Here is a 144,179-nt window from a genome sequence, read left to right as displayed (position 1 = left end):
GGCTGCCTTAATACTCGACACGTGTACTAAGGTATTGTGGTCTCTCGGTCTAACGTGAGAGACACAGAGCCGAAGACTTGACCTTAAATGGTGTTCAAGGGACTTGGCTTGGAACTGCCACTTATTATAAGTAGGTGGGACCCTGGCACCTGACTCAAAAGTTGAACTGGGAGAAACTTAACTTCAGACCCGGTATCAGTCTTGATTATCAAAATGTGGAAAAATGAGATTTGCTGCACATACTGAACTACTCTTCCTGCTCAGCATTATTCTGTTCTGAGTGCAGGTTTAATCAAATTCAATTTCATCCACGCATTTTGAGTATTACCATACAGGTAAACGTAGTTCAACTCTGCATATGGAAGTGAATTAATTTATTTTACAGAGGCACTGTTCCTCTGTGTGGACTACTGATGTCTCTCGTTGTGGCTGTGTCTACCGTAGCAAGTTGCTGAGGACACCCCACAATACGTGTTTGCAGTGGGGAGAGGTTATTTCAGGCTAGCTCTGAAATAAGTTCCTGCAAGAGCTGAATGTCTGTTACCAGCTGAAGCGTGGCAGGTAGAAGTGCATTAGGTGAAGTCCTGCGCTGTATCTCAGTCTCACCCAAAAGAAAATCAATTAATGCATTCCGAGACTGCCCTGCAATGCAAACCAGCATGTAGTAATTGGAGACAACTGGGGACTTGCTTCCTCAAGGGCACTTGTGGTCTGAAATAGAATGCGACTCTAGAGGTAACATCTGGCTCTCAAATGCTGTGGTACTCTCTAGGATGCTTTGAGCTGGCAAGAATTGTAAGGATGGGACAACATTTCTATTTCTGTGCCTGTGTCTTGTAAGATCCTTCTAATGACTATTAATTTTTTCTATTCCAAACCTGTATCTGTGACAGTCTTGAAAAGGTCTCCTATTCCTGTCTCCCACTTCATCTTGACTACATCTTTTTTGGTATTTCCAAATACATAATTTCTTGCCTCTTACCTCTGTTGTATTACAAACTTGGGTTACTGCTTTTTTCCCATACATAAAAATTGATAATCTGTAATGACTCTGAAAACTTTATCAGAATCAAAGCATACTCATTACGCTTAATAAAAGGCTGTTATGAGCTTTGAGAAATCTTTGCTTCTATGGGAATCAAAACAGAGCTTTTAAATCCGTTACTACTTTATTGTTTCCTGGAGCCTTGAGCTCTATGAGGAATGCTGGTCCAGTCACCTCCATTTCTCTGCAAAATTGCCAAGAAGAAATTAGACTGTGAATGGCTTACAGTTCTTCTAGTGTGTTTTTTTAATAATGCTTTCAAGGTTTTTTGTGTTATTTTTTCATTTTATTTTGTCATATAGCTATAGTCTCAGACAAAATAACCTCTTGCTTTAACCCAACTGATGTCACTTCTGCTACAACGTTTCACAGCTGCTGGTTTTCTATGCTACACAAATTCTGAGTGAGACCAAAGGACATTGAAAACTTCTCTTGCCAAATACCAGGCTCTACCTCCAGTCCTCCAGACTAAGTATCTGTTTCATATGAGAGCTGCTTCCAACTCTTCCTCTAACAGAATCTTGGTTATTAGAAACTACTTATTGTAACGCAACATCATTACAGTATAATACACTGGTGTTAACTTAGTTTTTCGGGGTGCATTTATACCTCTGTATTTAGCATAGAGGAGAAAGAACCCAATCCCCCGTTCATATTAGAACACAGGGCGCTCTTGAAAAAGGTGTCGCATACATGTCACTTAACTCATTTAAATAGCGTCATGCTGTTGAATAGGTGGTTCAGGTAAGCAAAATACTTAAACATTTAAGTACCTTTGGGGTCAAAATCTTAGTGTGTATTAAATTAATTGAGGGTAGAAACCTGGATAAATACAATCCTTTGGGAAGGTTCAGTATAGCTTCACTAAAGGGAAATCCCGCATTGCAAACCTCTCAAAGGTCTTTGAAGGAAACAGCAAACACGTAGCTACAGGTGACCTGGTTGAGAGTTTACCTGTGTTTGTCCAAAGGCTTTTAAAGTAAGTGAGTAGTCATGGAATAAGAGGGAAAGTCCCACAGATAAATCACTGGTTAAAAGAGTACCAAAAAACCCCTCCATATATCTTTCTTACGAGAGGTTACCAATGTAGTTCCACTGTGGCTGTGCTCATCTGCATATTTATAAATAATTTAGAAAACGCTATTGTCAGTGGGTGAGTTTTCAAACGATATTATTTACTAGAGCATTTGAAGACAGCTAAAGGACCTTAGAAGTCTAAGTGACTATGTAATGAAGGGGCAGTTGACATTCATTGTAAATATATACAATGTGATGCGCCTGAGGGAAAGCAGTCCCAACTTCAGATGTGAACTGGCAGTCTGCAGCTTTGCCGTTACCACTTGCAAGCGAACTGGCACTATGGGAAATAGTTCTGTCAAAACATCGGCTTAACATTCCGCACTGGATAAAAAGGAATGTTAAGAATTATTACAAAAGGAAGAAAAAACAAATGTTAAATAAATGTTTATGCCACTTTGTAAATATGTACTTCATCTTTTCCTAGAATACTGTGATTTTTTTTCTCATCTCCTTACAGCAGAATATAGGCCTGCAGCAGAAATTGTAAAGATTCAAAGAACAACAAGGATGATCAATACGGATATAGAATATAGCTTCAGCATGAGTAATGATTAAATGGAATGATTTTTGACTGAGATGACTGGATAGATGTTTGCGAAAGCTCTACAGAATCATAACTATCTGGAGATAGCTGTGGAGAGGCTGGAGAGACCTCTTCACTCTCTCTTCCAGGACAAGAACTAGGGGCTAATGAACAAAGCTGGTATGAATCTGGTCTAAAACAGAAGGAGGTGGTTGATTATGCAGTGAGGTTGTGTATCTTTTGAAGTTTTTGCCAAAGGATGTTTATATTAAAAAAATTAACAAGCAGACAACTGTAAAGATACTTAGAAATGTGATACAAGTACTTGGGAGAGGTTATTAGATAGATAAACTGCATCATAAACTGAAAATGGTTGAGGCCAGGAAAGTATTAGAGGATATACAATCTGTGCTTGCCCTCTATTTGTTTTTCCGTGGCTACTTCCTTTTAGAATCTGGGTACTGGGACACTAACATTACTCTGGACCCTTGGTCTCACAGATTTCTGGACTTCAGTTCTGGCTCTTTATTTATTTATATCATCTACTTATTACTTATTTATGTTTATTCTTGTAAAGAAAATTAGTTTCTGCATTAGTACATTTCAGTAGTCCTTTTATTGAAAATGATTCATTTACACCGGCATTCTTAACAAATTTGTCCAAATGTCCAATACAAGCACTCTGCCAACCGCTGGTTAACACGTTTCAAAGAAGAAAAGCGTCAAAGCAAGTTATTATTGCGATTAATGAGGAGCGTGAATAAAAACCCTGTACTTATATACTGGAAATTACCGGATGAACTTTGCCATTAAGCTAAGCTAATTAAACTTATACGCAAAAAATCCATTTGATAATTATTGCGTACGAGTTTTTACGTGCAGTTGTTACTTCTAGGTTTATAGTGACTTTGCTTGCTCTGTTCAGGAGCCATGGTGAACGTGTGGTACTGTAGGATAAAGTACAGAGTTTTTCAGAATTTTACCTGAAAGCAACACAAAAGTTAACTTGGTTCCATGTCAGATTCTCTTGGAATGGAAAAAGGAATTTGTTATTATTTACTGAACAGCAATAATTTCAGATTACTCCCACAGCAGCCATCAGACTTCATGGTCTTGCAAACTCCATGCAACCACTGCTCCAAAAAACATAATTATAAAAACCTTAGTCTGTCTTTCATTAATAAGTAAGCTTTTACCTCAGGGTAATTACTACAAGCAAAATGCATGCAGCGACAAGAAACTTCAGTTTTTCTACCAGGTAAATAAATATTAAAAAAAATGAGAGACCTGAGGGCATACTGCTGACCTAACCTGTTTTACCTAAAGGCAAAACTGAAGGATCTTACCTCTACTAAGCTTTTATTTCAGCATAACTCTGTAACTCTGGATGTAAAAATAAAGCAAAGCAAAACAGCAATAAAAAACAATCCTTCTCAAATTACCGTTTTCTAAAGTAATAAAGCAGGAAATTGTCTTTACTGAAAAACAAACCAAACGAAACCAAACAGGATTCTAGGAACATTACATGTGTGTGTTTCATTTGGAAAATCAGGCGAATCTCCAGAACCCTGGCTTAGATTTTTAAAAGAATGTAAACCTGCAGGTTTCTTGCCAGGAAAATAATTATTTTATTTGAAAAACCCCATACGATTCAGTCTAATTAACAAATTTTGCCAAGAACGGTCCTTGGCAGAGAGCCAATATCTATCCCCGCACATAGTCCACCCCCCCAGGGGTCATTATGAGTTATTTGCATCCTAACAGTTTGAGAAACTTCCTTCTTTTGTAACACTAAGACGATAAAGATCACCAGACTATTCTCAATGTAATCATTAGTAGACTTCTTTGTTTTCAGATGAGTCCTAATTTAGACCTCAGGTAAACAGATGAGCTATCTCATACATCTTGTTTTTTACAACAAAATCAAGGTGTTCATTACTCAGTTTAGCTAGCATATGATAACGAAGATTACCAGTATGAGGTAAAGTCCTAATGAAGAGAAGTCGGTTCATAATTTCAACATGAATTTGGAGATCAAGCTGGACCTTTGTTGCTGGGGCGAATTACTGATGGGTGAAGACTGCAAATTGCCTGTCTTCGTTAGGAATTTATTAGGCACAGGTGAAGACACACCTAGTTTCCTAATGAAGACAGATCCTCCATGAGAAGAGCTCCCATGCTTGGGAAAGGCTCGGCAGGCGAGGAAGCAGTTGGGCAGACTCTGGCACACTGAGCTGGATTCATTTGGGCTCCGCGCCTGCTTCCAATTAAGCAGCTGCTAAATGCTCTGAGGATCCCAGCCTACATTTTGGAATTTGGGGCCCTTCCCCATCGGTTTGCTGGAGGCTGCAGTCAAGACCTTTGTGAAGGTGGTGAAGATGCAGACCTTTAAAGGTTTTGCTTAGAGAGCTGCATGTGGCAGGGTTTTGTTTCATTTATATAGCTGATGTTTCTCCTTTTAGCAAGAGGTTGCTTATTTTTGTTTGTTTTAAAGTTTTTGGTTTTTTTTTTTTGTTTGTTCGAGAGTATGTTCATGTTATGGTAGAAATTTTGTGGAACCTAACAAACAAATAGTCATGATGCTATAGGGCAGATAAACAACACAGCTGAGATTGTTAAGAAAACTGATAGGAAGGAGTATCTAAACAAAACTGGTAGGTTTTAACTTGTTTTCAAGAAAGCTAACTGAAAACAAACCTAGCAGATGGCAAGATTCCAAGTGCTGTAGCTAGAACATGCCGTAATTAATCTTATAATTTTTTTTTCTGATGTATAACAGATAATGATTCATTTTGCAATAACTGTTTAATATAATGCATGACTTCGCGCTTTCTTTTTTGTTATGGGAGACTGAAAACAAACACTGTAGGAGAAGATTGCCTCGCTGAGCCAGTCGTGGCTGTGAGAAGGCAGGGGACGTAGGAATGGACTGAGGATGTAAAAAGTTCTCTTGCAGATAGTCTTGACAGACATTGTCAACCCAATTATCTTTTCTATGTCGATTGTATAGCGGTAACTTGCCCATAGCACCACACCGTTTCCAGTCTCCTGGCAATACAGGTGAAATTCTTGACTTCTTGCTAAATAATTGCTGTCTTCTACAGGCTTATACGAATAACAAAGATTTCAAGTAGCTAATACTGTGGTACTGTTCACATACGTGAATATAAACACACACGTACATAGATGTATGTAAGCAGTACAATTCAAAATAATTAGGAGATTTCAGCCATTTGTTTTCTCACCTTGTCTTATGAGTGTCAATAATTCAACAAATTAATACAAAATGTAAATTGATAAAAATAATAGCTCAAGAATTAATCTATTAAATGAAATTAACACCAACTCTTAATTAATATTACTTATAAAACAACATCTTATAGTCTTAAGATTATATAAATTGATTTATTTTTCTTCTCTTTTCTTGCAGGTGGTGTGTTTTGAGTCAGTGGTTCCATAGCAGCAGGTCAGTCTGTTATCCGTTATCTAATTATGCTTAACATTTTATTTTAATTGTCACGATGACCTTTAGCGTGACTGACTATATTCCCCACACAGGGGAATCCTTCCTGGTTTTGATGTTGGTATTCTGAAGGGTCTCACATTTTCAGATCAATAGTTGTAGGGGAAACAAAACATTGTTTACATTGTTTTATAAGGTTAGGTTCTACATGTGCTGAAGTTAATTTAATTTACTTCACCCTTAGAACACCTTGGAACAGTATTTTGACTTTCTGTTGCTTTGGGATGATAGAGCGAGCTCTTAGCTCTGATCAAAGAAGACAGAGGAGTGTAGCATATATGGAGCTCCTTAAGAGTTAATCAAAACCGAGTTGTTACATACAGGCACTTAGATAAAACTGGCAATAGAGATACTTTTTTGATACCCATGAAAGTATTATGCAAACTGAAGTAGATATTTATATGTGTACTCAATTTATGAATGTTCTTTACTTGAGTGGAAAGAAAAGTATGACTGTGAAGTCAAGGTCATTTAGCTCTGGTGATAGTAAGGCATCTTGGTCTAAGGCAAGCTACCAGACCTGCTCTGACTTGTGTAGGCTGCAAGAAGCTGTTGGCAAGAGCTCTCGCTTATCTCGGTTTCTTTGTCAGTAAAATTTGGGTAACAACAACCACCACCCTGCTTCACGTTAGCTCTTGGAGGATGCTTGTACAAGGTGGGGTGTACAGAATCTGACTCTGTGCTTGCACTGGGGTTCCGGTCAGACGAATAAGTGAGATGACGGCTCAAAATATCACTCAAAAATCACCTCTCTACACAGAGCAGAATCAAACCATAAAAAGTGTCAGTTAGTGGTTTTGTCACTGTGCATTTCATTTGACAACTGCCACGTACTTGTGTTTGCATAGAAATAATGGTCAATACCAGTGTGGAATAAGTCATGCTCTTGTATGTTTTCTTATCGAAGTGATCTACCTAATGGGCCCAGTGAAAAGCAAATGAGAAACTTGTGAGTGAAAGCTCCACCAGTGATTGTCAGGGAGGTACGGTTTTGCTGGGATAAGTGCGCACGTGGTAATGCAGGTTTTTTGCAGGAAAGTGATGAGAACATCCAGATTATGGATGATCGAATAATCAAATTTCTGATTCTTGGGGAAACAGGAAGAGGGGTTAGTAAAACTGCCTCCTTAGACTTCTGGAGGGCAAATTTTGACCTGTTCAGAAGACTGCTGGACAAAATCCCTTGGGACGCTGCCCTGAAGGATATAGGAGCCCAGGAAGGCTGGACGTACTTCAAGAGAGAAGTCTTAAAGGCAGAGGAGGAGGCTGTCCCCGTGTGCTGAAAAACAAGTAGGCAGGGAAGGAGACCGGCCTGGCTAAATAGGGACCTTTGGCTGGACCTCAAGAACAAAAGGAGAGTCTATGACCTCTGGAAGAGGGGGCGGGTCTCTCATGGAGACTATAAGGATATAGCGAAGTTATGCAGGGAGAAAATTAGGAGAGCCAAAGCACAGGTAGAGCTCAACCTAGCTACATCTACTATAAATTCATTAACAACAAAGGGAGGATTAGGGAAAATCTCCCTCCCTTACTGGATGCAGAGGGAAACATAGTCACGAAGGATGAGGAAAAGGCTGAGATGCTCAACGCCTACTTTGCCTCAGTCTTTAGCAGTGGAACGAGCTGTTCTCTGGACACCCAGCCTTGTGAGCTAGGAGACAGGGAGGGGAAGCTGAACGAGGTCATCACAATTAAAGAGGAAGTGATCAGTGACCTGCTACGCTGCTTGGATGCGCACAAGTCTAGGGGACTGGATGGGTTACATTCAAGAGTGCTGAAAGAGTTGGCTCGCCAAGCCACTTTCCATGATCTACCTGAAGTCACGGCTAACTGGGGAGGTCCCAAGGGACTGGAGGGTGGCAAATGTAGCGCCCATCTACAAAAAAGGCAGAAAGGAGGATCCAGGAAACTATAGGCCTGTCAGTCTGACCTCGGTAGCAGGGAAGGTCATGGAGCAGATCATCTTGAGTGCCATTACAAGTCATATAATGGACAAGCAGGGGATCAGGCCTAGTCAGCATGGGTTTATGAAAGGCAGGTCCTGCCTGATGAACCTGATCTCCTTCTATGACAAGATGACCCTATTATTGGATAAGGGAAAGGCTGTGGACATTGTCTACCTAGACTTTCGAAAAGCATTTGACACTGTCCCCCATAGAATTCTCATGGAGAAACTGGCGGCTCATGGCCTGGATGAGCATACGATCGGCTGGATCAAGCACTGGCTGGATGGGCGGTCCCAAAGAGTGGTGGTCAATGGAGTTAAATCCAGCTGGCGGCCGGTCACAAGTGGTGTCCCTCAGGGCTCGGTGTTGGGACCATTTCTGTTTAACATCTTTATTGATGACCTTGATAAGGACATAGAGTGTATCATCAGCAAGTTTGCAGATGACACGAAGCTAAGCGGGAGTGTTGATCTGCATGAGGATAGGGAGGCTCTACAGAGAGACTTGAATTAAATACGGACTTGCATATAGGGTGAAGCCCCAGCCTTGCAGTTTGTCCGGCAGTTTATATCGTTGAATGTGTACGGGAGCCGATGCAGCTGGGAGTCAGCCTGTTTGTTTGCTAGTTCTATATATGCATATATATATATATATAGTTCTATATATAGTTTGTTTTTTAATTAGAGATATAGAAGAAATTCCTGCTTTTCATGATACATTTGGAGTTCTAGAAAGGACTTTTGATGCTTTTTTTGGCTGGTTTGTGTTTACATAAATGAGCTGAAGAAAAAACACATGTGGTGCTGAGATATTAACTATGTTTTAGAGCCTGTATCTAAGACCTGATGTGACTCTCACAACTTTTTTAGTAGCAACAACACTGCTGAATCAAACCCAGGGCAGTGGGGGAAGCTGTGTATGTTTTGGAAGTTTTACAGATGATAAGATTAGAGACTGGAGTGTGTCCAGTAAATTCAAACAGTGACCTCAGAGTCACAGTGAAGGGACATTTTTCTTGGGTCATGTTTTTCCATGCTGTTTCTCAATATACAGAGATAAACCGTATGTGTTTGAGAGGTTAATGCTGGATTAAGGAACCAACCCCAAAAGAAAGGATGAAGTGTTATGAGAAACAAATGCTTTTCCATTGCAATATTTTACTTAGTTCTGCCTTACTAAACAAGACCTGTCCTCATGGCCTGGCAATTTTTAGGAATCAGAAGTCACAGTAGAGAAAAAAGATATTGTGTGATATATTTGGAGGTGAAAAAAAGCTGTTTGGGTTTTGTTTTTTTTTTTTTTAAATGGAGGAAAGCTCACACACAAAATCAAGTTGGAATTTCAGCATATGGTACCACACTGTTATTTCTATTTAGAGAGTATGTCACTAGTGGTGTGCACTGTCGATGTTAGCAATGGTCAGCAGTGATACCAGCTTTCCATGTACTTGCTACCGGAGCACATAGTCAGTCAGGATCTCTGGGGAATTTATATTGTCATTATTAGCACCACCTGAAGAATGCACAGTACGTCTTCGATGCAGTTTTGCCCAGGCAACCTAGAATTGTTACAGGTACACAGAAATGTGACAATTGTGCTAAGAATGTGATTTTATTTTATTTTAAGGCAATTTGGTACTCATGACTTACAGATGTTTATGTAACAAGTGACCTGAGCTATTTAAAGAATGTACATTATTGTAGTTTAGGGTTTTGGGGTGTGTGAATGCTGAGCAACAAAACAACACAAAACCCCATATTGTACAATTAAAACAATCCATAGTTAAGAAATTCCTGGTCTCGTAATCAGTTGTAACTCCTGAATTCCCATCAAAAGCATTTTTCATGCAATGCATAGTTAAACCACGAAAGATACCAAAAATTCTTATCTGCTCCAAGGGAAACTTGAACAAGTTCACAGGATAAAACTCCATTAGGGATTTCTAAATACGCAGAAATCACCTAAAGCTTGGAGATAACCGCACACAGTCGGTAATCAGAAATACTCCCAGCAAGAATGTTATGTGCTTTTCCTGTTCTTATGCTTTTTCTAAGCATGTATTATTGGCTCTTGTCGCAGATAGACTACTGGACTACGTAGACCTTTGGTTTAAGGCAGCATGGTTCAGTTGCGTTTACATCCTTCTTCTCAGCCTTTAGAAAATCGTAGATTTGTATTTGTTAATTATTATTATCTGGAGCAAGACCAACTGTAATTTCATCTCCATTGAAGAGTCATTTTTACAAGCCTGTCAAGTAGAAGAGAAGTAGACCTGATTTCACGTAGTTTTCTGTGAGTTTTTGTCACTGTGTGTTAAAATGCAAGCTCTACCTTGCAGGTAGACCCTTCCTACCATCAGTGTTGTGATACAGATGAAATTTATGCAGAAGATTGACTCCTTATGAAAAAAAAAGTTGATTATGGAGAGTATTTACAATAGAGTAGTTGCACCATGCCCTGAATAGCACTTCTGTTGAGCTCATTTTTGTTAGAAATATATTTTTTATTATTATTATTCTGAAAAATAATTTTAAAAAATCTCAATGCGGCGAGCTCTAGACAGAAAGCCAAAGTGCAGCAAGGTGTTGTCAATGACTGACTTCAGCCTCTGAGTCTAACTGAAAAAAAAGTTTATTGTTTTCTTTAGAGGGAAAATACCTATCTGTGGTATGAAATCTTCTTTCCATGAATATTTCTTCAGTTTTTGGTAGGGGAATTAACTTCTAGTGAACTATGACATATGTCATGTCCATATGAAACTGCTGATTTTATAAAAAGCAGAATTTGAAGGGTAGGAATAGTGAGATTATTCATTACAGTTATCATTGGGATGGTAAAACCTGAAGTAATCTTGCTTTATGCAGTCCCCAAGCAAAGAATCCTTTAGTATGAACAGGATGTCATATATGTCAGTCTTGTAAAACAAATAAAAATCCTTTTAAGATTTCATATTCTTAAACATTTTCAGCTAGACTGATTACTTTCTTTGTCTGATAGCATCAAATAGTTATTTATAATAGTTATGATAGGCACAAAATAGCAAGAGCATAACATAACAAATTTTGGAGCTAATGATGTTTTGAACCAAGAAGCATATCTCTTATTTTTGGAACTCAGCAGACACAATTAGTTACACATATCAGTAATTCACAGATTTCATGCAGGCTTTAACAAGAACGAAATGTGCTTTGGAACACATAGCCACCACCATCATATGGCAGTTCAGGGAAAGCTTCTCTGCTTAATTTTGTTTTTCAGGGGAAACAAAATTATCAGCAAGCATTTTAATATCCTGTTTTCCAAGGCAATAGCTTGACATATTTCTAAGTCAACTGGAAACACTCTTGGCAAGTTTACTGAGTATAAATTTAACATGTAATGATGAATTTATTATACTTCTGGTTTTCATACTGTCCACAAGAATATGTACACGACTGAGGGCAAAGAGAATTCTAAATTTAGGAGATTGCTTTAGGCTTGAGATGTTTGTTTTAACTGAGGAGAAGACCACAAGAAACAAGTCTATTTTGCAGAATCTTTTGTATACCATTTTCCTCCTCTGTCGCATGAATTTTCAGGGTGAAAGAGTTCTCCATTGTCTTCTTCTAGATCATGTGAAATGAGCTATTTATCACAGGTAGGCAGGCTCTTCAGTGACACCAAAAACGTTGTCTCGTGTGGTTTTGAGGTAATGATGGTGGACACGATGATCTGAAAGGTCCCTTCCAACCTAGACAATTCTATGATTCTAACAAGGATCAAACAAGAGGATGGTCCATCATCCATCTGATATAAAACTGACAAGTCATTGAAAGGAGCAGATGAAGCTGGTGAAGTAGCGATAAAACAGAAGAAAATGGTTCAGGAGAAGTGATCGGTCTCTCTGATTTGTACTGGAGTTATATTTTATTTCTCTCAAGCACACCACCGTCATCATCTCCCCCCCTTCTTTCCCCCCCAACATGTGAAGTCAAATTCTTGTACACTAATTTCCCTGACTAAGTTCTCTCTTAAAAACCATTAGGATCTTGCACATACCACTTTTACGGTCAATGGAGAAGGCAGCTCCTTCAGACTGTTCCAGGGTAAAAGTTAAAAAGAAAAAAAATCCAACAAAACAACAAAAAAAGTAAAAAACAAATAAGTTAAATCTTTCTGTGTTTTCAGGAAAAAAATATGAATAACCCAAAGAGAATAAATAATTTCCATTTTCAGAAACTTCTATTTCCACAGCACGTTTCAGCCATAAGTTTGGTCTCCAGTTTTTCTCCCCTCTCACAGTAATCCCCTTTCTGAAATCATATATCCTGAAGAGCAGTTGCCATGATTGTGAGAAAACAAGGTCTATAGCTCTGTGTCGTACCAAAAACCAGCTTTCTAAAATTGCCCGAATACTTGCATTCAGCCCTTTTGAGAAAATTGAATTTTACAATTATTTTTTTTTTTTTGGTCATAAAACACTCCGAAATATCTCCTGTCACACAGATGTGAAAAAGGGATGGTATTTGTGAGACAAACCCAGGACAGAGTGTTGCAGCTGGAGGAAGAGGCAGCGAGCACAGAATACAGCTAAAGATACCAGAAGGGAGAAGAGCAAAGGTCACTGGCTTTGATTACCCTGATAGGGAAGCTGGTATCTATAATTTGGTTTTTCGACTTTGTGTTTACTGTAGTGTGAGATAAAGCTTTCTGAAGTCACGTGAAGACGCAAAAGCTTGCCACTGACTACGTGTGAAAGCGGAACCAAAAGAAGAAGCTATTCTGACTGTAGGCAGCACAAATTTTACACAGAAATTTGTTTCCAGATTTTTCTATATATTTTCTAAGAAAAAAAAAATCATAAATTTGTAGTTTAGAGTAGATCCAATGAAGGAAGGGAAAGAAAATATTTATCACTTGCAATTGGATGACAGAAGGATTTCAGCCCAGATGTTATAAACTGTATGAAAGCAGATGTATATCTGGGATTTCCATTATTTTCAGCCAGTGTTTCTTAAGAACAAGTCATGTGTTTTGACTCCATCCAGTCTGACTCATAACAAAGCACAACAATATTTCCTCAGAACACCTCCAGCACTTGTGCTTTTCATGTCATTCCCTTCACCTTGGGAAACCTCTCAACAAAAATAAGTGTGGAATTGGGAACTAGAGAGTTTAGGGGAAATGGAAATGTATGGTACTCATAAAAATTTGATTGCAATCTGTTTGCCGAAGCACAAAAACATAGCTTAATCTGTAGACCCATGGGTCTGATGATAACTAGTCATTTTAGCATTCCAGAAAAAGAGCGCATTTCATTCTTTGGCAAGGAACTCTCATGAGTACAAGCAACACAACATTACTGAAAAGGAGAACTAGAGAAGAACACCAGCAGAATTGCTTTGGAATAAAGTTTTGCCCAGCTGCGTGTGCATAGCCTCTTGTGGTAGAGTTTGTTCTATCGGTTAGATAGGAAAAAATGCAAATAAATCCACACAAGCTTACCTTGTTGCATTGAAAAACTTTGTTATTCAAACACATGGTAAGCAACTGTTGAGTCATTAGGAAGAGAAGGAGAGGTTCCAACTGCCTACGTCTTACTGGGTTTTTCTGTGGGGAGTGGCTGAGAGTACCCTGCTCTTGCTAATACTACTGAGCACAACAAAGATGGATGAAAGCAATAAAGTAAGAACATTAAAAGAATACAGTGTTTCTTGCGTTATCAGTCCACCACTTAAGAATTTAAGGATAGAGCCTGATGCTGGTATTGTCTTAGTGTAAGGTCCTCTGTTGATCTTCTTTAGGGTTTTTCCCATTTTGAAAATTTAAAATAATTTCTCTTGTTACTGATTCATCATTTCTGTGTTCATACATAGAAAAAAAAAAAATCCTTTTTTTTGTCACAGAGGTACTGTGAAAAAAGCAAAAGGAGCTGTGAGATAATGTGGTGATCAGTTCTGTAGAAAAAACACTGTATCTGTAAACCTATTAAATACAATTAAAAGACGCAGAATATAATGTAGAAAACCCTCAGCTTTTTAGGGATGATGTCCAGATTCTGTTTTGCGGTAGTGGGGGTTGAGCAGCTCAGGTTTAACCACCCGGGTGTGCAAAGCACCAGTCTTATCCCTGCCTCATGCTCACAAAATGAGGCTCCTCCTCACAAAAGCAGTAGGCTGGATAGAATTGTCCTGGAGGAAAGACCTTAATTAATACATGCCATTAAACATTGGCCATTTAGGGTGCAATTTCTTCCAGTAGCAGCTCTGTGGATAGTAGAGAATACCCTGTACCTGGATGTGGATTACAAAGTCCTGCCAGAGACTGCCGTCCCACCAGCTCTGCCAGCTGAACTGCCTGTATAGTCGTTCCTGGGACTATTTCAATCAAAATGAACCAGTTGAAGTCCAGCGGTTTAAACTCTTTTTGAAGAAAGCTGCTTAGGCACCTGCGAAACTGAGCTAACAGATTGCTAGCCTGAGAAAGGCCTTGCGTAGGGACTTTGTCAAATGGGTCAAGAAATACCATAATTTCTTTTGTTCCTTCAGAAATACCCAAGAAACCCTGCAGTACCATGGAGCAAATACTGTTGCTTCTTTTGCTAGTTGGCTTGGTCGCTATCTTGCATTCAGAGGGGCACTTCTTGGGATGAATACGAACTACGTTGGTTCAGGCCTCTCTGTTTATGGAGTCCTTTAAACAAAATTTTGGAATTAATATCCTTGTTTGTAGTTCCGAGCCAATAGCCCTAGCCAGTTTGATTGTCTTCCCTTTTCATTGTCCTAACATTAAGTCTGCACGAACGGTTATTGCACAGGCATCGTCTATAACAGGGTGTGTAAGAGAGGACTGCTATTTATGCGATTATTCCAGAATACCCATGTCTATTTTTAATATACTCTGCTACATAATTCAGACAATAAAAATTGTTGCTGCTGCTAAAGATGTGCCATGAAATTAAATAATAAATGGAAATAAATTAGGATTATAGACACGATGCCAGTCACAATAAGGTAAATGACTCTTGTCACTAATGGGAATTAAAAGTGTTCAGCAGCCATTATTTTGACATTTTGTTAATGATGTGGGAATCTCGCTTTGGCCATCCAATTAAACAATGTTAAGTCAATAAGCAGAGATACTTTCTGTTCTCTTTTCTATTATTTAAAAGTTTGAACAAACAGAATCAACACATCACTAATAATCATCTCAAAGCTGAGAACAACTGTTATGTAGGAAAATGCTGAGAGCATCTAGCTTCATTTAGAGATGTTCAATGGCTCATTTTGCCGTGTTCCTGCGTGTGGATCGACATAACTAGATACGTTATTATTTCAGTGTATGGTTGGTTAGTTGTCACATTGGTTGGCTAGTTGTCATTAATATTCAATTCCTGGCAACTGGAGATTTATAAGCCCTCCACAACATACCAACTTCTCTCATAAGAATTTTCTGTCAATGCAAGAAAAATCTAATCCCAAGCAATAAAAAAAAATCAGTTTGTGTACGTTCTTTCTCCTTCCCCTCCTTACCCAGAATAGAAATTCACCAACGCCACAGGTATTTTTAGCTATAAATGTTAATCATCATTTTTTTTAAATACAATATGGGTAACTCAGTTCCTCTTTATTTATGTAAATACAACACACTCACAAATACACGTACATTTTTATCTATCCAGAAGAAATTTAGATCTACAGATTAATAGTTTACTGGAAATATACTGAATGTAAATGAGTGCATTCTTGGGTATAATCCTGAACAAATTACCTCTCCTTCCCGCTCCTCAGCATTTTGGCAGAATGATTACCTAAAAGAGATTTGAGAAAATGGTGTTATTTCTTGTATTTTTTTCTCCCTTTGGAAGATTGTGAATGCAGTTTCAGATGACCAAACCAATTGAAGAACATTCTATAGCAAAAAACATCGCCTTGTTTCCCATGGTCTTTGAGCAGCTGGGATTGACTGTTCCTACCCTGTTTTTATTGGTAAAACAGAAATAGTGAGCTCGGCAAGCTGAATTCGATGTCTGAGGGTGAGGGCAGGGCTGCGTGCCTGGGCGTTGGGGAGGAGAGCGGAGAAAGGAGATCCCCTCCTTCACTGCCAGCGGGTTGCTGAGCTGACTTAATTTTTATCACACTGTAGCGAGTGAGCACTGATTTCAGTAATTCCATCAACACCGTGACTGAACTAACAACAGTAAAAACAGGCCCCGCTTGGCTTTCTTCTGACTAATTGTAAGTCCAGAGCAGGAATTGAACAAATTCGCCAAAGCTGGTGCCCTAGTGACTCACTCCTAAATTACACACTGTTTTTCAGGGTATACTAAGGTACACTAGATCCTAACTAGTTCCTGGAAAAATATATTTGTTCTTGCTTTGCCGTGGTGTTTATCTAAAATAAAAATATTTTATAACAACTTAATGTCAATAAAAATACTGACTCAGGGCTCTACACCCAAAGTACATATTTTGCTTTGCAGTGATAAGAGGTTATGACATTTAATTCCAAGCCAACTTTTCACATATCTCTATTTACTGTTCGCATGTCTGTAGTCAGATCAAATACTCCACATTGTCATGGGTGAAATGCCTTGTACCATAACGTGGAGTTTCTCTGTACTGGAAATTTTATTGGCACATGCATGTACGTGTGTATGCATGTGTACATGTGCGTATTCATACAGGAATGGAAACAATGGACGAGCAGGAAGTTAGTTAGGCATTGAGAGAAATCCCATTCCGCTGCAGGCAATCGCATTATGTTCCATAAAAGGAGTTCTCTTTTTGAAGGCTTTTACCCCTATTGCTTTCACTGGAAGTCTGTTCCAAATCTTGAACGCTCTATAGGTTAGAACTCTTTCTTCTGTAAGAAGAAAGCCTAAAATACTAATGACTAATTTTATTATCTTATTTTCTGATATTCTTTTTTAACTTAAAGAGTTCTTTTATGTTCTTGGTGTTTATTCCTTATCAGGATTATAAGGATATGCTCAGTTTCCACAGATATGTTATATATTCTTGCTGTTTCTATTACCAGATAAAAAAAATTAAGCTCTTTGAGCCTTCTCATGTGAAAGACAGATTTCTTCTTGTAGTCCAAGTAGTCCTCCTCTGGATCTGTTTTAGGTTTTTCAATGTAGGCATCCAGAACAGTTCCAGGATTGTTGCATGGGATCTATTCCTAATAAAAATGTATCTGGCAGTGTTTCCTAGGATTCCTTTTGCTTTTTTCTCACCTGCAACACATGACAGTGTACTACCATTCTATAGTCATCTTTAAATCCTCCTTGGGCATTTCCAGCTGACCAGCTTCTGGATTACAGCAGAATTTTAAGACTTTCTGTGTTACGCTATTGAATGAGAATCCGTTCCTCCATTCCTCTCCAGTATACAAGATCATTGAGAAGTTTACAGAAACTGTTTTACGTATTTCCAAACGGTTGTGTTTAGAAGTTGCGAAACAGAATTTTAAGCCATACGCTAATGGAGAGCTACAGAAGTTAGTGTGATAGAGCACGTGTACGGGTAAAGCTGAACTGGCATAGTGCCTTGTGCTTCTAAAGCAGTCAAAGGATTGACTGGGCAGTAGCTGTTAAATGTAACTTAATCAACTACATTTACTTCTTGGACAGAGTTTTTGCTACCAGGGGTATACACACCTATGATTTGATAATGGCTCTGGCACAACAGGAGTCCAGAACCACCCAGGGAATTTCCATGTCAGTGTAATGCATTGGATTGAGCCTTCACCCTTATATGGAAAATTCAGCCAGTTACGCCTTTTTGTTTTTTTCACTGCGTCCTTTTATTTACAGCTTTAAGAAAAAAGTAAAAATCAAAGCAAATGGTTACATAGCTGTAAATTTACTATTAATTTCCAAGTAGTTGGTTTGTTTCCCATCCTGAGAGGTCTCCTCAGAGCAACACCCTCACAGTTGTTTGGCTTAAGAATTTCTGCCAGACTCGTCCCTGGTCACCACCAGCCCTTCTTCTCTATTACCTTGTATTTTTGTAGCCTTTTACACCATAGCAAAACTGTAAAAGTGCAAAGTAAAAATAACAGCCATTAAGCATGAACCACAATACAAAGCAAGAAAAATAAATTCAGAGGAAGAAAACAAGTGACTTTTCTTGAAATCTTGAAATTCTCAACATAATATCCATTGCTAATTACTGTACTTCCCAAAGGGCACACAAACTGGTATTCCCTCTCTCAGTCTGCAATCAGAGATGGAACTGATATGGAAGAGGGAAGCAAAAGGACAACTCACCTTCACCAATTAATCGTTAAAGTCTTGTCTTTAGAAAGTGCTTAACAGCAGAAATATCCCACGGTGAACCTGAGCCAGCTAATATCAAATCAGCCTCCAACTTACACTTGCTTTTGATAGATGAAATACTTCACTGCTCTCCCTCGTAGTTTCAAAATGACCATCTTCTTGCGTACACATTTTACACAGCTAATAACTATAGGAGATAAAAGACAGTGAGAATCGGGTCTGTTATCTTCTTTGTGTCTTTAATGATTTAAGAGGAATCCTTAGCATTGGGTTAATAATGTTTTTCAGATGTTTGAAATTACATCAAAGGAAGCATTTGGATTTGCTGACATTTCAGGATTTTGGAAGACTATCTAGGATTTTTTTTTCCCCATGTGCTCTCTGAAATAACTGGCAGTCCCATTTAATAATTCTTGACATGCTGAAAAGTTTGGCAAGTTCAGAGAAAAATGTCTTTTAAAAATAAGTATTGATTCTGACCATATTGTCCTTAGCAACAGGAAGGAACAAAAAGCGGTGTGGGTGTGCTCTTAACCCGGCTGTAAGGATATTGAATTGTGCTGTATTTTACTACATTTTAGATTGCAATTGTACTGCAATTGTACTGCAATTATAATTGTAATTATAATTGTACTGCAATTAAAAACTGCAATTATACGAAAATTCAAAAAAATCAACTACATCATCTTTAAGAGTATTGAAAAATAACTTTAAACACAACTGTCCATAGCAGTACTACAGATTTCCTGAATCCACCTTCTGCAGCAGATTCAGCTGTCTTTCCAGAAATGACACTACCTTTTGGGAGTAGCATCAATATAACTGTTGGGACTGTGGTCAAAGGATGCTAGAAAGTTGTTCTTATATTTTCTTCCCTTACTAGCTAACAGCTGAAAGTCATGTAGAAGAAATGTAAAGGTGCTGCAATAGGGAAAAGCAGAATATCTTTGGAATAAACCAGCGCTATGTGGATGAGAATATGACATTTAAAACAGCTGTGCTTGGTTTATTCCCCACCCCTCCCCAGGTAAAGCTTCAGGGGGATAGAAACCACTTCGATCAAGAAAAAGGTGGAGAGAGAGATGCTGGGCAACGGAGGCTACAAGGCTTAATCTTGAACACCCCCAAAGGAATGAAAGCTATCCCAAAAATCCATACTGCCTTTATTGCCAATTTAGAGTAGGTCATGCCACCTGAGATAATTAGATTCATTTAGAGTGGGTTCTCCCGGAGGCTGTGTCTAAATACCTGAAAATGGGGTAGAACCTCTCAGTTGCTTGTTAGAAATGGGCGTTCTCTGGTCTTTCCCTTATGAGATGTGATGGTGCCAATGTTACTTTATCCAATTGTGGCAAGTTTCCTAGTGCTCTGAATCCCTAACAATTCGGTTCTTTATGTGAATCTCTCTCATCGTTACTAGCCACAAATAATAGCAAATAATAGCTTTACGTTATTGATTTTATAGATTGGCATTGGAGTCTTTTATTGTGGCAGTAAATTCTCTCTTCTTATTAGGTACTTGTAAGGTAGCTCTTAACGTGCTGACCAACGAGCTGCTGTAAGAGAGCAAATATACTGAGTTTGCCAACTGTGGCCTCAGATATACATACAATAACCTTAAGAAGCTCCATATTCTTAGGAGAAATCCCTTATATAATGATAGCTTAGCTTTTACCAGGGAACTGCCTCCACCAGAAGATATCCTAAGTTATGAAGAGGTGAAAAATCTTAAATTGAGAGTTTTCAGTGTAAATCAATTTGCTATTAAAAGATTTCAAAATATTTATGCTAATAGAGGAATATCTAGTGTATAAAACACTTGTCTGTCATTTGATGTTTGGAAGGCAGTCCTCAGGAATTGTTTTTAATTCCTTCTTAGTTGCAACATTAATAACCAGAGATGAAAAGCTGTAAGTTTGGCTGTTGAGCCAGCAAAAAGTCAAAGGAGATGTTTTCAGGGAAAGGTGAAACTCTCAGGTTTTGTATAACGTCAGTCGCAATGGTATTGTTTCCTTGGGGCTATTAGCTTGGTTTTACCTTGACCTTGAGCTGTCGTTCCTGAGACATTACATCACTGATTTGGCAGTAACGACATAGAAACTCCACAATTATTTCACAGAAGTCATTATTTTCCTTAAGAACTGTTTCGTTTATCTGCTTACTCAGTATTTCTCGTATAATCCCCAAAATTTATCGGTTATAAAAAATAAACCAAGACAGTTCTTTTAAAACAAACCTGTAATTTGTAGTTATTTGAGATTCTTGAATAATCCAGTTATTTTCAAAATAATAATTTTTAATTGTCTCATTTGACTCTGCCCCTGCATTTTGGTGACCCTCTGTGTCTCACTTAAAATCTAGTTTTTTGCATGAGTCCATTACTTTAAGACTGGGACCTAAATACGTCAGCGCTTTAATCAGCAATTGCAGATCTTTTTTTTTTTTCTTTTTCTAAATTAGTGTTACATGCAGATGAAATACTTTGGGGGATTAGATCTAAAATGTTCCTCCAACTTTTATCGCAAAAAAATTTCCACTCAACCACAGAAAGTCATTTTCTTTGGGCACCGGCTATGTGCTGAAAGTATTCTAACAGCTCCCTAACAGTGGTAGAGTTTATCCTCCATGATAAATTAATTTGTGCCTGTGAGTGTACATGTGTGAAAAGGGAAGGATGGAAAATCTGTTTTTTATTTTCTAAAAAGAAAGAAATGGCACCAAATGAATATTTACTCAAAAATCTTCATGCTTTCTTCCTTAAAAGCACTGTTATTACAGCACACGAATACTATGTAGCTTGGCTGTGACAGGGATGCTTTATTATTATTGAGTGATGGGGAGAGGTCTACCAACACAGACAGACTTAAAACATTTTGAAAGGTCTTGTGAAGCTGGGGAAGGAATTTTGAAAGGGGCCTCTTGTTCCTTGGCAAAGATTCAAATTACATTGCTTTCATGTCACTTTGCGCTAGAAGTGAGCGAAATATTTTGCTCAAATAAGCAAACAAAGAGGCTAACCAATATTTGTGCACAGAAGAGAGTCTATGGGTTACTATGGCTCCCATGCTGAACATGGATCGACAGAGGCACGCTGCTATGAAAAGGAAAATGTATAAACAGAACCCTACATCCCAAAAATGTGAAGTAATCCCCCTGCTCTGCGCTGCAGTAACAAGGCTTCAGTAAGAATTCTTTGTTCAGTTCTGTGTTTGGCTCTCCAAGACAGGCGGAGGAGTGGCTGAAGAGCACGTAGAGGAGAGCAGCAACAGCGATTTGAAGTCTGGAAACCATGATACGTGAGCAAAGAATAAGTCACTTGGATTTTTTTTGTCTGAAAGAGGAGAAGAATCAAGGAATACGGTGTGGAGAAGGAATGTGGTAAATAAACCATTAGCAAAGAGGAAGGGAACAGTAAGTTTTCCCCGTTTGTTGTAGATAGAATGAGAAATAATAGCCTTAAATTGCAAAAAAGGAGGAGTTATATTAGATATTTAGAAAAAACTTCGAAGAAGAAGAATAATGAAGTACTGGAATAAGCCTTGGGGAACTGTGAAGCTGAAATAATTTGAGTTCTTTAAAAACAGGTTTAACGAGTGTCTGTCCAAACATATGTATCTGATTCTATCTTAAAGCAAAAGTCCCTGTAACCCCTGTGATTCTATGTTCACTTAAAATGCAAATTTTAGGCACAGTGAACGAATATATGAATTTGCATCATATAAAATGGTATTAGGTATTTTTTTTAACTGAAATACATGGTTAAGGAATATTTTAGATACATAATCTAAAAATAATGATGTTAAAACTTAAGAGTTTTAATCCGTGTAATTGCAAATTTATTACTTTTGTTTCCTATAAACCTGTTCATTTCACAAGAAACTGAATTTTAATTTGATTAAAAATAAACAACCATCAGGGTGAATTTTAGTTCAAATATTGTTTTACATGGCTATAGGAAAACCAATTATTCAGACATATCTGTTTTACATGGACTATTAATTCTCCACACATACTTTAGTTCATGAGGCAACTGAAACAACTAGTGCCTCTGTGTGTGTGCGCCTGTGTGTTAGGAGCAGCATGAGCTTTACAAAATTTTATTGCGAGAGGTCAGAGTATTTGGGTTTTCGTGGTATTGCTGTAGGTTACAGCAGTGGTCTATGTCTTTGCCTGTGGCGTCCAGCCTGGCTCATTGCAGCCCTCCTGTTTCTTGTTGATCCCACTGGATTCCTGCCTCCTCCTGCTGTTTTGTTTTTTTCCGGGATGTCAGGTAGTATTTTGTGCCTGATCAGTCCACTCCAGCAGTTTTGTGAAGAACCCTACATCAGCTTGATAAAATTATTCCCTCTTGCATGGGGGATGCAGGGGACTTGGGTTTCTGGGAAGGAACATTTGATAGAACCATCGAATCATGGAATTGCCTGGGTTGGAAGGGACCTTTCAGATCATTGAGTCCAACCATTAACCGAACACTGCCAAGCCCACCACCAAACAGTGTCCCTCAGCACCACTTCTACATGTCTTTTAAATCCCTGCAGGGATGGCGACTCCACCACTGCCCTGGGCAGCCTCTTCCAATGCTTCACAATCCTTTCCAGGAGGAAATTTTTCCTAATATTCATCCTAAACCTCCCCGGCGCAACTTGAGGCTGTTTCCTCTTGCCCTATCACCTGTTCCTTGGGAGAAGAGACCTCCGTCTGGCTACAACGTCTTTTCGGGGAGTTGTAGGGAGCGAGATGGTCTCCCCTCAGCCCCTTTTCTCCAGGCTGAACACTCCCAGCGCCCTCAGCCGCTCCTCACCAGACTTGTGCTCCAGGCCCCTCACCAGCTTTGTTGCCCTTCTCTCAATGTCTTTGATATGATAGAGCAAGCTGAGCTGTGGTAGAAAAAGCCATACCCCATGGGGTGGAAAAAATGAAGGTCTCTGTTCTGTCTTGTATTGAAGGCTCCTCGGAATGTAAACGTTCTGCATGCAAGATACAGGTTGTAGGCTGACTGAGGAGGTCAGGGAATGATGGATAGCTACTGTGACAAAGGCAGATTCCTGCTTTCAGCTTCCCCAAATAGCTCTGTCCTTTGAAATGAGGTTGTAACTATTGATATTGTGATACTTTGAGCAATACTAGTCCCGTGAAGGTTGAGTCTGTACCTACCATTGCTAATACGAAGCTAATATGCAAGAGTCATGAGGCCATGGAGGGAAACTAAGCAATGAGGACAAGACCTGAAGACACTTCATAAGTTTGCTTAGTATCTACACTATGGATGTGTCCCTAAGTCTAACTAATAGCAATTAGGTTATTTTTGAGACTGGAATGGGCACAAGTTATCCACTCTTCTACAATTCCAGTTATGTCATGGGAGTCAGCCTGGAGAAACAGGAAAGATAATTTAGTTCTTCCTCTTTTAGTATTAACTGACTTTTTTCTCTAAAACATGTTCAAGAGTGATAGAGCTATTGTCATGCATGCCATATGAAGAGTTCATAGCTTTTTGATCAGTCTGTAAATAATAATAATCTTTGCATCTTAGATTGTTCTTCTCCACAAGTGAGATGTGACTTTCATTATGTGATTTCAGAATGGAGTTAATTACATGATCCCGTTGAGTAAACACAAGTGTTTGTTTTGATTCTACCGCCTTCAGAACTATGTAGATGCAGCCGTGAAGTCTGGCTAGTTGGGCTAGGTTTCAAATTAACTGCTCAAGAATAATTACCTTCTATGGATTTATTTGTATGGACAAAAGGACTGGAGATGCTTCTACACACGGTTCTTCTAGCCTTTTCCTCTTCTGAATCAACTGATCTTCCATGAAAAACACATCAAGAGCCTGCCTCATTTCCACATCCATCTATGGAGTGATAAATCTGCCAAATTCCTCCTTTTTTTCCAGTCTAGATAATCTTAAGGATAGCGTAGTAATACAGTTGAGTGGTTAGAGTTCTCATGCATGAAGGAGAAGCAGGCTATAGAAGAGCTGATTGAAAAGGTCTCCAAGGTTTTGCATTTTTTTTCCCAGAGAAGTCCAACAACATCCAAGAGTCATTCTTCAGCAGGTAGAATACAGGTAAAATCTGTTTAATCGCTTCTACAAGTTTCTCCCATCTTTTTCCATGAGCTCTGGAGAGATCTGATCAAAGCTAAGTTCCTATTGGCACAGAAACTCCAGGGAGGCAGTTTCTGTGTTTGGGCTTAGAGCAGTACTAGAGACAGCTCTGTTCCTCCGTATGGCTCTTTGGGGGAGACATCCAGATTCTGGAGTCCACTTCCTTCCACAAGGGATCTAATAAAGATTTATTTAAAGAAGATTACTCTCCAGGGACCCATGAAAAGGCAAGGGCTGTTTGTTGTCCTCATCTGGATTTAAAATGATGATGGAGAATAGTTCAATTCACACTTTCAAGTGGGAATGGAACAAAGGCATGAACCACTGGGAATACTAATGGAGCCTCTCTAAAACAGGATAAATAAAAAGAAACTAACTGATCTTTTTCTAGATCTCAACTCAAATAGGTTGTCTAAAGCTAGGAGATTGAAGTGTTTCTTTCCTTGTTCTGACTTCTATGCTAACTATTTACTATCTGCATATAAACAGCACAAACAGAAGTATATCGTCTGTTTCTGTAGGTTTTTATCCTAAAAATATTTTTAAAAAAGAGATTGGAGGATAAAAGAAGGATCAAACAGATGTACAATGTAGGGATCTTTTTTTTTTTCATGTTTCTGGATTACTATTTTACCATCTCTGGGAATATTTTCCGTGTTTATTTTACTATTTCAAATATTATAGTGTAATTGAAACTATCAAAAGCACACATATATGACTGGAGTAAGTCTTCAAAAGCCTCTCCCAGCCAGTGCCGAGGCCAGTAGGAATATTTCTACTTCAGGCAGAGCAAGACTGGATTGCAGCAGATTAAGAGAGTCACGATGGCAAGTAGATTTTACAGATATTCAAGTTTGGTTCAGATGTTCAAGCTCAATTTAGATTCTGCTGCGCTTTATTTTTATGAACAGAATATTTTTTAAAGAGCTGATTAACTTGCAGGCGCACAACAATTAAACACTGGAAAGGACTCATTATTTGCTTAACTCCCCGAGTTCAGAACATTTATTTAAGGTCTGAAGGAAACTGAAATTTTTCAGAATGATTATGTCATAGAATCATAGAATTGTTAGGGTTGGAAGGGACCTTAAAGATCATCTAGTTCCAACCCCCTGCCATGGGCAGGGACACATGTCAAAGATGGTGATTCAATTTCCTTTGGAAAAATAATAATTAAAGTTCCAGCTGCAATGAGATATATAACCGCTGCCTTTTATAAGCAGGTAGGGCAGCCCCATCCAATTTCTGTAGACATTTTTCCATTGACTTCAGACCCACAGAACAGAGCTGTTGGGAACTACCCAAGCAGGCTTGACAGCAAATTCTTGTTCAAACCAGATTCGCAGAAACTGTCGCTGCTAAAACTGCATCGAGGATATTAGGTTCAGAAAATTGCAACATTGGAATGAACTCTGCCACTCACTGATCTTAAATGATTGACTAGACAATTTGGAAAACTGATTTTATCTTTTTCATGGGAGACTTATATAGGTTAAGATGGGCAGGGATGGATTTGTAACATTTGTAAGGTTTTAATATCCTCCATGATTTTCCCATTCTGAGGTGACGGTATGAGGTTTATCCCCCAGGAAGGCACCTCGGAGTCCTCAGGTAGCTGTGTTAGATACCGCGAAACTGGCGGGGCTCAAAGACATTGCTGATATTCTGGGAGTAAGAATAAGACCGATGAAACGCCTGTTATCTTGTTAAAGATTTCCACCTCCAAAACCTGTGGCAGGCTTCACGCAGTAGTTCCATGTCAGCTGTTCTTCCTCTGGTGGCTTCAATATTGGAGAAAAGGTCAGTCTACTTTGTTACGCTACTTTTCTGTACTTTTTATCAGGGGCTAGAAGCAAGCCTAGCAGCATCTTCCCCCAGCAGCACTTAGTTAAAAGAAAATAATTGGTATTCTGTTTGATGTTTTTTGAAAAGTAAAATGTCAAAAATACGGATTTTTGACATATTTTACATGTAATACTGTAAAAATGCTATGTGCATTGACAATTCTGTTGGAAAGGTATCCTGCATTTTAGTGCACTCACAGGCACCCAAAGTACCATGTGAATGCTCTGTTGGGAATATAAATGTGATGATAAACAGACCATTTTTGGCACCTGAGTAAGGCTGGTGTCTTGCAGTACACACTTCCCACACTTTGTCTTTATTCCTGCTAAAAGCCCTATTTGCCCTGGAACACCTGTGTAGGCACCAGCAGAGGTAGAAAGCTGCAAAGAAAACTTCGGAGGAAAACTTCTCATAATTATTTTCCATTGGACACGTAGGTATTTTACCACTTGCTTTTGTGAAAATTACATCACGCTGTGGTAAAACAGCCTTGCCTAAAAGTCAATGAGAGAATAACTCTTTATCCTCTTTTGGTCAAGATGAAGGTGTAAACATAGCTTGTGAATTTGTACACTCAATTTTTATGACCATAAATAGATCTGCTCTGTCTGGAGCTGCACAATTGTGATGCATATGTAAATTGTGACTGATGTATGTAGAGCCCGACAGGGACAAACAAACACAGAGCAGGTCGGACTTGTGTGCTTACTAGGGCTTAAATTTGATGCTGAATTAGAAAACTGTCAGACACGGAACAAACAACGCAAAACACTAACGCTTTTTATCACACTGGAAAAAATATTTTTGTTTTGGATGTTTTGCACATGCCAAAGGAAACACACGGGATATATTGCACTGGTTGCTACAAGTAAAATATTCTGCTTTAATTTTTAAAAGGTTAAGTAACCCTGTAAAATTCACGGATCAGCAAATGCTGGAATTACCCTGTAACCATCTGATAAATATTAGAGAATGTGACAGGGTTGCATGAGAGCTAGTACAGGTTCAGGAGAGATTGTGAGCTTGGACAGGAGAAAACAGTGTATAGGATTATCTGTGTGTTTACAGAGATTGTCCAGCGGTCCCTTTGGGCATCCCAAAGGAACTGTACCACTCACATGAAACCAGGAGAAGAATAAAAAAATTTTGTAAATTCTGAAAGGATTTAGACACAGGTTTGATACTTTGAAAATGTGTGGTGAGGAAGGTGACCTTAGGCAACTTGGACATGCTAATACTGCAAACTGAGCTTGAAATTTTTTCCAGGAAAAAGGAAGGAAAGAGGTGAGGAAGGGATCTAAGTACCTGAATTTTCTTGTAACTCTTATGCCACATGATTGCCGGGGGCCTCTGGGAAGAGGAGAGATTTTCCTGTTAAACTGGGACCATACTTTCCCTTACAGGGGGAGCTGGAGTGGGAGCACAAGCATGGGTATTGTAGGTAAAAAAAGAAGTATTAGAAGTTTGATAATCTAAAACCAATGTAACTGTTCTACAAGTGGAGCAGCTGTGTGAAACGTTGATGCTAATCAGAGGGGAGAAATAATTAGAAGGGGAGCAGGGATAACAAATCAGTTTGGTACACTTAGCTCTATGCCAGGTGGTGGTGTTGGAATGTACAACCTCACAAATGAAAGCAGCATTCTGAAGGTGTCATTAAGGAACAAAAGAGTTAATACAGGGGTGAAAGGGGCCTTCTTATACCATCAGGACTTTACCTGGACACTGAACTCTTTCTGCCACAGCCAGTAGCCCAGGTGGGACTTGAACCAACACTGTCTTGCACTGCATCTATTGAGCAAAGTCCTCCGAGGATGTCCTAGTCTCCCTGATGGATCAGATCTGCTGTGAGATACAAAGCAATCTCAAGGAAAAAAAGAGAGAATGGGAAAGAGAGGAAAGAGCTGTTACCTTTTCCCTCTTCCCTCACCTAGAAGCTGCTTTGGTGCTGCTTCAAAGCTGCTTACAAATTATTTGGTCTCATATATTTGCAAGAACAAAATTCAAGGGTTTTTTTTTTTTGCTACTTAGAAATCTTAGAGTAAATCTGAGGCTACTGAAAAGGACACTTTTGAAAGTGTTTTTAAATATATCATCTCAAAACTCTGTGTTGGTATAAAATTGTTTCTGTCTCACCTCTGACCTCATTTGTATAAAATTGAAAGATTTCCTGTCGAACTGAGATATGCTCTTCTTGTTTCATTTTTACTGAGCTTTTTTTATTGGCAAAGCAGTCAAACATAAAGTGGTTTGCTGTTACGTCAAAGTAATTCAGTTGAGTCACCATTCATGAGAGTCTACAAAGCCTGGGGAAAAAAAGAGTACAGCAAACATAACACTCATTGACTTTTAAGTTGTAAATACTGTTATGTACCTTAAATATATCATCCTTTAACTTTTGGCAGACAATTTATTAACTAGTGTTAGATTCAAAATTCATAGTCTTCATCATGGTCCCATTTAACTAGCATCTAAATCATGAAAGAGGACATGCAGAATCATAGACTTGTCTAGGTTAGGGAAGGGACCTTTAAGTTCATGAAGTCCAACCATTAACCTAACGCTGCCAAAACCACCACATACCACACGTCAATATATTGTAGTCTCTTGAGAAATTAAGGACAACCAGTGAATGGATGTTGGTGGTACACCGCAGTATCCATTCTAGTCTGCTACAATTCTGTAGTATCTGTCTAAAATAATAACCTTAGTGCCCTTTCAGACCAAAGTTCAGGGTGCTCTTGCTGATGTTCCCATGTTTGTTGAGTGAACAGGCAAAGGGGTGAAGCCTGCGAGGAAAGCCAGAGGGTGGTGACCCAACTGGCTGTCACAAGGCAGACTGAGTTTCAGGTTTACACTGTTTACATTGCTGAAGTGTATGTGCTCACCTCATCTTAGATGTGAGATACTATGAAGTTATATATTCCTCAGTGAAAGCTATATATACTTCCTTCTTTGCATTTATTACAGCATAACAGCATACGTGTAGTTAATCAGTGGAATAGCTGCTGTGCACAGCCAGTAACTGACGTATTTGTACCTGTACCTGTGCTCTGAAGGCACCCTTACCATGAGGAATCTATTCCACAGACCTTCTAACTTTAGCACATTTGGGAGCAGGGTGTCAATTAATGATTTCCTCTTTAATTTTTTAAAGGCTGCTTTGAAAATTGGTTAGCCATTCATTTGCTGTTGGGCAAAATCATACGTGTAGCAACAAGTATTTGACAATCAACAGATACTTTAAAAAAGTAAATTATTGGTTTATGTTTTAAAAAGTCATTTTTATTTAATAAAATATTCAGGTACACAAATCTTTACATTTTTGTATGTGTATTTAGGTATAAACCCTTGGGTTTTGTTCTTAGCAAATTAAGGTCTCAGCTATTTTTGTTTCTAACACAGCATCACCTCAAACCGTTTGCATCACTTCCAAAATGAAGTGTGACAATGAATAGTGTTTATGCTTTATAAATTTCCTTCTTAATAATGAATGTGAGTGCGTGGAGTCTCTCCATGAGGAATGCCTTTAGCTAAAGTTTATCTCATCTTGAACAAAATGCGAACACCCGTGACATCCCTCAATCGGTGTGAGAGGGAGCCATCTCCTGGTGTCATTTATATTTTCCTGAGAAATGACGATGTTATTGCTACAAAGAGACAAGAAATGGATGGGGAGGAAACCTGTTTTGCATGCAATGCAATCAAGTATAGTTGAAATTTGTAAGAATTTCCAATATCCTCTTACTTTAAATAAATTCAGTCAAATTCTAATAATTTGTGGGCTTATACTGATTTACTATACCGACATGAGGTTTACTCCTACTTCGTGCGATGACAAACAACCTGCACGAACACGTGCTTTTAAAAACAGCTGTTGAATGTCTTCTGAACATGCTTAATGAGAATCACTAAACATATCCAAAACTAAGGTGCTGGTTTTCGAGGCACGTCAGGCGTGCTATTTGGCTTGTTAAGAGAGAAATTAAGACATGACCTAAGTGGGATTCAGGCTGAGCTCATTACCTCAGGAGAGGTTTTAAATGCCGATTGCTTAAATAGAGGCTGACAGGACAAGAAAAGTGTTTTCAGTACTGTGAGGGAAAGTGCAAAGTCCTGCACCCGCGGAGCAATAACCCGTGCACCAGTATATTCTGGAGATGACCACCCGGAAAGCTGAGGGTGTCCTGTGGGCACCAGGCTGAACACCGCCAGCAATGTGGCCCTGCGGCAAAGACGGCTAGTGGTATCCTGGGCTGCATGAAGAGTGGTGCCAGTGGGTCGAGGGAGGTGATCCTGCCCCTCTGCTCAGCACTGGTAGGGCCACACGTGGAGTCATGTGTCCAGTCCCGGGGGGACTTCATCAATTTGCATGAAAAATTGGATGGAGGGCGTAAAGAAGATGGAGCCAGGCTCTTTTCAGTGGTGACGAGTGACAGGACAAGAGGCGAAGGGCACAAACCAAAACAGGAGGTTCCCTCTGAATATCAGGAAACACTTTTTTACTCTGAGGGTGACTGAGCACTGGCACAGGTTGCCCACAGAGGCTGTGGAGTCCCCATCCTTGGAGATATTCATCCTTGGATATATTTGAAAGAACATGGTCCAGGGCCGTAGGTGGCTCTGCTTGAGCAGAGGGATTGGACAAGATGACCTCCAGAGGTCCCTTCCAGCCTCAGCCATTCTGTGATTTTGTGAGTCTGTGAAGTAAATGTTGAAATATTTAATTTTTGTCAATGAAAAAATATTATATATAAAATATATATTTGTTTATTAAAGGTTTGGAAGTATAAGGTGGGGGCGTGGAATTAGATGATATTTAAGGTCTTTTCCAACCTAGACCATTCTATGATTCTATATTATTCAAATTTTGAAAAAGTTCGTTTGATTTCCAAAATGAAATTTTCCCTGTAATTCTAGTTTTGTGACTTTGGTAGGTTGTCATCCAGGTTTTTAAATTCACGTGCCTGTGCCTTATTCAGAAAAAAAAATGTTCTCAGATCCTGCTAGTGTATTGAGGGTAGGATACGAGAAATAAAAGCAATTGCATGGACCACATGGAATTAAATCTTTATTTAATTTTTAATATATTTAGGTAGCTATATATGCAAACACGAAAAAGGCGATATTTGATATCTGTTTTTCCAGAATTCTGTGTTGAAGGCGCTGTACAGTTTATGCAATACAATCACATACTGATCTCTTTAAGATCTGTTACTTCTTTTTCCTTTGACCCTTGGGTCAGGTTACCTGGTTGTAACTGTCTTGTTTGATTGCTCGTTGCACCCCTGGTACAGTGCATTTGCGCTCTTCATGCTCTGGGAACCGTGCACCTCCGCATGAAAATATTTGCTACTGTGGTAGTTTCATAACATCGTGGTTTGTGAACAGATGGGAACGAGACCAGGGGTACCAGTTGTGCTCTAAGCTCAGGAAGACAAGATGGGACAGACCTGCTGGAGCAAGACCTGGTGGGAATAGCAGGCGCTGCCCACGCAGGTCCATGGGCTCTAGGAGGGCGTGCTCAGGGTCTCTGCTCCAATCCTCTGCTGTGAGGGCGGTGAGCCCCTGGCCCAGGGTGCCCACAGAAGCTGTGGCTGCCCAGTCCCTGGAGGGGTTCAAGGCCAGGTTGGACGGGGCTTGGAGCAACCTGGGCTGGTGGGAGGTGTCCCTGCCCAGGGCAGTGGGGTTGGAACTAGGTGATCTTTAAGGTCCCTTCCCACCCAAACCATTCTAAGATTCTAAGATTTGGCTGTTTTTTTGAGAAATTTCCATTTCGTAGAGCTCCAGGCCATACAGTGCTGGATGGAATTATTAGTATATGGAAATAGTTCACTTATGGGTATGACAAAGTTCCTGTATTTGTATCCCATCGACTTGAAAAGCAAGTTGGAAGGAGTGAACTGATGTTGCTTTTAGTCATAGGGGGCTGGGAGCACAAAGTACCCGCGCTGGGGCTGCTAAGGATTTCTAGCCTAAATGGCATCACGTTGACATAATGGCTTTACTGAGATGACCATTCCGTACGCTCTTCATAAGCATATTATATCTCTGGAGGTGTTCAAACTCAGGTTGGATGGGGCTTTGAGCAATCTTATCCAGTGGGAGGTGTCCATGCCCAGGGCAGGGGAGTTGGAACTGGATGAACTTTAAGGTCCCTTCCAACCCAAACCATTCTATGATTCTATATTAACACTGCTGTAATCAGACTATCAGAACTCAGATTGTTCTCAGAGGACTTCTTAATTGCTAACATCACTTCATTTTTCTTAAAATTGTTTTTCTATCAAGGAGTGCTTACGAGGGCCCGCAGGTCTAGAAAGGTTCTATAAGGTTATTTTGCTGCAAGTGAAATTCCTTGCCTTTTTGATAACAAGATCGGCAGGACTGTTTTGGAGTGGCTGTACTGATTTCAATAGGCATTTATTGAGATACCTTTCCCTGAGTTTTAAGAACAGGCTTTCCCTGAAAACACCTCTTTGTATGTTGAAGCTTAATCTGAATAATATAACAATTGAAGGCGCTCTATTCCTTTTCCCTCAAGTTTTCACCCCTGAAATATTTAATGGTAATGCACCTTAACTACTGTTGAGGGTTTCCTCCTTTTTCCGGTGGCTTTAGTCCCCCCTGTGACTTTAAACCCATTGCCTAAACCATTGCCGAAAATATCATAAAAATAACTGCATGGTTTCTGAAAAAAATTAAGTTTATTATTTTTGAACAAACTATCTACAATGACATGGCTGACACCATAAATTTCACATATTTTAACACTTCTGTCTGCAGAGAATGTCAGTTTAAGTGCAATATGATACTGTAATACAATAAAAAGGAATTTAATCAGATCCATGCACAACACATTTATAGAGTTTTACCAAAAAAGGAAGTACCTTGAGATGAAATTGCCATCAGACAGAATTCACAGGAGAATATTTTGAAAACTCACAGACAATTTATTAATACACTATCATATGTTTTTCTTTTTTCTTGTTGTAGCCTTTAAAAAGCTGGGATCACTAACACACAAAGTACTGTATATTATGTTAAACCTTTAGGTCAAAAGCTTATGGCACAATTTCTTTTTATACAGCTCACGATTACACATTCGTGGAACATCAGTAGCTACCGGAGTCCGTTTCGTCTGGTAACAGCACTCTGTCGTACATTAAAGTACAAACATAAGAAATGTTTCTTGCATATTTCACAGAGATGAAAGTGAAGAAGTGCAGTAATATCCAAGAACGTCAAGAATACAGGATGAGCCAACTTTTTTCTGGCATTTGACCCACTGCTGCTAGCAATCCAACCTGCTTCCACACGCCTTCCCAACCGAGAGTGCTGCAGTAACTACTGTAGGTGTTGTGTGTTGCCTGAAGGCACCTTTTCCACAACCACTCCAAAAGCGAATACCCATTTTATTATTAACAAGTAGCTTAGTTTGTGATTTATTTTTTTCTTCTTAGTTGTCTCAAAAAAGGAAAAAAAAAGCTGCGAAGATCTGATATTGTTCTCATCTAAATAACCATATGATTGTACAGTAAGATGTGGATAAAGTTATTTTACTACCTCACAGGGATACTGTAAGAATTAATATTCATTCGGCAGTTTCACAGTTTAAGGCCAAATTCTGCTCTGTTGGATTAGATTAATTCCCATGATAGCTCAAATGAGAGCAGAAAGTCTATCTATCTATTGCAACCAACCATCTCAACTTGGGCTAGGAACTGTACAAAGAAATTCGTTTCCATCTAATATAAAATTATTGCTAAAAATAATACTTCTTTCCTAAGGTTAAGGAAGACTTTTTATCTTTCCCTACTGATAAAAATATAAGGTTTTTTACAGTTTAGTATATTCTAATTTTATCTACATTATCAACCTACAGTTCTGTAAGGGGTTATAATACAAAGTGGGAGCAATACTTTACTCCTGAAATGTAAAGTGCACATCTAAGTCACCTAAATATAAGTCTTTCTAGTGGGGAAACAGAATCATCTCTCACACTTCACACAGGATTCTTTATAGAGCAACCTATAAAAAGGTTTTGGAACAAACTCTAATAAGGAGAATCCAAAGAAAACCAATATATGATTGAGCTGAAAAAGTAAAATCCCATGTCCTCCCTGAACTCCACTAACCTGCTTAAATTATAGTGTTTGCTGTCAAAACTTCTTGAAAGTGCTTTATTTTGGCATTAAAATAGCTAAATTCTAAATAGTCAAACACCAGTATCCCTTCTTCCCTTTCTCCTTCAAGCCTCCTCTAGTTTATCAGCATTATACAGAAAAAATACAGCCCTCTAGCCGTGCAAGCCTATATTGTTGATATTTGAATATGGTTTTAAAAATTAAATGTGCTTTGCTATTCAGAAGTTAAGCAGAATTTGGTACCGTGGTAGGAGAGTATCTCTGCTGCGTCTCTAAGGGACTGTTCTTATTCTCTCTCGTGGTCCTGAAGCATTTGGCCTGTCGAGGGGTGACGTTTTGAAGGGAGTATTCCTCCAGACCCTACAGTTTCTCTCTCAGTTTTCATTGTGTTGCAATGGTCTTCTAGTGCCAGAGACCACCAAACCATGACCTGAGCAGCACTGAGTCTGCACCTACAGTGAATAACGACTTGGGGCAAAGCTGCGTTAGCCTGTCACGTAGGGGTTGTGCTCACAAGAAGCCTTCTTGTGTGGGAGTAATGGCCTTATACTAAAAGAGAAGGATTCAGACTAGATATAAGGAAGAAATTTTTTACAATGATTATGGTGAGACACTGGTCCAGGTTGCCCAGAGAAGTGGTCGATGCCCCATCCCTGGGAACATTCCAGGTCAGGTTGGACAGAGCTCTGAGCAACCTGGTCTAGTTGGACATGTCCCTGCTTATGGCATGGGGGTTGGATTAGATGGACTTTAAAAGTCCCTTCCCACCCAAACTATTCTATGATTCTATGACCTGTACCCTGCAGAGCCCAGGTCCAGTGATAGCAAGGTGAGGTAGCTATCTACTCAGCCTAATGAATGGGCTCTTTTCTAGATGTAGCAGAAGCCCCGCTAGGTATCACGTGCCTCAACCATTATCTCCTTGATGATTATTTTTCTTCCCCTCCACTGCCTCTTTCCCAGGACTGTAGCATAAACACTGCAGTCTGATAAATACTGCAGAGTACCTTTCGAGTCTTACGTCTTCTTAATGTTACTCCCTGCCACTTCGTTATACAATGACAAAAGGACCGTCTCCCATGCTAACCTCAGCTGACGCCAGTAGCTGTTGGTTCCAGCTTTGCCGAGAGGGCTGGCGTGCCAGCTGGCATTGCTGGGCTTTTCCCCTGCTCAGTGTAAGAGCAGGCATTTGTGCCTTGAAGTTTCTTATCATCTCAACTGACATTTCTCTCTTTCTTTACCACGTGACTTTACGCTAAGCCGTTTAGAAATAACCAAAATGAAATTTAAATTTTAAGTTCTGCTTTCTTTCTTGAAAAACACACTATTTAGCCGACTGCAGAGGCTTCTGTCACCTTGGCAAATGTTATGGTTCTGGTAAAAAAACCCCAAAACGATCATTTCAGGAGAGACCTTTGTTGCATTATATCAAATAGAAGCTCTTACCTGAGGGCAGCAGAAAGACATGCCAAACGTTATGTGCATTTGAAAATATCCTCATGGAACAATTTTTTGCTTTTCCTCTCTGTTTGATTGGTATTAATGGATTGCTAAATCAAAAAAGTGTTCTGGCAACACTGTAGAGTTTTCATAATGATACTTTAAATGTATTTAATTCTTTTTATTTTCAATGCGCCCTGTTACAAGACTGAGCCTTATACGTAATTTTCCAGTATAGAGGTAGGCTAACGGCCTCTGAAAGAGAAACAGAACTACACAGAGGAGGGGATCTACTTGCCACTGGCCAGGTCTGAGACCCTCTTCTTCTCTCCCACCATAGCGCATGGCTGAAGGGACGCATCCTGAGAGGTAACACTCAGCATTAGGTCCAGTCATTAAAACTACAGATCTTATTTATTTTAAATAGAACGCGTAGGTAACAATCCATTAGGGAGGTCACAAAAGAATTATAATGTAGATTTATGCTTTTTATTTTATAGATGCTGTAATTATTCCTTAGATTAGCATACTCTAGTCAAAGAGAAATACGGCCCAAGGGTTCTTGCCCCTGACTGAGGTAACAGGTTCATATATGAACGAAGGATCGTGTCCTTCTTGCTTAGCAATTTACACTCCGTCTGACTCCCTGCTGCCTTTGCCAGTGCTGTAATCTGATCTCTCTTTTATCACCTCCAAGGTTTCCTGTCTGATTTCTCTATTTGAGAGCATAGACCTTTTCTGCCCTAAAGAGCGAAGAAAGAAATTAGGACTAAGTTTGTTTAGCTCTGCTTTACTCAAATTTGTTAATGTTTTCAAAGCAAAGTAGCACTTCATGTGCGAGAGCAACAGACTATTGAATGACCGTGGAAGACAAAATGAGAACCAAGTGCTCAAGTCTCATAAACCAGAATAACTAGGAGTTACTCTGATCTGGCCAGCATTTTTTTAATGCACTTACCCTGACAATGAGGAATGCTTTACTGAATGTGAGTCAGCTATTTCAGAAGGAAAGAAGAGGGATGAGCCTGAAAGATAATGGATCTTGAATATGTCCTTAAATAAAATGCTGTTGACTTGACTGATAGCAGAAGCAAGTTTATATCCCTCTTAAATAAAATGCTGTTGTCTTGACTGATAGCAGAAGCAAGTTTATATCCCTCTTCATACGACACAGCTAATTCTAACTTTGGGAGAGATGACTATAACCCAGCTGAAACGTCAGCCATCAGTTCGTGGTACCCCCTCACACAGATGAGCACTTTCCTAAGTGAACAGGATTTTTTTGGAACCTGCACATAAAGAAATCAACAACAAACAAGACACAACCTCAGCAAACAATAATTGTTTAAAGTGAATTGAATTAATTTCCGTTCATAAATGAAGGAAAAAATAGAAAAAAATACTACTGTTTTAAAATAAAGGAGGATCATACCACTTCTTTCTGACACAGCTGACCAAAATATGAGCACTACTATTTTAGAATCTGTCTAACGAATCCTTGAAGGAAAACAACAACAAACCCAACCAAGGCCAAGGTTGCTATGTTATAATCCTCGGAGCAGAGTTACATCGCTTCGGTTACTTCATATGCACCATGCCTTTGGCAGGGCACCAGATGTTTGCCTCCAGCTGTATTTTGCTTTTGTATACACATTCTGAGCAACAACAAACCAAAAAATTTAAAACGTGTTCAAAATAAAAATATTTTGCAATGAGAAACAGCCTCAGCTACTGGACTCAAAGTACCCAGTAATTCTAAATGTCAGATTTCCATATCTTAGCATGTTTTTGGTTTTCAGTAGAGAAGATTGGCTAAAGTAAACACTCTTGCCTACAAGCCCTGCCTTAAATATGATCTATTCTGTTATAATTCAAAGAAGAAACTAATATGAGATATTTAATCCTAAAGAGGGAAAATCTCTAAGAGTTTTGATAATTGTTCTCCAATTAATTAATGTGAAGTATAATAAATGTAAAAGACCATCCAGATCCTTTTTCATGTTTTACAAGAGTTCCATGTTTTTTCCAAAGTTGTGAAGTGCTTCTTTACCAGTATCTGAGTCATATCAATATACTTCAAAGAATGAGACAGAAAACTTGACATATTCACAAATTAAACTTCCTGTATTTATGTAACTTGTCGGAGATAAGTGTGCATAAACACAGCTCTACTTGTCCTCCAAATGTTTCAGGGAAGCAGCTGACTATTTGCTTTTAATTTTGGTCCAAGATCTCTTTGCATTGAATCGAAATGAAGCATTGCAAAATTTTGATGTAATTTATCTATCTCAAAAGCTGTATGCGTTTTATCCATTGAGGAAAAAAAAAACCCTTCAAAAATAGAAAAAGGATTAAAAAATACTGTAAGTTTCGATTATCAAAGTGTAGGTAATTAAAAGAAAAAAAATCCTTTGCAAGAATAAATACTTTGCAAATTTTAATATATTTCCCATGTGATATGGAGACTATTAGGCTGTAGATACCTTGTGCTGTCTGGGATTATTTCAACACACACCTTCCAGGGGAGTGGTAATGTGAAGTACACTGAATAAATCATATAACTTAAATGTGTCAAATGTGCTCATTGCAAAGCCACAGGTACTGTCCCTAAGACAAGAAAAAGTCCATAAAACTGTAATCTCAAATCAGTAAATTGTCATTATCTTGTAAAATGGAAATAAAGGTTACAAATACTAATCTATTCTGTTATACTGCGGGATTTGAGTAGGGTATTCTGGATCCATTTTTTTTTTAATTAAAAATACACCAGAATTAAAAAAATTGAAGGAACATCAAAGATTACTGTACAATTATACCACTATGTAACAGTATGTATAAATACTTGGCAGTAAAGCTTCAGCAGAGGGTGATTTACAATGAAAAAGTTAATATTTAGTTTGACACGGAACGTTTGCAATAGCAGATGTGTCTTCTCTGTGTGTCATTCTTCCATTCCAATGCAACCGGGCATTGCAGGCCATGCAGGATCGTTGCGGTTTTTGTTCCCCCTCAATGCCTTTAACTCTCCCGGTCACTCCTCGGGTGCGCGTTTCTAACAGAAAGCCTCCCGTTGAACTGGGTGTACCGCGCGCCTTGATCTCCTTATTGGTGAATGTCCTCATGCCTGATGATTTTGTAAATTACCCAATAAAAAATATTGAAGATCAGAAAGGCTAGCGGGAAACAAGCTCTGGATATTGTGTCTATCTTCTTGGCCCGATCGATGAATACCTTTCTCATCTCTTCAGGGCTTTTTGGTGCAGCTTGAGCAGGATTGTTTGGCCCCTTTTGTGTCACTCCATCTTTTGCTTGCAGACACGGGCTCACTCCGTATGCTGTAAAACTAAACTGACTGTCCCTCATGTCATCGTCCTGTTGAAAAAAAAGAAAGACAATAACAGGAAAGAAAAAAAGCAGAAGTTTGTTTTATTTACAGAAATGTTACCAGCTGCCAAATAGCAAGTATTTCACCGTTACCTCAGCGACTTCTTGAATCCACAGTTTATCTGAACTGGTTGAAATTTCAACCCTATCAGCATCTGTCAAAAATATTGCAGCAGCTTTAACAAGCACAGAATTTTCCTATTTGTTTATAGGCTCTGTGATTTATTTAGAGAGACGAGAAAGCTTGTTAAACTAGTGGTAGTCAGGCACACAACTTCTGATTTGGTTTGGTTTTCCCCATTTACAGTAAATATCTGCAGCCTTCAACCGGGCAAACTTGCCCCTGCTCTTTTAGATAACAGCCGTTAACTCTGTACGTCGCTTAAGAAAATGGGATCCTGGCCTGGAGAGGTACTCATCATCCAAGCACTAATGATCTTCATGTTAATTATACTAGTGACAATTCTGCCTATTTGGTCATTATATATTTATTTCATCTTATCTGTATGCCTTATTTCTTCTGTTCACTGTGAATGCATCGGATAAAGAGAAGAGCATAGTTTAAAATACAGTGGATGAAAGCTAAAGACCAGGTTTTTCTTCTGACCCATTCTTCTCTCATTTCAGGGGAAAACTGGCAAAGACGTTCTGAATTCAGGGAGCCATGAGGGAAAGTGGTTTTTAATCACATGGCACAGAAACGAAAGTAGGTGGTCTGAAGATATATATGTTTTTATAACGTGCATTTCAAGAATGTGGCTTCTGTCCAGAGACACATTTTATACTTCTTTTTGCCTGGTTATAGGTATTCTCAAGTCATAAAGGAGGTGCAAATGCAGGCAAATAAACGAGACCTAGACTGTGAAGCCAGGGCCAAATTTCATTCTGAAATGTATTCCAGCATATTCCTTCACTACGTTGGCTACTCAAGGATAGTCATGTGATTTTGATGGCATTCACATTTTTTTAATTACTGATTTTATATTCAGGATTTCCTGTTTTTCATGTCTAATTTAGCCTAGTTGCTTTAGGATTCTAGACTTTTATGACAAAAGTATTATGTATATATATTACAAAGTATTATGACAAGGTATTACGCATATGTTATTTCTTAAATAAGTATTTTGGAAATAATTTCCATAAGTATTAAAAAAGAATTGTGGAGCAGTCCATTTCCTTTTTGTAAGGGAATTTTTGATATTTTGAAGTTCTTCCTAGCTTAAATTAAAAAGGTAGAAACATTCATTTACCAAATCAAATCAAATAATAAGTGTTTCACTTCAGTAATTCTGAAGCTTTTTGTTTTATATAAGCCTCTTACTTTGTACAAACGTAATTTCTCAATGAACACAGTTTAAACCCAAATTTCCAAATTTTGAAAATGACTGTGGTGTTCCGAAAATCTGAAAAATGTTTTGGAATGGAGAATTAATTCTAAACATATTTAAAGTTTTGATTAAATAGTACTTGCTAGAAGAGCTGTTGTTACTTACTTTCTTTACAAAAATTCCAATGATTTTTATTATCAATATCAGTTACCTACTAAAGAAGTTATCTACTAAAGAAAGCAGATCAACTACTAAGTTTGAAGTGAGCTGGTTGGCAACCAGCATGAGCAGGCAGCAGAGCTGGAGTTACCACCCAACCGCAATACTTTTTCAGTTATGTAAATTGATTAAACTTATAGACAATAGAGTTCACTGAAACTACCGTGCTTCAAATCTGTATAAGAATTCCCCTATAAAAACAAAAAAAAAAAAAAAGAAAGAAAAATTAACATGAAAGAAAAGGAGGAAAAAATCACTGACTGCAATATGGAAATGAACAACAGAAATACAGAATGATAGGATCAATATTTGATGACGTGATAAAACAAAGATCTGATTACTACAATTGTCCTCCTCTCCTGTCAGAAAAGGCTGCGAAATAGCATCTTCATAGTAGTTGTATTCCAGGGAGTTGTAGTGCTGTATTCCCATTAGCGGAAGTTACAAATACACGGACTGTGAGAATTTACACTAAACTTGCTATTTCAGCACCTTCATACGTACAATTCAGGGTTTAAATCTTTTCATGCTTCTCCAGAAATTAATGCTTATGATTGTATAGGTTAAAAAGATAATAAAATAATTCCTCTGAGTAGCAGCTTTCAGCTGGGAATGTTTTCAGGATGAGGCACTATAGACTAAGACTTCACTGTTCTATGCTTACCCGAACTGAACGATCCCCTAGAATGGGTTTAAAGGACAGGTCTCTGAGTACTTATTTCTTTGCTTGGAAAGTCGTTTGAAGGTCCTTCTAGGAGTCTAGCAGTTCTGCCCAGACTCTGGTGGATGGTGTCTCCTTGGGGGCAGGTGGGATGGTTGGAGCCTTCCAAGTCCAACCACCATGCCGGGCTATGGACGTGCGGGAAAGAGCACCATCCGGAGCACTGTAACATGCCAGGTACCACCACAGGGCTTTTTCAGGGATACCAGCTGGAATATCCAAAATGTGGCTCTGCAAGTTTTCCAGCAAGTTCATAGTGCAGAAAAATCATTAATTTGGCCTCGGGTTCATACCTGAAGGTGCTTGTGCACAGCACGAAATATGCAGGAACTCTGATTATTGATAGTAACTTTTGAGTGCTTTTTCGAAGGCGTTTTTATAAAATGTCAGTGACACCCCATTTGTTTTTATGGACTGACTTGGCCACAGTCCCTCTTCTTGACTGGAAATATTTCTCATAATGCACAAGTCTGAATTCACAGCTGTTGAAATCATCTAATGGATGTGCCCAGTGAATCTTCCTGAAAAAGTCCTGCATTTTGGTTGAATTTGTTTTTTAAAATGAAGTAATAAAGATTTTTTTGGGTCTTTTGTGTATTTCTTTAGTGCATCATCACTAAAGAAAAGAAAATGAACAATTTCTTATTGATAAATTTGAAAATTATTCTGCATACAGCTACATAGAAATACTTTATCATCTATATTAAAATTACTGTAATTAAAGAACGGAGATAAATTTAGACAATAAATTATATTTAGATAGTTAGAATTCTTTGGATGCCTAAAGGAAATAATTTCAATTAGTTTATTTTCGTATCAGTGTTGTTCTACAAAACACTTAGCTATAAAGTGTTAGAAAGCTGTCAGTTCCTGTGGCCCCATGACTACCCTTTTTTCTGTCTGTATATTTAATAATATATTTCTCTTGAGGAGTCATGTGCACAAGGGCTGAAAATATCTCCGTAGCTTTTTGCCTGTAGATTGTGGTACTTCAAGACGTATTTGAAGCCGTGGCTTTGGTTATTTGATCACTGTATTTTTTTACTGTTCATTTTTCAGAAGAAAAGTGTTATTGAATTTTTTTGCACTACAAACAGTTTGATTTTAAAAGCTGGTCTGGTAAGAACTGCTTGCTCCTTGAACTGATGACAGTGTTCCTTTGAAGCTGCAGCAGGTAAAATTTTAATGCTATGTTTTAACCCAGATTTAAACCAATCAAAACGGATTACGAAATTAACAAGACAGGTACCTTTATCAACATTTCACGTCATCACATACGGGTAGCAATGGAGGTATATGGAGTTCACATGGGAAGACATTATTTCAGACAAAAGGACAGGGCCTCCGTTAATGGTTGGATATCACATTATGACAAATGGGACATCTTCTTCATAGTTTACCCTTAAATTTGTACTGTAGATTTGAGGCAAAGTCCCGTCTATAGGTCCTGTACATCTCAAGCCATTGCTATGCTGCAATGATTCACTGATTTCATTTCCATCAAGAACTCCCTCAAAATACTTTCATCAAAACGGAAGGGTTGACCAAAAAGAAAACAAAAGAAAAGAGGTGTGATTACCATTAAAGACAGTCTAGTTTGCATGTCTATTTTCCTCACTAAAGATACGGTGATCTTTAGATTTTTGAAAATAGAATTAAAAGATTGACTGTTCCTGAAAACTTAATATATTAAAAGCTAACCTAAAATCGAAGTTATTCAGTATATGCACACAGTTGATGTTTTTCCCAGCACGGTGTAAATGTAACTAAGAAAAAGCACTGATCACAGGTATGTTTCAGTACTCCCCTAGGACTTCTAATTCTGCTGGGTTTGTCCTTTGGTCTTTCAAGACAGAAAAGAGAGTAACTACAAGTGAATAATTAGTATTCATTCATTCTGAAGGAACATCTCCTTCACGTACATAAAGTAATATTTGTGAAATAGTTGTGTTCCTTGGTCAGATTTCTTTCTCTGACAGAGACAAAGCACCGTGGATCATATACTGACCACCAATTGAAGTCTCAAATTGGGAACCAAAATTCCTCTGTTCTCTGTTCTCAGGATTCATTATGCCAATTGTGTAATCATAAACAAATGAGACCCTTTTTCAAAAATATCCTATACCTACTGTGATGCCTATTGGGAAACAGCATGAGTAGGTTGCATATTGTGTTGCAATAACGGGTTTTATATTTATAAACGTATTTCTAACACAATCCCAGACACTTCAAAATCGTTGTTAATTCTGTGCAGATTGGATTGAACCTCTGAAAAGAAATTTGCTTTTTGGTTATTTGGAATCACTGAGTGAGGCCCATAGTTACAACCATAAAAACGGTAGCCAGAGGGTGCAGTTATACCTAAGAATCACCTTTGATGCTGCTGGTGCTGTTGTCTGGGAAGGGAGGCTGTGAGTGGACTAGATGGTGTAAGAAAGAGGCAGTGACTGTAGGTGGAAAAAGCATAAGGAAAATGGCAAGGATAGATAAATTTTGGATGCCAAAATGTCTTAATAGAGCTCTGTACCTAGTTACATTTTGTATAACCTCATAATTTTCCATAAATCTCAGCAGCTCTTTATTTGCTACACTTGTTTACTGGAGGGGCTTTATCTGAGTTCAGTCATATGCTTTTTAAGAGAGAGATTTCAGTTCTCCTATGCTTTTAATCAGCACTGAGAAGGAGTAACCCACAGTTTTGATTAAATTTACAAAAGACTCCAACCTGAAAAAACCTGCAAATTTCTTTGAGGATATGTTTAGATTTAAAATTGAATTCTATGATTTGGGCAAAGAGTCTGAAAAATACAGTAGGAGAGTTGGTAGGCACGAATACAAGGTACTACATTTAGACAGGAATGATCAACTTCACAAACAGAAGGTGAAAAGGGAATGGCTCTGTGGCACCTCTGGAAAAAGACTTGGGAGTTATGGAAGGTCCCAATCTTGATATGGGTCAATCCCATGCTGTTGTTAAAAAGGCAAATGGCAAACGGGTTTGGATAAACCCAGAGAAGCTGTGGCTGCCCCATCCCTGGAGGGGTTCAAGGCCAGGTTGGACGGGGCTTGGAGCAACCTGGGCTGGTGGGAGGTGTCCCTGCCCAGGGCAGGGGTGGCACTGGGTGGACTTTAAGGTCCCTTCCCACCCAAACCATTCTGTGATTCTATGATAAACAGGTGTATAACTTGCATGATATGATCTTTCGGCTGCTCTCAGCTGTTACTGGCTAGGCTTCATGTTGCAAACACAGTTTTGAGGAATTAGGTGGACTTATGAGGAGAATTTCCAGGGAAGGAAAATGAGAATAAGCAAAAAAAAAAAAAAGAAAGACTGTACCAACTGTGAATATTTAAAGAGAAGATGACTGAATGGAAATGTGCAAATGGCTACATAAAGGAATGAAGCAGTCTGTTCTCTTTGGCCTTTCTAGACAAGCCATGAGAGGCCAACAAAGGCATGACTATCTAAACCATTGGACTAGATCGCAGGGGAGCTTGTAGATTTTTTGTGACTGGGATGAATTAGGTATAACTGATCGTGACTTAGGTCAGGAAAATGGATTTTCTGACCTCCCAAGGGTATTCCAGCACTGAAATTCAATTGTATGACTGTTGCTAAGGTTACTTGGTAAAAGTAAATATTTCTTGCAACAAGCATGTATTTTTAATTACAAGGAAAACAGACTTTGGAAATTCTTCAGCTTCCTGATTGCAATTAGATATTATTCATACATGTTCTCTTCTGTCTACATATACCTGAAATGAAACTTTTCGAAAACCATCTATTTTTGGACTTATGCAACACAGTCAAATTACTAGGAATTTTACCGTTGCAGATAAAATGCCGGTGCCACAAAATTCTGTATTCATTAGTTGGAATTCACCTGGTAGAAAAACCTAATCCTAGTAAAACATCGTAAGATGGTAAGCATACAGGGTAAAAAAGTCTAATAAGTTCTCCTAAACGCTCTGTCTCTCTAATCCATTTGGACGTAAATACTGAATAGAATAGCAGTTTTCACTTTGAAAAGAAAGAGGATTTAAAGTTCAAGGAAGGCCCTGAAGTTTATTTTAAATGCAGCCTTTTAACCTAACTTCTTTTCACGTCTTTTGACATTGTGATCAAATTAACATTTCTTTATATGTGGTAGATTTAAACGCCAATACAGTCTAATTCCTGAGAGCCAGTGGCTCTTTGACCCAGTCCAAAGGGATAAAAAAGAGATACAGAACTTTATAATCATGGGCTATTGTAACTGACTTTGAAAGGGAAAAAAAGAGGAAGGAAACACAAGTTAATTTGACTTATGACCCCAGGGCCTGCATTTCATGTTGGAAATTGTGGTGAATAAATAATAACATTTGTGGTAAGGAAGGCTAGTTATTAACTGCTTTCTTTGCTCCATAAGACATCATTTATTGTTAGTATACTGGAGGGTTTAGAAAGTGATCCAAATTTTTTGAAGAGATAAAATCTCCACGTGGTAACATTTCAAGTTCTAGTATGCTTGTTGGGCAAGGAATAATTTAATAAAACACTGAGAAAAAGAGAAGCAATTAGCTGAGCTGTCTCTAGGGCTTGAGAAGGTGGATTCTTCAAGGTTAACTCTGGGCAGGAGCTCTAGCTCTACTTAGAATTGGAGTCAGTCAAGAACTGTTCAGTGAAATTAATATTTTCAGCCAAATTTCTATTTGTCAAAAACATAAACTTGTATGGGAACAAAGCAGTTTTTGGTAAATTTAGGCTGAGAAACCTGTCTCATGGTGAAACACGCAGACACAGGCAGGAGGGAAAGGCCATATACCCATGAATACAGTTAACACCCTCCCCGGGTATGTTATGAAGAAAAGCTTTAAAATGCATGTCTTCATCCTTCAGAATCTAAGGAGTACTTGATGCTTTACTATAGACCCAGCAGCCTTGAATCCTCTGATTTTATGAAAACCCAGCAGAAAACCTACCTGAAGCTAGAAGACTGTCTAATGAAGCGCAAATTTAGAAGTGTAAAATTAGAATAAGGACTTTTAAGGTGAATTCAAAAATATCAATGTCAAACACTGGCCCAGCAAAACAGTTAAGTTAATGAGACTGTTCATTGTGAAGTGGTCTTCTCTGTAAGTGGTCCCTGCTCATGGCAGGGGGTTGGACGTGGTGCCCTTTAAAGGTCCCTTTCAACCCAAACCATTCTATGACTGTATGATTCTTTTAGAAGTGCTTCGTATATTGTGGATCCTTCCTCACGTACCTCTAAGCTGAAATTTTATTGGTTGTGATTGCTGAAGAAGTGTCTTTGGTGAGCTTGAAGTTTTGCTAAGAGGGGGCTGGAAAGAGATTTGGTTTGATTCTTTGGAGGGAAGGTGATATTACCTGCCAGTTTCTAACCTATGATTATAATAATTGACGTGGATTTAAGGATGTGAAAAGACATCACGAAAGTTGAATATGGTAAATTTGCCTGAGATCCAGAAGACACCATAATACTCGGTGAAAAAAGGAATGCACTGAAAGGATCGTCATATAATTCATCACTCGGCACAGCTGTTTGTATTTGATACATGACACATTTGTTGTGTTTCACCTGCCCCCTATGTGGCAATCCATCCTGGCCCATTCCCCCCATTCCAAACCTTTAAGCAGCTTTCAGAGAGCTGCCGTATTTCAAAACCAATCCCCTGACACAAAAATGCTGCCTTCCTCCCATGTGTCTCAGAAAGCATTCTTTCTGCTACTGTCAGCGAAAAGAAAAAAGCATGTTTTTCACAGGGAGGAAAGTTGAAATCAGGTGCACACAGACTGACCTATCCTGAACTATCAAGTTACACCAGGGGAGGTTTAGATTAGATATTAGGAAAAATGTTTACACAGAAAGGGCTGTCAAGCATTGGAAGAGGCTGCCCAGGGCAGTGGTGGAGTCGCCATCCCTGGAGGGATTTCAAAGCCGGGCAGACGTGGTGCTGAGGGACATGGGGTAGTGGGGGTTTGGGCAGGGTTGGGTTGATGGTTGGACTGGATGATCTGAAGCGTCCCTTCCAACCTGGGCAATTCTAGGATTCTGTGATCCTCCAGTCTACAGCGCACGGGTTTCTCTCTGCACCAAAAGAAGCCTCAGACTCGACACAGAGGAACACCAAATGTACGAAAACGTCATTTTCGGTTGAGTATCCAGCCTGCCTTTTGCCATGGAGTCTTGCTGGCAGAGATTGCTCAGGTAGGCTTTGCAGCACTACAGATTTTCAGTATCTTCTAAGTAAAAGGGAAACAACCTGTAAAAGGTCTTCTCCTCATGATGTAAGCAGCAAATTGGGGTCAGTCTTCAGGAACGAAGGATGGCTGAACTGAGTCTTGTAGCTATGGTCAGACTTTCATCCCCAGTAATATTCTAGAGAGTGACTGAAAGCCAGTGGAAAGGTTCTGCCTGGCATCAGTGGCGGGCATTTGTTTAATGAGCAGGTTGGAGAAATATTTACTCTTTGAAAAATCAAAAGTAAGAGTTACATATTGTTGTAAGAAATTTTGCTTATCTCTTGATTTAACTGCGGACTTCCGAATTGAAAGCTGTAGCCTCAGCTGTTTGACTATGCGTATTGGTAGGGACTTGTTTTTCTGTAGCCTAGATAACTTCAGCTATAAAATAAATATTAATAACCATTGCTGTATTAAAGTTTCTTACTAATTGTATGAACAATTTACACTAAATTAATGACAGAAGGAAAAAAACCAAACCACTTCACAGCCTTTTAAAACTAAATGTTTGTTCTTCCACCAATAATCTTAATTGGAAAAGTATTTTTTGTATTAAAAATATTTACATTAAACACAGCTGTTAAAGGCTTTGAACTGAATACTGGAATGAAATTAAGAAATATTATTTGTTGAGTCTCAATGCAGCACAAACTGCTGCGAGTACCAGCAACATCCATCCACTGAAGTATAATCTGACTCTCCTAACAGAGTGAAATTCGTGCTTGTGCAGATGGCTCCCACATGGCCCATGCCTCATTTAAATCCCTCTTAATCCCTCTTTCGAGAATTCAAGTTGGATTTATGCAGCGCATAGTCCTTGTAGTGACCCTCTGCCTGTAGTGAATTTCATTCTGTGCTGCCATTTTATTTCTATTTAATCTGCGGTATGTTTACCAAATTAACCCTACATCCCGGCATAAATCAACCTCAGGCTCTTTCGAAGTTGTGAATACTATTACTTTTACCTTGCTCTTCTTCCTCTTGCGGCGGAATCGCAGCAGTTCTTTATGCTGCCTTGACACAAAGTTTACAGCTGCGTACTCCAAGAGCGCAGAAAATACAAAGAGCAGACACACAGCCATCCAGATGTCAATCGCTTTGACATACGACACCTATGGAGCGAACAGAACAAAAGACTGAATACTTTTAAACCACAGATGTGAACTTTAGTATTTCACGTCAGGAGGAAGTTCATTGATGTCTCCACATCCCAACGCCACTTTTATCAAACAAAACTTATCATGAAGGCTAGATAATAAGAGGGAAAACAATTCAATCTATAAACGTTAAATATTATTTTTAAAAATGTAGTCTTTCAGAAAATGTGTTTACTCTGTACGTCATGAACATTTCCTCATGGTATACTGTGTATTTTATCTCAAAATGAATAATCCTCGAGAAGCACATGCTCTTCCTCCACTTGTCCCACTGGGATCTGTGAGTGGTACTAAGGAATCAGCGGAGAGGTTATACTGGGACCAGTGGGATTTCCTGTGTTATAATGGATCTGATTTAAAGTTCCTGGAATAGAAATCAGGTAGAGGAAGGGAGATAGATGGAGAACTCTGGTATGTTCATTCTCTGCTAATATAGGCATGGGAAGTCAAGGATATAGGTTCAGATTGGTCCTGCAATTTTGACACCGTGGAAGTACTGAAAATCAACCACAGAGCAGATGAGCTCCCCGCGATCCTTTATTGCCCAGCTCAGCTGCGGGACGTAACCTGAACTAGGGAAGCAGTGCCTGTTCCCTCTCTGGGCTTTGTCATACAAGCCAGCACAGCTCGCTTCAGGCCTCAAAAATGTGGCACACCCCATCTGTAGCTCTCCTTGGTAACCTCGTACATTCTCGCTTTTCTGAGTCTCTATAGCATTCCATTTTCTCGTCTGCTGATGTTACATTTGGATGCATTCAGATCCATATATTTGAGGCGCAAAGCGCATTCACCTCTGTTACGGCTATCTGTTTTACTCAGGAAAAAAATAATTAGCCAACTTAAAAATACCATGTAAAACTAATACAGAAGTGGACTTTGTGTATTTTTATTGTATATATTTAATTTCTTTTAACTGCAATGGCACATGAAGATAGTCAAGGAATAACCCTTAAAATGCAAAGAAAATCTTTAAAGCAATGAAAAGTCAGAAAACTTAAATAATTAATCCTAGAAATACGCTTCATATGCTTTAAGCTATTTACATTGTGTAGTGAAGCATTATTTATACAATTGTTTGGAGCTATTTAGCTTCACTTTTTTTTCATTTTAATGTAAACGTGTTTGTAACTAGTGAGTTAATTCCTCATGTAGGCAGGTTTTGGGAAAGGAGCATCACTGAAAACAGGTTGGATTTGATGACCTTTAGAAACTCAGCTATGTCTGCTAGAGTGTCATCAGATACCGGGATCTAGAAGAGAATGAGCCAGTTGATTACTAAGCAGCATTTATGTAGTACTGAATAACATTGTTTTCATCACTAGCTGAGCATTATGGAAATTAGTAGATATGTGGTTGGCTAAATAGTTGAGATGGGAGAGAAATAGAATATATTTGATTGGTAACTTAAAAAAGCCCCAAATATTTCAAAGTTATTCGTCTCCTTTAGAAGATGCTTAAATTCTCATAATTAAAGCACATAGTATAAGGTTGACTGAAGGTGTTTTCTGTCACATAGCATTATGACTGTGTACTAACGCAGCACAAACAAAGGAAATCCTGCCTACCTTTGGAAGAGACGCTCGTGAACCTGAGCTCTGGGTTGTCATCGTCAGTACCGTCGTTATGCCTAAAGCCACTCTGGCTGGAGCTGCATCCATATTGATCCAAAACGACACCCAGGAGAGAATGACGATCAAGAGACTCGGTATGTACATCTGGATGAGATAGTAACCCATCTGCCTCTCAAGGTGAAATCGGACTTCAATACATGTGAACTTTCCTTTTGATAACAAAGAAGAAATATTTGATAGAAATAGAATGTTCTTTACTGTCAACGTCTAGTGCACCCTCTAAAGAATTTACACTCTACCAAATGTATTTGTTATCTAATGAAAAATGAGTGTTTTGATTTCTCTTTAATGATTTTTAATATGTACAGTCCCCGTTATAACAGGAATATCTACTGGAAAGAAAGTGGATAGAAAAAACTGAAAATTTAAGAATTCGATAAACTCTGGACCGCTTCTTTCCTTCTAAAAACAAAGAGATGACCAAAACACAAATCGTTATGACATAGCAAAGTTCCTCTGTGCAATCGCACTTGTTATCCTACTTATTGCTTGGAAATACTGCAGTATGCAAAGAAAAGGCTTGCTCTCCCACTGTGTAAAATCTCCTTTATCTTTTGGTTCAATTTTAAGCTTAAATTTATTTTTTTTAATCCAACGAATTAGGGAAAAATATAGTAAAATCAGTGTGGGTTATCAAGAGGAGATTCTGCTAAATTTCTCCCTTTATCCCCATTCAAACTGTTCCAACTCAGAAGTGCAATGACCAACATTCAAACAGAAATTGAGGACTTGAAATTAGTCAACTTCAGGAAGCTGATTAACTGGCCTAATTTTTCCAGATACTGATCAAGCAACTTCCACTAATTTAACCAAATCAGCAAAAAAATCTATTGTTTGCTCATAGAAATGCCATAAAACCTTTTTTTTTCTCTTATCCTGATTGTTGGTTTGTTTTTTTTTTCACCCTGTAAACTGTAGATTATTTCACAGATCTTGCCCTGGTCTCATTAGATTTTCTAATTCTGCTCAATGCTCACGTTAGTCACATATGAATGGTGCTGAAGGCAATGCTCTTACTATAAATAGTGGCTACGTGAAACAGTTTCTCACAGCAAGAAATGTACAGATTTCTTCCTTATTTGAATTAAAGCATTCCTAATTCTAAATTTAACATGGAAAGTTACGTAGTTATTTATTTCTTAAGTGGTATGAAATTTTTTGGTTATATTTTCCAGTAGGTTTTGATAGATATTTTGCTAATCCATTTTTATTTGCTAAAACGCCATTTTATAGGAAATTGTTCCACATTAATAGTGCTTTAATATTTATCATATTAACAACATTTATATGATGGATTTATTTATGAGATTATCATATACTAATTTAATATATTGTGTGTTATGCTGTGACAATAGAGCTAGGCATACAAAAATGAGTTTCAGATAAAGTCAAACAGTAATGTTTTTATTCTAGGCATTTTCAGTGTTTGGAAATATCTTCTGAACTTCATTATTTTCATAATAGTTCTCTTAGCAGTCCATTAGTTCTTTCTATGATGACATAGTAAATGCGATTGCATAAAATTTTTATTCTGTTGAGGACTAAAAAAAGCATATTTAGGAAGATGGTAGTTATGATGTTCAATTTTAAAATGACATGATATATCTCAGGAGTTTTATGTCTGCTGGCTCAGTTATTAGTTCCATTCCTAATTGCCAGTGTTTCCTGAATCCTATCTCCACTCCTGAAATCTGTGTCCCAAATCCTGGCTCAACCATCTGCTGCCCCAGCTTCAAAACTCATTTCTGCTTCAATCAAGGAATTAAGTCCGGGTTTAACAAAAGTGAATGGGAATTTTGGTGTTTCCTTCAGAAAAGGCCAGAATTTTCTCCTACATTTCTCTTCCAGGGTCTTCAAGAGGATATCTACATTCTTTTTGTTAGTAGTTCAGTGCACCCCACGTAACTAGGAGTTCTGGTCTGATTGGCCTTTGTCAGAATCATATTCTTACTTCAAGCTGGTCATTACCCTGAAAATTGCTTTTTTTGTGACATTTGTTGTGTTAATTCAGCAGCCGTGGGCAGCAGCGGCCTCTTTCTCTCACGCATCGCAGTAAATCACGATGGTAGGGAGCGACAGAAATGCATCAACCAAACCCAGGTCTCTTGCAAAGCCATTTTATTTGGCATCACATCAGCCAGAATTACAGCTCAACATGCAACATTTTCCTCTTACAGGGTCCTATATTCTTCTTTCAAAACAAATTAGGAAGAACTAAGGAGTACCAAAATGGGTAATATATGTGTAACAGGAGTGTTGATAAACATTGGCTATTGCCTGTACGTTGTTTTTTGCTCCAGAGAAAGGTGGGATAAGACATCCAAGACTCTTTCCTGAGTACTCATGTGGGCTTGAATTATTACAGAGATCCCAGCCCAAAAATACTGTGGTCCTAAACAAGGAGCAGTAAACAATATATTAGCTCTGATGTGGATTATTTTTATATTGTTGCAAGGTTGCCAGGCTTGTCTGAGCTAAGGAGAGAGAGAGGAATAGCTCGGGACAAGAGAACCCTAACAAAACGAAAGGGATTCTGAATGGAAGGAGCACAAATGGAACATATTGTAACCACAGAAAAGGCGAGAAAAGGGATGGGATTATGAAGAGGCCAGAACCAGGACTGAGTGGTGTGTTGGAGGAATTATACTGAATGATTTCTGTGCTCGGCTTTTGTATTTTTGTAAACATCATTGGCCAAGGTAAAAAAACAAACAAAGAAACAAACAAAAAAAGTCAAAAAACCCACAACCAACCAAGAAAAAAAGAAAGTGAAGTGTGTCTCAAAGTGGCAAAATATCTTTGCTTAACGCCACAGAAAGTGGGAATGAGACTCCTGCCTTCATCTTAGGCCCAGTGGGTTCATGGACATGCCGGTCATATATCCATTGCTTCCCAGTGAAGACCACTGTGTTCCTCATCTGCTCTGTTCCAGTGTAGCACTGAAATATTGATTGAATACATGGCAAGTCCCCAGGGAGAATGGTGGCTACCTGGGCAGTCACTGCTCTCTGTTACTGCCCTGCTGACTCTTGGCTTCCTCACCAGTGGAAGGCAGCAGCTGGAGGTCATCCTCGACACTGGCCTGAGTGTGGAAGGGTTGATGTCAGCTTTTGCCCCTCCTGGGTGAGATCAGAACCACCTGCACAAACTTGGCTAATGAGGCAGAATGGAAAACAAAACATTTATACTAGCAGGTGGGAGTCTCAGCTTGGAGGCAGCCAGCAGTGGTGGTGTGGTTGTTTCCCAATCATCATCTTGAAGCCATTATCCAGCTCTCAGACCCCTTTCTCTTCCTCTATTCCACTTCAAATCCCAAGGCAGGTTAGCTGTGGATTAATCTATTTGACTGAATGCTTGAATGGATCAGAAGAGACATACCCATGAAGTCATCTCTGCTGGGGAAGCACAGAGACAAACAGCCAAGAGCATTTCTCTAATAATTCATTCACAGCGCGTGAAAGGTAAGCTCTCGTTCACTCTGATGCACACTGTAAGTGCCATGGAGAGGTGCCAGGAGGAGGATACGAAACCTTTGTGGTGTTGTGGTTTTGCTGAGGCTGAGTAAAAAATTAAGGTATGATACTAGTTTCAGCCCAGAGCTAAATAGAGACATGCACCCAATCCATACAGTGGATGACTTTTGTGATGCAAAAGAGAGAGCAGCTGTTGAGGATATCCTAAAATATCAGCATTTTTTTTTCTTGAAACAGCGACGATGTTCTTTGTGCTTGTAAGTCTAACCTAGCCGGGGACTCAAGTGGGATAAGGGCACCGAAAGTGCTGCCTTGCTGAGTGCTGTACTTATGCTTTGGAAGTGAAGGTACTGGTATATATGCATGTGGTGGTGCATTTTTCTCTCTTACATGAGTTCTTTGGTAACAATATCAGATCTGCTGGGTTGTCCCAGTTTCTATACAATATCCACACTGAAACCAATATTACAGTGAAAAAAAAAATGTATATTCCAGTCAGTCAATATGATTTTTCTTCCCCCTAAAAAGTATAAGTGGCTTTTCTTGCGAGTCAATGTCTAGGTCACATATTCTTTTTTTGGTTGTTGCGGCTGTGGCCAAGTGTGAGTAACACCATCCCTGGAAGGGTTCAAGGCCAGGTTGGACGGGGCTTGGAGCAACCTGGGCTGGTGGGAGGTATCCCTGCCCAGGGCAGGGGGTGGGTTTTAAGGTCCCTTCCAACCCAAACCAGTCTGTGATTCTATAATTTTCTACCTTAGCACACCTTCCCACCTCCAGGACCATGGCAGATGCTGTTCAAGCAGTGGGTTACGCAGCAGCAGCGTGTGCATGGGATTAGAAGGCAGTGCCAGGACTAGGGATGTACAAAGGAAATCAAGATTAAGTAGTAGCTTTCAGGCCATAAGGGGTCCTTTTTTCAGTTTCATCTACCTCACACAGCTCCAGAGGCAGTAGTTGGTAGAACTTAAATTTATTTATCCCTTTTTAGCAACCTTTAAGATATCCCTTGGAGGAAGCTTGTCTTACTGTACCCTTACAAAGTCGTGTTCATGTTTGCCATGAAGGCTGAGTAGCTGTTTCTGAAGTTTTCATAATGGAGAATCACCTTAGGAAATTGAACCAAGGAAATAGTGTGCCTGAGAAAGAATTAATAAATATAAGCGTAATAATAATAATTATTATTAATTCACAATAAAATTAAAAATTAATAACATAATAAAATATACAAAGAATAAGTATAAACAAACAAACAAAAAGTAACTAAGCATGCAGAGTTTCAACTGTTAATCCATGCAGAATGTAGAGACATCTGCTGAAGGTGTTGGTTCTTGATACTGCTTTAGATACTGGTAACTCATAGTCTGGCCTTATAAGAAAAGCCATTGGTAATGCTACTGTCTGATCTACTCTGAAATATTTTATGGATGTAGAGAGGACTTTGGACTAAAGATTATAGAGCTTAATGAAATTACATTAAACTATTTACAAATTAGTAAATTGTTAGTAAACTATTTACTTGTAAGGTAAGAATTTTATACTTGCTGAGTAGAGTACGGATCGAAGCTTAGGAAAATTGAACTAAACTAAGTTAAACAAACATGAATAAATCTTCATGGAGCCCTGCAGAGTATGTGTCTTAGATCTGGGAAGAGGATATTTTGTATTCCGATTCCAACACGTCTGTCATAATGGGTGTAGAGTACACAGCTCTGTTTTCACCAGAGACCGGTGACCAGCAAACAGGCAGCCCAGGGGCTAGAGTGTTGCTAGCTATGGAGCTTTGCTAACAGCCCTGGGGCAATCGAGCTGTGATGATGGTCCTCTCCTCTAGCACTGCGTTTTCCCTTTGTAAAACTACTTGAGCCACATGTTTAAGTACTGAGAGACAGCAGGAAAGCAGAAAGGGAGAGTGAGACCACTTCAATGGCTAGGATATGCTCAGCCCAAATGGCTGACTTAAGTTCAGATCCCTTAACGCAATACAGAGCTTCTCCCATTTGTCTGTCTTCTGGAAATCCCTTTCTTAAGCAGCTCAATTCCTCCACTCCCCATAAAGATCCTAAGCGCTCAAGCTCAATGTGAGCTTGAAAATTGCATTAGGGTATTTATTCCTAGGTGCTATTCTGAACCTCTGCAGTCTTTACCTTAGTTAGACTTGTGAAAATCACCGTTCCCCATTTCACGTGGAAAAGATATACCGCAAAAGCTAGCTGAGACGCTTTATAGCAAGAAAAGACAGTTCTCTCTTCTAAAAGCAAAAGTTAAAGAATCTTTTGAGACAAAACAATAAGTGGACTCAAGAAGCAGATTTTGTATGGATTGATGCAATGTGGCTATTGTGCACTTTGACTTTCACTGTTTTCTAATGATTAATACCTCGGATTCCCAGGTTCTCACTGAATAGTTGCTGTTGTAATGCTTTGAATATTCTTGTCTACTCTCTGTACCGTTGTATGAAGGAAAAAAGGACCAATATTTGATCAAAACAAATGTCTATCGCAGGACAGCATACAATGAGGATAGTTTGTGAGAGGTGGTTAGATTGCTGCAACCTAATATGTTCTAACTGGGGGCCAGCAGAGGCTCCCCTTTGCTGTTATTTCCCAGTCCTTCCTTAGGGCTGGTTCTGGCACTCGCCTCGTCCCGCGTTGGGACACCTCGGTGCGCTGGGCAGCAGAAAGCCAGGCCTTTATCTGTGGGTGTCTTAGAGCCCCAGGCAGAAGGAGTTTTGATCAGTCTTGTCCTGAAACCAAATCATTCACCGTGTAATTAAGGCTTTTGTTAAGTGCCCTGCATATGTGAGCCTTACTGTTTTGGGTTATCTAGTGCACAGGATGGAATCACCCTGGCAAAAGCTGGTATTGTCTTTAGTGAGAGGGGAGGTAGTGGCTCCAGGTGTCCTCAGATAAACTGGAGTAATGAAAAAAAGCCACAAAATTGCAAATGGAAAGCTTTTTATTTTTAAAGTTATTAACGTTTAAAGAAATTTTCTGAGGACAATTTTATGTTCTAAAAGAAATAACTGTTTGGTTGAAAACATAGTCTCAGAACGCAATAAAACTGTATTGCTGTAAGAGGGATGACACAGACCACCAGCATTTTCTTTCTGCCTTCTGTTATGTGTCTTCTTTACACTCTGTGTCTGTGAAAATGAGACCACAATTAACCGCTCTTGGTGGAAAAGTTCAGCGTGTTACGTATCACGCTGCAATCATAATGGCAGGTAATTTTCACAGAGAGCATGAAGGAGAATGAAATATATATACTGACTTCTCCATGAGTCCGTTTTTCTTTCTCTCCTGTTTATGAGTCATTACCAGAATCACCACGAGGCGAGCAGTCTAGCTGGGTTTATATTGTTCAGGAAAAAGACTCCCTTTTTATTCCTCCTGGAATGTTACACAGTCCTTTGAGAGACACTCTGCTTTACTTATTACTGAAATACAGTTAAATAGTTTCTGTCCTTTGGCCTTCCCATGATAAAACTTCTTAAATAAACAAGACACCATAAATTATGTGTGTGTGCAAAGCTGGTTATTTCAAGAGATCGTCTATAAAATTGATTACATGTAAGTAAAGTTAGCTGAAATTATCTTCATACCTCTCTAAGAAGGAGATGGGGTAATAAAAAAGCACTTGGTAAGTGCAGTATCCAGACACTTCTTGCAATTTGCACTGAAATAAATTGGGATTTGAGTATATCTCGGTTGTGATGTGAAAACCTAGTCACGTGCTGCACTGTGAGAGCAAGGTCAGCGAGGGGAGAAGTAGAAACTAAGGAGAATCTGATAAGCAACATAAATAGCAAGGACATCTAGATGTAATGTCTCTACTTACAGGACAGCTGATGAATTTTTATTCAATGGATCTTTAAGGTAGAATGTTTAAATTTTGATAAGTGCAGGAGTGACAATCGAGTTCTCCTCTCCTGCAGAGAAAAATGCCCTGTTGGAGTCAGGCAGTGATGTTTTCTGTGTCTAAGGGTGGTCAAGTCCTCAGCTGGTCGCAGGCTCTGTTTTTCAAAGTGGTCCTTTTTTTGGTGAAGGAATGAGCAGCTTCAGAGACTTCACACCCGTAGAATACCCGCTGGATAGAAAGTACAGTCTTCCTTTTCTGAGAAGTGGTCTATGAAAAAACCCTGAAAAAACCTGAAAAAACTTTAAAATCACTGCTGTAGAGTGGTTTAGGTGCTTGTCAAAACAAGTAGCGGTTTGAGTTCTTGTTGGCAGAGTAAGGCATCAAAGTTACGTCTCCTTTAATCACTATCACGCTGGCAATAAAATGACCCAGTAGAAGGCATTAAGTCAGTTGAAGGTAGGACCAAGAAGGGGTTCAATCTACAGGTTGTTAAGCAACTTGTTTGACCTCAGGGAGGAGTTAAAGGGATCATGAGAAAAGGTTGTGTGTGGGATGGATGTGTTAGGAGGTCGAATGGGGAACGTGGAGTTAAGGAAGCGGGCTGTTCGTCGAGATCACAGATTTACCGTATTAAGGATACAGAGTTATCAGAAATGGTCCCATATAGAACCTGGTAGAGAGTGTACCAACCACAGCTCCACTGTTTCCAGGACCTCTACATGCAATACTTTGAGCCAAAACCCATCAATAAGACACTTCTGAGCAGCATCGTTCAAGGGCAGGTTATCCATGGTGCAGGAGTAAAGCCAGAATTCAGAGTATTTCTGTTTGTGCCCGTTAGGCTGTGCTATTATGTATAAATTCATGCTATCATATATTGGGCTTTTTGCAGCTGTGATTGAAATTACCCGTGCTTGAAACCAAAATCGAGTGTTGCGTAAAAGCCCAGGGGAGCGACGATGTGGCAGAGGAAGTGAATGAGGACGCTGTAAAGCGAGACTGTCCTCGTAATGTGACTGGTTCTCATGTTGTGATTTTTCTGGTCCTTATGAGCCTACTTCACTTCCCAAATTTGTCACTGCGGATATGCCAGTGGACGCGAAAACACGAAAATGATCAGAGATGTTGTTGCGTCGTTTCAGAACACAAGACTTGATGAGCCATTATGCCGTGCTGCTGCTGAAACGGTTATGTCTCTATATTTAGAAGCAATTTGTTTTTCAAGCCGTGGTTGCAGAGATCCATTTTCAATTGGGCATGAAACACCGATGAGACACGCACTGATGAGTTTCCACATACTGTCCTGAAGCTTCATGTTAATTTTTTTCCCAGGAAGACTTTTGGGTTATTTTTTCTGTTTTATGGGATATTTCAGAAAAGCGTTCCATCTTGTGTTGCCACTAAATTTAAATTGAAAACTCTTCTTTGGTGACTTATTGCATACCAGCTACAGTTGCTTAGCATTCTTTTAAGGATCCTTTTAAACTAATCTCTCATAGGCCAGAGAAACAGGCTTTATTTCCAGTTTTGCAAAATGATTTTTTGTTTCTTGTGGAGTATCCTAAAGGGTATCTGTCTACGGTATCTCATTGCAGGAGCCTTAAGAAGGTGCGTTGCTGGTCACATATCCGAGTGACATAATGGAGGAAAAGAAACTCTTAGTTTGTTGTTGTCTTTTAATATAATGTTTAGGATTTTTTAGCCTACACATGGTAGTTAATAATACGTGGTTGTAACAAAGGAATTAAAGGAAATCCCACCCTCCTAGAAACCAAACCAACCCCCCCTAATTTGATTAAGTTAACTTCATGCTGAAGACTTGAATAAAAAAAATAAATACTCTGGAGAAAATACTGTTATCTTGAAGAGGAGGCTGTGACAATAAATGTAGGCCTGCATGAGTCAGACTATCGTTTCTTTCTGCTTTGCCCTGCCAAAGTTCTTCCAGATTTGTACCTCTAGTTTTGGAAGTCAGTGCAGGCCACCCTGCTGCAGCCTCGGGTGAGGATGTGCCTATGGTGGGTGCCGGCATCCAGGCTTCTGAGCTTTCTGTTTTAGTGGATAGGCTTGACTTTTGTGGACAAAACAAATGTCCCAATTCCTTTTTTAATTAGAGGCATGAACTTCAACCATCTTTTCAGGCCTGTGGGCTGCAGTCATGTTTTAGAGCACCCATGTGGACATTTTTCTCATTTGTATTTTCCTTCCCTGGAAATTCTCCTCTAATTCCTCAAAACAGTGTTTGCAACATGAAGCCTAGCCAGCAGCAGTTGAGAACAGCCAAAGGATCACGTCATGCAAGTTATACACCTGTTTATCACAGAATGGTTTGGGTAGGAAGGGACCTTAAAGCCCCCCCAGTGGCACCCCCTGCCCTGGGCAGGGACACCTCCCACCAGCCCAGGTTGCTCCAAGCCCCGGCCAACCTGGCCTTGAACCCCTCCAGGGATGGGGCAGCCACAGCTTCTCTGGGCACCCTGGGCCAGGGGCTCACCGCCCTCACAGCCAAGAATTTCTGCCTCACATCTCATCTCAGTCTCCCCTCTGTCAGTGTAAAACCCTTCCCCCTCGTCCCACGGCTCCCCTCCCTGCTCCAGAGTCCCTCCCCAACTTTCCTGTAGGCCCCCTGCGCATTATCCTGCACAACGCACCTCTACTTTTTAATCTTCTTGTGAGTTCAGTGAGAATATTTAAAAAAATTCCAAACAATTCTCCAAAATAACAATGAATGTTAAATGTCTTTCCGGTTTTAATCACTAATATGATTTACTACCTGTATTGTAGTGCTTGGTGCAGTAGCATAAATCCTTTTCTTCTTTCAACAGAAACTGTGGCAGGGTGAGACCTTCTGCTACTTGAACTGCTCCCTTTTCTTGCCATTCAAAAATGAGATCATTCATTGTGTATCCAACTGAAAAAGAAAAAAAACACATATGCAAATAAACTCTAAGTCAGCTGCGAACTTTGAAAAGCAGGGGCATACCAAATAGCGAATGTCATGAAAAGGAGATAAGACGGGGGGTCTGCTTGTACCTGTTAATCACAGACCGTTATCTGCCCTTCGATACCACACTGAACTGGAAAAAAAGCCAGTCTTATGCATCCTTTGTGACATCTTAGTAGTCAAGTAGTCTATTAACGGAATTAACAAAAGTATCAAAATGAGCTAAACATCCAACGCTGTGGGGGCTTGGGAACATCTGCCCCTCCCCAGCCCATGAAGGATAAAATAGGCCCTTCACGCTCAGATCTCTTCCTCCTTTTATTGGAGGTGAAACGGTGGATTGTCAAAGCTATTTATGGATTTACGTCAATTTGAATTGTTAGGTGCAAACTCTCCAAAGAAAACGAGGGATGAATATTTCTGCAGGAGTGAGGTATTAGTTGAATTGAAAAAATACTTTTTTCTGAAACTGGTAGAGAACAAGAGAAAGCAATTGGTTGCAGTCTTCTCATATTAACTGACTGAGATGGATTATGAGATTAAAAGGCATTCAGTTTTAATATTCAGATTCATGCATTTATCCGTACCTCATGCATGTGTGTATAAGATTAAATAAAACAGCAAAAGGAGTAGTAGAAGTACTGGTCAAGGGCCCTTTTCCCTTCTGTTTTCCTCTCTCAGGTGAATATTTGCATGGGAGATCATTGTGGAAAATAGCTCTAATTCCTCTGAATGTGTGATATATAAACTTTCCAGTATATCCCTGACATTTTATTCTATTATTTTTCTGAATATATTTTCTTGGGTTATGACAACTGAAAAAAAAAAAAAAAAAAAATCAACACTCCAAACCAAGCTTCCTGTTCGCATTCAGGTTTCATTAAGGCTTTCTCAGGATTTAGTATATTTGGACAAAGTGAGATTTTAAGATTGAAATCTAAAACTAGATAGCTTCTGTCATTGTAGTAGTTTGAACGACAAGGGTACAATTGAGCCACATAAAATAGCTTGAACAAGAAGGCAAAGGGTTTAATTTTTACATCTGAATTACACAGCTTTCATTCACCTATTTTACTTCTTTGCAATATTTCCTTTCTGCTTTAGTCCCGTGCCAATGAGCTGTTGAGGATACCTACTGATAACTGGAAATATCTTTTAATGTTTCAGTAACAAATTGCTGTTCAAAATATATTGTTCGGAACTTTCTAAGAGTATTTGCCTGCCCGCAAATAGAGAAATGTTGAGTTCCAGCGAAGGAAATAACCTCTTTGGGGTGTGGGCATAAATCTTTCCCCTGTTATATTCAGTGACTTCATCACTCTTTGAATACATATATGAACGTTGTTCAGTCATAATGCCCTGGTATGCTGACCTCAAATCTGAGGCACACTTCATTCGTTCTGATCTGTCTGTGTTGAATGAACTTAAAAGCTAAGAATCGGTGTCTATAAATTTAAAACTGTTTTCAACACCTCCCCTTGCTTCTGGATTCTTGATGTTTCCCTGGTGGAGTACCTTCACACAAAGTATTCACGGGCGCTCAGCCTGGCCGCTGCTTTCCTTTGGTATTTTGTTGGGGCTCTATGAATATGCTAAAAATGGGACCATACCCTTTTAAACAAGTATTTAATTAAGATCAGACGTTACTCAAGTCATTTCAAGCATAGATTAACTGTGCAAGGAAACGCTTATTTTTCTGTCTTATTGAATGCATGACACTCTGTAAACACAGTCTCAAAATTCACTATTAAATGCCATAAACGATGAAAAATCAGAACTATAGGTCTTATCAAACTTTGCATGAATTCAGACAAAAAGCAGTTGTGTGTAAAGCAGATTATCAGTTGAAGCATGTAGATTATGGCCAGAAGTGATATCTCCCGCGTAAAACTCATTGAACTGACAAGAAACAACTGCTGTGTCAAAATGTATTTCACTAAATCAGATTCATTCATCTCTAATGCATGCTTTTAATTTTGATTATCTACCCTGCCCGCTAATTCTTTTGTAGTGCAATCTATTAAAATCTGTGTAGTGTTAAGGGATATGGTGTAAGTGAGAACTTTGTAGAGTGGAGTTGATGGTTGGACTCGATGGTCTTTTCCAACCTAAATGATTCTATGATTCTATGATAAAAACAATAGCGGTATATGCAAAATGCTGATGTAGTCGTTCATTTTTATCATGTTTACGTTTTAAATACCTAAATATAGCTTTAGCTAGATTCAATGCTCTAACTTCAGTTTTGTAAGTCAGCATCATAGTTATAAAGTAAATGAGTCTTAAAATATAGAGGAGCTTAATAGAGATGTGAGTTTATGTTATACCAAAAGAATTTAAATTAGTATACTGTATATCACATTTCCACTAGTTATGTTAAATTAAATCAATTTAAGTGAAATGTCTATTAAAATTAAGGCCCTTTATTAAATGTGACATACATAGTCCAATCAAACGTGTGCGTTGAATTAGGGGGCTAAGAGCACAGCAAGTATCAAAAGTGTAGGGAGCTTTGGTAAAGAAAACTTGAAAGCCTCAAGGGCAGAGTGTTCTTTTTTTATTTTTATATTTAGGATCATAGAATCGCTAATCATAGAAGACTACAGTTTTAGAATTTTGCGGATAACTTTAAAATTCTGATACCGCTGCCTGAGTTCAATGGGACTGCACAGCCCTTTCCTGAATATGTGTTGCAGTCTGAGCCCTACATTTGTGAAATGGAAATGATTAGATGCCGCAAGAAAGAAGATTTGAAATACACTGTGTATATTTTCCAATTGGCCTATGTGATAAAATACCAGAGCAGCTGTATTCCATGATGCGGTTATTCCCACTAAAGAACTGTTATACCCTCAGATCACCTTCTCGGCAAACTCTGGGCTTGAAATGCCTTTATTCTTGTAAGAACTGCACTGAAATATGTAGTAGTTATAAAGAACAAGACATTTCTCTTTACGGATTCTAAGGGATAAGGAAGACACCGGTGTCTTTATTGTGCTGTTAGGTCCATAAATACTGAATCCACAGAAACTACTTGGGCCAATCTAGGACCCTGAGTTTGAGGAAGTAGAGGAACCAATTCACAACAACATCCTAGAATGAGGAATCCCATTCCTTGTAGCTTTTCAAGTTCAAATTCACACCTATAGAAGCCCTCTCTGCCCGATGATACCTGTTTCTAGGTTCTCCTCCTTACATTTGCTTGCCACAGAAGCCCGTGCCAAATGTTAATGGGCTGATGAGTTTTGCAGTGTATTTATATTTTTTTAGATTTTCAAAAATAGCAGAGACAACACTTAATCACATTTCCTAAGCTTCTAACGTTTCTATCAGCAGGGCACTGTATTTTGTCTAGGAAAATTATTTCAGTGGCCTTCTACTCAACTCTGAGAATGTAGAAAGAGATGACCCAAAGCCAAATCAGAAGAGTGTTTTTATCAATTACACATAACCATAAATGTTTATTAACTCTGCTTATAGAGGTATGGTGCTTATTCTGTAGTGGACATTAGTGCTTAGCTCTTCAATCCTGACTTCTTCTTGGATAAGATGTAAGATTGTTTCTCCCTCTGCTTTGCTTTCATTATATTCTGCTTTCCATGGGAAACGTGGTGTGTGTGCCTGAAGGGAGTCCCAGTCTATGTCTGGGAAAAAATACCCTGTGAATCTATTTCTGAGCACGCCTGCCTTCCAGGGTAAATTTTTGCTACGTAATGGTTATTCCTATTTGTAAATTCTTGCTGTTCACTCTTACTATATGGTCTCTCTTGCTGCTGCTTTGTGAGCAGAAGAGAAATATCTCTTATTTGCATTTGCTGCAGCCCAGCATGATACTCAGTCTCTCGCTAAAAAGGAATTTTTCTTTTTTGACTATGAGGTGGGTTTGGTGACTATTCTAAATTGCTGCCAGACACTTTTATCACTGGTGATTGGGAAATGCAGTCTTATGAAGGAAAGTCCTAGCGGTTACTTTTTAGTGTTGAAAAAAGGACAGTCAGTTCACTGGCCTGGTTAGTATACGAGGGAGCAGCTCACTCTTTCATTCATGGTAGAAAAAGTGACCCCTTAATACTACAGAAATAGCTGAAAGCAATGGAAGCTACCACCGTCTCTGTAGTGGTCTGCAGGACCAAGCCAACCTCAACTAAATCAGGTGGATTAGTAAGGACTTCTGTCGCTGAAATGTGGTGTACCAGGGTTTGGGTTTGCAGGGCGTAAATGCTTGAAGGTTGAGAAAGGAAGCAGAGATGCCAAATTTTGTGTGTTACAGGATGTAAACCAGCTGCTGTGGCTGAAGCAGAGAGCAGTTTGCAATGTATTTGTTGTCTGGCTACGGTCCAGGTGTTTTCTCTTCCTTAATTCTATAAAGATACTACTAATCACACAAAATCTAAGCGGTGTCATTGTAGAACTGGAAAGAAAGGACAGAAAAACCACATTGTTATGTTGAACAGCGGTATTGCGACGTTACGAGACTGGTTAAGCTGCATTAATACTGCCTCTATTAACCCGAAGTCTGAGGTCTTGCACATCTGTAATGCAAAAGCAGATGATAAATTGTTGGTAATTATATGTCAAGGCTGTCATCCCAGGAGGAGGAGGTTGCCAGAGGGAGTATTTCTCAGGAAAAATGTGTGTGTGCATGGCACAGTAGCCTCTCAGCAAAATCTCTCTTTAAAGAGACAACTCATTTTTAGGAGCCTGAAGTCATTGCAGGTAATTAGCTAGTGAAGCATGTGCTGGCAGACTGAGACCTCCGCCTGAGATGAATACGAGGAACTGGCAAAATAAGTAGAATTTAGAATTAACTGGCAGTGTAGAGGGCCTGAAACAATTGGGGAAGTTGGGTTTGGCCTGCAGAAGTTTTTCTTTAGAAAAATGGTCCATCACAGAGCTGGTGATAATGGTGAAAAAATGAAAGTAAAACTCTGTGATCACACTTACGGAGAGAGGAGGTGGAAAAAATTAGGCATTGGATGAGGAGTGGTTGTCAGGACTCATGCTTGGAACAGTTGATGCAGGGTTTTGAATGTCTGGATATCAAATAAAATGAAACTATAGTGACAGACTGTTTAATTGATCTAATCTATGCAAAACTCTTTGGCAATAGGTGGACAAAACAGACATATAAACTCTAGCCTTTAGACAGTGCTGAAAATTGTCTGGCTAGAATGAATAATTTCAGCATGTTCAATTAAAGGTTGCAGGAAAAATTTCAGGGAAAAAGAATGTGAGCCTTCTGAAATATTTCTAAGTAGCAACGGCAACTACAGTGTCTGGAAAAGAGAAACCCAAATTTTTCCCTTGGTCTCGCTCATCTTTCCCAGAAAATCTTATCTTTTCAAAAATGGTGTTGACAAGTTGTTATCAACACCCACATGAGGTCCCTGAAGGGAAAAAAAAAAAAAAAAGATTGTATTCGTGGATTTTTTTTTTTAAAACAGTCATTAATCTTAGTAATAAATATAACCTTTTCATTAATCCAATTTTGAAAATATAGGAACAAAATCCACTGTAAATGAATAGGGTTCTACAAAACCCACATCAGTCCTCATGACTCTCTAGAACTTATTGGAACCAAGCTACTGATATCAGTTTTATACATGCGTGCTAAGTGTGTGAAGATTTTGTTTTAGCTAATTCAGTATCAGCTGTAGGCATTAGAAGCCCATAATCTCATAGGCAGAACTGTGGGCATCCAACAAGTTTGTCCTGAAGAATTACTGAAGTGTCTTTTAAGTGTTAAGATCTCTTCTTCAGGCTGTCCAAGGACTACACCATTACAGAAAAACAAAGTTTGTTATTCAGGGCGAGCAATTCCCCTGTACCCTCAGAGATGGCATGCTTTTGAACCACAATTGCCTCCACAATTCCAAGGGATCCTCTTTTTTCACTGCAGCTTGAAAGTCTTATTTGCTGAGTTCTTTCCTTTTAACCACCCTTACAGTACCATTCCAAGCAGTGAAAGATAGTTTTTGAGCAATCTTGTGATCCAGCTGAATGCCAATATATCTTGTAAATTTTCTACATGGCACTGGCCCAGGTTGCCCAGAGAGGCGGTGGAGGCCCCATCCCTGGAGACATTCAAGGCCAGGCTGGATGAGGCTCTGAGCAACCTGATCTAGTTGGAGATGTCCCTGCTACTGCAGGGGGGTTGGACTAGATGGCCTTTAGAGGTCCCTTCCAACCCAACACAGTCAATGATTCTACTCATTCAGTTTTATTCCAGGAAGGCTGTGCTTCCCTTGTGTCATTTAACGCTATCTACAGGCATATTAAAACCTGACTCTTTTCCTCTTGTTCAATAAACAAAGACATGAATGGCATGAAACAACTGAGCTGAATATCTAGCATTTTTGTACAAGAGAGTTTGGTTCGACAAAGAATTTCTTTTATAGTTCTTTTAATCCCAGTGATTTACCTAAATTCTGTTCTAATTTCTTAAATGTTTAGTAAGGTACAAGTCCAAGAGTAACATTGGACTTATTCATCAAACCGAGCGGTTCTTTAGGTATCCAGCCGAGGCAAGGACTACAGTCATGATGACTAGAGTTATTTCACTATCCCTCTGTTACGCATCCCAACAGTGTCCCTCCAGGGCAGGCTGCCTGCACGTTACTGGTCTTAGAACATGGCAGAGGTTTGAATTGTGCCCTAAATTCCAAGCAACATAACAGGGGGAAGTTGTGACAGAGCTAACCAATCTGGTTTTTGGCTTGAGGTTAGAATAAATTCTTCTAATATACATTACATACTGAAAATATTAGCTTCAGAAATGAACTGTGATGCATTTCAAGGCTAAGTTTATGCGGAGGTCCAAGAAAGCGGGATTTTATTCTATGTACTTCTGAGCCGCTTTGCAAAGGCTCTGCCCCTTGCACTGGCCTCTAAGTCTTTCTGATGGAATCTCTCCCTTGGGAGTTACAGGTTTATCCTTCTTAGCCTGAATTTCAGAGACGAATAACATCTTGGGCCCAGCCTGCTACCACATCCCTCAAACCTAATATTCCTTGCTGAAGCCTATAGATTTTCAGCTGTCGTTTTTAGATGAGTTTCTGTGGGTTCAGCAGCAGCTGTGCAGTTATTACCGCCCTTTCCTCCGGTGTTGGTCGGGAGCTGAAGACCAGAAACGTCTACCTCTTCGTATCTGTGTGTCAGGTCTCACTTCAGACAGGCAGGGTGGGCTGAGTACCCATCTGCGGAGTAGAAACCGTAGGATGGGTTGTTGATAATCTTTGTGCTACTGAAATGGAAAAGAGGGATGGTTTCCACACGTTCCGGCACAGGTGGGCATTGACCCAGTGTGTCCGTAATTTCTGCCACTCAGGTGGACACTAGAGGTTCTCTGGCAGATAAGGAATACACTGCAGTCCCGCTATCTTTCTGATGGTGTCTTTGCGCTGCTGTGGGAAGGGAACAACGCGCACATCATTTTCGGTAGTGCAGTAGCCTGTACTGCCGAAGCCGGTTTACAGATCCCCCCATTGGCACAGATCCCCCCATTGGCACAATCTCCAATTTAGAGACCAGAAGAAAGAAATTGTATTCTTCAGGTAACAGCATCATGTAGTACCGAGTGAACTTTCTCTAAAAATCCAAAAGATCAGAGCATGATTGCTCAGAAAGACTAAAAAGCCTCCATAAATCAGAAGGGGGAAAAAAAAAGCCTTTGTTTAATTCATTAAGAGAGAGAGTATGCATAAAAATAAAATTATGATGTGAACAGGTGCTTTCTCCCTTACATATATTCTTCTTTCATAACTGAGTTAGTCTTTGAAAATTCAGGAATATTGAATGTCACATAAAGTTATAATTGTGATAGATGAATAAAGGAATGCTGAGAGATAAAAGTGAAACTTAAAAAAGGGACAGACAACAAGCTCTAGCACATGAAAGAAAAATATTTCTTTCCTGGGAGACAGGCTGCAGAAATAAATATGTATCTAGCTGACATTTCTTTGTATCTTATTCAAGCAGAATAAAACTAAAATTATCTCACATGCCCATAGGCTGCCCTGGTGTAAGGCATAGAAATGTAGAAGGGATTATTTCATATGTGCATTTTCATTTGCTTCCTTTCTAAGATACAAAAGCAGCTCATTCTAGTTGCTGAGAAATCATTTGGTAAAATAAATCCTTTAAAAATAGAAGGCATTTCCACTTAAATATTTTTCAGACGCTTCGTGATGTAAGTGAAGTACTTTAACCAGAGGCAAATCCAGCTGCTTAGACTGACCTTGGAAAAAACTTTACACGAGGTGGCTAAAAATAAAAATATCATTTGGGAAGAAAAGCTATACATGAATTTTCCTCTTAGATCTTTCTACGCTGGAGCAACAGTATCAATATTAAAGGAAAGGATCTAGTACTAAACAAAATTGTTATTTTATAGCAGAGGTAAAATCTATGATCTGTCCTTTATAAGTAACTGTCGGCCTTTGTTACAACCTGGTGGTAAGATGAGTGAGAAAAAGATGAGCGATTTGGTAGAAACAGTCTAATTTGCTTAGCGACACATGCAGGAGCAAGGCTTGAAGACCAGATACTGTGAGAGAAATGTGCCTTGTGAATTCATAATTGTACAACGTCCTACCCAACTTGGCTCTCAGTGGAGAAACCAGCAATGATGATGCCTTTCAAAAGGAACACCTGGAAGCGTGGCTGCTGCTGTTTTGCTCCTCCAACCACTCTGGGCTTTGTAACACAGCCTGATGAGCAGATCGTTTACTCAGGACATGAGAGGACTGTCTTCTCAGGAAGCCCCACGTCTTCCACTTCCCCAGACGGCGCATTAGCCACTAGGGTTGGTACTTTGGTCCCCCTGTTTAGGTTGTCTCACTGGGCACCAAGAAATGCGGGCTGGCCAGCCACAGCAGAGTGTGGCCCTGTGGCCTAGAAATTAGAGCTGCTTGGATGGATCCAGGGTCTCGGGGTTATGTCAGTTCTTACCTCAGGACATTTGATATGAACCCTGGGAAAATGCTAAATGCACCCGTCCTCCTTTTTTCTTCTATAATTTTAAAGAGAACTGGATGCCTGTTCTTAGCCAAAGACTCTGGAATTTGGATGTTTCTCCTCACCTTTTCTTAAGTTTTGGAAACTGGTTGGAGTTCAGACTCACAGAAAACTTTTTTTTTTTTTTTTTGCCCCGTTACTCTCCTATCCAGCTTGTAGACTTTTTTTGTGACTCTTCCAAGGTGTCTATTTCCCTTCCTGTTCGTCCTGTATAGAGAAACTGGGGTTGGGCAGGTGCGTTCCTGCTCTTGAAGGTCTGGGAGCTTGGAGTTCATGTCACTATGCCTCTCTTCTTTGGATCTGTCCCAGAGAAATTCCTTATGGTTTCAGGGAACTGCTGTCATGTTCTTGCAAACCCAACTAGTTATTCTGCCATCAGACGCGTAGGTCTGGCCAGAACTGCAAAATTTTCTGCCTCAGGCCAGAAACTTTGCCCATCGTCTCTATTTTTCAATGCCTGGAGTTACAGGTAAAATAGAATTAAACAAGGCGATGTGGGTAAAGCTTTATTACTTGTAATTTCCTTATGAAATCAGATTTGATCTTTCTCTCCAACTAGAAGATTTTGAAGTGCTCATTTGTATTTTGTTCAGCTCCTCTTTTGTGAGCATTGCCTCTCTCCGCTCTGCGGATGTGCAGCAGGGAATTTACTCTCACTGAACAGAATGATTAAAAACAAGACTTCAGTGAAAAATGTTCTGCTGGAAAATGCAGTAGAACATCTACAGTGTTATTCAACCGATAAGTGTTGGTTCCCTACGGTGCGGTTTGTGGGAACTGTGAGCTCCTGCCGGGTTTCTCTACAGCCAGAGAGACGCCTGTTTGTTCAGGAGCGCTCAGTTGTCGTGTGACCTGTCCTCGCAAGGGCTAGAGAAGAGAGGAAACATAAAGCTGAGTTTTATGAAGTTGTTAAAGCAACAATTTCATAACTTTTTAAACACTTTTTAAAAAGAAAATAATTATACCTTTTGCTTGTTCAAACAATATGATACTTTCTGTTTGAAGAATAATTGTATATAGTGAATATAGCTGCCATCTGGATGTACTCTGATACGACTGCCTCGTATTTAGTCACACTAATTATAAAGGTGACATAGGTTATTAGTGGGATTATGGGGTTTTTTTGCTTAAATGATGAATGTATAATATTGCCCTAAATTCCTTGACATTTGCAGCAAATAACTACCTCTCGGTTTTAGTCAGGAAAATTTCTGCTGTCAGATTCAGCCATTAAAAGCCCACTTTATAATATTACCATCTGTCCGCTGTAATGAAAGATAGACCTGGCTTTCATATCCACCCTGCAATTTTTTGTAAAAGCCTACCATTACCCTTACAACCACCAGCTCTCACGTACTGACTGACAGATAATTACCTCCCCTTTCTCTTAGATGCTACTTCTCTTCAGTAAAAGAAGAAAGAAACCAAGAAATACTTTAATCAAATTATGTGTGTTGTGTTTCTGACCTGTAAGATATTTCAGATAATCCAGTATTTTCATTCTATATGCAGAAAATTATTTTATGAAATATTTTACTCATTGGTCCTAAAACTGTAAATATAGATATGACATTAAGACGGATTCTTATAATTTATCTGTTTTTTCTCTGTCATGAATTGTCACAAACTTGATTGCTGGAATCTTTCAAAGAATGCTTTACTTTATTTTATTTTTATTCTTCGCATCATTAGGAGGATCTTTCTGCTAGGAATCTTTTCCAAAGCCCCCTCATTTTAAGGGGAAAAGGGAATTCCCAAATACTTCGTATCACAAGGTCTTTCTGTGTGCGTGCCTTGAAATGGCAAAGCTGCTGGATGCTGCCCATCTTCTTCTACGTTCTAAGACAGGCATCAATGGAGACAAGTACAGTATATGATGGGTTGCCAATTCGCTTTCACGTAAAGAATATTGCTGTTAACTGAAAGATAATTCTGCAAAACCTGCCTTGTCTAAGCTGGTTTTACCTTCTCCTCTGCTGTCCTCAGGATATTGGTGTATAATGCAGATAGGGCTTTATGAAGAGATTATTTAAAACACATGGGGTTGTAATTTCGCTTTTTCCATTTAAATTCTAGTGTAACACCATGTTTGGTCAAATTGTTAGACCTTCTCTGTGCTACAAAGCTATCAGATCTTTTTTTCTTTCTGTGTTTTGCTGGGTGTTTTCAATGTCAAGCTATCTGGGCAACTATAAATTCCTTTACATCCGGAGTCTTTGGAAGATGCTACAAATTTTTCCAGTGTTATGGTTGATGACCCGATAATGATCACATTTTATCCTTAGCTAGATGATGCCTTGTGTAGATGACTTCCTCCTCATAACGCAAGGGCTGTACAGCCCTTCCCAAGATTTTCTGCATTTTTTTCCACTGAAAGCGGAAAAAAGTGCCGCCCCAGTTGAGGGGGTGAGGACTGTGTAAGTGGCGTACCCTATGTAGGGATATCTAACTTCTACGGTTCTCCCTTGTAGTAAACTCTTTCCCTAATCCCTGTTAGGGTGATTAGGTAAAAGCTACAGGTACATGTCTATAACATGTAGGCAGGAATATGGAGAGCAGGGACTCAGTAGGTATCATCTCATTTCCAGCTTTTAGGTACACCGAGTTATTACCAATTTCAGGATATTCATATAAATCACTTCCTTAAATTATTCTCATGTTTCTTTTATGCTGTCCCAAACTACTGTCCCCCTGTATGTGTGAACACAGGGAAGACTTAATGGTGAATCCCAGTATTAATAAATTTTCCATAAAGGTAAACTGGCACTGGCTACTTAAGTTTAGCTGTAACTTTAGATTTATGCAAACCTTGATTTTTTTTTTTTTTTTTTTTCAGTACAAGTAAGGACGGAAGATTCTTTTCCTTTGAAAAACCACGTATATTTCACAGATTCTCTTGATAAAATAGGGGATTCTTTTTCGAAAATTTGTTCTTCTGCCACTGCAAGGAGTCTTCCTATCTCCTGCATAGCTGCTGCAATCCCGACAAAAGCATTTATAGGATAATACATTACGCAAACTTACAGCTTTCCAGCTGCATTATACATGTTTGCACATCCATTGGGAAATTTTTGAGATCCATCGGACAGGACAGTATTAAAGTCAATCTGAAAGAACACAAAAAAAGTATTAAAAAATATACCACAAAAATGCCATAGAACCGCACAGGAAGAATGCATGAAAACACTGGAAGTCAGTAGAAATAGAAGAAAATACATTTTTTCCTTAGAAAGCTCTCAATAGGGATGTATATTAGCTGAACCCATTTCACTCACTTGGCCTAGTATGACAATGTGGAAAAAAATTATTAAAGACTTTCAGAAAAACAAATTTTTCAGTAGGTTTGCCTAACTTTATGAGAAGTCTAAAGGAATGCAACAACAGCATGCTTTCTGGTGCTACAGCAGAACTATTGTACTGTTACAGTATTTCAAATCCTTCACATAAAATTTACCCAGATTTGCAAGAATCTCATAACAGATGTCAGCTGCAAATCATGGTGGCAAGGTAATTTATGTGTTATTGTCCTAAAATAAGGTGCTCAAATTGTCAACACAAAGGTTTAAGATAACATTTTCTGATACTGATGGTAGACTGAAATACACCCGTAATTTTGAACTGCAGCTGTGTTTCACATTAGTCCTGATACTTCCTGTGAAATCCTTTGCAACCTATAGGCAGAAAAAGTATTTCTACATTTTATATCAATACAATAACTTATCTTTAGGGTGATATTTTTCAGAGGAATGAGAAAGAAGAATATAAGAAGTAAAGGCACATGTTTTCCCTCGTGGCCATGTTCAGGTACCCATTCACCATTCAGGGTCACGACTGTACCTTTCTCCTTGCTAGAAAATAGCTTGCATGAAAACGCTTCCCTATGTTCATCGATCAGTTCAGTTGATAGAATGTTCCCCAAAAACCCGAGGGGCTTGAGTTCAATTCCTTACACATATGGCTTTTCTAGAACAGCAATGCTCTAATCCTCCTCTCTTAAACCCATTCCCCTGGTTTTGGTGTTTTGGCTAAAGGGCAGGAGGTGCCAAGTATGGCTGTATAGTTCTTTTACCCTACTTTTTTCTCCTCTCCAAAACTTCTTGGTTCTTTGCTATGACTTCTGTTTAGCCTACCAGTGAATGAGCTGCAGAGGGAAAGTCCGAGGAGGGGCCTCAGACTCAGGCCCTATTCCCATGCTACCAAAAATGATTCCAAATGCAAAATCTGACTAGTAGGTTAGTAACACGGCAAGTCGTTTCAGAGAAGTGGCACCTGGACTTTACTTTGTGCTTCAGTAAATATTTTAGTATTTTATTAATTAAGTATTCATTGAATCAGAAACTGGAACCTTCTCGTTATTTTCTTGTCTGAATTGTTCAACACAATTAGGGAAGGAGGAGACATTGGGGAATGAAAGGAAAAAGCAAATTTATAACTCTTTTTTTTTTTTTTAATATCAGCACATTAGCAATTAGCATGTCTCCCCTGACTCAAATTCACATAACAACTAGATGCCAATTATATGATTTTAGATGTTTCCGAAATTGTAATAGTTCTTAATTACATCATGGCAACACAAACTTTCTAGCTCTACACGAAACACAGGAGCTACGCGGCATCTGCTTTCATCACAATCAATGTTTGCTTTTATAGATTAATATTATAATATTTCTGATGTTTGGTTTTTTTCCCCCATTGATGTGGCCGTGAACTTTGAATTCTGTTGAAGCTGCAACTCAAACTTGCTGCAGTTTGGTGGTGCCTACACTCTGCGTTGTACATACCTGGAGGGAGTAGGGCGAGGAGGAGGAGTTACTTGGTTAGAGTGGGACAACCACCAGCGCCTCTCGGGGTGACTCAGACAGTCTGGAGAGAATCGATTTAGATTTGCTTTCTACTTGGGTCCGCAGAAGGAACCCTTTTTACCTGCTTTCCATCTGTTTCAAGTGACAGAATGTGTGTTGTGACACTGAAGAGTGATTATGTTCCCAGATGGGCAGAGTAACCTCCTGTTGGGTACGAAATGCTTGTAGGAATTTTAACCCAACGCTTTCTCCCTGTGTAAGCTCGGCAAGACGCTGCCCACTTGCAGTGGAAGGAGGGAGGAAGGGGACTCCCTTGCCACTGATACATCCACACAACTCACAAATATTTTCTTTTTCTCTTAGTATAAAAACTGTTTTACGGATTCCTGATGCTTCTTCAAAAAGTCCGATTACCCATTAATGCGGTGTCGTAACGGCATGCAAAGCAAAACACTAAGTGGGCAGGAGGTGTATTTATTTTGAAAATTGTAACAGTTTGCACAAATATGTCGCTGTATTAATACCAAATCTAATGGGGCGTTACTATACTTACATCCAATGTGTTTCTCATTAGGTCAGTTTTTTAAAGGTAGTGGTAAAGTGCCTACAGATGTCTGTATTGATAAAAGGAAAGTGAGGAGAAAAGAATTAAGATAACTAGATTCTGTCAATACTTATGATCGCTGCTTACAGCTTTTTAAACCTTTTCAAAAGCTTATTTTTCACTTTTCTCTCCATCTCCAGCAGTAAGTGAACTGTGCTTTAAATGTCGTGCTTGCTCAAAGAGGTCATGTTTTCACGTTGAAGTGCAACTGCAATATCCAAATAGGTGAAAAAGAAATAATGTTGGGTTGCCATGACATGGGAGGCTACAGCATGTGAAACTCATACATAGGCCAGTTTAGATTATAACTAGATTATAATACTCCAGGATTATTTACTCTGTCCTTGCTCCTCTAGGCTCAGTATCTGTACTTCAGAATGGGAAATATACTTTTATTATTTTTACTGTGTGCATGCCTAATGAGGGATCATTTTTATTTTAGTATTAACAATGATCAGGAACGATGATAAAGTTCTTTATTCAAAACTCACTGCTTTAGTGATAGTTCTGCACGACTAGCAACTGAAGATACCCGTTAGCAATTCTTAGGTACAATTTTGAGCTTCTGAATGAAAAAAAATTGTAATGAAAAATGAAAAAAACCTTTTGATTAGAGACTCACCTGATGGAATAAAGTACATTTCCATTTTTGAAAATTCGCAACAACTTATTATCTGTCGTAACTTCATGAAAGTTGGCACCTTTTTCATTAGCGAAGAACAAATCAGGTTTCCAAATTGAATCCAGCATGGATGGATCTAAGTCTAGAGAGTCATCTGGATATTCGCTGTACGCGAGGCGTGGATCATTCCAATTCTGACGGAGAAAGATGTTCACTCGGTAATCCTGCATGAAAGAGAAAACAAGCAAAGCTTTATCAAGCATAGGGATTTAGCTTTTATTTCATTTCTTAGCCATGTAATCCCCTGTCCATCTGTGGATGACAAAAGAATTACTTAGCTGAATGCCAGCATGATACCTATTTGTATCAGTGGGGACACAATGGATAAGAATAAAGATGCATTTCAGGGTAATTGAAAAAGTCCCAAGCTAAGGAAATCCAGCCTCCACGTACAGTTCATATAACTTCATACAACTCTACCCCTACAGCACCTTTGTCTTGAAATCAAAATGAGAGAAGCAATAAAAAGAGTTTTACGGAGTTACCTTTTTCCACCCAGCTCCTGGCGGGGACGTTCCCACTTCCCTCTCTTAGGCAGTGAGAAGCTGTCCCACTGTAAGGGAAGTTAAATTCGTTTCTTCTTTCTCTCTCTAATCCTTACATATTTTAGACCCATCGCTTAGACTTCCTGTGCCTCAGGAAAATTTTTGAGCCATAACTTGCCATACAGCCGCCTGAGAAGGACACATGTTCCTCCTCTGCTTAAACATGGTGGAGATCATATGAGTCCTTACAAAAAATTAGCTTAGGTACAAGTGGAGTCACCTTAATTCCTACAGACAGCCCTGTCTTAATCAAGGGGGCTTTTACAGAAAAGATGAGTGGAGGACTTCAAACTTCTGGAAGTCATTTTGGAGTTGTATATACTCCTTATCAGAGAAAATGTCGTATTTATGGCTGCACACTTTCTCAAAAATTTACCACTCTGAAAGATTAAAATATTTGTTTTTAAATAAAAGTATTAGCATCTCATTACATTATGTCTAGAACTGAGAGAACTGAGCATAAGGACATAGGGACTATGCTTTTATTGGCCATAATACAATTTTCCTCATTCTTTACACTACTGCACTAATGGAAGAAGATAAAAATAAAATAGAAAGAAAGACATGTTAGGTGCAGAGGGGAAATGGGAGCTGATTATCAGAGCTTACGTGACATTTCTGAATATAGTAGCAGTAAATAACCACTTTTTATTGTTATAAAAGACAATGAAAATTCATTTTAAAAAGGAAACTTTTTTGAGTCAGAACAGGAAACAAGGTGTTCAAGACTGAGCAATACGATTTGGCCAATAACTGTGCATTGCAGTTATTAGTGGTTAGAATAACCAGTTAAAACCCCACTGGTGTAGAAATTGTGGGTACTGTTAAAATTCCAGTGTCCTATCAATATTTGCTCTTATGAAACTTGGAACATGCGGCCATACGGTTGTGAGGATCATGCCAACAGACAGAAAAAAGGACAACAGGAACCTCAATATTCAACATTTACTCATGCAAAATGGTTTTTTATACCTTCAGCATTCTGCTGTTTTGGTCAATTTAGGGTAGCCAAACAGCCTAAAAACATGTTTACCAAGCATTTGTTGGTTGATAATCAGAAAATACTGCATATCATATAGAGAAAGTCCCAGCAGATGTTTTTTTATTAATGTAACCTTATAAATTTTAAAGACAAAACCAGTAAGTGGAAAACTACACCTGGAGAAGGAAATTAATTCAGATTTTTGTTTTCAGCAGGCATGAAAAAGGCTGCCTGGCCAAATGGAAGCACGTAACATTAAACACCAGGTAGAAAGAGCATAGGATTTCCTAATAAATTGGGTTTTTAATAAATTGTTAATTAATTTGTTAACCTCCCTTTCAGAAAAGGACTTAAAGAAATTTCACTTCTTTTTCAACGGGGCTAGTGGCAGCCTCAAGAGAAGTAAAAAGTTCTGATGAGAAGGTGTTGGTATTATTCATAATTAGCACCATGGTGTGATGAAACGAGAGCCGGGGATTTGTACTTTAGAGATGTAGAAACAAGTTGCTTTTTTGGTTTTTTTTTGGTTTTGTTTTTTTTTTTTCTCCCCTGAATTAAGCCAAAACTCTTAGACAAGCCTCAGTGGTCATAGAACTGAGCTTTTCGTGTCTCCCATACAGCAAGAAGGCATAATCATAAAATCATTTTGATTGGAAGAGACCTTTCAGGTCATCAAGTCCAACCATTAAGCTAAAACTGCCAAGTCCACCACTACCCCGTGTCCCTCAGCACCACGTCTGCCTGGCTTTTAAATCCCTCCAGGGATGGCGACTCCACCACTGCCCTGGGCAGCCTCTTCCAATGCTTGACAACACTCTGGTGTAGAATTTTTTCCTAACGTTCAATTTAAACTTTAAATTTTACTGATTTAAATTTTTTCCAGCTTTTAAGATGAAAAAAACCCTACTTATATGTTTCATTGAAGCAAATGAAACTGTTTTTCATTGTTCTCTCCCCTGAAAAGTCTGACCTAAATTGGCTCTCGTTATTCACTAAAAAAATGCCTAATCTATTGAAAAAGATACAGAAAGAGATACATCTGACTGCTATTGTATGAAGGACAAGTATTCATTGTCTCAGTTTATACTTACACATTGTGACCATAAGGCTTAGCTGCTTTTAACAAGTAGGGTTGTTCGATGCGAACACAGAGTCCAGAATTAAATTGCCAGAATTGACCAGTTTTCCTACAAGGGGAATCCTGTTCTCATGTGCTACTTGCCTGGAGGGGTGACTCCTAACTCAAATAACTCTGTGCTGGGGAGGTTTCTTAAGGGGAGAGAGAAATAATCATTTACGTTGTGGTGGCTTCCACAGCCACTTCTGTAACCTCAAGGCTGCTGTTGTCGGACCCTGCTTCTGCGGAATGAGATCGCTCGATGCGTCTACGCTTGATCCACTGTCACAGAATCACAGAATGGCTGGAGTTGGAAGGGACCTTAAAGATCATCTGGTAACAACACCTCCCTGCCCTGGGCAGGGACACCTCCCACCAGCCCAGGTTGCTCCAAGCCCCGTCCAACCTGGCCTTGAACCCCTCCAGGGATGGGGCAGCCACAGCTTCTCTGGGCAACCCATTGTCTTTTGAAACCCTTGGCCACAGGGCGAGGATCAGGATAATGTTCGTGTACTTCATAGGGCTCAAGAAAATAGAAATTGGGAGATAAGTGATTATTCTTTGTTGTCCATGCTCAGGCTGAGGCCATTACGGACTGCAGTACTAACATTTTAATTAGTAATTTCCAGCACACAGTGAAATCTAAAATACTTACAGAATATGTTGATTCCTTCTTCATTAGGCTGATACAGCTAAAGCTATATTTGGATAGCATACAGAATATGCCTAGATGCTTTATGGAAACTTTTGCACAAATCCTCAAGATATTAACTGCCTAACTCTCACTGGTTTCTTTAATGCATTTTTAATATGTGCTGTGTGTGGAATCCTAGATCTGAGAGACAGATATAAAAGCAAATTTCCAAAATATGTCCTTCATTTGAACATTGCGTATCACCTGCTCTCATAATTTTTGAATGCTGTCATTTGAACCAGATCATCAATTTTTCATGCATAAATGAATAAGCTTCCAGAACTCAACTGTTACAATTCCAAATAATATTATAATTTTGACTACTATATTCATCTAAGTGAAACCTAGACTTGTCTTTTGCATAATGTAGCCAAATGGTTTTTGCTTTATTTGTTCTAACTCACTGTAAAATTTTAACATGGGTATCTTACGGTCTTTCCAAGAACACCACTAAGAGTAAATTTAAAGGCGCTCTGAGAAATATTGTTCTTTTCAAGAATTTTTTTAAAATCTGGTAACTACAGTCTATTACCCACTATGGTGTTGTAATGAAGGCTGGATACGATCCTCTGTTCCTACGAAGGTATCTCAGACATACTGGAAAGAGCTGCTCAGGTGAAGGCTCAAGTGAGGAATGAAAATTAGCTGGCTGGTCTGGAGTAAGAGCGAGGCAGGACTAGAGAGAACTGCTGGAGTCATGGGGGGAACGGGGACGGCTTTAAATGGCTTAAGTAGATGTTACAAGGGAGATAAATATGTCTTGGGAAGAATAAGGGAATCCTGGTCTAAAAAAGTAACCAATGTCTTGAAGAGCCACTTCAAAGTAAGTATAACTCTGTAACGAGAGTGGGCTATTTGTTTTATTGAATTTGTTTATCGCCCCGTAGGGAATGAGACTATTTGGTCATACAGTTGTGTGGGTGTTATCATTCTTCTCGCTCTCTGCCCTCACCCCCCCCCAAAAAAATTATCGGGTGTTCAGTTGCTAGTGAAATTGTATTAGTAGTTCATGTTTCAGCACAACGTCCTTGGTACACCAACCATAAAATGAATGCTGTAGAGCACATGTCACTTCATTTTCCGTTTTTTTTCTTGGGTAAATGAAAAACATATTTGGCCTTTGTTCTACAGAACATTGTGTTTGTCTTATGCTTTTTATCTTCAATATACTTTGACTTCTTAATCTTGATGTAATTTGTTAAATAGGATGCTTTTAACAGGCTAATTAAAAGCCCTTAGGAATTTTACCTTTAATATTTTTATTTTGATATAATACTGGTGAAAAAAAGTTACACTTAAGACTAACTCCACAACTGGAATATAAAATAGAAAACTAAGAAGAAAATGGTTATTTTCTGAACTGGATGAGTGCTGCACAGTCCAGTATAGTACTATAGACTTGGTGTTGCTATGGAACAGAAGTAAAAACATAATGCTAACTTTTTTATTTTACAGTTTCTAAGATGAATTCTCCCCTTGTAACATATGCTTTCCTGGTTTACCATAGCTACAATTAATTTTTTATTTTATTTTAGAAAACCATGAGAGAAAATTTCACAAAAAGGGAAGGGCGATTTTGGATTTTGTTCTACTAGCACAAAGCTAGTACCAGGGGGGGACTGGATGGATACAGGTTGTCATAGTTGTCTTCTCTCTTGGGTTTGCTTTCCTGGTCTCACTGCTGTACACGAAAAGCTACTATGTTACAGAACACATTCATAATTTTAATTTTTACTGGTGAGATTTTCTAAAGTTGTTGTCTCATTCTCTGAAAAATATGCAATTTGACATGCTTTTTATTGCCGCCTTGATTAGTATAATTAGTCAGGATGCCCTGTGTCATATTAGTACTTTGTGATAATAACATCTGTCTCTTAAATTTGTTCACTGGCCCTAAGAACTATGGCTGCGCTTTAGGTAACACAATCACTTTGGGTAAATTGATGGAGTTTCGTTAGTTTTCCTTTACATACCTGAAAATTTCAGACTGGACCAAAAGCTATCCCGCATATTTCAATATGCCTTTGATGAAATTTCCCTAGTATAGAAACTCAAGGATTTAAATTGAAGCAAACCCCTCAAAGAGGTAAGTCAGTTTGCATGCAGGTTACCCGTGTCATTGCAAAATCAAAGCGGGAGAAGACCCTTGAAATTCACAATGACATTTAAGAAATGTAAATGAAATCTGTGTAATCTGATGGATTCCCTGTATTTCCTCATGCTTAACAGTTGGAATTCCATGATTACTGAGATTATTTATGGTGAAGCCTCATCTTTAGTCATGCATGTTCAGAAAAGGAATATATAGAAGAAGGATGATCTAGAACGGGACAGGGTAGCCAGTTCTGTGAGAACAGACAGAAAAGTTTGATTTCTTTAAACCGGTAATACAAAGGACTTGTATTATGACTTGATTGATGACTTGATTGCGACCCATAACTATATCAAAGGACAAATACTAGAGGGAGAAAACATTCTAAATCTAAAGACAAGAACATTCTTAATTATCAATAAATTTAGACTGGACTAAAATGGCTCATTCTTTGGCTCATCACGTGTCCTGGTTTGAGGTAAAACACCATGCTAATAAACATTGGTGATCTTTTCACCGACATGATTTATTATTGCAAATAAGGGACTTATCTTTATTTTTTATCACATCTTTGCACTATTACAGGTCTGAACTGCAGCATGGATAGTGCATATATCTATGTTATATGGCAGTTCAATTAATGAGTGGGAAAAAAAAATGCAACAGACTCCATGCTCCACCATTAACTGCAACTCATTAATCTGTCAGAGATTTACCATAGCAGCTGAAGAGAAATTAACTGTGATTTAAATTGATTGCTGAGTACGTAACTTTAATTGACACCCCAAATCTGTGTCAGAGTAACAAGATTTGACTAATGCCAAACATCCCTAAGAACACGCTTTTCTGTACTGCATGGCTGTAGGGCATTCCTTACAAGAAGCAATGTAGATACGCTCTTGATTACGGTAAAGAGTTTGTCTGACTCTCAGAATCCTTCCCGGTGATCTGTCCCTGGATAATTCCACAGGTGGAAGCTCTCTTTCCAGAACTGATTTTGTCAGTGGGTAAAACTTAAAGGTGATTTTATTGTTCTTGCTGTGGAATTACACAGTCCATGGGAGCAACTGCAGTAATGCAGTAAAAAGGACTTTGTGAATTTTCTGAAGGATTCCTCCCTCAGAGAGGAATGTCTTCATCGATGGGCCTTAGGAGAAAGCCTTCCTCTTGCAATTTTGCTTTCTAATCCTGTGAGTCTTGCAATTTTATTGTATAAGGACGAGTATGCGGTTCCACGCATGAAGACATGGAAAACTTTCCTGTGTCCTGCCTCAAGTCAGTTGGCTAAACACTTTGTTGGTGATCAGGATCTCTCGAGTTGAGCCCTTGTGGGCTGAGGATGAGCCTGTTCGGTTCCTGGATAGAAGCTCTAATCCTAGACTAGTTTGAAATGTTGGTTTCTCTTTCCCCTTCCATCAAGTAGGATAGGCCAGATGGTTTGGGGATTTGGGTGAGGGCTAACTTGCCTCTCATCTCAGGAAGTTTTAGGAACTTGTTTGAGCTATTCAGAAAAGATTTTTGATGGTTTTTGGATGAAGTGTCCTCTCTTTCCTTGTCCACGGATGTATAAAAGCAGATTTTAAAGTGTTCATTAATATTTTTAATCTTTTTGGTTTGTTTGGTTGGTTTGAGTTTGGTTTTGTTTGTTTGGTTGGGTTTTTTTAATACTTCTGAACCACTAGGTAGCCAGGTGGGTGTCCTGTGAATAGTTTTAAAATGTTATTTAAATTTTGCCTAATTCCTTTGCAGTGTTTGACTCCAATTAGTGCCCAGCAATAATCATATTGAAGTCAATGGAACTAGAATGAACTTGGCAAAGAACTAGCTAAAACTAGGAACTGACAATTTCTATCTGTAATATCAGATATCTCAGATTCCGTTACAAAATCAAAATTCAGAGTTCAGCAAGCAAGTATATATACTACTTGCGTACCAAGTGCTCTTCCCGGGTGTGTCACCTGCTTTCCTAACCTTGGATTCAGAAGTGGTGTAGCCTCTGTTAACATTCTACTTGGGACACACGAATGTCGCTTGCTGCCTTTCCTTCTGGGTTGAGTAATATCTCATTTCCCATCCCTGCTAATGGTTTGGAGGATGAGAACTGCTCAGTCACTACTCCAGTTCAGTCTTTCCCTTACTGAAAGTATGGGGACACTTACAGGATGCTTATTAGTACAGAGCTATCAGTCTTTGTCATGCAATCCACAGCTAAAAGAAGAATGTATTAATAGTTTCTGTGAGGACTCCTTGATTTTTAGCTTCTGACTCCCTTGTCTTCATTACAAAACATTCAAAATCTGTTGAACTCAAAAGTGTGCTACAAAATCTGCTTATTTTCCATGGGATTTAGGATCAAAACATTACAAAATGGTTTAGTCAATTGTACTGTTGGGTTTTTTTTCTGTTTTATTATCAGTAGCAATGGCTGGATTTTAGTTTCTGTGCTCACAAACAATCATCATATCAAAAGTCTAAGCTAGTTAATATCTAGGATGTTTACTTTTAAAAAAAAATAATCAAACACAGTACTTACTGTATAATAACATTTGTCACAGCTCTTACTGCATGTCTTAGAATATTTATTAATTGAAGATTGAGTATACTACTTCCATTCTTAATGGAAGTTGTGTGTTCCCAGCTCCTAATGCATTACACTAAAACCACATTTTGCAACTTGTTCAATGTAATTGCTTTTTTAAGCTTTAGCTCAGGGGCTTTTAACATGTTTGCACTTTCACACAGTAGTATAAGGGATTAGATGAAAATGGACATGACAGTTACATGAACAAACATCATGCACTAAGCCTCTGTCTTCGTTGATCTTTGCCTTGTTCTCAGCTGACAGAAGATTCTGGGTATTTTTCTGCAGACAAATGATGTGTCCCTGAAGATGCTCTTGCTCTAGCAGCAGGAGGCATTTCTTGCTAAGTGAAAAGCTGGGTTTTTCTGAGATTATTCATTTGTTCAGATGAATTTTTGGTGCTATATATTCCATGTTGTTATTAGTACATTTTCTGTGTTAGCACTTAGAACATGACTGGTTTCGATGGGTGACTGAATGGGCTCATAGTAGAAATCTTTATTGAAAACATGTATTTGAAATCATCTTCTGTTTCATCTCCTCAGGAAAATATAACCAAATTAATAAGACATGAATTTGGGAATTCCACACTAACTTTCCTTGCAGCCTTTCTTGTGTTGGTAGGTAACTATGTCATTATCTAGAATAGGGTGAAAAGGGTAAAATAAAAGGTAAAGCTGAAGCAGCTCAAGTCCAGAAGCAGGGTCTGCTAACTCCAGTAGCTTAAATATCTGCTACAATGGGCTGTGGGAAGGGATATATCTCTAACTTTAAACAAACTTGACTAGATTTGAATTGTCTTTAAATTTATTGGTAGGCATAAAGCACACCAAGAAGTGTGTCAAGAAAATCATGTTGTTTTGGAGGTTCTACACTGATGCCATGGCAACACATAAAAGTTAATGTGGATTTGAAGCGTACCAGTGCTGAGGAGAAAGGGAACAATTTGTTTGTCTGCACGAAGACATCTAGTGGCATTTGAAAAGCCCTAAGATATTCTGCCTTTCAGCTGCTGGTTCAAACAGACGCACATCTCCTGCAATCCTATGATATGTCTACCAGCCCTAGACAACCCAGAGACTCTTAGGGATTATTAAGGCCATCTCTAAAAACACTGAGTGCACTTCAGGCAGCAAAATAAAACTTGAACAGGCACAAACTCCATTCAGTATCCATTTGCTGACCTGCTCCTTTGATGAAGAAATTTGTGAACTGGTGCATGTGGGTCTAGAGGAGTAGCAAGGGAGAAAGAAGAAATGTCAAGTTCATGGGCTTCCGCTAGGTCCGTGATGAAGGGGATGGAGATAGAGGTTACTCATTGAAAAGCCAACCTTATTTTGATAGATCTCAATTACCGTGGTTTGTAATACTACAGTCATACCAGAACACTAGTCACAGGCCCAAATCTGAAATATTTTCCCTACATATTGCTAAGCTGGGAAACGGCCTTGTTACACTGTAAGTTCTTGTATAAACATTTAAAAATTAGAGTAAAATTATCCAAAATGAATGAAAGACTTAAGCAGTGTAAAGTATAGACATATGCTTTGAAAAGTGTTGTTATATATATGTATTATATATAATATACATTATATCAAAGCATGCAAATTACACATTTTATATGTTCAGTTTTCTGAAACTGTAGACTAACCAGTTTCATAACCTTCACAAAAATAAGGAAAAACTTGTTGCAAAAGAGGGAACTAATAAAGACTGACTAGAAACATCAAATTTTCAGTACTCTATCCGTTCAATCCTACTAGAAGTCAAGTAGCTAAACCCTCATTCAATTTAAATCTATAAAAGAAGGTAGAGCAGCTAAAACGAAGATTGTGAGAGATCCCACATATTGGAGCACGCAATGTCTGTAGATGGAAAGCAGACTAGAAATCTTCTTTAACTAATCCTGTTATGCCAATAAATTAGCTTTCATATGTTCCTATACGTTTACACTTTGGAAATCTATTACCTGAAAAAGAAATCTAGTGATTGAAAGATCAGGCAACGTAAAGACTGCTTATTTTTTAAAGAAAGTGAATAAATCCAGATTCCCCAGAAGTGCTTTTGAAGATTATTGTTTTATCATTAAAAACAAGTAAAGAATAGTGAATACATTCTTTTTCTCAGTTACATGTATTCAATATACTCATTTTTAATTCACCTTCAATATCTTCATGATTGTGATAAAATTGATCGATATTTTTTCCCACTGGCTCCCAGTATCTGACAAGAAAGGCCTTGAGGAGGTAGCTGGCTGTCTTTTTCCGGGAAAGGAAGATATGGAATTAAATTTGCTCCCAGGCTTTGATCATGTTTTGTAGAGGCTTGCCAAGAGATGACAATCTGTAGATGCCCATCTGGAGACACCTGCCTGGGGGATGTAGATGGGAGGGTGGTGCCTCCCGGGTGCGACGGTGAACTACCCGCAGGTGCAAAAGAAAGGGCTTGGGAGTGAGAGAAAGTGCAGAACCCAGCAGGGTCCTGCTGAGGTGGTGAGTGAGACATTCTGAAGTCATATTTTGTGCTGTTGAAGAAACCAATAGTTTTAGAATCATAGAATCTTCATGGTTGGAAAGGACCTTTGAGATCATCAAGTCCAACCATACACACACCAAAAAAACCCCCCACAAACAAACAACCTCTCTGCCACTAGAGCATGCCCTGAAGTGCCACATCTGGACGTTCCTTAAACACCTCTAGGGATGGTGACTCAACCCCCTCCCTGGGCAGGCTGTTCCAGTGCCTGACCACTCCTTCAGTAAAGTAATTCCTCCTAATGTCTAACCTAAACCTCCCCTGCCGCAGCTTCAGACCACTTCCTCTGGTCCTGGTATTACAATCTAGAAGGGTTTAGTGGGGGTGTGTGGAAATAAAAGAGATCTGGCACCTTTGTTATAATGCCAGTAATGACATAGGGAGGGGTATGTCAGTAAAAATGTGTATCAGCCCACACCTTGCCCCGATTGTATCAGCTTTAAAGAAAATAAAAGCCTGAATCACGGTCTCATAATACATCTTGTTCTAGCAGCTGTTAATGAGCATATTTGACAGCATGCTGTGTATTCTCTTCGGAAAAGGAAAATGGCTACGTAGAAAACAGATTCTTACAAGCTCTTTTGATAAATTGTATAATTTTACTGTTTAATTTTAAAGTATTCTAAAATGGTTTAAACTTTATTTGGATATGATTTAGGATATGCCTTTGCAGTATGGGTATGATGTATAAAAAAAAAATCTGAGCGCACAGCTCTTTCACGCTGAGTGATTACTTTGGCTATTGTAATTAAAAATGCACACCCAGAGTGCATGAAGTACCAAGCGTTCAGCATAGAATAAAGACGTGAGAGCAGAACTGAATTTTTAAATGATGCCAAAATAACTCAAACTTATTCAAGGAAAGAATTTCAAGGTTAATGCTTCGTGTAAAGTATTTGTGCTGGAGAACTTTTCCGCCACATACTTACTAGACTCAAGCACAGAAATTAGGAACAAAGGTGACAGTCTGAAAATACTTTATTTTCTTAATTCAGGTTCATTTAACTGTTATTCTAAAGTTGACTGAAGCTTTTGTTTCTGTAATCGAAGTGTTAGTAAATTACAGGCTCATGCAAAAACGAGGGAGAAAGGCTGTATTCTTACAGTGATAGATGGGGATTTACGGACTTAACTCCTATTAGCGTTAATGGGAGTTAAGGACAAAATCCCCATATACCTTGATGAGATTAATTTTATTGCTTAAATACACATCATGAGGCAGCGATACTAAAGATATTTGAAAAATTCTTTATTTTGTCCTAGTCTCTTGATTTTTTTCTTTTTAAAAATGTCTTTACATTGGTATCTGCATCCCTATAAATTAAGGAAACATCATGACTGTGAGACAATCATAACCTCAGTGGAATTCATCTTCTTGTATGATTGCAAAAAAATATGAAACTTTATAAACAGCATACCTCATAAAAAGTGAACAGAGCTATGTAGTGATGCCGCAATCTTATTTTCACAGGTCCTCAGGTTTTCTGTAACAGTGACTGAACAGATCTCAGCTTGCAAATCAGTTATCGTCACAGCTTTTTCTGGGTAATGCTGTAATTGCTATAGCAGGACATAGACTTTTAGCAACAGCTGGACAGAGCTGCTATTCAAGCAGATCGAAAAGACTAATATAAAAAAGGAAGAGTAAGAAAGAAGATGCTGGAGGGGATGGGAGTAATGCCATAGGCTTTCATAGCACAGTGCTAAGTTGTGGCTTTTCCTTTCAGTGAAAAAGAGCAGTCAGAGAAAGAAGACTCTGGAAGCAAGCATAGGGTAGCGGGAATAAGCGGTGTGAACTTTTCTCCATCTTTTCTAGAACAAGATCAGATGGGTGTAGGTAAACACTGGATCTAAAAATTTGGTTAAAGGCTAAGTTTCCTTTGGAATGATAAAATAAAGATTCTGGAAGAACCTTTCATATGGGCTGGCATGGAAAGAAAGCATCTGGGTTTTAGGCTGAATTAGAACAGGTGATGAATAGGACTATAAAGCAGAATTGTCTGCAGTAGCAAGGGATTGCACTGATGAAGTCCCTTCAAGTCTTCTGTTCTTAAGAATTGCAGCTTGTGGCTATGGGGAAATGGAAAATTTGGTATCTTTAATCAGAGCTGTTCAGCTTTCTGTGTTGTACAAAGTGTTTTCTAAAATCTTTAAGAATGTTTGTTAAAACAGACCGGAGAGAATGAGAAAATTATTTCCTACAGTATGTCTGGAAGAGCTGATTGTAACATCTATCATAGTAAATATTTATCGATTTTTAGATAGAAAAATTACTCCTAGGCTTAGAGTACTAAGGCAGCTGCAGGCTTGGATTCAGTCTTTTCTTCAAATGAGGTGAAAACCATTTGAATCTAGGTTTCCCTTAATGCAAGGAAAACGTTAAGAAAATGTTGCCCAGCACCCAAGTGTCGGACTAGCACTGCTGCCTGTTCCCTAGGCCTGTGGGACTGACGTGTTCTGAAACGTTTAGACTTGGGTGCACCTGAAGTTGGTGTAGATGGCTGTATACCTGATTTGACATCTCTCCCAGGACTAGGAAGTCAGAGCAGAAGATACGGTGTGCGGCTGGTGGTGTCTGACAAGAGATTTTTTGGCTGCCCAGCTCAAATGAGCAGACACAGCCACTCAGCTTCCAGACTAGGCCTGAGGCTCTGGGGTATTTCCCATGTTTTCTGTGACAGCTGGGACTATAAACTGCTAGTTGTTTTTCATGAAAAATCTTGGAGATTCAATACTAAGCATCATGTCTTAGTCCTTTGTTAAGCTGAATGACAAAAACCTGCTAAAATTTAGGAAACGAAAAGACTACCAGATAACCTGTATGCAGTGCTTTTCGATTAATTTAGTTTGTAGGTAAGGAACTGCATCTTCAGGCACTGCAAAAATAGGATCAGAGAAGAGCAGTCTGCTTTGGAATGAGAAAACCTGTTGTCAGTCTCTAGCTGCAGCTTTTCTACATGAGCTCAGGTTTCCCGACTTCTGCATGTGCCATAGTCCTGAAACGCTCTTCTTGCATCTTGGGAAACTTGAGAGATTCCCTCTTGACTGCTGGCAATAAGTAATTAAAGTTATGTCTTGAAACCTTGACAGCACCACACAGGTCTGAAATTAGTCATAAGTTACCCTTATAGATGGCTATTAAGATCCAGATGATCTGTTTATATCAGTAGGGAAAATTAAATGGAACCAGCAGTCTTTATTTCTGACTTAGATATTTATTCTCTATATTGCATAAAGAAACCATTGAATTTCAGCCCAGAGTTCCAGAAAACATCACAGAATCTGGCTGTGACTCGGCCACCAAACCTCACTGGGATAAATATAAAACCTATTCCGATTCATCTTCTTCCAAAAAAATCTTGAAATAAATCATGGGTCACAGCCACAAAAAAAAATAATCCAGCTTAAAAATCAGAACAACTGAAATGGGAACTTTAGTATTTCATTTTGGAAACCTTCTGGTATATCATGTTTCTAGATCCTGCTTTAAAGGCGTCTGTTTTTGCAAAAGTCTGTCTGTGGCCGTTTCGTGGCTGCTGTCAGGGAAAACTGTCTGTTTGACCTTCTGCTTTACTGTAGATACTTGTTATTATATTTTCAGACCTATGACTTGTTCATGCACAGAATGTTCTTTTCAGTTCTTGCATCACTCTTAAATTTCCATTAATAGTGCAAATACACAGTAACAACTGAGTCAGATCCCTTATGACAATGCCTTCATCTAAAGCCATTGAAAATGTCCGAAACTTTTTCAAGCAGCTTTTCATCAGCACCGTATCACTTATTCTGGACTTTAACTTCACGGTCAATCTACAGGTGCTGCCCGTATGAGATAATTACCTTTCTTAAAGGAAGTCTCAGTTCTTCATAAATCATTGAAAGGATATCTAGAAATGGCCGGTTTTGAGACCTGAAAACAAGACCTTGCTGTTTCTCCAGTATTTTCTCAAATGCACTCAGTTAATAGGTAAGACTGAACTGTATCTCTAGAGCTTTCAGCGGAACTTGGCCTCAGGATGCTATCTATAAAATTAACCTGAGACTTGGTCTTGAGTTGGTTTGTTGCCGCTTTAGAACGACAAATAACAAAGGTTAACCTAATGTTGAATAAGATTATTTGTTCATTTTTTACAGACGTGTCTATTCATAGTTTATATTTCAGTTTTTCCCTATGTCCACATTGACTATATTGGCTTTTAAACAGATGAAATATGTGGAAACCATCCCTGTAACTGAGCCTCTTTTTCAAATACCGTAATCTCACTCTATTAACCAAGGAACGAATGCTCCTGCTCCCTAATAACTCACCAGAGAGTTGCTTCTGAAAACAGTTTAAAAACCGCTGGCTTGAGGGGCCGGGGAAAGAAAGAAACCTGCCACCAGCTTCTGCAAAGGTCGTCAACTCCAGCAAAGGCAAATCTTCTGGTGATTTTTAAAAATCAGTTTAATCAGCCATTTTTTACTAGTCCAAACCTAAACCAAACATAACAGTCAAAACTATTTCTTCTTTGCTGCCCAAATTCCTGGAATTTAATTCTGGAATGATCCAATCCAAACACTGCCTATTATGTTTTTCGGAAAGACGTAAATCATCAAAGGAATCAGAAAGGAAAAATTGACATTTCCTTTACTTTTTCAGAGTCATAAAAGGAGTGCAAGAGGCTGGAGTTATTTCCTGAGAAAAAAAACTCCAGTATAGATGCCAGGAAAGAATACAGGAATATTCTCATTTTATAACACAGAAAGAGAAGGTGAGGAAAAGGTATAGAATAGTACAATCATCCTCACGAACTTCCCTGAGGCCAGAAAACAAACGCAGTGAGAATATTTTTCCTCATTTCTGACTTTTTGTGTAAGGCTGACTTTCACTGTTAGTAGGGAACCAGATTTCCCCAGATGTGGAAATTCAGCTGTTGGTACCTGCTGACCATCATGTGCAGCATCAGCTGTACTAGCCTCTTCTGTGTGTAGCGTCACCCACCTCTCCATCTGCAGCACCATCTATTACAGTCTAGCAGCAAATCGGGTACTTGACCCTCATGTTTCCATGCACAGCTTCAGCTGGTCTCCTCCGTAACAGGTACCTGAAAACACACCTTCTTCTCACCACCCAGTAGAGATACGCACTCACCCTTGATCAGCTCTTGGAAAAAGTTGGTACCATGTCACACCTTGTAACTTGGTGAGATGGATGGGAGCTGGCTGTGCTACCTTTCGCTAACTTCTCCTTCTCCCTCTCTGCTTCATTATGCTGTCGTGATACCATCCAGTGTCTTACCTGATATCTTCCACCACACAGTGTCTGAATTCCAAGATTCCCTTCTAAAAAGTTATCCTAGACTAAAAGTTTCAGAGCAGAGCTGCACAAACCAATGTTTTCCATTGCAGCTTATAAAACCATCTGTCATGGGTCCTTTTTTCCCCTTTAATTTGAAAACAAATGAGCCAGCAGTGTGCCCAGGTGGCCAAGAAGGCCAACAGCATCCTGGCCTGTGTCAGGAACAGTGTGGCCAGCAGGACTGGGGCAGTGACCGTCCCCCTGGACCGGGCACTGGTGAGGCCCCACCTCGAGGGCTGTGCCCAGTTTTGGGCCCCTCACCACAAGACAGACACTGAGGGGCTGGAGCGTGTCCAGAGAAGGGCAACGGAGCTGGTGAGGGGTCTGGAGCACAAGTCTGGTGAGGAGCGGCTGAGGGAGCTGGGGGGGTTCAGCCTGGAGAAGAGGAGGCTGAGGGGAGACCTTCTCGCTCTCTGCAGCTCCCTGAAAGGAGGGGGTAGCCAGGGGGGGTCAGGCTCTTCTCCCAGGGAACAGGCGATGGGACAAGAGGAAATGGCCTCAAGTTGCACAAGGGGAGGTTTAGATTGGATATTAGGAAAAATTTCTACACCAAAATGTTGCCAAGCATTGGAAGAGGCTGCCCAGGGCAGTGGTGGAGTCGCCATCCCCGGAGGGATTTAAAAGCCGGACAGACGTGGGGCTGAGGGACATGGGGTAGTGGTGGACTTGGCAGTGTTAGGTTAATGGTTGGACTTGATGATCTGAAAGATCTCTTCCAGCCAAAACGATCCTGTGATTCTATTTGTTTGCTAACACCTACGCTGTATGCATCGCAATGTGCTTTTTCAATAACTCTTGGTTGCATCCTATAGAATTTCCACACAATATGGAAAATAGGTGCTGTATCTGGGGAGGATGGAATGATGCTGTCTGCTTAGAATGCTGGTTCAGCAAAGGATTTGCATGGGTTAACCTGGTCACGTAACAAACCGTGCAGCTGCAGACCCGCTAGAATTGGAAACACCTCTGCCTACTCCTGAGTCTGTGACCCAGGCTCAGGGGGCAGAGACAAGTTTATGATAAGATAAAGGACGTTAAATAATTCACCTTCCAAACTCATACAAGACTTCTCTGTGTTGACTTCTCTGTGCCTCGAAAGGAGGGAGTTAATTCTCAAATAGGGAAAAAAAAAAAAGAATGCTTTTTTTCTAATTTTGAAACTGTAAAGTGGACTTTATCGCATGTTCACTCATCTGAGACAAAAGCTATGCAATGTTAGATATTTCTGCCCGTCACTTCAGTATTAACACATTGCTGTATCCGTTACAAAGATTTTTTCAGCATATTTTCACCAAAGGCAGGCATATATTTCCTCCTATTTGAGATAATCATCTAAATGATTCATTTAGGAAAAATATTTGGTGAAACTCTTCAGCATTAAGCTTTGCAATGTCTACAAGTGAACGCTCCTTTCAAGTACTCTATTTAAAGACAACCTAGAATAGGTAGAATAGAACATAAATAGAAATGCTCTCTTGAAAAAAAGATGAAGCTAATGAAATTAGAGCTGTGACTTGTGAAAGAGATTATTATGATGGCTTAAAAATGGGTTAACGTAGGTTAAAAGCCCATTTTATTTGTAAATGTAAGATAATCTCGTTAGTGCTGGGAGCACAGAAAGGTCTGTCACCTGCTTCCTAACGATACTCAGGACAATACAGGTTTTTCAGGTTGAGTCAATACCCATCGGCAGAAATGTGGCAGGAACAAGTAGGAGACGTGTACTTTTTAATGTGTTAGTTGTCTGCGCTGTTGTCATTTGCATCAGGTCTCTCAGTGAGTGTCCCTTTCAATGCGCTTTTAGCACATGCGTTATACTAAGCATATTCGTACATACTTTGTAAATATTGTTGTAAATCTGCATTAAGATCAAAGCGTTGTTCCTGACCTTTAAAACTCAGAAAGCCTTGAAGGAAGTTGGTCAGTCATATTTACTAGAATAAAAGGAGGCTATTTGGGATGGCCTACTATCTGCTCCATAGCTTAACTATTCCGTCGCCTTTGCTTCATGTATTCAGTATTTTGTCTCTGAATATTTGTACATGAAAATGTCGGTGTTGATGTTATTCTCACCCTGTGAAACTGAATAATCTCTTCCTTTTTCGTTGTTGGCGGCTGCCAAGTCTGTATGCGACACGGCTCTTAACGACCAGGAAATCTCTTAGCACCAGCAGGTACAGTGCAAACACAAGCTGAGCACAGCTGGAGCTACAGAGAGACACCCTGTAAGGAACTTCTGAGGAAGCTGTGGTAAAACCTGAAATTTAAGTTCCAATGCACCAATAAAAAAAATGATTAAATTTCCTGTAGGATATGGTTCCCATATTGCGAATATACATTTAACTTCATATGACCAAGCAGCCTGATTGATTTCTCAGATTTTTAAGGTTAACTGTGCTTAGGTATATTGCTATTTATCTTAAATAAAAAAACTTCAGATGAGAAATTTATGTTACTTATGTTATTTAATCATTTAAATGATTTAAAATATTTTTTTAAATCTCCTACTAGTATTTAAGATTTCTAAATCCTTGGGTGAAAAAAAGAATAGTAGCAACATGTAAAAAATGGAAGACTGAATCTAGGTTTTCCTTTATATGTTCAAAGCAATAAAAGTTTTATTGGGCCAGAGGATGAGTGTGAAATCTTCACTTCGTGAATATGGTACAGATAGGGTACTGCCATTCCTCCAATAACAGGAATATTGGCAAGGCTGGACTCTAAGTGGTGCCGATAACAGAAGATTGTTTAAGGGAGTTTTAAATTATGTGCTTTACTTTTTTTTTTTTTTTTCCCCTCCTCAGAGCATACGTGACATAAATTAAGTTCCTCATATGATCACTTAAAATTACAACAGGTTCGACCGTAATCACAGCAAGAGGTGGCATTCCTTTCCTCGCCGCTATGAACTGTCTGGTTTGCTTTTTGAGACGAAGAAAGGGAACAGGAAATAACTGTAACCCACCCTCTAAAGAGGTTGAAAGAAATGTGTAAAATAAGAAAACAGAAAGAAAGACGCAATCTACAGAGTTAACAAGCTGTAAACCAAATTGAGCTACTTTTTTTTTTTTTTTTTTTTTGGTTTGGCTGTGGATGAGTTTAAGAGCATCTGCTTGCCCAAAAGCCGGTTCCTGCTGCACACAGTCAGTTCCCATCACGCACTGACAAACTCCTCTTCCCTACGGAGAACTACAAAGTCCAGTAATGTAAAGCCGGCCCCCGTCTATTTTGCAGCCGATCTTGTTTTTTTTAACCCATTATATTTCTGTAATTGTTTACCGTGTTATACATAACCGAGGCAGCAGAGGGAGCTCAAAGATTTTGGTCTTCAGTGAGAAAACTAAACAACCAGAGAGACGGGGAGAGAGGACCTGGCAGTGCCCCAGGGAAAGACCTGCCTCGCTGCACTCGGGCTTCTTTAGAGCTAATAGCTTATATGCATATCCCACTATTCATCTGGTAGTTTTAAATACCAGTGAGACTTCAAAGTACCACTTAGTGGCCAGCTTTTATTTTGCACTTGCTGCTTACTTCAGCTCTTTTGTTCACAGTTTGGAAAAAAAAAAAAACATTTATCAAGAACATCAAAGTCCTTTTTGTGTTTAGTAAATTGTTCTAACACGTCACTCTATGCATAAAGATTTAGACTAAATATTAAGACATAGGTACCTTCCTAATTTGAAGGTCTATAGTAAATACAATTGGTGAAATAGGGACAATTGTTAAAATACTGAACTGCAGCGAACTGGCTTTTGTTCAACAGTGCAGAAATTTAGTTTGTAAAATAATGCAAGATGGTTTTGATTGTATAGTGATATAGAAAGATTTTCTGTTTTTTCAGAAGATATTAATCTTCTGTGTTGGGGAGAATTAAAGTTAATAAAATACACGAATGGAAGTCCTATCTACAGAAAAGCATTTTTTCTTCTGCAAAAGATTTGAGTCTCCGAGAGGTCAACAGCTGCTGACCATAAGCAAAAGTCTGTTTTGAACTGTATCAGTGGATACGTTATAAACAGAATACCAGCATCTTGAAGGCTGCATTTGTCCTAAGGTCAAGGTTGTGCTTAATTGTCCAGGTTTTGAATGTATGTAATTGGTAGTCAGAAAGTTATGACATCATAGGGATAACTGAAACATGGTGGGACAACTCACAACTCGCATGACTAGAGGATTGTGATGGATGTCTGTCGGCTGTTTCTTAAAGACAGGCAGGGAAGAAGAGGAGGAGTCACGCTTTATGTTAAGGACCTCGAACGTATAGAAGTCAACCACGGAGACTGTGGAAGTCCTATTGCATGCCTTTGGGTCAAGATCAGAGGGGTCACCTGCAAAGGGGATTTTACAGTAGGCATCTGCTACCAGTCTCCAAGCCAGGATGATAAGGCCAACAAAGCAATATTTGGGCCGCTTAATCTTCAGGTCAGCAGAACCTGGTTCTTATGGGTGATTTCAACTAGCTAGACATTTGTTGGAAGAACAATACGGCAGCTCACATGTCATCCATCGAGTTCCTGCAATGCGTAGAGGACTCCTTTCTCATACAAATGTCAGATGTGCCAACCAGGAATGAGGCACTGCTGGACTTGCGACGCACAAACCAAGAAAACCTGCTTTGTAATGTCTTGGTTAGTGATAGCCTTGGCTGCACTGATCACAACATTGTGGAGTTCGGGATCCTGCTGAGCGCGCTGGAGGTTAGTACTAGGGCAAAGATTTTAGATTTTAGATTTTAGAAGGGAAAAACTTCAGCTCCCTCAGAGCTCAAATGGGAGGGGGGAAGCTTCCAGGGAGGCTAAAGGAGTTAATGTGTGCTGGGAGTTTTTCCAGAGCACTCTTCTGGAAGCACAAAACCAGTTCATCCCCTTTAAAGGTAAGGGAGGTCGGTGGAGAAAGACACCCCCTTGGCTTAACTGTGAGCTTCTGAGCCTGCTCAAAACCAGAATAGAAGTGTTTTCTCAGAACCAGAGACTGAAAAGGGGAAGAATACCCATTGAGAACTACAAGAGTATTGCCAGGGTGTGCAGAGATGCAGTTAGAAAAGCAAAAGCTCATCTTGGATTTAAATTGGCCAGAGATGTCAAAAACTGAAAGAAAGGGTTATTCAGTTATTTAAGCAACAAGCAGAAACAGAAGGAAAATGTTGGCCCACTGTTAGACAGGAGAGGTGAATTAGTCACCAACAACGCTGAAAAAGCAAAGGTTCTCAACTCTTCACCTCTATCTTTACTAGCCCTGTTAGGCCTCTGGCCTTCGGAAGAAAAAACCAGGTGGATGCAAACACAAGCCCACACTCAGTGAAGGAAGAGTTGGTGGGTGAACTGTTACAGGAGCTCGACCCCTACAAATCAATGGGCCCTGACAATATCCACCCGAAAGTGTCCCGAGCTGTCTGACGTTGTTGTGAGGCTGCTCTTCATAATCTTTGAGAAGTCATAGAGATTGGGGGACATCCCAGAAGATTGGGGGAGGGCTAATGTCACCCTCATCTACAAGAAGGGCTTAAAGGAGGATCCAGGAAATTACAGGCCCATCAGTCTTACTTATGGAATGAATCCTCCTGGGGGCTATCACAAGTCCAATGAAGCACACGATTGGGAAAAGCCAGCACAGATTCACCAAGGGCAAATCATGCTGGACGAACTTTATCACCTTCTACGACAAAGTAACCTGCTCAGTTGACGGGGGATGAGCGGTGGACATTTTTCTATAGCATACTACCCTGGAGCTATGTGTTACAGATCAGGTTGTGGTCTATCTCGACTGTTTTAATTGGCTTTCAAGGCAACACAGAACAGAGTGTAATTTCGTTGTGAGATAGAAGTATTGTACTAACTTACTAACTTGTACTGAAAGGAATCATTTATAATTCTCATTTTTTGGAGAGAAAATACACTTGAGATGTGAACTCAGGCATCCTCTTCCCAAATATGGGACAATTTTTTTAAGTGGCAGCAACTTCAGTTTTCCGTATATCCTTTTTATAGTGATCTAACTGTTAATTTTTGCACTTTACTGGCCCCGTGGTCTATCTCCTGCTTTGCACCATTTTCACCAATACAGCCATTAAAAAGTAGCTGTGGAGCCCTATTCTAATCATGTGGGCACTGCTTAATCCTCTGATTGAACCTGAATAAATCTCCTTGGACGCCATGTCAATCTGTTTGGGATTTGCAGTCTGGCAAGGCACCCAAATACAAATTAAAGTGATTTTCTACCTGAAAAAAAATCGTCTGCCTCTCCCAGTAACATCTACCACTGTGTTCCAAGGCAAGTAAAGATCAGGCAGCTGTGAACATGGCTTTGGAGATAGGGGGCATAAATATTTGACTTTATGTTATTGATTTCCTAACTACAGGTCCTTGGCTACATTCAAAGGTCTCATTTTTGCTCTTACTGGTAATTCAGAAGGATGGCTTTTGCTTAGCATTATTTCTTTATCTTCTTTTCCTTTTTTTTTTTTTTTCTTGTTGTACCAATTATTTTTGTTCCGTGTTCTGTCATTCCAAGTATGTATCCTGACCCTTGAAATTGTTGGGATTTCAAAGTATTTACTATATTTAGATCTTACAAACTCCCACAGATCTTTTATCTCTCTGTATTTTAACCCCCTCTGTCCCCAAATTACTATGTAACTCTTTTCAAAGGTGTTTATTTACCTTTGTTCAAAATATGTAAGGTACTTCTATGGAGAAAGAATGACTATATGTCCTCTCACACCAAATTTTAAGGAGTAAATCTGTGCTCCAAGTTATAAGCAGACATGTTTCACCTCTAAAATAGGATTATCCAAGTTATTTTTGTCAGTTCACAGTTCAATATTTAGTTTTACTATCTTTAGACTTTGACCTCTCTTTCTTCTTATTACCTTAAAATCTCTAGTCTTTTTGTACCCTATCTTCTGCCTTTCTTTAACAGACAAACTGTAAGCATATGTACAAAAAGCGTGCAACCCACTTATATTTACCCAACTCTTAGAATTTGTAATGAAATTTTGTATACCAGATCACTGGTTTAGTTATTCTGTTATCTCTGTGCAATAGCTCTATGGAAGATGGAATTTTAAAATAAAGCATACATCCCCATACGCACCGTATATAATGAAATTATCAAATATTATTAACAAAGTAACATAATGAATTGACATTTTTCAGGTTAGAAAGATGCAACACTGTAGAAACCAATACCTGTCTAATTGCAAATAGCGAGTTCATTACAACCGCTAAATAAAACTTATGGAAAAATAAAAATCCCAACCCTTGGCTTTACTTTTCCTTGTGTGTTTGATGGTGTAAAGATAGATTTTCTGTTAGAAAAAAAATCAATCGCCAAATTAAATGTTTTCACTGTCAGTTCTCAGAAGTGGATTTCCTCCTTCGTTTAGTTCCAGGTGAAGAGAAGCCCTATCTAGCTTTTGAGCTCATTGAACATATTTAACTTGAACTTTAAACATTGTTTGAGGTAAAATATCTTACCATGGTTGTCTCTGCAATGGATCCAAAGCTGTTTATAAATATGTTGCATGTGACATTAACTGGAGGGCCTGCAAAAGAGAAAAACACCACTCCCTGTTCCGGCATCATTGCTTATCGAGTGACTGTAAAATACAAACCTTTATGAAACAATATTTATTGACTTAGGAGGAAATAATGCGACGTTCACAACCGATTTAATGCAAAATTAAATTGAATGAATCCTAGTAATTTTCCTTTTGATTTTTTTAAAGGTACACTGCTTGACTGGCTAGTTCTAACAATAAAAAAGAAAGAGAAAGTTCATTATAAAATTGCACAGATGATTCTATGCAAAAAAAAACAACATTCCATTTGAAATATATAATAAAGGTATTTTTATGTGCATTTCAGTGAGCAATGTATGTCACTTCTCACAGCAATTAGGGGAAAATGTGACCTTTTTCACTCAAGGCAACTACTACTTTTAATGTTATCTGTCATCACTGGTAACAGAAATATATTATTGCTGCTCTTATCTCTGCTGCTTACAGCAACAAATGTGGATAAGAAAAAATGACTTAGATTCTATTCTCATTTCTCTTAAATCCGCAAAATGGTTAAGAATCTATTTAAACTGAATTTTCTGTTACCATGGGTCTTCAGTCAACTGTTGTTCTGTCTTATCTTGCATTTGTGAAGCATCAGTAGTGGCAGAGCAGTCAGTACGATAACAGAACAATGAATCGTCTCTGTTTCTCTGAAAGCCTCTGTAAAAACGGCATTATGGTGGAGCATGCTTATTTCTCCATTATTTCTTATCAATTTCAGTCTGTGTGCAGGGGAAACAAACTTTTTCCATCACAAGGTTTTTCTGTCTCCTGATCATTGATATTCTTATATTAATAATCCTGCTCAGAATTGGAGAACCTCATTTCTTTTTGCAGGTGTAAGCAGTTGATGATAATAATAAAGGTCTAGATCTGGAATTTGAGGACTGGTCTTACAAACCCTTATGTGATATTTCTCTTTTAGGGTTGCTGAAGTAAGGAGCTGCTCTGCCACTGCTGGCGGCTTACGGCTAACAAAATTTAATGTGACCAGTGAACTTGATATTAAAAACTTGAAGAATCAGAATGTCCATAAAACATTCTGCCAACAGGAGACAACTTGGAACATCCAGCTTGCTTTCCTCAAGGCAATAATTGTTTTGAAGTACTGTATGGCAACTGCAACAAAACATCACTACGGGTGCTTCAGTCACTGTCATACAGAAGATTCCACATATGGAGCGGAATTCTCAGGTAAGGAGGTACCACTCTGCAGTCACTTTGACACTATTTCCACTTTGATATTGGTTAATTATTTAGAGCTGTTGAGCATATCCAATCCTTCCTAGAATTCAGTAAAGGCTTGACATTGACGACTCCTGAAAAGGATCAAGGGAAAAATAAAAAGCCAGGGACACCAACGAAGGCAGAGTCACTAAAAACTTCCTGGCTATGTTAGATAACATGTTTGCAAGGCCACTTTGCTTTCAAACACTTCCATGTTGTAATACTTGTAATCATTTAAAATCTTGTTTAAAATTGTATTATGCTTTAAAGTGTACGTTTGCTGTAACAACAAACATAGTTGCTTTTATAAAGAAAAAGCCCTAAATCACTGTAGGGCTGATGCTTCATTTCAAAAGCGGCATTACAAAAATAATCAACAGCTAGTTAAAGACAGTATAAAAGGAGAAGCTAAAAGCAGCTTGCATAGGGTTTAGATATTACTTAAAGATACTGCGCTGAGAGTAAAACTTCCCAAAACATGGTCAAAAAGAAACATAAATGAAGCTGTTAAAACTGGAAGTCATATTCAAATACAGGAACTTGGGCAAGTGGAACATAGATTAAAGACGGGGGAAAAATAGTGCTGAAACTCACTAGAGACAGCAAAGCTAACAATGATAACTATCTGCAAGGCGTTAAAAATAGAATCCTGCCAAGATCTGGAAGGTGAAGTCAAGAGAAGATGATTAAGGTATAAAAGTATCCGTGAAAGTAAAGAAGGTCAGAACAGGAGAACTAAATGAAGTCTTTGTAGCAGCATTTGTCTCCAGTTGCTGTCTGTGTCAAACGCTGGAGCCGTTCTGATGGAAGATTTGTCTGAGGATTGGAGAAGACATTTCAGTCTAAGTGAACAGGAACAAATTGACAGGCTGAGGTGATACCAAGCCAGACGTTATAAAAATCTTTGCAAAATTGTGGGAATGTGAATCACTGTGAGTCAGCTATCACCTGTGTCAGTTATGTTTATCAGTGGAAACGTGTACCATGTCCAGAAAGTATAACTTGAATTAAGAACGCAAAACAGACTCTAGGTATGATGGCGGATGACATTGACAATGAGCTTTATCCCTGTAAACCTTACCTCCGTACCAGGCAAACTGGTAGAAAAGATGAGAACTAATATGATTAAGAGATATGGATTAATATTAGTTTTGATGAAATAACATCTCTCAGATCTACTGAAGCTTTCTGAAAGATCTGATGAGCGTGTGGACAAAGGCAATCTAATTAACGTAAATAAATATTAATTTTAATTTCAATATATAACGAATTCAAATAGTTTATTTGGACTTTCAAAAACTTTTCAACATGATCTTTTTTCAAAGGGTTTTTAAGGTATTAGTTTTGATGAAGGGAGATAGAGTCCTCTTATAAGTCTTTTGCTTGAAAGTTATTTGACGTTAGGAATAAATAGTCATTTCTCAAAGTGTGAGGTGATTGCTGGTGAGTTCCCCCACGGATCTGCGTGGAATCTTTGTAGTTCAATATTAATAACCCAGAAAAGAAGATATAGCAATATAATTTTGCTTCTGGTATAATATTTTTTAAGGTGGTTGTATATAAAACTGACAGCAAGGAGGTGCAGAAAAATCACAGAATACTGAGCTGTCAGTCAATAAAATGCTTGATGGAAATCAGTGTCAGTCAGATGCCAAATAATCCCTACTATGCATTCCTACTGATGGGCTCCAAACTAACGGTTTCCATGCAGGAAAGAGAGGCTAGATTAATTAAGGACGGTTCTCTGGAAGCATGCTCTGTCATCAATAAAGACAGGAGAATGCAAAGAAATACATAAAAATTTGGACTTCCATCTTAAATACTTTAAAATTTCTCCTCTGTCCACCTTGAAAGGACATACTAGGGAGAAAAGAGATATCAAGAAGTCAAACAAAATCTGCGAAGTGCTGCCACAGAAAACCAGCTTAAGTAGAACAGGACTCTTCACATTGGAAAAGGGATACGGTAGGAAGTGATATATAAGTATACAAATCTGTAAAGATCAAAAAGAATTAGTCCTTTTCCTCCATTTCTCAATATGTCACATGGGAAGAAAATCAGTAAAACAGTCACCAAATTCAAAGCAAAGAAAAAACTATACTTTTCGCTGTTCCAAAACACGAAGATTTTATTGCCATAAATTAATGGAAAGGCCAAAAATATAAACAGCTTCCAAAAGTGATCAGAATATTTATCTAAATTACTTTGTCAGTAAAGTCCTGGCTTTAGAAGTTCCTAAACTGATGATTGCTGAATACTGTTCGGCAACACCAGGGCAAGGAACACTTTACACTTTCCTATGTAAATCCCCACATTTCCACCTTAATAGATTGTTATCAGTGGTGTAATTTAAAAATATAACTCCTCTTCTGTATCAGCTTAATCCTGGGCATCTTGAGGCCATGGCAATTTTTACACATGGTTTACATAATTGTGTCCAAATTTGAAAGACAGTGAAGTATTTCCCATCTATTCAGGAACAGATTGGTCTGGGATGTGGAAAAGCTGAGTAAGAGAAGCACCTTGCTATAGGTTTGATGTACTGGAAACAAGAATATTTTGCAAATGGAATAAAGACTTTACAAGAGTTCGTAACTTCCTGTTGTATTCCATAGCTAAATAAGTATCAACGGTCTTCACGGAATCACGGAATCTTCTCTATGATTTCTGTTGAACAAGAACAGATATGCAGAATTCCTTATCCAAAAGCAGAGCACTCATACAAAATATGTAATTATGTGTTATTGACCAAGATTAATCATGACTAAAAGATGGTAGTTAAAATGCTTGACTACATAGGAATTTTACTGGAAGAACAAGTGATTTAAAATGATGGTCTGGGTTCTCTTATTAGTACTCATTCTGTTTCTTTAAAACCGTTGCCAGATTAAAAACTCAAAAAGGCATTAAGTCCCAGCAATTGTTCTAGGACTAATAAAACTAGCCAGAAAGTGGCAAAGTCACTTAAGGAGATACTTATTCTTAGTGATAGATCTGAATCATTCTGGGCAGACTTGTTCAAACTGCATAGCTGTCTAGAAGATTTAGAATGTGCACTTTTTGAAAAAGAACAATGTCAAATTAGGTTTTGTCTCCTTAAATTTCAATAGTTGCAAAACAAGGCTCTAAATCTTTTGAATTATACGTTCAAGAAATACTATATTGAATTTGTAATCTCTAAACCATCTGCCTGTTCTTCACTGGAGCCCCATCAGAAGATTGACTGCACAGTGTCCATGACAAACTCCAAAATCCAACCCCCAAAGCAACCGCTAAGTTGTAAGCTCCTCATTTTTAAACACTTTTTTGTAGGACTTCAGGAGACCCAAAGAAGAAAGGAGAAAGACTGCAGTGCTTACACTTTGCCTGAGGTCTTCTTCTGCCCAGCACAGCCTTGCCTTAGGTTGAACCTGCAGTTTGCACGCTAAAGAGGGTACTGCAGCAACACCTCAAGGTAACTTTGATAAGGAGCAAAAATAATTGAAGAGCTACCATTCATATAAGGAAGTAATTTTAGAAATAGAGTGTTTTGCATTATTTTGCAAATATTGTTTGATACATTAACCCTCCAGGAAGCCAGGCGCTGGCATATTCATCAAAGTAGTTCTGGCAAGGAAAGTCCAAGGGACTTATTCTGTACGGTCATAAGGGATATTGATCACTGTTGTAAATCTTTAGTGGTGCATTTGAGTTTCCAGTGCGTGTTTATCATTTTCTGAGGAATAGCAGCACTGCGAACTTATTAAAAGCAAAGCCTTTCAAGCCGCAGTAAATCCTGGGTAATAAGTTTATATATGCAGCACCAACTGTTTATGGCTTCCTGATGGGAAGTAATTCGACAAACAACTCACTTGGTCCTTATGAATCAGTCTGGGCAAATTTTGGCAAAACCAACAAATAGAAATGGCTTTAGAGTCACAACCACTCAAGTTTCTGGGACTTGGAGATGTCAACAAATTATAAAATTTAGTGCTGAGTAGGAATTAAGATGGAAAGGCAGTGACAGATGACTTAGAGGAGAAAGGCCTGTCTGCTCGAAGGAAAATTTTTGTAGTAAACATGGAGTAAAACCCGCCTTATAGTGAAATGTTAGACCTAAGAGAACCTCTTGGACTCAACAAGATAGGCATAGGAGATAGGAGGATAGAAGGATAGACGATAGGAGGAGGCAGCTAAGGCAAAGTAAGAATAATGTCATTTTTAATCACAATAGTTTTATTCTTTCAAAAAAATACTTATATTCTGGAGACTTTAAAGTCTAATAACTTGATTTAATAGAGTTAAATATAGTTCCACTATATTATTGGAACTTTTTGCATTCTAAAAAAAGAATAGTCAAATTTACCTAAACTTCCCAGACCGTAAATGTTAGGATGGGTGGTATTTGTCTGTACAGTAGTTTGTATATTTGTATAATAATATAGTTTGCATAATCCTTCATTAAATACTCTAGCATGCCCGAGCCTGGGTAACATGGTTTGTGTTAACCATACCTTGAGGTTCAACAAGGCCAAGTGCTGGGTCCTGCGCTTGGGTCACAACAACCCCATGCAGTGCTACAGGCAGGGTGGCTCGAAAGCAGCCCGGCAGAAAAGGACCTGGGGGTGTTGGTTGACAGCCGGCTGAATATGAGCCAGCAGTGTGCCCAGGTGGCCAAGAAGGCCAACAGCATCCTAGCCTGTATCAGGAACAGTGTGGTGAGCCGGACTAGGGAAGTGATCATCCCCCTGTACTCGGCACTGGTGAGGCCCCACCTCGAGTACTGCCTTCAGTTTTGGGCCCCTCGCTACAAGAGGGACATTGAGGTGTTGGAGCGTGTCCAGAGAAGGGCTACAAAGCTGGTGAGGGGCCTGGAGGACAAACCTTATGAAGAACGACTGAGGGAGCTGGGGTTGTTTAGCCTGGAGAAGAGGAGGCTGAGGGGAGACCTTATCACCCTCTACAACTACCTGAAAGGAGGTTGTAGAGAGATGGGGGCTGACCTCTTCTCCCTGGTGACAAGTGATAGGACGAGAGGGAACGGGTTCAAGTTACGTCAGGGGAGGTTTAGATTGGATATTAGGAAACATTTTTTCACTGAAAGGGTTATTAAACATTGGAATAGGCTGCCCAGGGAGGTGGTGGATTCACCATCCCTGGAGGTGTTTAAAAAAAGGGTAGATGGGGCACTTAGGGACATGGTTTAGAAGTGGCTTTTGTCAGGGTAGGTTAAAGGTTGGACTCGATGATCTTAAAGGTCACTTCCAACCTCAGCAATTCTATGATTCGATGATTCTAACAGCCTCGGAAGACATAATCATTGCATTCTTAAACTTCGGACTTCCAGTCTTCTTTGAATCTCCTTTTTCTTGTTTGAATCTCCATTTTGACAAGTGCATAAAAGAGACAATTCCCAGCTTTGAGAAACTGAAGTTTCAGTAGAGAACTGAGAACAGGGAAAGGAACAAGAGGGAAGATGGTCCCGTTTGCCACTTCAAAGCACAATGAGGGCACAGGAGTGAGGGATCTAATTTGGTGATAGATTTGGTAATTAAGATAGGCTCTCTTGAGTTTGACTCTGATGGTCAGATCATTAAAACACTTTTCCTTAGGGTTGGGATCAGGCAGGTATGAGAATTTGGCCTCATTTTCACAGAATTTTGCTTTCTGGAGTGCTTCAGGCTATGGTAGTCCAAGGTGGGAATTTGAGTCCATTTTCAGAAAAGAAAAAAAAAACAAAACACAAACAAACAACTGTGTTAGAAAATTCAAATCTAGTGATAAGTTATATTTTCCAAAGGTCCGCATTTTAGCAGCTGTGACAGTGACAGGAATAGAGCATATTGCTACTGAAATGGACCATCATAGCTGTTCAGTGAGTGTACTTCTTCATTTTCATATTTGTTCCAGAAACTCTATTTGTGTGAGAATAAATACTGAAATACCAAAAGTTTAGGTTTGAAATTACCTTTGAAATTTGGTCTGATCCTTGCATCATAGCCTGACATCCTCCCCATTAGCTTATCCAGGAAATCAGATGGTGACATTGGCATGCTGCGAGATCTTGCGCTGTCTGTTTCCTTTGTGGCTACCAAGCTAACAGCAAGGAAAAACAAACGCAGGAAAAAACAGAACAAAACATTTTGTTAGAAATTTTGTTAGGGAAAATTTAATTTTACACAGTGAATCACTTAGTTCATTCTTGTTCATTCTTGAACAGGAAAATAAGGTTGCCTTTCAAGCCAGTTTATGTTTCAAAAGTAGTAGTAGTAGCAAAGAAATGGAAACATTAAGTTCTTTTCATATATGTCATTTTATATGCAAATTCTGTTTTGTTGACACCCAGGCCCATTATCACAGAGTTAAATAATGTCAGCTACACAAATAGCTGTGCATATGGAATGTCGTAATTTGGAGCCTACTCTAAGATTGGTCTGTTTAAGTGGGTGCGGCGTAACACAAGTCTAGATCAGAACAAAAGTAGCGAGGATCTTTCAAAGAATAGTATTACTACTACCAGGTTTTGTTCAGCCAATGTTTTATGTTAATATTTAAGCAGAATACAACATATCAAACAATCTCTTGGCAAATGTTATTCTTTAACATCGACTTAGAGGTTTGCTTTCTGTTAAAACAAAAGTGACTGCTGCGGTGGTAAAAAAACCCCCACAACTTACTGAAGGAACTGTCTTAGGGCAAAATTTTCATCTCAGAGGCACATGGCAAATGTCATCTCCTATAGCCTCCTCTCCACATGTATGCAGAACTCCCACTGACATTCTAAAGTGTGCTCAGCACATGCCAAGAGAGCTGAGTCTGCTATCGGCCATGTGGGCCTGGAGAATAGGTCTTTATTGGTGTGGAACTCTAACTCCAGTGCTGGCCAACATGTTGGAAAAACAACACAGTCAGTAAATACATATTTCAATAGAATGGTGAGTAATATTGTGATATACGGTGCAACTAAAGCAATTCGTGACTTTCGTAGTTTCAAAAAAGATAAAGAGCTTTTTCTGTTTGTGCTGACTTCTAGTCAAAAGCCTATTGCGGAAGGATGTGAATCTCTTTTATTTACCCACTGTCCTGTTAATGCCAATTCACTATTTCAGAAGTGCTTAAATATGCCTTTGTTTAGAAGTAACCGAAGTAATTATTAGAAGTAATTATTTAGAAGTAATTATTCACATTTTTGAATAATACGTGCATGCATTTTCTAACTGGTAGAATTACAAGAATTTAACCTTGGCAAAACTTTTATACTGTGGTGCGTTCAGAAGTGAGCTACAATAGTCTTGTGGTTAGCAGAAAGTTATGTGACTTTAAATTACCGAGAAGGAAAGCTGTACATTTTTGTTCGCAGGCAGAGGCATTGAAGGCTTCCCATTGCTGAAGAACTTTATTTCTATATAAAATTGTATAAAAAATCATATATATAAAAAAAATACATTTATTATAACCTCCCAGTCTTCTAGTCTATTCATATTTTACCAGGAAGAGTTACCAACAAGAATACTAGCCCTGGTAATGATTCTGTGTTGATCCTGTGAGCTATTGGTAAATATTACTAACACTTATAAGGATTTAAACTATCTTCAAATTTCAGACCTAGAGCAGTATTTTATTTCACTTTTCTGAATGTGTCCTTAGCATCTTTACAATATAAATTAATTCTTTCCAAACCATTAAGAAGAAATTTTTTAACTAAACTAGCAGACAAAAATAAAGAAAAAAATGGAAAATGTCAAACAATGTATTTGAAAAATCATTTGTGACTGACTGAATTTACACCATCAAAAGTTAGGGTAAGAAATTTTGTTCCAAATAAGCTGTTACATAAAACCAGGCATGAACCTGTCTCTGGTCTATTCTGTCTGTTAAATCAGTGTTCATCTAAAATCAGAGGAGAGATGAGCTTTGCATCGTGTCTTGAAGACTGTCAAGTTGGAATTTCATGGACTGAGGTAGGAAAACATCCTGAATCACAGGTCTGTGACAGTGCATGACCTACCAAAAGTCATAGTTAAGTCAGAAACTGGCAGGTCCAGCTGAGGACACTTACAGTGGGATATAAATATTAGAGAGCAAGCGGCCGCCTGCCACAGCCAAGATGCGGTTTCTCTATCTTAAATTCTAGACAAAAAGCTACTGCAGGGAGTTGTAGTAAGAGTGGTGTTCAGCATTACTACTGTGGTCTGGAAAGAATATACACAAGCATCGGTGGTTTAAAACTAAGAATTTCAAATAATCGGTAGAAGTAAAAATATTGTGAGGGCAAGAAAATAACCCATTTTTGAAGTTCAGCCCATTGAAGTAGAACAGTTTAAAACAGTCGGAGGAAGGACATTAAGAGATATATGAGTTGGGAATGTAGCTGAGTTTGAGAAAGCAGTGAGTCTGAAGAAGGGTTCAGAATTCCTGGTGAAGGACTCGGCACTGTTGCAATGAAGTTCTCGCCGCACCACTGTGTTACCCGTTAGTGGGGAAAGAGAGAAAGAGTGAGTAAGAGGATGAAGGTCACTTGTTATTTTACATGATATTAAGGAGACCAGTTCTGGGCCATTGCATCAAGTTCTATGTCCAAATTTTAAAAGGACATTAAAGCATTAGTAAAGGTACTGAACAAAGCCAATAAACTGAGAGTTAGGGCAATTTTTTTACAGTAAGAGGCTTTAAGAGGTCAATATGTTTAGTTTATCAGAAAGAAGATTGAAAAAGAACACAATTGAAGTGTATAAATACCTCAAAGGGGCAGAAAAAGCTGGACATTTATCTGAAGAAGAAAGGCAGAAGAAAAATCAATGAGAGAGACAAATTCAAGTGGGAATTTGTCACACAGGGTTAATAATAAAGGTAACTTAACAGAAGATCAAACTGTACCAGTCAAGACAGTACAGCTTTCTGGAAGACAGAGTTTAGCAAAACATAACGCGTTGTGTTTCATATATGGGTAGCTTGGTGAAAAGGAATGTCCTGTGATGCAGAGAAAAGCAGGCTAAATTCAGAGTATACAGTACAAATCTCCTCCAGAAATCACAGAACGATAGAATTGCTTTGGTTGGAAGGGACCTTTCAGATCATCAAGTCCAACCATCAACCTAACTGACAAAAACCATCACTAAACCGTATCTCTGAGCACTATGTCTACCTGGCTTTTAAATCCCTCCAGGGATGGCGACTCCACCACTGCCCTGGGCAGCCTCTTCCAATGCCTGACAGCCCTTTCCATGAAGAAATTTTTCCTAATATCCATCCTAAACCTCCCCTGGCACAACTTGAGGCCGTTTCCTCTTGTCCCATGGCCTGTTCCCTGGGAGAAGAGCCCGACCCCCCCTGGCTACCCCCTCCTTCCAGGGAGCTGTCGAGAGCGAGAAGGTGTCCCCTCAGCCTCCTCTTCTCCAGGCTGAACACCTCCAGCTCCCTCAGCCGCTCCTCACAAGACTAATCTTCAGATTGCCAAAAGACACGTTACAGACTTGAAGAGGTTAAGGAAAGGAAGCAATGGGGCTAGTTCAAAGTGGAAAAAGGTGTCTTCTCAGGGTCCCTCTATGCTTGGGCTGGCTTCCAGGTTTGCCTGTACTGGAACCTGTAATCTGTGTTCCATTTTACACATGTAGCATTGGCCCACTTTGCTCAGTTCCCTTCACAGTGGGATATTTGACTTGCCCAGCAGTTGTATGAGCATCAGCTCCCTGCACAGTATGGAATTAAGCTCCAGAATGGAAACCGTGCTTGAGCTGCCCATAAACTACATGCAGTTTAAAAAGCAGAGGTTGACCACTTTTCGGAAAAGATGAGCTGATGTCCTATCTGTGACATACACCTGCAAAGAGGAAAGAATTTTAAGCTAAATGATAACATTGTCATGAAAGAAAATGGATATGAAGAAGCCAGGGGTAAATTTACATCATAAATGAAAAGGCTTTCAACCAGTGAAGCACTTCGGTTCAGGAATAGTTTAGCACTTTGAGTAGAGAGAGGAGAGAGCTGGGTATTAGGATGCCGAGACATGTATGACTGTGACTGCAGGTGGTGGGACTCAGTTCTTTTCTAACCCCTCTACTGAGGATATGTTGCATTGTTATTGATTCTTTTATGTCTTAAAAATAATTACTATTACTGAACCTGAAAAAAATTTCTAGATAACATAGATATGCAGCCAGAGCACCAACATCTACAGAGTTTAAATGGGAGATCTCATCTAGCAGCTGGCAACTTAGCAGCAAGAGAAAGCATGGGTCATGAATCTGTGCTCCTGAAATGTCTATTTAAAGTAGCCGTGTTTGTGAGAGAAAAACCTCACTCTCTCTCCTTCCTCCAGAAGAAAATGATTGAGGAAAAACTCTTCAAAGGGAATTTCACAATCTCCACAAATGTTTCCTTCGCTAAAACATATAAAGCTACAAAAATCAGATTGCTTTCCCATGTTCTTTTGAAAAACCACTGTGTTCTTACTCGTAAGCTGTCTCTTTTCTATCTGCCCCAAACTTCTGCACATTTTTGCCAAAGCACAAATAAAGGAAAGGAACTTTACAAATGGAAGTGCTTTATATATGCTTTATTTTGAAAGGTATATTTTCAAAAGTAATTTCAGTCATCCTGCCTTGGAGACTTTTGTACCATTCCTGTGCTCCAGAAAGTACTGTTTTTCACTGATTTCTCCTCTCTCTTTTAAACTTTTCATCTTCAAGGTGGGTTCTGAAAAATCACTTTCAGTGCGTTGTTTCAGCCTTAAAAGAATACCTGTTTATTTGAAAATATTGAAGAAAAGTAATAGGGTACTGCCAACATTTGTATAAGAAAGGTAGCCCTGAAGAAGCGCTTGATAAGGATAATATAGACAAAAGGTGAGGGAAGACATTACATCTTACACCACCTGCTGACTCTTCCCAGTTTGTTGCTGCGACAGGTGGAGGACAGAGATAGAGAGTATGGTGTGCTGCAATGATGCCTTCTCCTGGAGACTTCCCAGACAGAAGTTTCCAAGTTACATCAGTCCCCTAATTTATCCAGGTTATTCTGAGATTAATCTCCAGAGTCTCACTACCTTACTTTTGAATACAATTGGTATAAATTACCTTGGAATTAGATCGTATGTTCATATTCTTCCTTCCATAGTTAAACTACCTATGTATTTTACCTTGAAAATCTTACATTAACACCAAGTTACTGTCATATTTGGTTTGATGTTTTTTCTTACCTGATCATAAATTATTTCTTTCATCTCAGACACATTCCATTTTAGCCATTTGGAGAGGTAGAAGTTTTATATTTCATCTTACAAAGCATAATACAGAGCTGTTATACGATGCTTTGCATGCATTATGATGGTCCAATAGCTCTTTCATTTGATTACTTATTCTCTCAGACAGCCAGTGTGGACAAACCCCTGGAGCAATTGGATCTTGTGTTTGTGGTCCTTTCTCTCCAGCTGATGTTTGAATGTTTTTAATGCACTTTACATTAAAAAGCTTTGCAGAGAAGCTCAAGGAAATTAATTACACACTCGTAAGGAAAGCAAAAACTGCAGCCAGCCAATATGCACTCGGTTGCATCTCACAAACAGCAGCAGACAATTAATCTGAATTGGTACTTATTCAGTGGGTCACCGATAATGGTTAGGTGAATTAATCTTATAACTACTTCCCTTGATTCTGTAACTGTAATTTACATTCATCCATTTTAAAACAAAAATTATTCAGTGTAACCATGTAATTAACAAGGGCTGCAAAAATGAAATGGTCCTCGAATTGACGGTGTCAGATCACCTGAGAGTGCCTTGGTAATTGCATTTTGAAAACTGTGGCAGCAAGATTTTGCAGTATGAAGACAGTCTTTAAACCCTCTTCTGTGCAAAATAGTTCCCTTCCTAAAATGCATTTGGTAGGATTAGTGGCAAAAGTGAACATTCTGTTTGAAGAGGTTGGAAGCATAGGATTATTTTTTTTTTTTTGTAAAGGGAGTGTCCCTAATTATCTGATCTATTAATTAAAGTAGATAAAGGACTAACAAGATCAGTTTATAGTGTACAGAATTTGCACACGTTATTCCAAGAGTGAACATAAACCTGAAAAAACTACCTTTTTGACAGAGGAATGTTCCAGAAAAAAATAGAGAATAATAAGGTTTTAAGTCTTCTGATTGTGACACCCTGACCTGATCACCATTCTACAGGTCACAGGGCTTTATATTCTAGGTGAGGCTAAATTTGTATGTACTTGGTTTTGTTTGCAACTGGATACATATATATAAGCACAATGCTTTACTGCCTCCCTGATGGAAAAGAAAATATCTCTTAGGGTAAAGGAAGAAAACGAATTTGTCAGCATTCTTCATAATCCTATGGGCATGGCTTTCTAGCTTAATTAAGATATGGCTTCAGTAAACTACAGCTTGTCCCTCTAATTTTGCTTTCTTGTTTAAGACAAATTTATTGTGGCCGATTCCAGCCGTGCAGCATGTGAATTTTCTTAAGACGTTTTATGAATTATGAATCTAATCTGAGTATTTGTTCATTGTTTTCCCAGAAGCACTTGCTTCCTTAGCAGTCTTTTGTACCTGTTGTATACCTTATTTTTATAAATGTCCTAAACTAAGGTTTTAGTTTCTTGCTGTTTCTAAATTTATACAACCTACATTTGGGGGGAAAAAGCTGATGCAAACAGCTATACAAGGCACAGAGAATTTTTCAAATATTCAAATGCTGACAAGTCTCTCACTATTCCAAAGACCTACTGCATGGGCTAAGTTTTTGACAACTTTAACTTTGAATTAAAGATAGTAATATCTTCCCAAATTTCAGTTAACTCTCTCGGTTTGTTTGTTTGGGTTTTTTTCTTTCTTTTTTTTTTTTTTTTTTTTTTTTCACCCAGACAGATAATTCTTGGCTAAAATTAATGGAATATATTTGAAAATAGAAACTGTAAATCACTCATATATAGCGGTCTGAACCTGCATTACTATCTCACTACAAAGACTAATTTGCATATTAACTGAATGATGGAGAAAAGTTATTGGAGTAATGGATAGATTGCAAAATGACCAAGTGAAATTATTTCAGAATATTATCTTTTATAACACCAGATATCCTCCTGTAAAAGCATGTCAGAGCTGAACAATTACATTAATTTTTGTGATAAATGAACAATTCCTCTAACCAATTGAACTTGTACAGGAACTGACTGGTGTCTTTCACCACCATAATGAATAGTAATTCAACTCATGTCAATGAGGCAACACTAGACTGAAAGGAGAATTAATTAAAATGAGACTTTAGCCTGGCTAAAACCTGCAAACGACTGTTTCCCAAGGCAAACTCTTCCCAAATCTAGGAGCAAGCTGTGAGTACTGAAAACAGAATTCTACAGATTATAGCTGCTTGGTTGATCCTGTATTTTGAATGCATCCCAAAAAGTCCTTTAAGTTGTAGAGCTGTGTGTTACTGGGTTTTCTAGTTCTAATTCACTGCCTAGATTTACTGTTGTTGTGGCATTGCCCCATCAGCTTACTTTGCATCCACCATGTTGCTGTACTCTCACTATAAATGGGAGCAGTGCCCACTGAACAGTGCATCTGTAGAAAAAAGGTATTTATCGTAATCATAATTAATAATCATTTTGAATGTTACAAGTCTTCTGTTCCTGCTTTGCCTCGTTTTGCTTTAAAAATCCACTTTTATGAGTTGAAAACTATAATTGAAACTGAAAACTGGGGTTCGTTGATATGTTTCTTCTCAAACAATTCTTTTACTATTCATAAAAATCTTCACAGATAATCTTATAATAGAATGAAATGGTTGGGCTTTATCAAAACTAGATAAAAATTTGATTTTTGAATTAAAACCCCGGGGTTTGGGAAGACTGAAGCACAATTCAATTACACACTATTCCGTTTGCCTTAGGGAAGCTCTGCTTCTATCAGTACAGCAGCCTTGTCCTGTGTCTTCAGTGAGCATGTCAGATGGCTGGCTAGAAGATGAGACCTTTTTGTCCAAAATAACTTCGATAAGATAGAAGTTCAGTTAGAGAAAAGCTGAATATAGCCTGAAAAGTCACTCACCTGAAAATGAAGTATTTCAACAAGCAGGACTGCGACCCTTAGAAGTCAAAACTTATCAGTAAATAGAGCCCAGTGCTATATAAAGTGCTTTCCCAAAACACTTCTAATGAGATTGTTTATTTTGATTAGTCAGCTAATTATAGTGTAGATGCTGTGTTATTACTATTGATTAAGAATTTTCAATTAAGACAAAATATTTCTAGTTGGAAAAATACCGATTTCTTGAAATAGAGTTTTAGAGAAACATATCTGTGTTAATGTTATTTTAATGAAATGCTGGCAGGCCTGGGTGGAATATTGTCCAGTGTCCTTTCTATTCTGTCAGCCACAATGACTTTTTTGATGTTGATGGGAACTGAAGGTGGGGTCTTAGGTTCTAATTTAAAAAAAATTCTCGGAAGATTTCCCCTGCAGAGCTGACAGAGACTTTTTGCTGCTTTCTGCACCTTAAACTTCCTTTTATGCATTGAAAAAGCAATAAAATCTTTTCAGAGCTTTGGAATATTCTGTGAGACAGATGATGTTCAACCAGCTGTGTTAATTCACATGAGGCACATGGATTACGTAATTTTTTTCCTTTTTATCAATTCTACACACAGAATCAACACTACAATAATTCAGAATAAGACTTTCTTCAAGGAACAACAGGGTTGAGCTTCAGGGTGATGATGAGAGTGGCAGGATTCATGCCATATAATGTCAGAACCCAGTGTTCCTAATGCATGCACTGAAGCATATTCCTTACTGAATAAGTCAGAGAAAATAACGTGAAGGTTAAAAAAAAGGGCTGCTAGCCTTTCATGTTTCCACCAAAATTATCCTGGTCCACTACACATGCACGCATTCTCTTTCACACACAGAAAGCGGTGTTTAAACTTGTCCTCAGATGCATGCTTTGTCTTTGCTGTACTAGTCTTGCTTATCCCACGTATCCAGCACCCTTTTAATTATCGCCTGAGTTTTATAAGCCTCATATAAAGAAATGGAAATACACTGGGGGAAGGAAAGCCCATGACCAAATGTGTTCCTGTCTTTCTTGTGTGCATGGACTGAAGGAAAACAGAAGATAGTTTATTTTACTTTAACTCTTGCAAATTACGAGTTAAAGTAAACTCTGATAAATCTTGCAAACAAAAATCTGCTGCTTTCTTTCTTCCCCAAAAATAAATGAATATTTGCATAAAACATTCTTTCTGATAGAATAAAGCAATGAAAAAGCCTGCTATGGGTTTCAAAAAAAAAAATAAATATTTTTATGGGATGTAGTCCAGATGTGATGCTGGAATCTGGACACTTCGATTTTAGTTCTAATACTGTTGAGTCAGAGGTAATGGATCTGACCTGGATCGCTCAGATGTGGGTACCTTCATGGAGGCGTCATATAGATGCTTAGGCACAGAATTAATATTTACCTTAGAAGACTCTAGTTAGTCTTAATTTAGCTGTGTGAAGGCAGTGATTTAGTCAGGATTGATTTCCAAATTTTTATTTTTCCCTTCAAGAAATGAAAAGTTTTACCCTACTTTTGCCAGCAACTTACCAGTTTGTGACATTTATTTTATTTTTCTAGTAGGGCACCCTTAGCCAGCAGATACGTTGCTCACAAAACTGGAAGTTTGGTTGGTCCCTGCAGATGAATGTGTCTTAGCACGGGCACTCCAGTGCATCACTACAGCCAGCAAACAATGATGCGGTTTTGAAAACTCTATGAAATTCAAAGCCTTAGCAGGACAAAAACTCAAGATCTTTTTAATAACCAAGTCCTACTGTATCCCAGAATGTTATAAACCAACTTTTCACAAAAGAGTCCCTAAGCTCTGCAGTCACCACTAAGATGTAAAGCAATAATAATTTTTAAAAAACTTCTGGAGAACCATGCTGGTAAAACTGTATTTACTAGACATTTCTGCTGAGTTGCTAGTTGTGAAATTAAAGTTATTTAAAGTTAATTGCTGGTAAAAATTATACAAATTTGTAAACATCCAATTTTATAGAAAGGCATAATGGAAATAATATATTCTGGTACATGTGTATCCTCAGAGGTGTTGTTTAGGATTACATTAGGCTCATATTTTACCTTTCAACATTCTGAAAGAGAGAAAAAATTATTTTATAAGAAACTGGAGATAAGTTCTAGATATAGTGGAGTCTTATGCAAATTGTACATAGTATGGCAAGCCTTGGGCAATGGTGAGATGGGTACCGTATGCCAATATTATTTTTTTTTTTATATCAAAGATGGAATGCAACAAAGGGAAAAATGTGAAGACAGTAGGTTATGTAGCTAAAACCGCAGCTTGAATTTTAATCAGGAAGAGGAAAAAAACTAGTTTGCTTTTTTAAATCTCATAGCTGTAGTGATTTTGCTTACGATACCCTTCCAAAATTAGTTTTAGCTGTAAGAATCATATACAGGTTAGCAGCAATCAACTCACCCTCAGAGTCTGAGATAATTTACTACTCTTGTGTTTGCTTTCTACTCACTTTATTGCTTCGCTGAAAGAGTCTCAGGATAATCTGCTGCCTTGCTTTTCCCTGTAGCCGTGGATTTGTGTTCGGCAGCAGCCCCGTGACTTGTGCAGCTCCACTATTTCACCAGCCCCATCGGTGACCACATGATTATCTCAGGCCAGAGTCATCGTGAACTTTTCTACGTTTTCTGTCATCTCAAACTCTTTCCCTCGGAAACTGCATTTCACTAAAGTTTCATGTCACTAAACAGAACCTTCAGTAATAACAGTATTGAAGAGGACTGATCTTCCTTAGGGAAGTTCCCACCTGGAAATAGCCCTGAGTCTCCCCCTGGCCCGGCTCATTTTGTACACCTGTGGTAGGGCTGGAGGAATAACAGGGTGGTACAGGAAAATTATATAGGAAATGTTCATTATGTAGAAAGTCCACTGGAACGTGGACCAAGTATTATTACCCTGTTTGCTGGTGGATAATGTTGGAGCAATTAATTAGTTGAATGGAGGACTAATAACAAAATGCATTCCTTTATACTTTTATAACCACCTGCTATTTTTGTACTTTTTTATTTCATTCTTTCTTTTTACTCTGACTACTTAGCATTTGTATTGACACAGCGTCTAAAGACATCAGTCAGGAAGGGTCCTACTGCTTCAGAAGCCATCAAAAATAATGGATTATAGTCTGTGCTAGAAAAAAGTGCAGCCTCAAAGGTTCTCAATGTCTTTTCTCTTTCTCTTGACTTTACTGTGTGGTCTGCTCTGCCTCCTGATGCTCTTCTCATCCTCCTGCTTTGGGCCCTGCATTCTCGTTATACACAGTGTCTTTTCCTGCTCTCGGAGATGTTCCCTTTCTGCTGGTAGCTGATATCTGCAAAAAGGTGCTTTTTCCTCCACCTGTTCACAATGCCTATATGTCAGAGAAAATAAAACTCCTTCTTTTTAGTCCCTACCTCCTTTCACTGATTCTTCCAATAAACATCATGAAGTTCAGTAGGAAAAGCAATAAAAAGGAGGAGCTGCAACACCACACAGAAGGGCTCTTCGTTGTTCATTACTCGAGAAAAGCTGATTTGAATGAACCGTTCCCTATAGGTATTATTACATAATGCTCAGTAAGGTCATTTGAAGCTTGTATTCTAAATCTGTTAAAATAAGAAGCTCTAATCTTATAAAAATTTTCATTTTCTCTAATTGTCGTGATTCCTAGGATAGCTGGACAAGACTAATCTGATAGCGGAGCTATTACATTTTTCATCACACAGAAGCACAGCACTTATCTCACAATATTACTTGCTTTCGGTTGTTGTTAGCATCAGTTGGCTAGGAACGGATTAGGAGAGGTTGAAAAGTAAAAATAATGTCACTAGCACAGCAAAAATGGAAAGATCCCTGGTTTTAATTGAGATTTCTTTGTTATTTAATTTTCTTACAGTTTATAGTGTTATAAAGTTGAAAATCTATGGAAATTATCAAAATTATAAAAATGGTAGTTGCAAAAATAACTGTTTTTTATACAAATAAAGAATGGACATTAGAAGTTCTGATCAAGTTTGTACTCATGAGAAAACTCATATTTGGTTCAAAGGGATTTCAGTGTTTTCACTGGTATAGTTGAAATATGAGAGAATTTGAATTACGTATTCTTGGTCCTCCAAAAACCTCCACTTCCTTTTTGTCTGAGTTTTGGAACTCTGCCTACGGGTACACCCTGCAAGGGAACCCTGATGCTCTCCTCCTGACAGTTTATGAGCACCCTGAGCACATTTCCTTCATCCCAGGGGTTTGGCTGGCCGGGCTCCGTGCCAGCGTTGATAACGCAGCAGCCCAGCTATGAAGCAGAGCTGTTCGATAAAAAGCTGTAGAAACCTCAGCAGGGGTTCATCCCCCTTCTCTCAGGAGCTGTTTTTTTCTTTCTATTTTTTTCTTTTTTTTTTTTCCTTCCTTAGGAGTGCTCTTGATCTCTGTGTGAGCTACTGTGCAAGTGCATCTTCACCCAGCCTTGGACCTTCCTCAGTCTGCTCCCGAGCCTGATCTGCTGACCTGACTTTTTGGCTTGCCCTTGGTCCTGCCTCATCACTACCAACTTTGTCATCTCAATCTGAACTGTCGTTTGGGCTGGATCTGCTCTGCTCCTGCATAGGTCCTGTGGGACTGCAAACTTTTGTTGGTAAGGCCCTGCTCCTGCCTGCCTTGCTGTGAGTCTGGACTCCCAACTCACCTTCCTTTCCCTTGCTGCTCCCTGAGACATGTCAAATCCTTTTTTCATTAGGATCTGGGGAGTCTGTCAATGGATTTATTCCACAGAAACCATCTTTTCAAATTGAGTCTGGGCTGCCAAGGAAAGGTACTGTGGCTCAGTGCTCTCATCTTGGATTACTATATTTTCTTTCACATACTGTTTTACTCACATCCTCATTTTAACAGGCACCTTCATTTCTTGAATAGTATTGCAGTAGAATTCTTAACATATTAATAAGCTACTAAAATCTCATAGAACACCTGAAAAATCTTTATTTTCAAAGATGTTTGTGATGATATGTTTGTTCTATTATTTTTTAGCTGTTGTTTTTTTTCTCTTTCATTATTTGGAGGAACTAATGCTGGCTTAAAGGATATTGACTTCTGCTTCTTAAAGCTATTAATCTGAAATCAATTTGCAATGCAATGCAAGAATAATTTCAGAACCAGTTAACTGTGAGCTCAGACATGCTCCAGAGTTAGGTTGCACTGAGGTGTTTTTTCCACAAGAACCTGGTCTCTAAGTGCAATTAGCTGTCTCTGTGATGCTGTTTCCTTTAATACAAGGCCAATGGGGCAGTGAATAGAATGAGGAAAGAGGTGATAACCCAATCATAGCATGATTCTTGGTCTGTGCTTATATGGATATCTAAAGAAATATCATACAGGGAGAATCTATTTTGCATTTCCACAGTGCCACATACCTTTTCATCCTGTGCTTTGCCCACACACAGCTCTACATCTAACACCTGTAGTATACTCCTTCAGGAGAAAGCAGGGTCCCTGGCAAGTCCCTGCAAGTGTAGTTCTAATAGAGCTGTGCTGGTGCCCTTGCGAGTCCAAGAGCTGTCATAAAACTGTTTGATCCACAAATATGATCTTCAAGTTGACTCTACAAATACAATCTTGCTCTCAGCATGACCTCTTGGAATCCAGGCAATTCCAGAGGAATTTTTGCTAATGCCTTTACTTTAATGAAAACAGAGAAATATTCAGTCTTAGAGATTATAATAACTTCAAACCATATCTTAGAAGTGTTTGTTTTCCTTCTTTGGTAGTGAATTACAGTTATTTTTAGGCTCAATTATTTTCCCTAGCTTTTATCCTCATTTTTACATCTCTACCCTCTTCCTAATATCACACTGGGGCTTGGCCAGGAAGTCATTAATAAATAATATTTTTTTATTTTGGGTCTAATTACAGCATTTCTCTAAGTCCTTATATCACTGAACATATAATAGAGTGTTATGTGCTTAAATCCTTGTTTTCCACATCAAAAATATACTAATATATTACCAATAAGTATGTTATTAATCTAAGACATAGTAGTACAAACATGCACAATACTATGAAAGACTATTAACAGTGTTTTATTCTCTCTACAATGTCTTTTGGAAATCAAATTAATGATTAGATCTTGCTAAGACCACTATACATCTTGTTTCAGTCATTGCAATTTGAAGAGCCTTTAGACGTGGAATGAAAAATTATTATTTAAAAAAAAAAAAAAAGAATCGGTGCAGTTTGTTCTTTTGAAGCATGCCAATCCCGAGACTTTGCTCATTAAAGTAGCAGGCCTGTAACTTTATACTGAAAAAAATCCTCTTTGTTTTCATTTGACCTCTACTGAAAAGAAAATGTCTATCTACACAGGCACATAATTTAAACAATCACTTTAAGCAGCCTCAGGGCTGCTGGACAAGAACTGAAGGTTCTTCCTGGTAGGTTCCTTCAGTCTTCTCACACAGCCCTGAGTACTTGGTAACAAAAAGCAGAAAAGTTTTAGTGTCGCACAAAGTAAGAGAAGATACATTTTTTTTCCATAGCGTTTGAGCAGGTGAAACACTTAAGGTTTGGTTGTTCCTAGAAATTCGTAGCACATCCGTCTTCTCACTGAGGGTGTTCTATAGGTGCTAAGGCTGGAGCTTGTGTGTCTCACAGAGTGGAAGCAGTGTCCTACAGTTACCTGTTCCCTTTGCTCTAATGTAAATAATTTCACAAGGCTTAAGTTAGAAAAGAGCTAGAATTAATGGCTTCAGGAAGCTTGGGAATTCTTCAGGTTTTAATATTTTAACCTTTATATATATATCTATCTGTGTGTGCGTGTGTGTATTCCACCCACATACACACTTCAAAGCATGGAGAGGACTCCTGTGTGTCTCGAACTGACTCAGGTATCTCAGGTATTATTGCTAGACGTAAAGTCACCAGCATTCTCTAATACTGAGATTTATATCAAATATATGCATAGATTCTGAGCATTTTTCTGAAGTCTTTCTCATACCATGTAGTCCTTGTGCAGAATAACCATGTTCATTGTGATGAAATGACATTGTGAGAGCATGCAATACAACAGTTATTATGACATTGAACAGAATAATTTGAATTTATGCAAAATAAGGTGCCTGTATACATTTTGACACAATTAAATATTAGTCCAAAATTATGTGATGAAAAATACATGGATGCTGTCCCAAAGTGACTTTTTCACTTTTTTTACCCCCTTGGAATATAACATGTGGTTTTATATCATTAATATAAAGCATGAATCATTCAACAGTAGGATGGCATTTAAATAATACACAGAGGAAAAAATAAGTTCTATAAGGACGTTGGAACAGCTTAATAATAGCACACTAATGCTTGTATTGCCTACACTACAATGGGGTTTGTTCATCTGCTCTGAACATTAAATACTCAATGTAACTGCAAAATTTAAACTGTATTTACATACATTTACTCCTTCCTCCCAGTGTCAATTATTCTCATACCAAGTAACCCGGTTTCTTAAAACTCTTTCTTTGGGCACAATTACAATAAAATCACGTTATAAACTATTTGCATTACATATATTGATATAAAACAGGTCATTAAACTAACTTCAGAAAGGAAGGATTTGCTATGAACCTGTGAGCAGCTGTGAAGCATGCCATCATTATGGGGCACTACGCGCTACAGTTTTAACTTTGTGGTTATAAATCCCTTACGTATATAATCCCCAAACTCTCTCTGGAGAACCACTTTTCAAATTTAAGTTTCCTTTTTTATCTTTGTCAAATAACAATATGATCCTTAAAATGATCTGGCATTTTCATGTTATATGCCATAGTCTTTTTATTGTGGTACAAAGCTAGAATGTTTGTTGACAACAAGCATGGTTAACTGCATCAGCACTGAATGCATGATGACATTGAAGTCTGCTCCTTTACATGTCTGATTTTTCTTTTCAAGTTTTTCTTTCACCTTTAAACAGAGGATTCCAGTTTATTTTAGACTGCTATCACCACAGTCCTAGAGCTCTGTACTAAAAGAATGCTGGCATTGATATCATAATATTAGCTAAAGAAAGTGTGCTGGGCAGAAAGTGGAAAAAGCTGTATGAACCTCAGTCCTCTATTCAGGTCATAATTTATAGAAATGTTGCTATCTTTCATAATACAAATCTTAGACTGCCAGTGGTACAGCAAACACTTTCCCTCTTGAGGGAAATACTGTAGACCATATCCTCTGTTCACTCAGCTATCATTTTTTCTGTTGCTGTATAAGACTTTTCTGACCTAATGCAATCCCTGATTTTCCTTTTACTGGGAAGAACTGATAGTAATAAATAAGCCTATATATTCCCAATTCAGATTATCTTCTGTAACTTTTACATATAGACACTTTGCACCTGAAGAATTTTCAAGATCTTTAATGTTGCATTTCCTACTGAAACCAGTGATAAAATTCACAGATGAAATAGGCAAACACTAATTGGGAAGAGGTGAAGGAAAGGTACAGCCTTCAGCGTGCCAAATGCAAAAGCAAATTGGAGGCAATGCAATGTCATGAAGTCATTCGCAAAGCATGGACCACACGCACGTAGTTTCTGTCCCCACAGTCTGGCTGCTGAAGGTAGCCGAGCATGGAGGATTTGTTTCCCCAAAGAAAACGACTCACCTGAGCAGCACGGCGGCTTCCCACAGATAAAATCCCGAGACGGCCGCCCGGAGGTACCCAACCCGGGCCATGCTGCTGGGAGCCGCCGCCGAGCCCGGGAGCGCTCCTGTCCGAGGCATCGGTGGGGCTCGGCGGCTCGGCGAGACTTCGGAGACTTCAGAACCCTGGACAGCACCGGGGGGCCACGATTCTTCAGGACCCTGGTCAACCCCTGATGTTCCGGACCCTTCAGCACCCTGGACAGCTTCGCTGATGCCGGGTCCTTCAGCGCCCCGAAGAGCTCCGGCGGCCGCGGCGTCTTCAGCACCCCGGACAGCTCCGGCGTCTTCAGCACCCTGGACAGCTCCGGAGGCTCCGCGCCCGCCCCCCGCCTACTGCCCGGCGGCTCCCCGCGCCCTCCCGCCGGGCCCCGCCGCTCCGCCGGCCGCGCCGCTCCGCATCCCAGCCTAATGCCAGCCGCGGCGGCGGCGGCGGGAGCCCACCTCCCCGCCCGCCTGCCCCCGGCTCCTGCCAGCAGCCGGCAGCCCGCCGTGCGCCGCATCCCCGGCGCGGGGGGCGCCGAGGCCCCGGCGGCGGCGGCGACGGGGCGGGCGGGGAGGCAGGGCGGGGGCGGGACCGGGGAGGGCGGCGGCGGGGGGAGCCCCGGAGGGGTTGCCCGTGGAGGGGCAGATGGTCCCGCCGGGGAGGGCTCAGCTGGGGCTGGTGGTGGATGTCTGTGCTCAGCATAGCCCCGGCTCGAGTGCCTGCCCTCCAGCGGGGAGAACGGTGGCGGGGGGCATGCCTGCACAGGGCAGCTATCGTCTAAGAGCCGGGGTGGATTCGCCGAGCCTTGGGGCCCGGAAGGGATTGGGGAAAGAGATGTGTGTGCGGGGGGGATTCTGCTTTTTCTTAGGTGGTATGCTTTTTCCTGTTCATTCCACATTTTAGAAAAGAGAGATGATCTAGTGCCATAAGGCAGACTGATAGGCAAATTCAAAGATTTTGAAAGTTTGGCTGGGGAGGAGACTGGATCCTGGGAAGGAAAACGGGAAAGAACACTGTAAGAGGGAAATAGGAAAGTTTCCCCCAGGTTGGATGGGGCTTTGAGCAACCTGGTCTAGGGGGAGGTGTTGGATTGGAACAATCCAACAAGGATTGGAACTAGATGTCTTTATGGTCCCTTCTAACCCAAACCATTCTATGATTGTATACCTGAAGAGGGACAGAAGAGGAAAATATATCTGAGACTGTAGAGTAGGGATACTATCTGTGAGCCTAAAAGACAATGGCCTTTAAATACCTACATTGTGTATGGGAGAGCCAATGGAAGGAGAAATGCGGGAGCAGTTCACGGCCAGATCTCTGCATATGTGAAATTTATCTGGCTGGGCATATCCTCCTCTCAGTGTTTGTCTCGGTACAATCTGCTGCATTACTTTTTCCTATAGCCACTAATTTGTGTTAGGCAGCAGCCACACTACTTGTGCAACTCCACTAGCTGCACAGCCCACATGATTCCCAGGCCAGATTCTTATTTCAACCCTTAAAAGGCTACAGAAGGCTCAGCTGCTGAAGAAGGAAGGAAATAAAGAAAAAGGCAGAGGTTTAACAAGATTAGGCACATGATGCAGAGTAAAAGAAACTGAAATTTGAGGGTAGTATAGTAAACTCATTACAGAAAAAGGAAGATGGAAAGACAAAGTGAAATAAAGAACAACTTTTTACACAGAACAGAAAAAAAGAGAGATCATTGAGTAGAGTAGATGCAGGCAAGAAATAAGAAACAGGGATTTTATGCGTTCCTTATATCCAAGATTAGGGTGAATGTTAGAAATAGGGTATTTCATTAGAAATCTTTAGAGGCAATCACATTGTCTTTTTTGTTTCAAAAATTTCCCACATGTAGCTTTCACCTCAGTTTTTAACTAATGTTTTCCATTGTTGTCACATCCTTATATTTTTTTTACCTCTTCTTCAAGGTTATTCCACCATATATCACTAAATACCTACCACATATTTTAGATCCTGTTTGGATTTCTTTGTTAATACCTATCAAGTGCATGGCTGAACAATGTACTAGAATATCACTAAGTTATTTCTTATGTTCCCTGAGCTTTTTTTTTTTTTTTTTTTTTTTTTTTTTAAGTAGTAGTAGTGCTTACATAAATTCAGGGACTCTTTGTATTCAGTACTCTAACTTTCTAGGTCCACTTGGCAAAAAGTTTATCCTTTTGTTCTCATTCTCCCAGTCGCCCTGTGTGGCAACGATGATCATGAGAAGAACCTGTTTAAACCTTTAACTGAAAACATAGTAGCAAACAAACTAAAGAATCCCTCTGTTTGCTCAAGGACAGTCTGTCAATGCAGGTGCTCTACAGAATCAGTGTCGAGTACTTCCTTTGTATATTCAGAACAATTGATTCTTACCTTTCCTCTTAAAATAAGTATTTAGTGAGCCTTCTTCTCCAGGAGCTGTTTATCTTTGGGCGTTATGTACTTCAACAGGGAATTGGTCTAACATTTCATTTATTTGTACTGAGGCAAGTACATTTTTCTTATGGTGCTATTAGTTAAAACTACCAGCGCGAACTCTCCAGTTCTCCAAGAGGAACAGTTCTATTAATTATAAATATAGGCTATACTTCAGATATGCAGAGTTCAAACTTTTCAAAATTCCTGTGGGAAAAACATACCCCAGTTAAGTAGCAACTCTGCTGTTCCATCATTTTGTTCTGCTAAATACTAATGTTGTTTTCAAGCTTTTGGAAATTTTCATATGGGTAGTGGTGAATATTAAAATGCTATCTTCTGAGTGGATTCAAACAACTGACCTTGATTTATGAAAAGTTCATCAAAGCGCTTGAGCACATAGAGTTGACTTCAATGAGATTAGAAGCATAGAAGCATACTTAGGTTTTAATCACAAGCTTTGATAGAATATTCCCTAATTGGTTTAAGTGTTTCAATTTGCTGTTGTTTTAATTACCATCTTTTTATTCTTTCCATATCACTGCTGGTAGACTTACCTACTATTATACAAAGCTGAACGCATGGCTATGTCCATAGATCTTTTCTCGTATCTCCTAATACTTCTGGTAGATACAGTAAATTGAAATGTGAGACTTGTTTGAACACCCATTGTAAAAACGCGGTATGAATCTGACTGAAATATTAATGTTGTTCACTTATATATGCCTCAGACACCTGGATAACAACATCATAAAATATTGCTTATCATTCAAAACATGATAGTTGATATTTGTATGCCATATGTTAAAGGCAATCTCTAATTCTTCTCATAACCAGCAGGCTTCTGGTTATGCTTCTCTTTCTCTGCTCCAGCTGGTATTTAGGTACATTTGAAAGTAAACCACTTGAATTTATGAGCTTGAGAGATGGTCACCAGGAGTAGCCTGGGAGCCAAAAATGCTTTAAGGTTACTGGAAGGAGATGATCCTAATGTGGAGCATAACAGTAGATCACTTTTTTTATTTTGTCCCGAAATTGGGGATATATGAAAAACTTTGTGTATCTGCACTCAGCAAAAGGTAAGCGTCACTCAAGTAAGTAGCTCACTTTAATAACACACAATTTATACAACTGAATGCAAGATCGTGCAACTGCTCAAGAGTATTCCTAGAGAAGCCAACGTGCAGATATGGACTGAAGGATGTGTGTGTGTGTGACAGAGTCCTTGTGGAGTATTAAGGCAAACTAATCATAGTGGTAGTCGTGAGAAGTTGTTACTACCATTTTAATGTGCCCAATCCTGGAACATGTTATGGTTCAATATGTTCAAATAATCATTCTGTAAGGAGGCTGCTGACAAGTTTGAAAGGTTTCTGAAAAGAGCTACAAGAACATTACAGTTTGGAATACTTTTCTAACATAAAATTAAAGCAGTTTACCTTGTAAAATCAGAAAGGTTTAAAGGTATCTTTAGACACCATCATGATGGAAAAAAGATTGTGAGCTGGAGGTAATTTTTTGAAGAAGTAGAGCAGTAAATTAGCAAGACTGGAACCTGATGAAAGAAGAATTCAGACTAGAGAAAAAAAATCCTATTTTGAAGCAATTAAAAGACTGAAACAACTAAGGAGGGAGCAGAACTGATCACTATTTAAAGTCTTTAAATCTAGGTCAGCTGTATGTTCTGGGTTTGATCCAGAAGCCGCTGGGTAAAATTTGATGAGCCTTGAGATTCGGAAGTTGAAATCAACGATGGCTCCAGTGTTAAAACACGTGAATCTATAAACCCGCAATGTTTTGTCATGATGTATTCAGCTACAAAATTAAAGTTATTTACTTTTTAGAAAAGCAATTAATTGAGCTTACAAACATTAGGTTGGCTTCCAAGCTGACAGAGTTGAAAACCACATATATCATAATGGTAAGGAATAAAGATCTCACATATGTAGTATTTACCACACTTGTATTGCCAGTTTGAACATTCCAGCATTTTTAGAGGGTGTTGTGATGGGATATGACATCACTGTAGTTTTAGATCCTGGTTTTACTGAGACATGTTTGATTATGTTAATTAGTCTGGCTTTCTCAGTACACAGGATTCCCCAGGATGTAATTCATTCAAGTGTGAAACCCCAGAGGCTTTGACCTATTATTAAACACAAAACTAGAAATAGAATAGTGGGTTTTCTTGATAAATGCAATCCTGAAATAGAAAGGCCAACTTTAAAATACAGGACTAAAGACATTAAAAAGAAAAAAAAAAGGCCTAACGACGTATCTCCGTCTGAAAATTCAGTGGTGAGTCTGTACATGTGCATTTGCCCATTTTCTCAATAAGAAATTTAGATGCTCACCACAAGGCTGTGGCATAACGTTCTTCAGAATGTACTACCTCAAAAGCAAGTCTTGGGGTAACTAAAATACATAGACTTTTAAGTCTGGTTTGCTTAACTGTTGGCTGTTGCATTTAACTTCTGGATGCATACAAAGCAATTGTTTCTACTTCATGGTTAATTAAATTATCAGTCTTTTAACAAACTGAGATATGGCCAACAAATTGCACGCATTTTTCTACAGATATTTTTTCTTCTCAAGCACCTTCTGTTTTAACCTTTAATTCTCTGAGTTCAGATGGAGTTTGCCAGATCCAGTGGCAACTGATATTCTTCTGTCCATCATGTTCTTTAGATCTGTGCTAAACTCTATGAGAAGTTCATCTCTGGGGTGGTAGGTTATAGTAGTAGCAGAAATTAAAATGCAGATAGATGGTCTGTCTTTTACTCTCAGTGCAGGAGCCCACCCGTTGTTAATAAGAGTAGTATATTTCAGAGTAATAACTTATCATATGTACATATCAAGTTTATAAACAGCAGAATTTGGAAAATATATTGATACAGGGAGAACAGATTGGAAACTTCAATGAGAAACGCACAGTCTTGTAAATAACAGGTACATATATAAAAAATACCACCCTGAAATTGCCTAGTATAGAAATATAAAGTCTTTATTAAATATTAGTTGTTATATTCGGAAAAGAGGTGCGTATGTATTCACTTTACATGGAGACAGCTAAGCAAGGATATAAACACAAGCTAAATTTGAACTCCATAAACAGTCATCACTGAAAAGAAGTGCTGAGGTGTAGCTGATATGTTTATATTCACTGTAGTGTCTTGACTGCCTTGGAGCAAAATCTGGTCTCTTCTTTCAATGCTTATAAACAGAATTTCTGTTAGATAATGGGAGTCAATGGGAAGTTAGTATTTTTTTACAAAAAGGAACAGAACAAGCAGTGTTCTAAAAAAGGGGCAGAAATGCCTGTGAACCGTTGTGCACAGAGTCCAATCAAAAGCAGAAAGGTTTTCAAACTAATTTCTTTTTTTTTTTTTATTAACTCCATTTGTTAATCAAGGCCTCTATCTGTAAAGCACAGTTCAGCTCGAAGCAGGTGAGCTGTTCTGCTGGAGTCAGCGCCCTGTGCATGTTTTGCTGGCTCAAGCCTCAAGGGAGACAGCTCCTGCTAGTTAGTGAGCGCTCCTGTTTTTTAAAAATGTATTTATTTAATTAGTCCTTGTAATCATAGCAGAACAATGCTTGAATATCCAGAGCAGCCTGCCATTTTCTCAGTGTGAAAATTTAAGTTTCTTCCATTTTTTGGGGTGTTATTTTTTTTCTTCTTTGCCCATGTGATAGTTTTGCATACAAATAATTAACTTTGAGAAGCGAACTGTACCAGCATAAATTAACACCCATGGATTTCGATGCGAGAAATACGTGTAAAACATAGTTTGGATTGGGAGCATTTTAATATTACAGCTGAAAACGTGTGGTCTTTCAATGAGTGCAAGCATTTTGAGGACACCTCAATGTTTTATATGTTAGGCTGTATTGATGTTTGTGCTTAGAGGCAGGGGTTTAGACAAGACATTTTCAAAATCTGCTGGTGTTCAACTACCTTTGTTTCTATTGGAGTATTTTAAATTAAAATTTAATAAAAAAAACCTTCAAATAAGCACTTCTCAGTGCCCAGGAACAGATGCAGCAAAGTCGTAGTGACAGCAGGTGTATGTGAAATGGATGGAATCAAACCTGGGAGCCCAGATTTTCTCATCCAGCCGTACCTCACGCCAGTTTTCTCATTTGTTTTGGAGACTACACAGATTTTGCAGCAGGTTCTGGACGCTAACAAACACAGGTATCAATTTAGGGAGAGAGCGAATCCGAAAGACGTAGACCAAAGCAGATAATCTCCCACTAACTGTTCTCTCTCTCGCTATGGTCTGTGCTCAGCTCCAACATTTGTACTGACTGTGCACGCTACATCTAGCCTAAGGACAGTGAAAGGACGTAAATTTAATAAGAAGATTACAAGCAATGTAAACTGTCAGTGACTCTTTAAATCCTGTATTACTTAAATAACTTGCAGGGGATCTTTTATAACGATCTGGGAAGCGATACCAAAATGTACGCCCTGGGGTAGCTTAGGTTGGTAGCTGGCTATTACTTTATAAACACTGCTATTCCAAACTGGTTTTCAGAGCTGTGACGGAAAACCAAACTAATTTTTTCCACTTTTTGATCAGTAGCTCTTCTTAAACACATTTTGACACTATTGACCTATTTCAGCTAATTAATTTGCTGGGAAGTGTCTTATTTTGGTGATAAATAATCCTACATACTACTTTTTCTATGGAATGAGTGCTTGATGACAAATTTTGCCTCATTTATAAGGGCTTGGACAACTGGATCATTTGCATTGAGGTGTAATTATCCATCTCTGACCTTCCCTTTTCAGTGGCCTGCTTGAGAATCCTGCACTTGGAAGCTCTTTCAAGAAATGTAGCAAATGAACATTATCCCTGAAACTAAACAGAACAAAGTGAAACCACCCCTTATCGTTCTCTACAGCAATCTCTATCAGACATTTCCATTTGGGCAGAAAATGAGTTACAATGATTTGAAAAAATGGACATAGTATGTAAAGTGATAATTTATGAGCAGAATATATTGCTATAATACACCCTAATGTACATTCCTTTTACAGCAAGTGACTTAATACCTTATGATTTTGGAAAATGTGTTCATGTAAGCAATCCTGCTGAGGTACATTGTGAACTATATCTTCATTGAAAGCGCTGATGTGTTTTCACAAAGGAACTTTGGAGTACCAGTGAGAACTTCCTCAAGGGAAGGTGAATGCATCTCCCTCAGACTTGCTGCAGAATGAGTTTAGAGAAAAGAACTTGAAGGCTTAAGACCCAGTTACAGCTTGAATATTGTTCCTCAACCCTTTGTAAACCCATCCTTTGATCTCATGATTCATTAGATCCTGACAAACCATAAAATACCTCACAGCTCACAAGATTTTGAATATATTCATGTTCTAAGTCAGAGAGAAATACTTTCAGTTTACTGACCCTTGTTAATGTCTTCCATCTCTTTTTGTTGAAGTCAACTGGACTTTAAAATTCTAGTTTCTATAAAAGGGCAAAAGTTGTTGATTTGAATCCATGGCTGTCAGGGAGAAGGATTTAAAGCATCAAAGTCAATTGTGCACGGTATTTCAAAATTACATATGTAACAGTAGGCAACTTCACATAAATCATTTTAATCATTGGCACCAGGTCTTGAAGACTGAAACAGTTTTAGCAAAAGATTGAAAATCTTCCATTACAAAGCAAATGTTCTATAGTTAGCAACATTCCTTTTAGCAGTGATTTTAGTATTATAGTGTCATCGTTTACCGGTGGAATTTATTATCATTATATACTAGTATTATTCATTAATTTTACTATTAATTGCTAAATCTGATCCATGCATTAAAAACTGGAAAAGTAACACACATCAATGATTAGTCATGGTTATGGTTATTCTATCTTATTTTCGCTTGCTTTGTGTTTATCCTAGCTTCCACTTCACTATTTTCAACACGGAGTGCTTTCAGTGGGCTTGACCATGAATGGGAAACCACTGTCTGGGACAGAGAGGAGGACTGCCCTATGAAATCTGCTGCCAAAACAGTCCGAGCAGCAATGTATTGAAAGAAGTGTTAGATATCATTTATCATTCCGCCTGACTCAGTGTAGTGATCTGCAAAGATACCCAAGCCAACTTGACGCAATTTGGTAATGCCAATAACCACGCTATGGCGGTGCTCTGCTTTGGCCTCGTCACTCATGTTGGGAAGGTGGTGAGAAGGGAACAGGATATCTGAATACAAATACAAATACAGACACAAATGCAAATACAAATATAAATATAAAGCCTGCATAGCATTATTTCCTCTACTTAATGAGATCCTCTGTTTCTTCAGCGCAGAGGTATTTCTGTGAAGCTGAACAGAGGTCTGGAAGATGACTTCTGAAACATTAGGTTTAGTCCACAGCTATTTTGGGCAATCACACCATGAAAAGTCACCCACAATTTGACAAATGTAAGTTACATTGTAAAAATATCTAACCCTTTTTCTGCTGCTGCTCCTAGAGGGGTGGTATCTCATTGCTTTGATGATTAGAAACTTTTTTCTGTTTTCAAACCCTAGTTTATTCCTGGCAACTTTAAATTAACGTAGTTTCCTATTTGATTGGTTGGGTTTTGTGTTCATTTGTGGCTTTTTGGACAGTGTTATTCTTTTCCTTCCTTTGTTTTTACCTCAGGAAATGCATTTACCAAATGAACCAAGCTCCTGCAGTCTCCTGAGTAGCTTTTCTCACCTTTTTTTTCCAGTTTGAATTTCTTTTTCTCAAAACTAAATAATGAGAATAAAATGCAATGTTCTGCCTAAGGTTAGTTCAGGACTTTATAGGATGGTCCTAACACTTTCCTAAAAAAATAACTTTTCCAAAACTCTGGATATATGCAGTATTCATTTGGAACAAAATCAAAGAAAATTTAAAAAAAAAGTTGTCTCTGTTCATAGGCTTTTAGACCATCTTGTCAGATTTTATTTTAGATGTCTTGCTTATCTTGGTCCTTCATTTACGTTCTCCAGAGCTCATGAAATCTACTGGATTCAATGGCTTTTAAGTTAAAACAATTTATCAGTAATTTCATCACATTCTGGAATGTAGTGTAGTGATCCTGTGCACTCGTGTCAGGGTCCTGTAGTGCACTATTGACCATTAATGACCCTGACACAGCCTCACCCAGGGCCTCCAGCCACACTCAGCATCAGGAGGGATGTAAGATTGTGATAACTTCTTCCATTATTTTCCATCTTTTACTTAATAAATTCCTTAACCAGCTTTAAGTGCTGACGCCTTTCTTAGTGAGATCCCAAAAGAACCAGCACCTCCTCAGTACAAAACAACCCTGCGTGTGCACCCGGGAGTCCCATTTAAGCTGAGGAATGGGCCTTCAGTCCCAGCCTGAGCTTTGCTGTAGGTGTGCCAGTCTCCAGTCCTGTCTCTTGCTGCTCCTGGCTGGACCTTTCCGTCAGCCCCCTCGTTGGCCCATCCAACGAAGAGCTATGAAGATGATGAGGGGACTGCAGCATCTCTCTGCTGAGGAAAGGCTGAGACCCCTGGGGCTGTTCAGCCTGGAGAAGAGAAGGCTGAGAGGGGATCTCATCAATGCTCAGCAACAGCTAAAGGGTGGGTGTCAGGAGGATGGGGCCAGGCTCTTCTCAGTGGTGCCCGGGGACAGGACAAGGGGTAACGGGCACCAACTTGACCATGGGAAGTCCCATCTCAACATGAGGAGGAACTTCTTTGCTGTGAGGGTGGCAGAGCCCTGGCACAGGCTGCCCAGAGAAGCGGTGGAGTCTCCGTCTCTGGAGACATCCCAAACCCGCCTGGATGCGTTCCTGTGCCACCTGCTGTGGGTGACCCTGCTCTGGCAGGGGTGGGACTGGGTAATCTCCAGAGGTCCCTTTCAACCCCAGCCAGTCTGTGATTCTGTGATCTTCTGCTGCCCTTTCACTCAGCAACGCTGTACACAACTCATTGGACCTATGTCCATGCTTTGATGATTTACAAAAATTATGCTAGTGATGGCAACTCTCAGAGAATACACTCTCCGTGGGCTTATTCCTCTCGTGTCAGCTTCGATGGTATAGAATCCCGTCTAGTTTTCAAACTAGAAGTATTAAACCACTTGATACGCCTGACTGAAATGAATTCTTTTTTTTCAGTACTAATACATATTTATTAACGCAGAAATATATAGCACAAAAATATGTGATTTGTGTACATTATTCTTCTGATTTGAATGCTGATGTCCTGTTCATACAGGCGCCCTACATAACCACAATCTGTTCATGATGGATACTACTTCTTTTAAACTTTAATAAATGTAATGTCCAACTATAAACAAAATTTAGTATGTTTGTACAAAACATGTTTAAAATTCATAAACATCCTAAAGCAAAAACTTATTTATCTCCTATGAAAGAAAAGTTTTGATAACTATTTCTGTTAATAAAATATTGCAAACCCCTCACTTTGGGGTGGGGAAAAGGGGAAAAAAAGCATCTCTAGGTTAATTCTTCGCAACCGCAGCCCCCACCACTCTGCTTTAATTCACACTCCCGACAGAGGCTAGTGCAAAACCAGGCAGAATCAGACATTCAGCAGGTGAATTTGATTATTCAATTAAGCTCTTAACAAGGTAAGTAAAGAACCTGGACCTTTTCAGGAGCTTCTGCTCCTTACTTTATATTAGGAAGAACAGCTCAAACGTGTTTTTCTGATGTCCTAACCTGCTGAGGAGGTATGGCTGCACAGAAAGGTAATTAACAGGCAGCTTTATGGTGGGGTTTTTAAGATTATTGTTTTTCATGTGTTTTGATGAAGTATTTTCTGTTATTGGGATTCTATTTGTTCTTCGAGAATATGGTTTTTTGAAGTTGCTTTAGGATGAGGTGGCTTTCTTTGCATGCTTTGTTTTTGTCTTATAAGTACTTCTTGAGTACAGGGACCCAATATATGTAGTAATGCTTTTTAATGGAGGAGAACTTAATAAGGTTGACATTTTGCTGTTTCTTTGTGTTATGTTTTTCTGACAGATTTTAGGGATGCCTTGAAATCTTGAATAATCCCTTTGTGGTTTTGGATGCTAGGGGACTGGTTCGGCTGTTTTATAGCTACATCTCCATATTTCTGGAGTACAAAGAGTTTGGAGAAAGTCTCTGCTTTCCTGTCAGCTTTTCTTTCTATTCCAGTTTTCATTATGGAGCTTATTGTGCAGAGGTAAAGAGGCAGCGCTAAGGGGAGGGGAGGCTGTGCTGACAAGATTTAGCTGACTACTGGTATGAAAAAGGCACAGGTGATTATTGGACTTTCCCCCATTGCTTTTATTTCCCTGCTTTCTTGTTTCATTGTATTAATTCTCAAATCACTCTACCTCCCAGCTTAAGCTTTTACTGTCTTACACCTTACTTCATGTTTGCAGTATCCGTAACTCACATCTGTGAAAAGGATTGTGTTTAATTCTCTAACTTTTTTTTTTTTTAAATAAGCTGATAGTCTTCGGTTTTTCTCTTATCTAATGCTTTCTACATTAACATTTCTAGCTAGTGCTGTACATCACTAAAATACAGATGCGATGAGAAGAAAGACATATTGAAAAGGGCTTGTACGACTGTTAGCTCATGTCACTATAACGTTTCCTAGGTCTGTTTTGGTTTTGTCCCTATATTTGTGAATTATTTCTTGGAGTTTTTTGGCATCACTTCCCTTTCTTTTTTTTTTGCCCTGAATGAAAACTGTTTGGATTATTCCACTTCCAGCCAGAGTGTATATAATAGGTAAGCAGCAATAAGCAGAGGTTCAAGAAGCACTGCTCACTGAACTGGTGTGAATGAAGAGGAAAGCGGTACCGGTGCCGGAACCGTCCTGTGACCAGGTGTGATGTGGTCTGAAATCCGGCTGCGTATGCATACGCACATATCTAGTTCTGCCTAACAACAGCTTGACCGTGGAGGAAGATTGATTGAGTAATTGACCACCAGGTTTCTTTAGAAGCTGTGCTACTCTTTCCCATGCCACCCAACTTGTATTTGTGTGTGGCAACTTGCTTTATACTGGGAGGTGTCTAGGAAAGCTTTGTAAGGTGTAGTTCTATGCAGTTTCTCCTGATTTGTTCATTTACTTAATGAAACTCTTTGGTAGCTCTTTTAATGAGTTATTTTCTAGCCTCGCTATTTTGGGAGGGAGGAGGTGGTAAATGCATTGTTCACTTATATCTTAAAAGGATATAACTTGAAAACATCACATAAATCTTGAGAGCTTAAACGTTCAGTAATGTTAAAGCTGTGTAAGGGACTTTCTGCACAAAGAATTTTTTTAATATTAGAAAATAGGAACAAATGAGATTCACCTACTTCTTCAGGTGACTTTTTTCACTCCAATTATAGAACAAGTCTGTACACCTGAGGCTGACTCCTCTAGGACTGGCTCACGCAGGCTGCGGGGGAGTTGTGCTTAAAATTTTGAGACTATTAAACGCCAGATTACTAAATAGGTAAAGTTTTAAATTGCTTGAGCATGTATTTTAAAAGTCTTACACAAAAATGTGGTATTGAAGTTCAGTTCAGTGACTAAGTGATCATTTACATGCACTTAGTGAATTCAAAGTCTTTGTATCTACTGATATTATATAGTTAGTTATAATTCAAAATAACAGCTGTCGTCTTAGAGTTGTGATGATTGTCATCCTGACCTGATCTGTGACTCTGATCTCTGTGCCATGCTGTCTCCAAGTTTCCATATCCAATAAATAATCTCTGGCTCAGCTAGATACACGCTTCTTTGTAATCCTTTAAGAGGAAGGGCAGAGGAAATCTTGTGCTTGCCCGTTTAGCACCTTACTGATGTGTCATGCAATGTAATGGCTACGTGTTTCTGTGTCTGGATTTTATTTTTTTTAACACCAAATATATTAGCGTCACAGTGAAGGTGTTTGTTTGGTAATGGCTCCCTATCAGATATTGACTACAAAGTAGCTCTTATTAAATAAATACACTTTGCTCTGTTCTTTAAGATGTGGCTTCATAAGTATTCTGCTAGGAGTTTTATGGGTTGCAGATTAGGTTATTAACAAGGTTGTCCTTAACAAACAATTAAACATCTTTTTTTCTTTTTTTATTTTTTGGCTTAAAAAGCAAGCACAGATTTAAAGGATAACTGCTGCTTCTAGAGCTTGTATATGCTCGTATGGAAAGTGTTAGAGAAGTGAAACTGTTTTTCCACTCCAAGTGGACTGTAACTAAGAACTTTTGCCTGACAGGTACTCATGTCATTTCCAGCCTATCAGTCACTGTTATACAAAATAGATAATTTTATTTTTATTTCAAGACCAAGCTGGATGGGGCTTTGAGCAACCTGGTCTAGTGGGAGGTGTCCCTGGCCAGGGCAGAGGCTGGAACTGGATGGTCTTTAAGGTCCCTTCTAACACAAATGATTCTATGATTCTATGATTCTATGATTCTATGATTCTATGATTCTATGATTCTATGATTCTATGATTCTATTTTTTTAAAAATCCTTCTTCAGCTGTTGGTATTTCCTACATGTGTGTGCTGGTCATGCATGCGATGCATCTGACCTTTAAAGCATCTAGAAACAATTGAATATCGTTAGATTGTCTTTTAGGATTTTTTTTTTAAGTGAATAAAAACTTTGCTTTCATTTTGGCTTATCTTCAGTGCCTTCCTTCTTATCCCCTACAGCAATTATTTTGTACCTGGACGATCCATTTATAGAAAACCTGAACTCTGTGCTCCCAGATGCTTCGACAGCAGGAGGTCAGAGTCACCCCAGAGAGCTCACAGGAGGGGGGTGGAGTGACCACCCTGCTCTGGATTGTAGTTCATGTGTAGGTGGAGGAGAGATGGGACAGAGAGCTTGTACTACCTAGCTGTAGATATCGGTTTGTTTCTTTTCTGTTTTGTTACCAGTTACCTGGCCTGAATCAGAGATGTATATTTGTGATTTGAACGCACGTGTGTCAATACATACATAGCACATGCTTAGATGTAACATAGCATTAAGTTCTGTCTGAAATATGGTTTCAAAATAATGAAGACCTCATATTGAACCAATGGTTGATCATATTTATAACTTGGTTTCAAGTATTTATTTTGTATTGTCTCTGTTATGTGATACCATTGAGTGGAGACAATTTTAGAATTTGCAAGTTCATTTTTGACAAAATTGCAACATTAATTCAAAGACATTTCAGAAGCAGAAAATGACAGTGAACCATAAAACCATGTGAAATACATACTTTACTAAAAGAGAACATATTAAAGTTAACATTCTTGGCTGCGTCTTCAGTTCAACATAACATGACTTTAATTCAGCTAGAGATATAAAGCTGATGTGGAATGTAAGACTTGCTTACTTTATTAATAAATGAAATAATGTGAACTAACTTGGACAAAGAAGTTCAGAAAATAGCAGACACTGCATGGAAAATTACAGAATTGCATTCCATCACTTGTAGAAAACTCATTAAGTAGTATAAAATCACAGCAGAATTGAGATTTTTTACTTCGAAGTTTTATTGAAACAAATGTTTCCTCAAGGTGAGGAGCTGCAGTGCCTTCATGGAGGTTTTACATTAACAGAGAAAAACTAAGTTGGGGACTTATTGATGTAACCACTTCAAAAGGATAGCTGCTGGGAAATGGAGTAGGACCCTTACTCCCAGACTCTCGCTCACTCAGGTCATGCATGTGTTTCTGTACTCAGAAAATACCTGCTTTGCTATTGAGTGGATGCTCGCAAAGCACAGGCTTGTGAGAGAAGCTGTGGTACCACCCTGTGGCAGTGAGCCCTACTCTTTTAGCAGGCTGGTGTAGGCTCATTGGGAGTCAGAGTTCAGAGGATGTTTTTACGTAGCATGGTTACAACAGCAAGACTCCCTAATGTCACTTTAATACTTCAGCTAGTGAATAAGAAGCTAAACATTTCTTAAAGCTTCTGATTTTTGTAAGTTTGTGGACCTCAACTCTGGGACATGAAGATAAGGGGGTCAGTGGAAGTCTGTAACTTCAGGTGCTCATGTTGGAGTTCTTGTGCATCTTAATGTGTCCGCCTTCATCTCAGGCAAAAATTTAAAGTGTGCGTATTTAAACATCTCATTGGTGGTGGCATTTACTTAAGACAGTGGAGTCCGTGCATTGCTTGGACTGGTCTGGTCTGCAGCATCATTCAACAGCCTGTGCTGGTTGGTCTATGGCTCACCTGGGCGATGGGAGTTGGGAATAACTCATAGCTTTGGGCGACTGGGATGCGTTACTGGAGTGATAACCCATAGGAGTAGGAAATGGGAAGAGGAAATCAAAGATGACAATCTGCAGCTCTTCGGTAGTTTATCACTCTGTATCTTGACCAAACTGTCTTGCCTTTTTAGAAGAGATGAGGGATGGAAGACTTCTCTCTCATCCTGACTGTATTGGCTGGGAGGCAGGAAATAAAAGGAATCTGTAATTTATAGAAACTGCAGCAAAAATAGGAGACTGCCAGCAAATTAGTGGTAGAGCAGCTACTATACGTCTTTCTTTCAGGGGCAGGGATGTGGGACGTTGTTTTGCTGACTTAGGCGGCTTGTTTCACTGAAAAATGTCTTGGTTCTGTTTATAAACTAACTCTCATCTCATTTGAAGTGTCAAGTTTCTTTGTTCTGAATGATGTTCCTGGTATGTTTTTGCACCTTAGTTGTTTTTTTTTTTTTTTTTTCTGAGGAGAGGCAGAACATGAAGCAAGTCTACTTCATCACCGATATGATATAGACATAATGGTTCAGATTCAACTGAAATCCTCAAAAGCATGGGGGGATCAGTGTACCGGTAGTATGTCCCTTAATACTGCAGTTTCAGTTTGAATCCTGCACAATTCTAGAGATACTGAAAGAATTAATGAGATCAATTTATCATCACTGCTTCAATTACATAGAGGTGGTATTTCCATTCTTCATTCTCAGTAAGGTTGCTTCTTGCTGAAAATGTCACCAAAATACATTATTTTATTTTTTTTTTTAAAGAAACGTTCCTTTACATCAGCCCAGGAGATGAGAGAGACAAATGAGAGATGCGCCTGTAGTTCTACCGGGTGTAAGATCTTGCAACGGATGAGACCCTGACGGATCAAGTTCAAAACCATTCATCATTGGTGATAGGGAGGTGTGGTCTATATGCAGACATGTTGTTGAAGAGTGATTCATACTTTCAGTCTGGAGACTTAAATGTGCAGAACTCAAACAGTCTCTGGCTGGTGAGTAATCCTATAGTGGATTTCTGTGTCCTGTTCCTTGGAATAAAAGAAGTTGGATGAAAAACCGCAGTACAGATGCAAATAGCCTTGCATTACAAATGTAGCGTGTCAGTTCACCAATTAGGATGTCTAGCAATATGAGGTCTATTACCAAGGGAAGAGGAATGCAGTAATGGCAAAAAAGTAAATTAAGCTGCTGTGCATTTCCTGGGCCTCAGTAGGGTTAGAATACAGTCTTCAGGAATACAGATGGAAACTCATGCTGTCAACAGTTCTGTTCTTGTCTCTGTGGCACTGCTTCATACCACTTTTGGGGAAATAGGATGAAATACGAAATTCAGTAAAGGAGTTTTTTTTTGTTTCTCAGAAGAACCTAATATCTCCAGAGGGTCCGGAGATAGCAATGCGCTCTAATCTGGGGAACATCTATAGCTGTTTTCAAAAGCTGTTACTTAGTATTGCTATTTTATTTTTTCTTTCCAAAGTTTAAAATGAGAGGAAAAATTTTTTCTTTCTTATCTGCTTCTTGGCAAAACTGAATGATTGAATACAGATGTGAGACCCATCCGGCTTGTTGAATACAACCCCAATGATGGCTGTAAAGGAGAAATCGCGTCTGTGAGACATTAGTAATATATAGGACTTTCCAGTAGACCTGACCTGCTGGAAATATTACTCATTTTCCATGAATGTCAAGATACTTCTGCTAGAGGGAGATCCAAAATATTTTTGCTGTATAGTAACCTCTTGGAAAAAATATTTCATTCAACAACGGCTTTTAACAATGGCTGAACTGTTGGAGCTTTTAAGACCTCCTCATCAGCAGATAAAGCAACAAAATGCATTTAGGAAAAAGATAACTGCTACCTCCACTTAGCTTGAACAGCATTCAGCAGCAATAGTGACGGATGAATTTTGACTTAGTTCAGGAGCTCTGTTTGCACAAATTAAAAAAGAAAAAGCCATGCGCTGCACTCATAAAGAAATGGTAATAGAAATCTGAACTAATTCATACTGGATTCTTGAAAGCAGCTCAATTCTTTCCTTCCTCGGGCATTAGGAAATTGTTTATTTGTTTAACAATCTACTTCAGTATCTCACAAAGATTAGCAGTGACTAAACTCTGGTGTTACTAATGCATGTGAATATCACAAAAAAAGGTTTAAAAAATAAGATTTTTCTGTTTTCCAAATATCTGAGCAACGTCCATCGAAAATCCAGGCTTCAACTATGATTATTTTTCTTTCAGTATTAAAACATCAGGCAAAGTATTTTTGTTATAATGCTGTAGTGGGTGCAGAGAGAGGAGGAAGGCTTTAGAAATGTATTTAGACTTATCCTGGCAGTTATGCTTTTACTGTTATGTTTTATTTAAATGATTGTATTTAAAATTGATGAAAGGTGAGATCAAGCAGTGTGCTTTGAAAAAAAAAAAAAAAAAAAGCCTTCAATTCAATATAACCAGCATGACCTTTGTTTCACAGTGCTCTTTCTTAAAGGTAGTACACTTTGGCTTATTATTTCAGAAAAATGTTTTCTACTTATCATGCATGCCTAGACACCTGTGGGAGCCTGCTCTGAATAAGTGAAGGCTGTTAGGTGAAACAAATGTAAAATGGAACAAGTGTTGGGTTACTAGAATTAGCAACAAAGCTACTTGCTGGCTGTTGGCAATAGCTAGCCATAATATCCTTTATGTGAAGGATGTACATGTGTTGTGGTTTAACCCCAGCTGGCAACTAAGCACCACGCAGCTGCTCACTCCCCCCCAGAGGGATGGGGAGGAGAAATCAGAAGGGTAAAAGTGAGAAAACTCATGGGTTGAGATAAAGAGTGTTTAGTAGGTAAAACAAAAGCTGTGCTCGCAAGCAAAGCAAGGAATGCACTCTCTGCTCCCCATGGCAGGGGGGTGCTCAGCCACCCCCAGGGAAGCCGGGCTCCATCGCTGTAACGGTGACTTGGGGAGACAAACGCCATCACTCCCAGCGTCCTCCCGTCCTCCTTCTCCCCCAGCTTTATACCCTGAGCGTGGCATCCCATGGCATGGAGTGTCCCTGTGGTCAGTCGGGGTCAGCCGTCCCGGCCGTGTCCCCTCCCGGCCCCTTGTGCCCCCCAGCCCATCGCTGGTGGGGTGGGGTGAGGAGAAGGAATGGCCTTGACTCTGCTCAGCACTAACTAAAACACTTCTGTGTTATCAACGCTGTTTTCAGCACATAGCCAAAACATAGCCCCATGCTTGATAATATGAAGAAAATTAACTCTATCCCAGCCAAAACCAGCACAACATGTAAATGACATCCTGAAGCCAAATACAACGCAGATGTTTTTCAAAGTTGGCAGGTGGGAAATAAACTTTCCCAGGGAACCATGAGACATTTGGAGCCTGGCTTTACAGTGCGCAAGACTTTTTTTCTAGGCACTGAAAAGACAAAATCAGTTCTTTGAATCATTTTTCTCTGAAAAGAATTTATTTAAAAGGAACTTATCTCAACAGAAGTGAGAGTGCAATAAGGAAGATGTCTAGGTATCCCCCAGTTCTTTTTTCAGCATAGTGTTAAAAAGGGTTTTTAAGATACAGCTATTGTATGTAAATGTGTGAAACTGTGAATGTTGTCATCTTAAAAATAAACAAACAAAAAACCCCAACCAAACAAAAAAACCCACACACAAACAAACCATGCTATTATTTATTGGAAGAAGGCAAATGGGAGGAATTTCAGAATGCTGTGAATAGCATAATATACAATATGAAGATACCGGGAGCAACCTCCCCAGGGACGTGGGAGAGCCCCCATCACTGAAGGTTTTCAAGATGGGATTGGACAGGTGCTAGATAACCCCATCTAGGCTCCCTTTCCCATGAAAGGATGGACCACATGATCTATCAAGGTCCCTTCCAACCTGGGATAGTCCGATTTCTATGAAATAAGTAATCTTTACAAGATTTTCTGTTGTACTGGGGCTCATAGAATCCTAGAATTGCCTCAGTTGGAAGGGACCTTTCAGATCATCGAGTCCAACCATCAACATAATTCTGACAAAAACCATCACTAAACCATATCTCTGAGCACTACATTGCTGACCATTTTAAAATGTTGATGCTTCTTGTCAGTGACTTCTGAAGGGCTTGTTCTTCTGCTGAGCAGTTGAGGCTAGAGGAGTTTTTCCTTAGCTTAAGAGAATAGTTTCAAAATGTGATTTCTTTAAAGTTTTTTTTTTTTACTGACAACTTGTCAACCCTAATTTATGACCAGTAGCAATTGAAATACCTTACCTGAGATCAGTTGCTTTCCAGACAGTGAAATGAACCACAATCTGACCATTGTGTGTTGGCTCTGTTTTGTTTATTGAAGAGCTTGCACTGTTTCCCTCAGCTGACCAGCTCCAAGACAAGCCATTCTGCCAGGGCAATGTTGACTAGACCTCCTTGCCAGCTCATAAAAATAACTGAGACCCAAAAAACTTTACTTGAGATGAAGGGAACACAGATAAAGCCCGAGAGTGGTCTTCCAAAGCAGCCTGTGGAATGGAAAAATACTTGACAATGAGGGGACTCCATAACAGTCATAGGTTAACCTTCAGTGCCAGATGATTTTCCAGATATTTTTGCATCTCTTTATGAAAATTAATTTGTGCTGTGGTGTTCTTGCGCTAAACTAGCAACAACAGTAAATAGGCATGAAGGAAGTGTCCCTGCATTTGCCAAAGTGAACTGACCAGGAAAATAACTTGCCTTTCCTGCTGTTTTTTCTCACCAAAGGTGTTACTTTTTCTCCAGCGGAAAACAGAAGCTGAAGTAATGACTATTCTTTTCAGAATAGCATTTGTGTTTTGGGGGGTGTGTGTGTATGTGTGTATATATATATATATGTATGTAAATATATATATATTTCTGTTAAACATGAAGGTAGTCTGTTGAGGAAACTTATAAATATTTGTACATGTTTCGCATAAATGTAGACTAGTCCCCTACTTAGCTCCACCTAGCATCCGGTAGATGAAAAAGTCTAATGGAAAAGATAAATAGCAACTGAAAGCTGCTGAATGAGCTTTACTTGATCTAGGAAAGCTGCTCTTTGATGGACTGAATTCTTTTCTTTGATGTTACACAAATGCAATTTGTCACTTGGTTCCAAAAATCTACCAGATTCACAAAACTTCCTTGCCTGAAGAGGAAACA

The 144,179-nt window shown here is 39.0% G+C and overlaps 1 protein-coding gene across 1 annotated transcript; it reads right to left on the bottom strand.

The window, feature by feature from the left end:
• Positions 1 to 33,071: 33,071 nt before the first annotated feature.
• On the bottom strand, positions 33,072 to 123,709 carry GLRA3 (glycine receptor alpha 3). Its single transcript, XM_063336620.1, has 9 exons — positions 123,336 to 123,709; positions 106,601 to 106,728; positions 99,341 to 99,408; positions 75,922 to 76,145; positions 72,918 to 73,000; positions 60,708 to 60,845; positions 50,538 to 50,752; positions 48,781 to 48,927; positions 33,072 to 39,291 (listed from the first exon to the last, which is right to left on the bottom strand). The coding sequence occupies exons 1-9, from the start codon at positions 123,452 to 123,454 to the stop codon at positions 39,022 to 39,024; spliced, it is 1,392 nt and encodes a 463-aa protein (XP_063192690.1). The 5' UTR covers positions 123,455 to 123,709; the 3' UTR covers positions 33,072 to 39,021.
• Positions 123,710 to 144,179: the final 20,470 nt, after the last annotated feature.

Source organism: Chroicocephalus ridibundus, chromosome 5 (assembly GCF_963924245.1).
Source record: "Chroicocephalus ridibundus chromosome 5, bChrRid1.1, whole genome shotgun sequence".
Classification (NCBI taxonomy): domain Eukaryota; kingdom Metazoa; phylum Chordata; class Aves; order Charadriiformes; family Laridae; genus Chroicocephalus; species Chroicocephalus ridibundus.
This window is presented reverse-complemented; position numbering and strand designations above follow the sequence as displayed.

Bases quoted from the DNA above. Each gene is read 5' to 3' on its own strand.
- GLRA3 (XM_063336620.1), bottom strand. From the start codon at position 123,454: ATGCCTCGGACAGGAGCGCTCCCGGGCTCGGCGGCGGCTCCCAGCAGC. The intron at 73,001-75,921 runs GTGAGTCTCTAA...GTGTTCTTTCAG, and splicing joins AATGTACTTTATTCCATCAG to ATTGACTTTAATACTGTCCT. The intron at 60,846-72,917 runs GTAAGTTTGCGT...TTTCTTTTTCAG, and splicing joins TATAATGCAGCTGGAAAGCT to TTGGATACACAATGAATGAT.